Below are 139,944 nucleotides of genomic sequence, written 5' to 3'. Positions count from 1 at the left end.
TCCGCACGGCGTGTCGAGCGGCTGCACCAGCGGCTGCAGGCAGATGTGGCACACCAGGTCGTCGTCCACCTCCAAACGGTAGTTGTACAGGTGGTTCTCCCAGCTGCGGTGGATCTGGCCACATTCAGGACACAGAGCCTCCAGGGCTGGCTCCAGTGGCCCATTTAGACCCACCTCGCAGCCTGGGCTGCCCATCTCTGCTCCTTTGACACAACTCAGCTTTGGCACAAATGACTCCAGTGGGGCTGCAGTGTTGGGAAGGGGCACACACACTCCTATCCCATGTGATTCAGAGGATGAATAAGTTGCAGAGAGGACAGATGCCCCCCAGTGGCTGATGGCACATCACCCTGCAGGTCAGAGGGCAAAGCAGGGGGGTTAAACAGCTGTTTGAGAGAAACAACAAGTGTCTGATTATGTGCATTTATTCATGTGGCAAAAGCTTTGTGCATGTGGACCCACGTGTCTCCATGAGATCGAGAGTGGCTGTGTGTGTGTGTGTGTGTGTCTGTGCGTGTGTGTGTGTCAGCGAGTGTGCTGAGATTATGTATTGCTGCTCCTGTCCACTAATCTGACAGTATAATCTCTCTTTTGCTCTCGCCTGCTGCAATCTTCCAATTCCACATAGAGGGAATTATCTGGGATTGAGGCAGAGCGAGGACATAGATCAGAGGAGGTGGGATTGGGAAAGCAACAGAGAGGGAGAATAGTGCCAGCGGGTGGCAGAAAGGAGAAGGGAGAGAGAGGGAGGAGGAAGGAAAAGAGATAAAATGAGGAGGCGAAAAGAGATTAATGGGATGTAAAAAAAAAAAAGAAGCAAAAAAGAGGCAGTAAAAAGAGTGACAGGAGAGAGTATGGGTTAGCTTCTGAAAGGCAGCACATCTACAAAAGAGGTGGAAACAAAAGAGACAAGAAAATAGTAGGAATTCTTTAAACATTCCCCACAACGAACTTGATATTTCTGGTTCAGGCCATGTACAGTGGAGGCACTCAGTCTCCTCTGCAACAGAAAGAGAGAACATGCCTAAAGCAAAGTCTTGAAATATAGCACTCCACCAAGGAGAGTGCGTCCCCAGAGCTAATGCAGTGTGTGTGCGTGCTGATCATTTCCACCGCGCTTCACATCCAAAGCCATTCAGACCTTCAGTCGCTCTATTAGCTGAAGCCCCCCTGTGGGCCCGGTGCTGTCGGCGGACGGCAGAGGGCGTGCCTCGGCGCACGGCAGGCCAGCCAAGCCACAGTGACTACCTGCCTCTGTTCCAGCGGGGGTCTGCTCCTGTCTCCATGACGACCTGGAGCCTGTTCTGTTCAGTGGGGCTTGACATTCAGAGTGTAGCCGGAGAAGGATGCAGAGGAGCCACACAACAGATGCACTCCTCTCAGCAGGATGCTCTGCTCCTCCCTGGTACAGCCTGAAAGCTTGTCAGACGCCGCAGACGATGATGAGAGCCCCCTTGGTTGGTTTTTTGCTGCTTTTTCCTTCTCGTCTCCATGGCTACCCATTTCTGTGACAACCTGTCTCTCCTGTCTCCTTGGCTACCGGACCGGTAGTTACTTATTTCAGCCTCCTTTAAGTACGTGCTCCTGTCTGTGTGTGACTGGCTGCTTCTGTCTCTATCCCGCAGCTGGACATGAATTAATCATGAGGACACAAGGCTTCTCTGTTCCTATAACAAAGCTGTGACATCACCACATCACACACACTCACACACACACTCACACAGACTTGTAGACAGCCTATGCAAGTGTAAGTCTACACACACACACACATCATGCACAAGAGCTTTTTAGGTACCAGATCTGCAAATAGTCTTTATCAATAAGTAAAGTCTTGAGATTTTCACTGTGGCTGCAGTTTCGAGCCCTGGCCATGATAAGCACTTAAATCTATTTTAAACATAGCTGGACTCTGTAGCAACAGATTCCTCTACACAAGTCAAACGAAGGCTGGCAAGTGCTTGTGAAATATCTATTTTTTAATCCCACTATGTGTGTGTGTGTTTGTGTGTGTGTGTGTGAGAGAGAGAGAGAGAGTCCAAGGCCATGCTGATATTGTCATTGCACTGCTTTCTGCTGTATATTAATGTAATATATAACAGTCTTGGCCCTGCTCCTGCCTCTGCTCATTTATCATTTTTCACAGATGACAATCTACTCTGACAACACAGGACAAGCTCTGAACAACCTCGTCTGCACGAATGACATTTTCAAATAAGATGAGATGATGTTTTAGGCCACAGATTTAAAATCTCAGGTCCTGTCCGGCTTAGCCTACATTTTCATAAACCCCATCTCGTCGTCTCTTATCTTTAAAAAAAAAAAAAAAGCCATAGAGGCTGACAGCCACTTGCAAGAACAGGCCTGCTGCTGCTCTGCTAGGTCTGTTGCAATAGGCTGCTTTTTCCACAACAGTCAGACATGCAATGATAACAACCACAACTGTCAGTGATTTACCTGAAAAATCATATCCTTTTTTCCACTGTCATGGTCTTAATTTGCCTTGGCAACGCACCAAGTGAAGTGTCATCATCTGCAAGCGACCCACATGCGTTTGATTAGACAAGAGCATTTTTTTAATCATTGCCCCCATCTGTCTGACTCCATCCCACCCTCCACAAGCGAACAGCTAGGACAGATGAAGCGACAATGGCAGTATCAATGCACAGCCAGCCACACACTGACACCGCTCATGCAAGCACTGGATATATGCAGATGTGATGTTACCTCCTCCGGCTGCTCCTCCGCGCCGTGCACTCCGGCCCCAAAAAGGGGGACGATTAGCTGCGGGACCTCGATCACGCATTCACCGCAACGGCCCGTTCCGCAAACCCGCACGAAAACGCCCCCGTGCCTTTGGCGGCGCTGGCCCCGCCCACTGCTGTCCGTCAACGGAGCTGGGCGGGGCCTGCGGCTGTCAGTCAGGAGAAGCACCAGGGGTGGCTTCCGAACAGCCTGATCAAAAATAAAATAAAAGCCAAAATTGAATTTTTGGACCCTCAGTCAGCTGTTTTTCTTTCAGACAAGTCTTTCTATGTTGCATTTGCGGATGGATTTAATGTTACAGATTAGGTTATGCTACTTCAAGATGAATGGCTATATAAAAATGGGTTTAGTTTTGTTTTAAGATATGATCATGCCAGAAAAACACTTATGAAGAGGTTTTAAGATGCTCTTTATAATGTTTTGTAAAAAATAAGGAGTTTTTGAGTACCAGTTTCTGGAAAATCTGTCTCACATTTGAGTCATTAATAAAATAAATAATCAATAAAGGGAAATAAACTATCAATCTTTCATCTCTGATTGTGGCAATCAATTTATTAAACTAACATTAAACTTACACTAACATGAACCTCCCCAAATGGTACTGGATAAAAGATACTCATAATGGCGACTTTTTTTTCCTTTTTTAAATAGAGGTGTGTTAATGATGTTCTTACTTAAGTAAATGATCTGAATATAGAGCTGTCATTTGTTTAAAGGTCCCATATTATGCTCTTTCTCAAGTTCATACTTGCATTTGAAGATCCTATTAGAACAGGTTTACATGGTTTAATCTAAAAAAACAAACATGGCTGCTGCAGCTTTTTTCAGCCTCTTTCTGCATGTACCGTTTTACTGCATTGCCAGGAGTTAGTTAAGCAAAACAAAGCGGGGCAGCATGGTGGACTACGGGGGTTTTCAGTGGGTAGGGACAGTCTGCCTGCTGAATAGCAAACAGATGTCACATGTTCGACAGATCCCCTTATGACATCATAAGGGGAGCAAAATCTAAACAGTGTATATTTACACCCATTTACTGAAAAATGGAGCTGGATAGAAATAGAGAAGATGGTCCTCTCTCATAGTTTGGCTATCTGTCATAGTCATTAGGCACACTAGTTATATTGAAAAGACATTAAAGAGTGCATTAGACATAATATGGGACCTTTAATTAACAGTGTAAAAAAACGAGCAAAAAAACAAAGCTTGAATTCAAATTTCAAGTTATTTTCTGGTATAGTTATTTTTGCAAGGTTTTGTGTTACAGAAAGACTTTGGGTCGACTGCTGGAAATGATCAGGCATCGCTAAGGACAGCAAAAAACACAGGGTCCTCGGCTGAAGGACCTCACGGAGGAGTAAACAAAAAAGATGCTGCGCTAATTAACATACAACCATCGATTTTAGTCGAATTAATTTTCTTTCAGCGTGGTATTGATTGCGACGCGATGGCAGAGGATAATGAACTTGAAAAGTATGTATTTATTCAGCTCTTTATTATCCTCGGTTAGCGTTTACAGCTGCTGTTAGCACGCGTCTTTAGCTAGCTTTACTCCAGAAACCGCATCCATCAGTGAGGAGGGGTATTTTTGGCGGTCAGCTGTTGTATTTAATGTGCAACCATATCCGCTAACATTAGCTGTCCGTGTGGTCAAAGGTCGGCTAAATGAGGTTTCTCTGCTGATTCAGCTGCTCGGGTCAAACGAGGACGCTGTCGCTCTTCCTCATTCACTAACTCGTGATTCACTTTCTCCTTTACACTTTGTTTTCTCTCACTTCATTTAGTTACCCTCCACTTGGCTCCCCCTTGAGCTTTGTGTCATCTCCGTCCTCCGTGTCTCCCCCATGTCCTCCCCTCCACATGACTCATGTTTTGCTGTGTTTGCCTCTGCAGACGTGCAGTGGAGGAGCTCCTCAAGGAGACTGACAGGGCCCGGCTGAGGGCAGAGACCATGGGCCCGGCAGGATGGTGAGCGCTGTGTTTGACAAGCCATCTGTATCAGTCTGCACACATCTGTCACTTATCCGCTTAGCTGTCCCTGCACTGGGGCAGATTTTGTTCTCTTGTGTTCACATTTAGCCTGTGTGCAGTTTGTCTTGTTTCTGTGTTATATTCTCTGCCATCCTATTTGTTGTATTTGTCGTGCCCAGCACGAAGGATAGCTCCACAGACATGATGCCTTTCAGGTGCATGCTTTGCAGCTCCATTTCTTTAAATCAACAATCTTACTGTTTGCAGTTGAATAAGCATATGAATCCCACGCCATCAATACTCGATCATTTACTCTTCTCTGAATTGAGATCATGTGTCATCGGTGTAGGCCTGTCCAGTTATGGGTTTGTTATACTAATTTACTATACTGTCCTAGGTGAGTGAAGTGAACATGACTGTAGCTGGCAAAATTGTTTTGTTAGTAATTATTGGTCATTCCCAGATTGTCTTCATAATGACACTGATAAATGTTGAAACATTTAATTATAGTATAACCAGCTAAATACATTGTTTATTTACATATTTGTTGCTCATTGCCGCTTTGTGAATGTGTAATTTTAAATAGCCAAACTAACTCAGCAGTCAGTGAAGCTGGATTTATTTGGAACGTCTCATTCAGATCTAGATATCATCTACAAGAAAACCCTGAGAACAAATGATTTATGTATGTACAGCTTTAATAAAAGTAGATAATGCAGTAACACCAAGTGGTCATCATCACACACACACTTCTTAACGCAATGACACGTTATCACAGATATCAGCAGGCAGAGCTTTATACGCCTTAAAAGGAATGAGTCTCTAACTTCAGTTTGGCCATCCATCCATCCGTCCATTGTCTATACCGTTTATACTTAAGGGTCGCGAGGGAGCTTGAGCCAGTTCCAGCTGACATTTGGCGAGAGGCGTGATAAACCCTGGACTGGTTGCCAGGCAATCACAGGGCCAACACACTCACACCTACGGGCAATTTAGAGTCACCAGTTAACCTAACCTGCATGTCTTTGGACTGTGGAAGGAAGCCGGAGCACCCGGAGAAAACCCACGCAAGCACAGAGAGAACATGCAAACTCCACACAGAAAGACCGCAGGTTCAAATCAGCCGCCCAGCAGATTAGAAACTGGAATGCTCTTGCTTTGAGGCAACAGTGTTAACCAGTGCACCAGTTTGTGGTGCAGCTAATTCCAATGATAGTGTGGACAGTGTACAGAGTGTACTGGATACCAGCCCTCTCCTGTTCAGAGTTAGTATGAGAGGTCATAGTCAGGATTTTAGAAACACTGAGATCATGAATCAAATTTACCCCATTTATTGATTGATTCATTGTAATTTATATGCTTTTTATCTTATTTCTCGACATGAGATAACACAAAGACATGTCTTACATTGACATGCTATTTCAAAGCCTTCAATGAAATACATAATGATTCTGGTGGGCATATACTGTATCGTTATGTATTTGCTGGCCTAAAAATTGTAATAAGATACTTAATACTGGAATAAGCCTATAAAATACCCACAATGTGTTCGTTTTTTAACTCCCAAGGTTGCTAATCCCTCTGAAATAAATCCTGAGTGTAATAAACCGGTGTATCTGTTCGCTCCTCTGTCAGGTTGAAGTGTCCTCTGCGCAGCACCAACAAGCGCTTCCTCCTCAACACCCTGCGCTCCACCGGCCTGCAGCGGCGCAGCGGTGCGCCCGGAGCCGGCCTCTCCGCCACAAGAGGGCGCCTGAGGAGCGACTCCCCGCGAGGAAGCCGTGACCGCAGCAGAACACCTCCCAGAGATCACAGGAGCAGTGGAGGAGGAGGAGGAGGAGGAGGCCACAGAGACCATAAACACCATCACAGGGACAGCTGCAATAACAAAGATAAAAAGCAGGATAGAGACAAAGAGAGGAGGCACAGAGACAACAGAGAGCGGAGATGTGGGAGGGACAGTCAGAGCGGAGACAAAGACAGACACAGACTGCACCAGTAAAGACTCCTGTCCAGAGCAGAGACTTTGATTTTAGGGACGTTGATTTTATAAAAGCCACTCCTCCTGCAGGGAGCACAGAGGAGGACACTCCTGAAGCTGCTCTCTGACCTTCTAACACACCTCACAGAGCTGCTGTGGGGCTCAGGGGCCTGTCCTGGGCCCCAGAAGACATGTTTTTATTCCTCCTTGTGGAAAAAGGTGCACAAATGTCTTAATGTGGTTGTTTACTGACCTTTTCACTTTTGAAATTATAACCATTTTGTAGTTGTTGAGGTTATCTGACACCCTTAATCTCCTCTTAAAGCCACACTCTTTTGATATTTTCCACTGAAATTGGAGTGAATAAACTCCCAAGTGGCCTTTATAGCTCAGGAAACCACTTTTGACTTTTTGGGGGTTTTTTTGTTTTGTTTGGTGTGATTCTGTTTCACCTACAGTATAGAAGAGATTTGAGATCCCAATTATAATGTCATTACCATTCTGGTGTCATTATTCACTGGTCACAGTGTTTACATAAGCTGTCGCCACTGGGTAAGCACATTTTATCGCGTGTCCAACTTTTTGACATGTGTATACCGCCTATCAGAAACGGTTTTGTTTGTCAAAGGAGAAAAAAATGTTGCTTTCCTGACACTCCTACATGTGCTGGAGTCCTCGTGAACAAGAGGTCTGTAGCGATGGATTAATAGTGTTTTAATAAGGCTTTAATAACAATACTACTACTACTATTACAGTATTTCCACCTGTTTCTGTGGTCATTGGGGTTTCAGGACAACAGATGGACATGTGTTCAAGCGTTCACAGTGCTGTCCATCCATGTGTTTAAGCCTGCACTATTTTATTGTTCCGCATCCAGAGCGTTTTATAAACGTGACAACTGTCCGCCTCTTCGATCGTGGCATCTATTAGCAGACTACAACCTGCTCCACTCCTCGCTTGAGCCATTACGCAAAATCCAGCCTCTGGAAAGTCAGCTGAAATGCGTTTGACGGCCCTCATGCTTCATAAATCTCGTTGTCCCTGTCCACCGTGGCGGGAATAGCTTCGGTTAACTGTTTCCTTCCTTTCTGAAACAGTGATCAAATATAAACACCATTAGGCCGTGGTGCAGCGGCTGATTTGTACAGAATTGGTTTGCCTGAACTTTATTGCATCACTGAGTGCCCCATTAAGATACGTGGAAAGTGCCATAATTGCTTTTGAAGAACTCCGTGCAAATAGTCTATTGATACACGCTATCGAGGTAAAAGCCCCGTCGTCCTGTCCAGTTTACGTGAAAAGTAGGTAAATCACTCTGATCATGTGACTCTGATCAACACGTTGTATAAACGCGCAGGAGAGCTCGAGAGACACGCTCCACGCGCACGCTGGTTAATTGAGTTCTGTGACTCACTCCAGACTAATTGGTTTACCACGAGAGCTGCTGCTTAATGGGGGAGACACACACCCGCCGGGGGCTAATGGCCAGCAAACATGGCGAGAGTGCAACGGCTCCGTGTTTGTCATCCCCCGGCCCTTCGTGCGGGGACCGCGCGCCCGGGCGCTCTAAATGGTGTTAAATGATGCATTTACAGAAGTGTAATGGGTCCGTTATAAAAGTCAGAAAGGTGCAGACAAGTGAGGAAAAGTTGTTGTGACGATAGACTCTGGTGTTTGGGCTTTTCACCTGAGTTTCCAAGACAACTGTCTCTCCATCCAGGTCTCTTATCTGGCAGGTCAACCAATGTTTGCGCCATACATATCGATTTACCAGCCGCAGAGCGCACACGGGAGATATATCCATATAAAGTGTCGATGCTTCAGTGTTTGAGGACAATCCTGCATGAAACGTGTTAGGTTCGCGCGCTCTAGACTAAGAAGGACCTCTGTAACCAGTTTCTGTGCGTGCAGGGGCTCAGGTGCCTGTTGCTCCAGTGGGGGGGCAAACACAGGTGGATGCCAGGTAAACGCTGCGGTATTTGCAGAGTGGCATTGATTTACGCGCGGCTCAATTTGCTGAAGAAAAAAATCCCACAAGCTGCAGAATATCCTGGAAGCTGGGAGGCTATAGGTCTGTCGTTTTGAGCAAACAGTGAAACCAATGGCTTCGGCGCTGCGGAGTCACATGGTGACAGAGTGACACACCTGTGTGGAGCTGCGAGGCCCTCGCAGTTGCGCCACAGGGCAGGTAGCGCAGAGGGTGCACGCCGAAGCAGTGCGCAGATACGGTACATGTGGAAGCCATGAATCAGGAAGATCATTATTATCCTTCTCAGGTTTTTAAAGACGCCTGTGCCTACCAGAGACCACAGGGGGAGGACTACAGCCACAGCCCTCCGGCCTGCCTCTACATGGGCAGGCAGGTCCACTCTGTCTACACGCCGCCGGCCATGGGAGCCTTGGAGCAGGCCAGCCTTCCTGACATCGCCCCCTCTTACAGTCTACCCATGCGGGAGGATCCAGGTGTGCCACAGCTCCACCATCCTCAGGGCCTCCAGCAGCAGCAGCAGCATTCTCTCCCACCCGCTGCAGGCTATGGAGACACGGGGGATCAGAGCAGATACCACCTCCCTTTCCCCTGGATGAAAACCACAAAATCTCATTCACACACCTGGAAGGGACAGTGGGCAGGTAACTCCTCCAAACACGTCTACAATTTTCTTACAAAGACAATCACTCCCCGATATACGCAGATTTCTAAATACATGAACAGATTTGTTTACAGCATTTCTCTGTAGTCATAGCGCTCAGTGTGTGTGAGGCCTGGTCGTGACATCATGCTCCCAACAATATGATCCTGGGTGTTTCAGTTTACCTTGTCAGTCAATCTGTAAAAGGCCCGGAAGGTCAGCACTCGCTTTTATCAGGTCTTATCGTCACAAAAATGTAGGTTTTGTCTTTACAAAACATTTGTATAAATCGCCATATCTTAAACCACCAACAGGCTGAATCCTAGAGAGGACAATAGGCCGCTAAAACGACCAAATCTACCACAGGCGTCTTTTACTGAAGTAGACAACATGAAATAGATCTTTTATATCAACAGTGAATTATTTGACTTTGGTTCCACAAAATCTTATAATTTGAATTAAATTACTGAATCATTTTTTCTCTTTTTGATTAGACAAGACTGCTGGGTTTACTTAGAACTAAACTCTGGTTAGTTTTCTGAGAGGCGGGTTGAAATATGAACAAACTAGAGCACAAAGTGTCTTCAGCTAAAACAGACCTACTTATCACCTTCTCAGAAAAGTTTCAGACCTTCCAACACATTTTTATTCAGCGCCTCTGATTTGTTGTAAGACGTTTTTTAATCATAGATTCACTGTCCGAGTCCTGTCCTCTGGCACTGTGGCCCACTTCTGGGATTAATCTATGACTTTAATGGGCATTGGCTAACAATTCCAGTAAATTTGGCAATAAACTGCGAAAAGTTTTGAATCAGACAAGATGACGCCAAGAGGCTGATAGAGGGTTTTTTTTTTTAATCAATTCATATTTTTTAGGCTGACTGAGTGGCCCAAGCAGTCATTTGTGTCTCGGTAAACACACATTTATACTGCCAATGGCTACACACCATTTTTCCATTACCAAAATGGTTACAATTAAATTGTTGTCTATAATTATATATATATCAATTTAACTTTCATTTCGAATCAACCAAAAAACAAATTTCTAGGGGGAGAAAAGTTTATTTTAATAACGCATCGTCAGTCCCGCTCTGGTCAAATTAACTTGTTTGTTGATGTGAAGTTTACGCAGGACAAAACTTTTAAAAGGCACAATCTTAAAGCAACAGATGACTAATAAGGCAAACTGTAGGTCAGGTTTACTTTTCCATAAAATGTTTTTTTTTCCGTTTTGATATATGAGGTGAAGCTCTGAGTCCCCTGGACCCTGGTCCTGCTCGGGCAGAGGACTGAGGAGGTCCCGGCTTTATATCCTGTGAAAAGTGACTGATTTCTCTCTCACCATCAGTGTCCCCTAAAAACAGGCTGCAACAAAACAAACCCCCTCCGTGTGCAAGTGAATGAACCGGATTAAAATGTCCTGATATCACAAAAGTAGATAGATGCAAACTCTGCGTTTTATTTCCAAAGCCTGGTCACTGGTATGGATTTTAGATCCAAATTGCCACATGTGCTCAAATTGGTTCATGTATTTATTTACAGAGGAAACAACAAACATAACCGAAATCTTAATCTCCAAAATTGTTAACACTTTGAATCTTTAGTATCTGCACTAAAACTGAATTTTCATGTCTTGAAAGCAGCACGATGTGTCAACATTGGGTACAGTTCAAGTAACTGCAAATTTCCTTGTAACATTACAAGTGAATAAATGTTTATTTTACTGGCTATCATAAGACAAACACACACCGTGCAGCGGCCTTCTGCGGGTACCTGGGTACCAAAATATAACAAATCCACCTCCAATAAAGCATAAAAGTATTTAGAAAATCTAATCCTCGCTTTATGATAAATACAATCCACTAAAATACACAAAGAGTGACTTTGCTAAGTCCAAACAAACTGATAATAAACCCGTAAATTCTCATTTGTGAGCACACTGACTCTGATTGTCTCCAGGATCGTACGTGATGGCGGAGACTGAGGAAAACAAACGCACGAGGACCGCCTACACGCGCGCCCAGCTGCTGGAGCTCGAGAAGGAGTTCCTGTTCAACCGCTACATCTCCAGGCCGCGCCGCGTGGAGCTGGCGCTGACCCTGAGCCTCACCGAGCGCCACATCAAGATCTGGTTCCAGAACCGGCGCATGAAGTGGAAGAAGGAGGAGGACCGGAGGAGGGCGAGGGGGACCGACCCGGACCAGGACTCCGCCATCACCTCCGCGGACCAGGGGGGGGCCGCGAGAGGGGTCACCTCTTCCTCCCCCCCTGTCTCCCCGCTGCACGCTCTCCCCCTCTCCGCTGCTGGGTCCCGAGAGGCCGCGTAGACCAACAGGAGGGTCGCAGGACTGGGACTTAATGAACTCACTTTGCAGGGATCTTTTTTTATTTTATTTTTTACAAATCCTGATGTTAGCGCAGCCCCATGTGAGGGGATTTAGGATAATTAGCGATAATGGAGAGATTGAAACACATGACTCCCTTTTTAGAGTTCAGCTGTGAGGAGGTGTTTACATCTGGTTCCCGTTTTCCAGTGATCCTCCTTATCGGACGCCACTGTCTGACATTTACTGGACTGAGGGGCTCGTTTCTTCATCCCTCTTCACCCTGCGTGCTTTGGGGTGTTTTGGGCACCAGATGGCATCCCGAGACAACCAGATCATTTCAGGACAACATACTTTCCCCCCATTTTTAGAGGCAGCGACGTGGATTCAGCTGCACAAATTCATATTGAGTTTTACACATTTCGTTGTTCTTCATGTCAGACATGTGAATAGTACGGAATGCACATAGGCTATGCGTAAAATGGCTGTATTTGTTATTTTATCATCGTCCACTTGTATATAAGGTCATATAATGGAAAGTGTTGAATGAGAATCAATGGCACACATTTTATTGTTTGAAGAATTCATTGTACAGAATGATGGATGAATAGCACACTTAATAAATTTGGATTAAAGCAAATATCGCAGCCTATTAAAGGCCCGAGAGCTGTCTTTGCGTCCCCACATAAACTGCAGAGACTGAGGGTCATAACTTGTTGGGAGCGTCACTGAGCACGAGCCCCTGGAGACGCAGGCAGCAGATCTTCTTCACCTCCTCGATGCCGCGCGCCCTCTCCACCACGCGCCCGTTGCGGCACCGTTCGGACAGCTGCCGTAATATGTTGGCCTTGTCGTGCATCCGGGCGCAGACGACAAACGGGAACTCGAAGCGCTCCTTGTACTCCTCGTTGAGCCGGGCCATGCGCGAGGACTCCGCGGGGTTCAGCGCGTCCATCCCGGCTCCTGCCTGCTCCTCGTGCGACTCCCGGGTCAAGGTGCCGCTCTGGAGGTCCCTGCCCGCGAGGTCCGGGTGACACCTGAGGATCCCCTCCTTACCTGGAACCAAACATCGACAGGCGATTGCGCTCAGTTTTCTTGATATACTGTTTTATCCGCATCGTTGCGCGCAGCGAATCAGGTTTTAAGTCTCACCTGACTCTGGGAGAGCATCGATGAAGTCACTGATCGAGGCCTCCAGAGCTGTCAAGCTCGCAAAGGGACGCCTCGACCACACAGCAGCTGTTATGATGGGACACTTCTCCACCACGTTGCCGAAAATATTCACAAAATCCTCGTACGAGAGAGCGTTTACTGCGGCGATGTCCATTCTCATAGTGGGGCGCAGGGTAGATGTTGCACACTCGATGCTTATTGACCTTCGGACAAGAGTTTGCAACAAGGGTTAATGCACTGGTGGACACAGAACAACCACCCCTACCCCAACACACACACACACACACACCCTACGCCTGTCTGTGGTTAATATTTTCTTTGCCATCATCTGACGCTGAAAAGAGGAGTCTGCTGTGGAGTTTAAAGACAAGTGCAAATTTTAGATGCAAACTGGCTTCTCCAACATGCTGACTCTGATCTCTGGCGTCTCCTAGTGCACCAAGACAGCAACAGGTAGCTTATGTTTCAAGTGCGATGGGGGTCACAGATAATTGGCTGGACATTTCTGTAGAATTTCCTCTTTTCTTGTCAAATGCTGAATAGTTATTCCTCTTCAGGCTTCCGGAAATCACTCAAATAAAACAATGTGAGGAGTGACAATAATATTTTGGATGAACCTTTTTCATTCAATCATAAAGTACATTTTATTGCAGGTATAACGTTTAAACATGTAGCTACAAAATATGAAAAAAATCCATTCAGATGTTTCAAAAAATAGGAACGCTACGGTTTAGAAAATATATGAATGTGTACAGAAATTGGGTTTAATAGCTGCTGACATAATAGAACGGACCACAAAATGATTACTGACATTTTAAGGCAAAATGTTGTTTCCATATGCATAACAATAATAGAATCTAAAACCAAACTTTGATCTGTTATCGTAGTATAACCTCCCTGTCTATGTACATATGTCACATATGTAGTTCTGAGGGTATCCAGGATCCTTTTATGAAACCTTGATTTTTAGCTGCACAATTGAAACTCATAGAAAACAAAAATTTGGTACTCATAGTCAGACCACATTTTCATGGTGAGAATATCATTCTTTTTTGTTCTTTCTGCAGATTATGAAATTTTCTGTTCAGTGTGTCTTATTCAATCCCACCTGAGTCTAAAAATGAGTGTAAAGCAAGTACATCCCTCTGTATTACTATGATTATAACTGTTTTATAATATAGATTCAATATTTGATCGACAATCGATCACTCTGTATCAGATGGCTTCAGGAGCTTCTCCTCAGCATCCACGGTGTCCGAGTCGGACGTTTCCCCTTTGTTTTCTTCAGTGGCGTGGGTTCGACAGTAGTCATTGGCCGACTGCATCTTGCTCTCACTCTGTTTTGTCAAGGCAGAAATGTCCAGAATGGCTGGTGCATTCTGGTAGTCGCTGGATGTCTGGTCGAGCATGTTGTGGTAGAGCTGAAAGATGAAGGCGGAAAAGGAATACGTTTAGATTGTAATGCTGATTATAGGTCAGATAGAATATTTACTGGAGTTAAAGCTCTGCTTCAGATAGGGTGTTTCTGCCCACAGTGTGTTGCGGCTGCTCTACAGGACTACCTTCTCCTCTCTGTCTGTCAGCTGATCGCACACAAAGGACACCAGTTTGGAGAAAGATGGCCGGCTGCAGGGATCCAGGGCCCAACACTTACACATCATCTCATACCTGGAGAAGAAGAAAGTCATGGAGAAAAGAGATTAAATATTCACAGATTTCGCAACAGCTCCTCTACCTCTATCTATCAGGACAGAGGTGGAAGAACTACTAAGATCTACTTAAGATTTACTTAGGCTAAAGTGACATTACAACAATTAAAATACTCCATTACAGGTAAAAATCCTACTTAAGTAAAAGTACTGAAGTATTATCAGCAAAATCTCCTCAAAGCATCATAAGTATAAGTATTGTTAATTGTAAAGAAACTGACAAAATTATTGTACAATTATGTGTAATCAAAATTAACTGTACTTGAAAATAGGCTGAAATACTCTTACTGCACTGGGGTATTAATGTACCTAGTTACTAAACTTAGTAGAAATGTAAGGTAGTAGAAAATAGTCAAGTAAAGTACAAGTACCTCAGAACTGTATTTTACAAATTGATTCTTTCCACCACTGTCTCCAGATGTTGCCACTCATTCACAAAACTATTTACACTGTCTCAAATAGCTTTTTTATCGCTAGTCCTCATTGTAATTATTGCTCAGATGATAAAAATATAAGCTTTATCATGACAGTGTGCAGAGATCATATTGAATCTCCATTTACTGGGGAGACTTAAGGCCAGCAAACACGTGGAGGACACCTACACAGACTTGTTGGCGTAGTACGGACACTCCATCTTAAATCCACTCTCAATCATGGAATAGAACTTGTGATCCACCTTCATGCCCGGGTACGGAGTAACACCTGAGACCAGCAGTTAGACAAACAGCTGGTGTTAATCACTATGCAGGAGCTCACTGTGTGCTTATTTTTCTAAAATGCACGGCTGATACCGAGTGAGAAGATCTCCCAGAGCAGAATGCCATAAGCCCAGACGTCACTCTTCATGGTGTATATCCCCTGGAAGGTACTCTCTGGAGCCATCCACTTCACTGGCAAACGCACCTGACAGACAGCACAGCCACGTCAGACACGTAGTGTGTGATGAACATATGCAAAAGCTTAGCAGCCAGTGAGTGATGTAAAATAACAGCTGACGTACATTTCCTCTCACAACATAGTTGGAGTCATTTTCGATGTCCCGGGCCAGTCCAAAGTCACCAATTTTCACCAGTCTGTCTTTTGTCACCAACACGTTTCGAGCCGCCAGGTCTCGATGGATACACTGCAGACAGACAAGGCCAGTCGTCAGGATTAGTACTAATATTACATGTATTCATAATTATGGATAATCAACAAAGACCAACCACCATAACAGCAGCTTGATACTCAAATGTTAACATTTTGGTTGTTTGTTGATGCGTCACTTCACTGAATCAACATGAAACGTGAGTTTTGGAGGCTGACAGTGTGTGACAACAGATTTACAATTATGTTTTATATATGATCAATTGACTGATTGTTTTGTCAAAAATGCCCATAACAATTTTCCACAACCAAAATTAATAGCTTTTTTTATCCGATTGACAGCCCAAATCCTCAAAATGATAGATTTACTATCACATAATAAAAAGAAGCCTCACACCTGAGAAGCTAGAGATGCTGATTGTTTGGTACTTGTTCGGTAACAAGTTTTAGTGATGCTCATCAATTTGAAGCATCAAAATATGGAAAGTGAAAAGCATCAGCTGTGTTTCTGTGTGTGCTTGGCGGATGTAAACGTAGAGTGTGGCCCCCCTAGTGTGGCCCCTCGTCCCTCACGTTCTTGGAGGACAGGAACTCCATGCCTTTGGCCACTTGGAAGGCAAAGCTGAGCAGGTCATCGAAGGTCAGGGCTTGCAGGTCGTCTGCCTCATCATCTGGGTTTTCATAGATCTCTGGGTCTGCAGATATCCACACAATGAGCTATAGGTGTTCATATGTTAGTTGATATATTAGATTTCAGATGGTACATTTTTCACCTTCAAAGCCGTCCACGCCATCATAGTTGAGGGTGAGGAGGACGATGTCCTCCTGCCCTCTGGTGGCCGCGCGATACATGGGCACGTAATTGTCTGCTGCTGTGTCTACCTCACTGAGAAAACACAAACGTGACCCAGCTATCATTGTAAAAACCGCACTGTTGGCCTTATTAGCAAATTATTCCCAGCATTGTTCTGTTGTTCCTCTAGTACCCACCTAGAGCTTCTCCTGGGCTGCTGGTTTTGGTAGAGGCTGCTGAAACGGTCCTTGTTGAAAGCATCAGTCACAGACTTGTGGTAGCGTTCTCTGTTTTTCTTTAGGTAGTTCAGTAGATCTCCAAAACAGCAGTACTGGAAAATCAGGAATGTAGGCCCTGTATAAGGAAAATAAAAAATAATGATCCATAGCAAGCAGATATAAGGGCATTCTGAAGTGTTTATTAATGTACTGTGTGTGTCAAAATGTATAACTTCTCCTATGAAGACAAACTTTACTAAGTTTTACTATATTGTCATTCAACATCTATTTGTATAGCAGTCTCCTCTTGTGGGTACATACATAAATAAACATTTATATCTGCTTACCACTCCATTATATAGTGCTATAGCCTATTTATGAAATGTTTATTTAATGTATATACTATATTTGTAGTGAGTGTGTGTAATTGTAATGTAAATGTACCTGAATCTGTGCATGCCCCGAGCAGGTTAACAATGTTGGCATGGTGACCGATGTGTGTCAGCATCTTGAGCTCTGACATCAGCGCCTCCTTCTCCATTCGCTGGTGCTTCTCTGCAGGGTCAAAGACCACATCAGCTGCTGGAATGACCTCCATAACATTTCGCCTTTCACTCGCACATGAAATGTATGGACCACTGACCTTTCAGCATCTTGACAGCCACCTGCTGTGAGACTCCAGGCTTGTTGATGCCGTAAGCTGTAGCCTGCACCACCATGCCAAAAGCCCCAGAGCCCAGTTCTTTACCTGGGTAGGACGCAGAAACACTCAAAGTCACACTGACGCAACTTCACTACATTTTTTTATCAACTGTGGTCAGTAGTTACTTTTCAGATTGACATTTTCCATAAAAAACATCGGATATGCTCACTAAAAACAATGCACTGTTGAAGATTAAACCAGCATTACCCAACTCTTGGCTTCTTATCAAAAAGCAGTATCAGTTAGGACCTATGTCCCTCTGCAAATGTCTATTCATTTTTTAGAGTAATTACTAAATTTCTCACGTTTCATTTAAAAAACTGTTTGAGGCCCAAGCAAAGATTAGGAAAAAGTACACTCAAAAATGTATCCAAATGTAGCAGAACTTTGTTTTTTCTCCTTTCCTCTCCCATCAATCATCTCACAACCACTCAGATGTATTTTGTGACCATTTGAAGGGGGCTAGCTATAACAGCCTGCCTACTCATTGATGTATCAGTATTAATAATTTAATAGAGGCTGGTTTGCTGTAAAACAGGTACTTTTACTTTTAAATCAATTTTGCTGATGATAATTTGTACTTTTACTCCATATTTTAAATGCAGATCTTCTACATGTAATGGAGTATTTTTGCACTGTTGTATTGACACTTTTTCTTTTAGAAATTCACCACTTAAGTCCGGTATCATCTTTATTGCCTGGTGTAATTCATACCCAGTTCCAGGTTCTCCCTGGGAAACTCCCATTTCAGGTCGTACTCAAAGTCCTTGAAGTTTATGTAGATGTAATCATTGTCATTGGGTCCAACCATCTGGATCATCTGAAGCTGGGGCTGATACTGGGCTTTCTATTGGAAAAACAAAGGGGTCGGCATCATGTCCTCATCTCTGTTTGTGTTGGTATATGTGTGTATATATGTGTTGATGTGTGATATATACCTTCTTTTTGACAAAGTATATGAGCACCACGCTCACAACTGCCAAAGCCAGCAGCAGAAGCAAACTGCCTACTTTAAGCACCATCGTGCCATCGTTATCATTATTTGGATCACCTAAAAATAGCATTGAAGGACAGTTTCTAATGACAGTAATCGAAAAACACAAGGCAATTACATTTCATGATTTTGTAAAGTGACATTGAACTTGCTACCTCTGGAGGCCTGGGGCGAAGGTGGGTAGTATCTTGAGTTTTTGCACCAGGTGCCGACTGAGTTTGTCAGACAAAAACGTAATGGTTTTCCCTCCATTAGATCGCTGCTCAGAGAGCTCTGGATTTTCTTGTTACAGAAGATATTGGAATCTGTTTGAGATGCGCCTGGGATCTCTTTCCAGGAGGAGTCTTCTTCACCACAACTGCTATGAAACGAAGAGGAAATCTGAATCTGAGTATGTACGCGTGTGAGTGTGTACATCAGGGCTCTAACAACGGTACCTGTACCTGTCATTGGACGAAGAACATGACATCCAGGTATAATTTGCTGGCACAAGACTCGCGGTCTCACAGGTGATGGTATTATCAACCTTGCTGAATTTGAACTTTGGTGGGTCTGAAATGACGTCAGCAGACAATGAGTTTTACCCCTTTTCAAATATAATTGTAGTTTAAAGTTTAAAGCACAGAAATGTATTCACTAAAAAATACCACACAAACACAATAAATCTCTATCTTACCTACAACACACACTGATATAGTCTGTGTTTCTTTTTGTCCTCCAGCCTCCAGATGTAACTTATAATCTCCTGATTTGAGTGGATCACATAGTTTCACAGTCCTGAGGAGATAGCCAGCATTCAAATGAAACCATCCAAAAGTCATAACTCTTTTATCTTAACTCATATCATGTGATTATATGTCCCAATAGTAGTTGTCTGTTGAATGTCCCATATTCTGCCCATTTTCAAGTTCATACTTGTATTTGAAAGTCCTATTAGATCAGGTTTACACGGTTTAATTTTCATAAACCACATTATTTTTCTCATAGGAGACATGGCAGCTGTTTTCAGAACAGAACAATCTATGTGCTTTGCTCTTCCCTTTGACATTCTCATATTATTGGGACGAAGTCACATGTTAAATAGATCCCCATATGATGTCATAAAGGAAGCCAAATCCAAACAGCGTTTCACCCACATTCACTGAAAGGTGGAGCAGAAGTAACAGAGGGAGAATTGTCTTTTAACCCTAACCCACACTAGGGACACACATTTACGTTGAAAAGGCCATTAATAGAGTTCAGCTCCAGGGACACTGCTTCATTCAACTACCTGTGTTTTGTCACCCAATCGTCCCTGATGCATTTAGTCACAGTTTTATCAGGAGCTTCCCAGGAGCAGCGCTGGAGCACAGGGTGGTAGGAAACACTGGCTTGCAAGCAGGATTTGGATGCATTCTGAAGTGGTATGATCTTGCTCTTATCCAGCTGGACAGAGAGGAAACCCTCAGCTGAGACAACACAAGATTGAATGTTAGAAATTACCAGAAAGATTCAATGGTAACAGGGCACAGAGAAAGAGAATAAAGTGAAGTCAGTTCTACTCACCCTGGACATGAATGTAAACTGATTTGATTTTGTTTTTGTCCTCTGGATGCCTGCAGGTATATGTGCCACTGTGGTCCACACTGACTGATTCGATGAACAGATAGGCCATCCGACTTGCAAAATGTGTGTCATTTTTAATGCAGATCTGGGACAAAGACATAGAGTTTTCATGATTTTAATGGGAAAAATCATGAGGTAGTTTGTGCTTTGTGCTTTAGACTCTATTAAAAAGGCGACTTAGTTTTAAGGCAAACATAGACAAAGATGAAGAATTCAAACATGGAAATCTAAAGAAGCTCTCAGTGTGAATTGCTGTACCTCCATCTTGACTTTAGAAGAACACGCTAATGTGCTGGCATCCATTACTCTGCTGCCTCTCTCCCACACAGAAAACGGCGGCCAATCCTGCCGTATTCTGCAGCGAAGCAGTAAAGGCTGACCGGGGCTCACGGTCACATTAGAAACCTCGTTATTTTTCATGAAGTCTGTGTCTAGGTCTGAAAGACACAGTGGGGCCTTCAGTCACTCATTTATTTGAATTAATTGTTTGCTATGGCAGGATTAACTAGAGATAGTCCCTGGGCTGTAAACTGGTGGGTGAAGATCAAAACTGGAGCAAATTATGGATGAATCTTTTGTAGGATATATTCAATGGGTTTGTTGAAATATTTAATTACCGTAGTCATACAGTTGGGAGCATTCTTGTCCTTCAACGTTAGTAGTGCAGCACATCACTCCTGCAGCAGAATATTCACTACTAGATATTGTGCCCGCTACCCTCCCACTCTCGGCCGGAACATCTTTACCGTTATTGTTCCTGTTCAAAAGGAGGAAAAACATCATCACTCAGAAACTCACACTGTAATAGGATGCTTTTCAGTAAAGTTAGTGTCATCCTCTGAATTGAGCATATAAAATCTTACCCAGACCATTTCAGTGTGGGCTTTGGGCAGCCTTCAGAGATACACATGAAATGAGGGGAACTTCCCCGGACATCCACTTTGTCCAAAGTGAACTTTGGTTTTGTGGGACGTGCTGTAAAGAATAAATGAAAACTGTTTGTATTTTATTTTTTTACCGCATCAGTCTAGTGTTTGTTTGCTGTGTTGAGTGCTGACGGATCATTGTGAGAGGTGTTACTCACTCATTACGACATGAAGAGACACGGCCACAGAGGACACGGTCCCGTTGCTAGTTTCACAACTCAGCGTGTGCTCCCCTGAATCTGTCTCAGAAAGCGGTGGTAGGACCATTGACTGACTCCCACTTCTGGTGAGGTTTAAGGAAAAGCCTCAGTTTAATCATATACATAAAGAAAAACACACAGGTAAATATACACACAGACCACCATCCACTTACACTACGAGAAGTGGCTCTGCTCCTCTGCTCCAGTTGCAAACAGGGTATTCAGAGAACTGCTCCAAGGAGATGATAAGTTTCTTCCCAAAACACACCTCTACGGTGACAGGACTGGATTCGTTCAGATAGTCAGCTGGCACAAAACATGCCACCTAAAAGGCAAGACTCACTATTTTATCATCCTGCAGTAAGGAGCATGGTCCCATTAACACACACACGCAAAAGGCTGCAGTTTAAGGCATAACAAACATTAAATAGCATTGTAATGTGTAAAACCTTCAGTCTAAATTCACTTTAAGTCAAATCCTGTCTCTTCTAGACTGTAGCTGTGCTAGTGTTTAAAGTATGTCAGTTCATGCATGTTTTTATTCCAATTCCCTGTGCATTAATTGAAGCTTATCAAAGAGTTATAATGTCTCTGAAATACATGGTGACTGTGAAAGACTAGTTCATACATGTGCAATTAATTTGAAGTGCTCTATTAAAGCATAGCAAAGATCCTGGCAGGTTTCACCTTATCATTGGGTTCGCAGACATCACTGTGCGCTGCCACACCATCAGAGCAGTGCAGACCAACGGCATACAGCAGGACAACAGCTTGAAAGACAGAAAAGCTTTAATTCAAATGTTTATTCACAGTATGATTTCTGAATTGCATGGGTCAGGTAGAAAAAGGGAGATTTTAAAGAAATGTGCAATTATAAAAACAAGTGCAGTCGAAATGACAACATATAAAGATAAGTTATAACTTTATAACTTATAATTTAGAATTTAAAACCCTTGTCTAATCTTCACTCATCTGGTTATTACTGGGACACATACATACTGTGGATTAGATTTTGATATTTCCTCACTCTAGCAGGGCTTCATGTTTCACTTCATATGATAAACAATAAAGTGTCTCTACAAGTTAGCCACTTTTGATCCACTGTATAAGGTTCCTCATTCAGCACCACAACTGATTGTCCATATGCCAACACTGGATGCTTTAACATCAAACATTTGGTTCTGAAGTAAAACAATCAGTCATTTAATCTCCAAAAATGCAAAATAATATTTTTTTGTAAATATTAGGATTAAAAAAATCATATATATCTTTAAACACCCTTAAATCCAGGCCTTAAATATCACAAATTTTTCAAATTGACTTATTCTGCGGGGCCAATTAGCCAGCCCACAGAACAGAGGCTTGAAATGGTCTGACTCACCCGCAATCATATTTCTGTGCCTCCGCATCGATGCTTTCTGTCTGTCAGTGCCACATGCTCATAACAGGGTCACACAGCGAAACTTTGATGTAAAAGATGCGAGCGAGAACCTTTTAAACGGGGGGAAGTTATACTGGTAATGATGACGCTTGTCAGCCACGCCTGGCTGCAGCGTTTAGACACCACAAACATCTACATAAAGACCGAAAAATGGTAAGAAATATGCTAGAAACTGTTTAAGAGGGCAACATTATAGCATCATGTGAAATAAAATGCCTCAAAATGGGTATAAAGTCACGTTTAAAGTTTGGAGATTTTAAAAGAAATTATAGAAATTGTTATATTTCTACTTTTGAGTAAAACATGCTTTAAAATGTTTGTGATGTGGGAGCAGACAAAAGATGATGACATTAAAATATAATAATTTTACATGCCTTTCCCTATATGAATATTATAATAGATGTTTTATCCATTCTTTGGTTTTTATCCTGATGCTGTATTGTCATGCATCCGTTTTTGTGCAGCCTGTACTGTAAGTCATTAACTGTAGCAATAAAATGTTTGGGATGATACAGTTCAGCACAGGTTTATTTAGCGATCAAATTACTTATAATTTTATGCAGCTGACGGATGATAGCAAATACTTAGAGAGCACTGATCCTGCAAACTTGGCTCCAGATACCTCGACCCCTCCGACTACATTATTCATTTGCACTCTCAGTATCACAGTGGTGCAAGTTCAATTTGCAGCAGGTAAACTCTGCCAAACGCTGTACCCACAATGCAAAGCTATGCTAGCTGGTCCCTAGCAGAGCAGCCCGACTGCGAGCAAAAAACAACAACAGGCTACTGTGGGAAGACGGCAGCTGCATGGAGAGCGACAACAACGACGACCAGGATTCAACGCATGCAATCATATTTTCTTAAACCAAAATGCATCTTAGCCTTATAATGTGAGTACTGTAGCGTCTCAAGTGTTCCTCACCAGCTGAAGTTATATTAATCCGTTCCTTTAAGGGGAAACTGTTTGCAGGCTAGCTGGCTAGCTCGCTAGCTATCTGCGTCTCTCTATGTTTGAGTGTCTTCCGGCAGCAGCGGCGGCGGCAGCAGCGGTGCCATGAACAGTGGACTCCCAGCTTCAGCTGCTCCGCTCGGGGGTGCCGGGATACCCAATGTCAAGGTGAAGTTTTGCCGATATTACGCGAAAGACAAAACCTGCTTTTATGGAGACGAGTGTCAGTTCCTGCATGATGATCCGTCCATGGCAAATATCCCGCTGCACGGTGGCGGCGGCAGCCCCGTCCCGTTGTCCATGGCCGGGGGTGGCGGGACGCCAACGGGGTATTCCCTCGGTGGCCCCGCGGCGGCCTGCCCGAGCGGCGGGGGGACCGGTGTGTCCAAGAAGACCGAAACATTGGGGCCTGGAGGCACGTCTCTGGAGGGGCAGCTGTTAAGCAGTGAGTAACAATTACAGCAAGACAAGGCCTCACACGGGGTGCTTGTCTGTGACTTTACTTTTGGGCCTTGTGGGGCTTTGTTAAACTTTAGCCCGAGGATTCACCGAGGCCTCTGTACCCCAAAACAACGTGGGTTACATTTACCTGCCAAACAAGACCCAAAACCCTCTGTGCGCAGCTAGCACAGACGGTTGCCTTTAGCTGTCTTGTGAATAGCCTTTTCTTTTTGTGGTGTTGGCTGTGCTTTATAACAACATATACAACAATAGTATCCACGCTGTTGCTGCTCACACGGAGGAGGCCTGCTGTTTTGTGTGACAGCTGTGAGTGGGCAGAAATCCTCGACCCACTAAAGTGAGCTACTTTAGCTATTAGCCAGCTAGCGTTAGCTTAAGCTAGCGTTAAATGTACCGCTTTGACTAACTTCAGTGCATTTGGTTTCGTCTTCAGAGAGGCGTCATCAATTTGTGTACTGATGCTGTTCGTTTGTCTCCAGTTAAATGTTTATTGGAAGAGTAATGATGCTTTTGAGATGTGAGTTGAATGTTTGCTAACATTAGCATAGCTACGCTAGCTGTGCACGGGACATTGTGTTGTGTTGTTGTTTTCCCAAAGTAAACAAACGAAAGTCATCAACAATAACATGCAACTCAGAAGCTGACGACGTCCTCTTTAACTCGGAACCCACAAAACCAGAAATCGTAACTAGAAATGTTGTTATTAAATAAAATTCATGGGGGATATCTCCCCAGTACATGTAGTAGCTCTCTCTGCAGTTGTGGAAATGTTTGAATGTGTCCTAAAAGAGCTCCCTGATTGGTTCAGCAAACACTCAGTAGTGCTGACATTAACATGCAAACTTGATCTCATTGTCTTTGTTAAAGCAGTGAATTATATCTGCACTTGGTATATGCTGATATTTTGTTTCTGTCATCTCCAGTCCCAGGGATGGAGGGTGCGACCCTGAGCGATGCCAATCTCACCAACTCTTACTTCAGCAGCAGCTTTATTGGGGTCAATGGGTTTGGAAGCCCAGCAGAGTCTAAATACTCAATGATGCAGGTATGAAAGTGAAGCTGTAGATATAGACACAGAGTTAGTGTAAACATAAAGTGCAGCAACAACTGCTTTTAAAGCTGATGTTTGTGTGGTCACATGGAGGCACTACATTCATTATTGAAATGTTTTGCATGTGGTTGTTTGTAGTTATGTAGTTATTGAAAAATGTTTTCAGCCACACACTTTATCAGAACACAATAATAGTTAAATTAATAATTTATTGTCATAGATTAGAGTAACACATCTGTTCTTTGTACCCTCCATATAGCGAATGACTACCAGCAGCAGCTCCCCCAGTCTCCTCAACGATGGTGCCAAGAACTTCAGCCACAGCACTCATGGTAAAGCCTCCTTCAGTGCTCTGTGTGGCATTATGCAGCTCTCATCCCTGAATGTTGAAAGCTCCACTGCTCAACTTCTCGCACTCTTTGGTCTTCCACAGATCCAGTGAACTCCCCGACATCCTCATTGTTCAGTGATTTTGGTGCTCTTAATATTTCCCAAAGGAGAAAGGTGAGCACACCAGCATCCCATCTAAGTGACAGCTACATTATTTTTTGAAGTGCTTTTAAAGTTAAGTGCTGTACTTTTGTATGTGCAGGTAATTGGGATGACTGTAATTTCCATCTTCATCTTTATTCCCTTTAACAGGAGCGGTAAATTTCACGTAACTCTTGCATGTTTTTCCTTGTGCCACCAGGCTCCTAACCCGGCAGCAAGTGAGTTCATCCCTAAGGGAGCTCCACGTATGGCCACCATGGCTCAGTCCACTGTCCAGGCCTTCCCTTCGCCTCTCTTCCCACATCCTGGCCTCAGCAGCTCCACAGCTGCTGCGCTGGCTCCAGGTGAGGGTTTTTGGACCGTCACCAACTGAGAAACCACCCTCTTATCTCTGCTGTGCTCTACTTTCTAGATGGCTCAGTTTTGTTTTCCATCTTTAGTCCTAAAATTGTATTGTTCAGCAAGTTTGGGAATTCCCTCTTGTGTAAAGTACCACATGTACTACTGTCGAAACAAAGACAGACCTCTTTGAGTGCTGCGTTTCTTTCAAACATTTTATATGACTGCAGTCAGTGAGTAATGGCCAATGTTTCCTTTTGTCTCCAATTTTAGGCATGTCTCTGTCTGCTGGATCCTCCCCCCTCCACTCCCCAAAAATTACACCGCACACCTCACCTGCTCCTCGTCGGCGCAGTCACACCCCAAACCCTGCCAACTACATGGTGCCCACCACCGCAACTGACCAGGGCGCACACATAATCCAGAAAGAGACTGTAGGCGGGACCACCTACTTCTACACAGACAACACCCCAGCACCAATGGCTGGGATGGTATGTGCTGCACATAGCATCCTGCTCTGTATTTTAGTGAGGAGGGAATTGCAGACCAAAGCTGGGAGTACACTAGATGCCTCTTTAAGTCATAACTAAACACCAAACTGCTTTTAAGTCTGTCTGCATTTAAAGCTTGATCTGATCTGAGGTTCTGTTGGGATGCACATAACACTACACTTGAGTCTTTGAGCTGTCCTTTTGAGCAGACACTTCATAATTTTAAAGAACACAACTATTCTGGCTAACTAGAGGTTATAATTTGGCCTGATGTGGCATTTAGTAACTTTCTTAACACTTGCTTCAAATCCTGATCAGAGTTTAATTCACAATAATCACAATAATTTGCACAGCTGTGAGCTTATAGTTGCGGGGGAAGAAAATACAAGTATGATCAACCTGGTTTTCATTTCTTAATAAATAGGAAGCTGTGTTTTCTGGTTTCATCACAGGTGTTTCCTACCTACCATATCTATCCCCCCACTGCGCCCCATGTGGCTTACATGCAGCCGAAAGCCAATGCCCCGTCCTTCTTCATGGCTGATGAACTCCGACAGGTATTTCCAACTCGCCCTCCTCTATTTTCACTAAATGTCTCCCATGCCTTCTTATCTGGAGCTGATATCTGATGTGATGCCCTCTTATTTCTCTAGGAGTTGATAAACAGACATCTGATAACCATGGCCCAGATTGACCACTCAGAGAATCCAGGTAAAGGATCTACTCTGTTGTCCCAGCAAAGGGTTGTTGTTAACCAACAATTTCCCCAGTGTGTGCCGACAGGCTTGCAATAAAAACATCCAACAATTCATGACAGGTGTGCTCTGTATTGTTGTGCAAGTGAAAAAAAAAACAACCTACGTTGCGTGTATAAACAAATGAGCATGTCTGTTGTGGAGAGATATAAAATTGAAATAATTGAAATATGTTTGTGGGCTTCTAGTTACCCATATGTTTTTTTTTTTTTATGCTATCGTCACGCGCACAATAAGGGGCAACAATTGTGATCTGTCAAATGACATGAATGAAAACAAGTCAAATGGGGAAGTCATAATCTAGTGCTGATTTAGTGTTGATCAAAACAAGTCAACAAGCTCACATTGGCCATGGCTCATAGCCTACTTAAAGTTGTTGGATCTGTTTTTGGCTACATATGTCATTTTTTTTTCTCTTGAAACTGCCTCTGTCTTTGGCAGATGTACCGTCTGAGGTGGACAGCTATCACAGCCTGTTTCCCCTCGAGCCCCTCCCCCCACCAAACCGCATGCAGAAGACCAGCAACTTCAGCTACATCACTTCCTGCTACAAGGCAGTCAACAGCAAGGATGATCTGCCTTACTGCCTGAGGAGGATACATGGTAAGAAATGTAGTGACAAGAAATAGTCTTTCACAGAAGTGTAAAGCATACTCTATGTGGCACAACCAAAGTTACCACTGTGACAAATGATGGCACCATATATTGACTGATGAGCAGCCCACTGGCTGGGATAATTACTTGCTTCCAAAGCACAGTGAAACGTGTCAATAATGTTATTTTTTTAAAAGGTAGTTTTAGTAATTCTATTGGACTAATCAGTCTTGCATTACCCGTTCCAACTAAAATTAGGCATATTTTCACAAAATATAGCTGGGGCAACTAAAGCTGCAGAATTGGAATAATTGTTTGTTTTCACAAAAACTATAGATATGCCCATACCTTTGAAGCAAGAAAGCAGCACGAAATGCAAGTGTTATATTCCATTAACTTCTATTTGTATCTGTCTGTTGTGTATCTTTTTAAAATGTGTTCAGGTTTCCGCCTTGTTAACACCAAGTGCATGATGCTGGTGGACATGTGGAAGAAGATTCAGCACTCCAACGCTGTAACGCTGAGGGAGGTCTTCACCACAAAGGCCTTTGGAGACCACTGTGAGTATATATAAGCAGTTTTTATATACAGGAGTTGTGTGCTTAATGCTTAATTTATCTTTTTGTATTTTTTACATGGCCCGGACATAAAGTTGGCCTGCTCTATAATTTTATTCATTGTTTCATTGATTGTATTCAGACAGAAACGCTAAAATATTAAAGGGAGTGTTTTACTTGATGCTGCAGTTTTGCATTCAAGCTCTATTTAAGGTGAATTTTTGTCACCAATGATTTGCCTTCTTAGCTCACAAAAGTTAGTAGGAGAAATGAAGTTTCCTGATAGAAACGAGGGCTTTGTACTCAATTCTCCCACTTTATAGTCTCATGATGGTGAAAACAGTTTAGGAGTGGCAATAATTGGATGAATAAAAGTATATACAGCTGTTACACTGTTGCTGATCAAGTTTTCTGAGCTGTAACAATTTCCATATCCATCTTTTGCCCTAGCGTTGGTGTTCTCATATGACTTCCATGCGGGTGCAGAAACCATGTTCAGTAGACACTTCAATGACCCAGCAGCAGACTCGTACTTTACCAAGAGGAAGTGGGGTGAGTTGGTCCTCCCTCCCTCCTTCACCCTGAAATAGACCCAGTATCACCTCTGCTCCCCTCAGCTTCACACTTTTTGACTGCGCTCATTTGTTCGCTAATGAGGTCATTGGCAAAAGTATATTTGGGTGTGTATTATTTACTGGCATTGTATGGGGCTGTGCACGAGCTGACATTTGACAGCTTGGGTTGTGTGCTTGCAGTATATTACCCACTTACAAGAAAGACACATTTCAGTATAAAGGTCTAAAACTACTTTCATGGATGTCTTTAGGCTTGAAAAATGATTCAAGTGTATGGAGTCTGCAAACTGTCCCAGTTTGACAGTTAGCATGCGTGTGTCTATATGAGAGAAACATGGTGACTTGGAGGAAACTGTGGCTGAAACTGATCCTATGGCAGGTGCTGTATGGCCTACCTACAGGAATACAGACAGAGGAAGCAAAACCACTCAGGCCCTAGGCTTTGTTTTGTCTGTAGCAACTGATAACAAATATAAAGTATAAATTGTTTAAAATTGCACAGCAAAGTACTAAAAATACATCAAAAGCAGTGTATCACATAGCAGAAATGTATTTCTTTTTTTGAATCGCCTTAGGGAACCAAACGTTGGCACTCTGTGTGTAAGTGGCTTTAGTTTTGCAGTACAGTGCATGATGTAACCTCCTGTTCATGGTTAGAGAATATTACAAGTAAGACAATGTTATGAAGTGATGGTAAACATGTTTAGTGGGAACAGTGAGCTAAATTTCGTCCTTCATGTATTTTGTTCATACTAGAGCTGAAACAATTAGTCAGTCAACAAAAAGTAATCAGTGATTATTTGAATAATCATTTAACTGTCATTTTTTACGTGATAATGTATGATGATGTATGATAATGAGCTCCAGACTCTCTACTTGAAGGATTTCAGTTTTATATAATAGTAAACCAAATATCATTGGAGTTTTTGACTGTTGATCAGACGAAATATGCATAAAATAAAGTATTTTTCACCATCCTTTTATGTTAAAGATTAGGGAGGGGATGATGTGTTTTACTGATCACAACGTCACTACTATCACAACTGTGTGAGACAATTTCCACTGAAGATAAGATTACCAAGAATAATGGAGACATTTTGAGGTTTAGTTCATTAGTAATCATTAACCCTTCAGGCATTGTTTTTGTGCTGAAGCATGTTTTTGTGCACAGGACAACATGAACCTCCCCCGCCACGGCAGCACGCAGGTCTGCTCCCTGAGTCTCTGATCTGGGCCTACATTGTCCAACTCAGCTCAGCCCTGCGCACCATCCACACTGCTGGCCTGGCCTGCCGTGTCATGGACCCCAGCAAGATTCTTATAACTGGCAAGACCAGGTACACACACAAATATACCCCCAGTAGATATTTGACAACTGAGCATGGGCTGATGGATGTTATTGATTAGAACCTGTCATGCGTAACCATAAATGGTGGTGTACCGAAGAGCATGAATGTCAAGTTCCAGCGCCGAAAGTGTAGATAACATTTTACACTAAATGCAGAAGAGTATTTGGAGTCAAGGCTTCCTTTTTTCCCCGCAACCACGTGGTTTTGCGCGCTTAAAACAGACACGCACACAAACTAATGATGATAACAGTGTCTTCTCTCTGCAGGTTACGGGTGAACTGTGTTGGGGTGTTTGATGTCTTAACTTTTGACAACAGTCAGACTAATCATCTTGCCCTAATGCCACAGTACCAGGTACTTTCTTTTACGTAGTTTAATACATGAATATACATTACAAAAAAATTATCTCATCTACTTAACAACTTCATCAGGGGACTTTATATCATGTCTTTCTGTGATGTGTGTTTTGTTGTGTAGCAAGCAGATCTAGTGTCACTGGGCAAGGTGGTCCTGGCGTTGGCTTGTAACTCCCTGGCTGGCATTCAAAGGGAGAACCTGCAGAAGGCCATGGAGCTGGTGTCCATCAACTACTCTTCAGACCTCAAGAACCTCATTCTGTAAGGAGGGGGGGGGGAGTTGTTAACGACAGACCTCTAATCATAAATTACTGTTTAATCTTTTAAGTCGTAGCAGTGTTTACATTATTGCCTCCTGAACATAAAGTGATTATCAGAAATTGATTATCTATTAAATAGGTGCTTTGAAACTTCAGTGTTGGCATCAAAATAATTGTGGTCACTGACATTGCATGGCCGTGTCCAGCATTTCCAGCTCACCTGAAGGCAAACTCTGATGTTCCTGTGCATGTGCAGGTATCTGCTGACTGATCAGTCTCGCCTGCGCAGCGTCAATGACATTATGCCGATGATTGGAGCTCGGTTCTACACGCAACTGGATGCATCGCAGATGAGGAATGATGTCATTGAGGAGGACCTGGCCAAGGTATGTGAAGGGCACTACATCTTGATGAGGAGCAACACTAACAGCGTGTTTGTAACTCACAACGCACCAAAGGGAGAACATGCATGCGTATACATGATTCAGTCATGTTCTTTTCAGGCTGATATTTGAGGGTGTGGACGGAAAAGGGGTGTTGATTCGGTGAGCTATGGGGGAAGTTGTCTTGCCACAGGATGTTGTACGGCGTATTGTAGGCTTGTCAGAGTGTGAATGTGTGAAACAACTCACTACCTCACTTTTCTTCTTGCTCATGCCCTAACTTCCCCTCTACTCCCAGACTCTGTACACATCCACCAAACAAAGTAGTTTATGTTGATGTTTTTACCTGTAGATGCTTTATTAGATGTCCATAAGGGCTCACAAGATGTCAACAACAAAAGTTCAGAAAACATCTGATGATTAGAGCAAATACCCCCCCCCCCCAAAAAAAATGGGGAAGCTTTTCTGGCCAAACCTGTCTGTGATCTGCAGATATCTGTGCTGATGGGGAGAGTGTAAGCATCTCCTTATCAGGCCATCTCTGAATGTCAGCTGAATGTGTGTCTAAACACAGCAGAGCTCTTGTTTATTTTGCCTGCTGTGCCATTACTGTTGACCAAAACCAAAACTCCCTTTTTTTTTTACAAACACAAAAATGTACATGAAGACAAAGAAGAGTGTTATTTTAAATCATTCTTCATCTGTCCTGAGTTTACCTGGGCTGTGTCTTGGGGTAGGATTTCATGTGAAACTTTGTCAGGCTGGTATGGTGGCTGCATCATTGCAACATCACTGTTGTGGCATGCTGCTGACTGCGGTTGTCATTGTTTCAATTCATTAAGTAGATTCAGATGGTGAGGCAGAAGATTTGCTGTCCTCTAAATTCGGAAAATATTCACCTGTTTTGCCATCCAACAAACTCCAAGTGTCTCATGTGGAAGTAAGTTAAGATGCAGTTGTAACAGCCTCTAAATGCTGCCACAAAAAGACAAAATCTGTATTGAAAAATAAGATTATCATAAACTGTCCATAGAAATCAAATGTCTGCAATTTTTTTTTCTTTTTGGCACAGAAAGTTAGTGGAGGCTGGTTTTCAAAACTTTTCACTTTGTCCAACAGTGCAGAAAACGTTTGACAGGGTGAGACAGACAGGCAGGGAGGAGGAAGAGAAAGAGAAAGGAGAGGCAGGAGTAAATTATATCTGCAGAAGTGAAAGGTGAGCCAAACTTGTTGACAGTAATCTGATTGGAGTCAAAAACATCAAGTTATCATCGTATCTGTGCTCCTATTTAACAATATTGCTGCAGCCTGCCTTCTAAACTAGTCTTCAAATAGTTTAGCTGGCATATTTCTCCAGATTATTTTAGTTGGTTTAATTTTCAGGAGCTTTTTTAATTTATCTGAGATGTTGCAGCTGCCCACCGTTGTCTTCGATTTCTATTCATTCACAATCAGATGAGACTGCATACAAAAATTAATGTATTTAGAAGAAAATGCTGCTACTTCTGGTTGACTTTCAGTAAGGAGGAAGTGTCCTCTGTAACCTGTGAGAGAACCGGGTCCAGGACCATGTAAGGACAGAAAGTGACGGGTGTTTCAGTTTCTGACTGTGTTCCCAGCAGGGAAGAACAGTTTTGTTATTATGAAGAGGTTGATTGCTCTTAAGGAGGAATTGTTACATATGTGCCTGTCTTTAATAGTAGAAATCTTCATTCATTCCTATATCTTTTCATTGATTCATTTGTTTGTTTGTGCATTTACACGCAGTGTGAATTGGTTGGTGTAAATGGGTGTGTATTTTAGTTTCTAAACTAAGATAAACTTTGGCTTAGTAGTATTTTCCTCAGCTTGCCCCAAAGTCAAGTTTGTTATTGCTTATTTGTGCTATCTTTTATAATTCTATTCCTTTTAACTGTAGTTGGGTTCTTTCACTGATTGGGTTGTTTTTGCACAACTAAAAAAACAAAGGCCCCTCTTTTCTTAAGAATGCCAAATCAGAATAATATTTTTCTGTCACCCCAAACAATCTGAATGACCCAAGGAGATTTTGGAAAGCTATGAAATTCCTTTCTGTGAGTAATTACTGTCGAGCTGTACCTGCCTTTTGTTATGAACGATACTGTTGCTGTTCATGACAAGATTGAGCTACTGAATTGTTTTAACGATCATTTTGGCTGCCTGTTTGACTCTGCTTGCTCTGCATCTGTGAAACCCAGTACTGATGTTCTAGTGTGTACTGGTCAGTCTTTGAGTTAATAGATACAATAGATCAATAGGTCAATAGATACTAAAAATCCCTCAGAAACCTAATTTGATTGATCCTTACTTTTTGAAAGTGGCAGCTGAATTTGTTGCAGAGCCTGTTGCCTATCTTTTCAACCCTACAATTGAAAACTTGGATGTCTGACTTGTGTTATCCACAGATGTGCTTAAAACTGGTGCTAACTGACAGACTTTCTTATAATGATTACAAATACTATCTTGAAAAGGTTGAGACAGTTTTAGCACTGCACACGAGGCTCCGCTCTGAGAATGTAACATTAACTTTAGGTGCAGCAGCCGCTTTCATGATGGGGTTTCATGATGGTGGTTCCCCCTTTACACTCAACTAGCTTTTTACATAGGTTACATGTTGCTGCATTTTCAATACATTTAGCAAAGTGAGCGCACACTTTCAGGTGTTTTGCCCTGTCAGCCATGATGACTGAAGAGCAGTAACTCCATCATCATTATGAGATGTTTAAGAATCTGAAAATGCCAGCTATGTCAGAGTGAATTTACTTAACATAAACACTGTTAGCAGCACCGTTTGTCCAGGAGCTTATCAGGATCTCAGTACTGCCAATCAGGAACTTCAATCAATTTAGTACTGGTGCTGTATATCCATCTCTAATGAAGGCACTGTTATATAGTGCAGGATGTCTTGTGCTGGTCACAGAATACGTAGCATAATGCTTTTATTTTCCAGAATACTCTGTTTCAGCTGAAACCTGTTCTAAATGCAGACAAGACCAAGCTTATGTTGTTTACCAGCTCGAGGAATTGGCCACAAAATGTCCCTTTGGAGGTCACTCTTGAGGGAAGTGAGATGGAGGTTGTTAATTCATATAAATACCCGTATGTTTTAATTGATGCTGTAAGTGATGAAAAAGCTGAGTCTAAAAGGGATATTTTGCTTTCAAAATAAATTGTTTTTCTTTTAATGTACAGACAGCCACAACTTTTATAACCCTCTGCTCAGTGTCCCAGATGCTTGATGCAGCGTATCGCTCTCTTTTGGTCACTGTCGACTCCTACATTGCTACGCATTTCTGTACACTATCAATATCAGAGAAGTGCCAGACAGTATTTTTAGTGTTCTCAGGACTTCTTTATGCTCTCAGACCGTAATTTGAAAAAGGGCCTTAGTATATTCAGCACCCTCGCCATGGCATGCTTTGCAGAATGACTTGAAACTTAAAGACTTAATCTCAATAAACGCTTTTAAAAAAAAAAAAAAAAAAAAAGGAAAGAATTAATGGCAAATTTCTTAGAATGTCAATGTTTTTAATTTATTTGGTTATGCAGCTGACTCCTAAAAAATTCTCTTTTAGAAATGGGAGTTCTCATGCATGCTTATTGTATTTTGTCTCCTTTTGTGTTCTCTGTCTGTAACTGTGTGTTTTTATTAACTCTGCTGATTGACTTTGTCAGGGCACCCTTCTTAATCTGAATAGGATTAAACAAACAATTACAAAATAAAATTACAAATAAATTAAATGGAAAAAGAGCTGTTTAAGTTTGTGATTCAAGTGTGGTGACTTCCACCAATAACCCATCTGTGCAGCTGCTCAATAAAATGTTTGGAACTGCTACATCAATTGGTTACAGCACATGCAACATACCCACAATGAAATGATATTAAGAATATATATGTATATTTAGGACACGCAAATATAAATTATTTATTTGCAGGAGGTGCAAAACGGCCGTCTTTTCCGCCTGTTGGCCAAACTGGGCACCATCAACGAGCGGCCAGAGTAAGTAGCACTTGTATGATGATCCAACGTTTGTAAGAGATGTGATTTTGTCACCACTTGTGTGACCTTGAGCTGTTTGAATCAGGTTTCAGAAGGACCCGACGTGGTCGGAGACGGGCGACCGCTACCTGTTGAAGCTTTTCCGGGATCACCTGTTTCACCAGGTGACAGAAGCTGGGACGCCCTGGATCGACCTCAGCCACATTGTCTCCTGCCTCAACAAAGTCAGTGAGCTTTCTGCTGTTCTTCTATCTTTTAAAAAAAAAAAAAATCATAGTAGTGATATTTGAAATGGCAGAAATATGAGAAGTTGTCAAAAATGGCCTATTTTCAGAACATCTGTTCATGCTTCATTTGCACCGGCTGGAAAAAACATACATTCTCACAACCTGTGAGAATTGATCTCCCAGCACTTTTTAACTAGTTTGTTTGGTCATTTTCTACTTTTATTATATATAAAGCTATGTGTTAAACTGCAGCATTTCCCAAGTCCACAAAAATAAGCATATTACCACTAACTGAATTTGGAGGTTTATCACGTCGTTTTTTTCTTTTCTCACATTTCTTGTTCCTCTTCATTATGCAAGTTCCAAACTGTTCAAAGCTGGGACTTTTTTGTACTTCACAAGCCTTTGACTGATTTGTTTTATTGATGTCTGCATAACTATACACTGACCAATGTACGTATGTCTGTCTCAGGTTTAGCTAATCTGTAGTTCACTATGAAATTTTACACCTGCTTATTAGAATTAGGGCTTAAACTAAAATTAACAACGTTTTCCCCATTAACTAAATTGCTTATTGTTTTCGTTTGGTCTGAAAATGTCAGAAAATTGCCCAACATGATGATGTCCAACACCCAAAGAAAAATGTAATTATTTAAATTGATCATCAGAATTAGGGTTGCAAATTCGATGCATTTTCCTTAACCAGTACTTTAACATTTTAATCAATAACTGATTCATTTTTAATAATCCCTAAGATACAAAATGCATGTTTTCTCAGTTTAAGTCTAATGTAAACAAGTCACATACATCTACAGTACTTGGAAAAAACATGAATATTGCGGTTGTTTGATATCCACCGTGGTTGGTTTATCAATTGCGCAATATTGCAATATGGGCAACAGCCCTAGGCCGAACCAAACTAACAAATTTATTTAAATTTAACAAAGTGCATAAAAAGGTGTACAAAAGGAAAATACTCTGAACCTCTCCACAATAAACATAAATCCTGCTGGTTTGTATTTAAGAAAATGAGCATATTTATGTGGGTCAGGGCCGAGTCGTGTGTGCAGTCTGTTCACTGTAAGTCCAGCTGCAGAAAACACCCCCTGGAGTTGGGTTGTTGCCAAAGACCTTTGTTTTTTTTTTTACCTCTGTGTCAACACTGGTGGATACATTTGAAAAGTACTGGTCCCCAAGGAGTAGCACTTTGGATTCTTCCTCCTGGCTGCTGTCATTAGGTGGGAAGTGATTGGACTGAAAGTAATTGACAAATAAAGAGGTCTCAATCTCCAAGTGCACAAACATAATGGAAGCGACACACTCGCTGCCAGTACTCATCTTTCAGTTGTGAAACTATGGCATGTTGGAGTTTGGTGACTGTGTGATCAAACAGCACAGTGGAAACTGTCCAGTGCTGCTCCAACTGTCTTTCAAACATCTCATAAAGCAAAGCCTCTGAGTTGCTACAGACTTATTAGCCTAACGCCAACGTAATAGTTTATGTGGACGGGGTTAAATCTGTTAAATTCTTAACAACAAATAATTCTTTACTGTATCTTCCTGTGTTCTCACAGCTGGACGCGGGTGTTCCTGAGAAGATCAGCCTGGTTTCTCGGGATGAGAAAAGCGTCCTGGTTGTGACTTACTCTGACCTGAAGCGCTGCTTCGACAGTACCTTCCAGGAGCTGCAGGCCGCAGCCTCCGGCTCTCTGTAGCGCCCTCTCTGGGCCCGGGGTGAGGCTGCCCGGACCTGGAGCACACTATTGCACTACAGGGGAGGACCAGGCTCATGATGATGACATCAGCATAGTGAAGGCAGCGGGGCAGGGCTTCGTGAACCTCAGTCACATACACTGACCCTGACCACCAGGAAGGCTTTTTCTAAAGTGTATTTTTTTTAGTTTTCCTAAACCCCGCAGCTGAAAATCGTAAAACAAAAGGAAAAAAAAAAAAGAAGAAAAAGGACAAAAATGGAAGCTGTGACAAACGAGTATGATGACATTTTTTTAGATTTGGGGAACAAAACGAGAAACAAACCATGAGGTTTTGAACATTTTTCCTGCTTTTATTGTTTATTTCTACAGTTGGGGTTTATTTTTCAGAGGAGGATGCACTAAGATTTTAATTTTTTTGTTAATTTTTGTTATTTTTATGAATATGTGTGAGTGGCCTACAGGGTGTACAGAGAGAGCTGAAGTCTCACACACACGGACAAAAATAACAGAGCAGACTAAGAATGAAAACAAACAAAAAAAAACAAAAAACAAGAAATGACATCTTTCTATTGACTGCGTCTCTTCCGGCTGGAGACCACACCCCTTCATTGTGACGCACTAGGAGACGGGACACACCACTCGAGGCGTTCTTTGGGGCGGGATGGCACCTGTTTCATGAAATGGGCCAGCCCACCTTTGCCTTGGTTGTTGGTTCCCCCTCAGAAAGGACAAACCACTTGGGTGGGTGGGACGGGTTCTTAAAACTGGAAAAGTTGGTGGATTTCTGAGATTTTGGTTAAGGAGATTGTGGAACATTAGGCTCATATGTGCGTGGGGGGGCGGGTAGGCATGGACTGGGACTTGAGGGTCAAATCGTGGTTTTTGTTGGCACCGAGGAAGGGGTGTCTTCTCCTGTTGCCGTCTACCAAGTGTTTGTTACATATGCAGCAACCACCTTTGGTTAATGGATGCTGTCGTGACATGAACTGCTCAAGGATGGGTCACTTTGATTCGGCTGTCCAGCACTTGGGTGGAGCCCGTGGTTGGGGCTTCTGTTGAGTTGGAGCCACAGCTGCCTCTTTGTGGAATGTCCTTATTTTGTCCCCTGCCCGTCCTCCCGCCCTCTCCCTCCCGAATGTCCTCTTTCTCTGTCTCTCTTTCACTCTCCCCCCTTCTTCCCGCTTTTATCCCCAAACTTCACTTCCAAGAGGGGTCCTGGCCCCTCCACATTTGAGAAAAAGTGATGCTTTTTGTGATTTTTATAGCTGGTTTTTCTCTTTGCTCAGATATTGTGCAGAAATGCATGATGGGAAATGGGAGGGCAATTGATTTTTGCCTCAATTCAACTCTTTATTATTCTGTGGACCAATTCCAGCAGGGGTTTAGGGAATGGGTAAGGGATGGAGGGTGAAGGAGAGAATAGGATCAGGGCACCAACAGTTTTGTTTGTTTTATTTGACTTTTTAAAAAAAAATCATGATTTACCAACGTGCTGGAGACAAAGCACAGTGACGCTGGCACTCACTCGGATGGCTTGGATTTCTCTCAGGATGACAAACAGCTGGAGGGGCCCAATGATTGAATGTGTTTGACTGTCGTTGGCCGCCCCCTGTCCAGTCAGATAGGTGAGCTACAGTGGAGTGGGTGGGACGTCTTCAGATTGAGGTTTTAAGGAAGTTGATGGCATTGTGGAGATCATGCTGTGAGGGGATTTCATGTTGCCCTTAAGCACAGTTCATATTCCTTTGATAATTTGAATCTCTTGTCAAAGTCGTTGCTCAAATTGACTAAATGAAAATCTGCTTCACCCAGTTTAAGGTCAGTGTCGAACCACTGTTGTTTCCTCTGCCTTCGTCTTGTTCTCAGTAGCTTTTGGTGAATGCGTACAAACATCAGACTGAACATAATCAGTCACATGTATGAACCACACCGTCAGATAAGAGACAAGTCGAGGTGAAAGGAATCTACAAACACATTGTCTTCTTGGGGATTTACTTTTTAAAGTTGTCACTGAAGTCGATGGGCTGTTCTTCAGGGCAAAACAAACACCTGCAGGGAGCTGGCTGTGTTAGATCATGTACTACTTCCTCTGTTTTAGTGAAATGAACAGACAAACATATTTGGTGAATGTGGTGCTTTAGAAAACCCTCAACACACACACCCCCCACCCCTCCCAACTCGACTACACAATGTCAGTGCTCATATCACTATCTTCCACATAACACACACTCCAGTTAATATTAGTGATCTTCTTCTCCCCCACATCAACACACAACACCATCTTAGTATGTTTTATGCCCCTCTTGTGTTCATTGTCTCAAATTTTGCAATATTTGTGTGTACAGCAGTATTTTAATAAAGAATACCAAAACATACGTGCAGGATTTTGACTTTTTCCACAACTGGGACCAATTACAGCTTTTAATCAGTAAATGAAACATTTTATAACATGTTTATACAAATAAAAAGAAACACATGGATTGGATTTTACTAAATTAATTGTAATTGCATTCTTCAATGATTAATCATCTTGACCAAGCTAGAAATGTACACCCTCGAGTCTCTTTCTTGTTGGTACTGGACATAGCTGCTGGTTTTATGTTTTGTAGCGCTGTAACTACTCGTTTAGTTTTACCTGATGCGATTACTTGGCTGGTTTATATTTCGTCACAAGAAACTTGCAAAAACTACATTTCACAAAAGTCCAATTAATTTCCTGTCAATAAATCATTTCAGCTTTAATGGATCTAGAGGGGAAAAAAGAATAGATGACAGATACACTATACAAAACTGAGTTGATATTTATGCAGTAAGTATTTTTTGTAACTAAAAAAAATTCCATGAAGAAACGTATAACGTTTTTGTCAATTCTGATGGCTTCATTCTATATCAATGGATACTCAATGCAGAATTAAATATACACTCAGGTGCCAGTGTACTGGGTATTAGCTTTAACAAAGACAATACAGCAGGCCTGTAATTAATTCTATGTTCACAAAGGTTAAAATGTTTGAATTTGTTGAAACTGTTTACGAGAAATTATTCTGTATGGTGATTTTTAGGCTGTAGACTGTATTGCATAATACAGAGAGGTGTTTCTAACATTTTTTCTACCCTCACTGATACTGTTGCAGTGCTGTTGCTTTGGACTGCGTTAGTTTTAGCCAGCTGTACCTACTATACTGTCAACAGAGTGTACATTTACATACACGCATCAAATTTAAGCCCCAGAAATTAACAAGTGACTCATCCATGAGATGAGTACAGCATTAAAATAAATACAGATAAGACACATCCATCCCTTTACTATAATTCATTGTATAATAACTTTTTTTCCAGCATATTAGTAGCTGTGCAGGAGAAACAATTTCATACAGCAGTGTTCCTCTTCACAAAGCTCAGCACATGAGGTACCAATACAATAAGCTCCAATAGTTGTAGGTCAGTAAATACATTCAGTGTAGTTGCATGTGATAAGTACTATCAGGTATTACTTAGCTGCTCTTAGACGGGGTTATGTGTGGTCATGCCAGATAATACTTGGTAATGCTGAAGAGGTTTTGGAAACTGAAGAAAAGCAAAGAGGTGTTTGGTTGGAGGAGGTAAAAGGAAAATGTCTCAGTGAAGAGGACAGACGAATAATGAGGTAGAGATGCAAACAGCAAAAGCAGAGACGGTTCTGATTGACTAAAAAAAAAAAAGACGAGCGGTGAAATATACAGTATATATACCCTGTGTAAAGTGGCGATATGAACAGATGCTAGAGGGACGGGTAGAGAAAAGCAGAGTTGTAGTCCGGAGGAGGGGAGCCGCCCTCGTCAGAATCCCAATCACACGGCAAGCTGGACGGCTCGTCGTCATGGAGACCTGTGACGTCATCGCAGAGGAAAGGCACCTGGTTGTCCCGACACTTGGTGAAGGCAAAGAACCTAAACATTAAAAAAGACAAAGTAAGAGTCACTGTCTTGTTTATTATCTTGTTTATTTAGCAAACACACTGCATTAATGATCTTTAAATGGTTTATATTATGTCCGTCATGCACTTAAAGATCTTTTTACAAAGTATTTTGCCTCAGAATCAACATGTCTGTGCTGTTTTCTTCTTCAGAGACGAATCACAAGCAGGCAGTGATTTTGATCTTTGTATTCAGCTGAAAATGTGTCATGTGTGCATCATCACGGCATGTTCTGCTGTGCGCAGCAATGATTTACAGATGATGAGATGTTTGGGCTGGTAGGAGGCACGTCATGGGTTTTAACTGCAGAGATTAGGAGTCACCACCTGCGGAGTTTCCTGTTGTTGGTGCCATTATTCCACCTCACATGCTTCAGCTCCTCAGATGGTAGGACCATGCCGCTGTCACTCTGCTCGTCCTAAAACAGAGAGGATGCAGCTCAAAAAAAAAAATGTGTCAACGTGAGGACACCTCATCCTCTGTGTGTGGGTGTACATGCAGAAGTGAAGGTGTTGTCTTACGTCAGGACCGTCTGGCTCCTCGCAGGGCAGTTCCTCAAAAATCTGAAGTGTGGCCACGCCCCTCATGTAACTGGATAGATTGGATTCAAAACACAAGTGGGAAATTTCTCTACTTTCTCAACCTGTTTCCTGTTGTTTCCTAATGTAGTTTCAGTTACCTCGCACGGCTCTCCCCCATCACTTTCACATCTGCACCTGTCACGTTCATTTTTTTTTGCCTATTTAACACAATATTGGAGCATTTCTCTACCATACGTGATCACTCATACACACAACCAGGACATCTCACGTGAAGGTGCACTGGCTCAGACCTACGCGCTGTATGATACATCGTATAATGTTTAATTTTCTCTCTCTTGCTTCCTTACCTGAGGTTCGTGACTGCAAGTGGGTTTTCTTTGAAGCCCTCACTCTGATCAGTGTCTCTGCTCATGTATGATCCCAGAGGAATATAATCCTTCCCATCCTGTGACAGAAGGAGCAAATAGGACTGTTTGTAACAAATTATCTGCCGCTTATCTTTGTGTTGAGAAACATTTTGTTGGACAAGAAGTGTCATTAGCCTGAATTAGTAGGATCTATCCATAAAAATAAAAAAAAAAGCCTCACCTGTTGAACCCTCGCTTGCAGCAGGTCTCCCAGGGTCTCCACCAGGTTAGTGAAGGTGGGTCGGTCTGAGGGATTGGCCTCCCAGCATGCCAGCATCGTGCTGTACCTGCGCACACAAACATACAGGTAAAGTGTTAAGAGTATCGCTGCCTGGGCCACATCAGGAGACATGACATAAAAGGTTTGAACCACGGCCTTTCCCCCGACCTATATGTTAAATGTCTGGCAGCAAAGCAGGACTTTGTTTTGTTTCTAAATAAAACTGAAGGAGTTGAAAGGTTTGCTCCTACGTCCGTGCCTCCACTGCTGATTTCAGTAAGTAACAGTGTTGAAAACACATCCACCCACATCTCAGGTGTGCTGTATTCAGGTGCTCGCATCCTTGTTCCCGCCTTCAGCCTGTGGCAGAACTCTTCGTCTATGTGAAGACCAGGGTACGGGGAAGCTCCTGCGGGACAAACGCACATCAGTACATCAATATGTTGGACGCAACCTAAAAATGACCAAAGGATTAAAGCAACATCTTCCAGACGTGGTCTTAATAATGTAATCATGAGGTGTCAGATCATAGCATTTGTTGCAAGGCTGTAGGATTGAACTGTGTTTCTGTCATTTTGTCCACTCCCTGTGTATGTTTGGGACCGAAGCCCTTACCCAGAGAGAAGATCTCCCACAGCAGAATGCCGTAGGACCACACGTCACTCTGGGTGGTGAACACCTTGTCAAAGATGGACTCTGGAGACATCCACTTCAGAGGAAGACGGGCCTGTCAGCCAATCAGATCACAGGAGCAGGGTTACAAAAGACCGCTTGTGAGGAAATGTTTAAAGTTTAGCTGGCTGAAAAGTCAGTGGGCCGCAGATCCTTTGGAGGAAAAACGTTACGTGATGTTCATCGCAAAATATTTCCAAAACATGAGCAACAAGTTAATGTTGGGAGCAGCAACGGCAGGATGTGTAATTCCTCCTAATTTGAATCAGACTTTCATTGTATTGAATATGAAATTTTAATACTTATTTGATAGATTGTTGTGTTTCAACCACATGAGTAACTACACATTTTTATACTTACAGGGGGATTTATCATAAAATGTAATGAATAGTATTGTTCCTATAGGGAGTATATTTCAAGAAAGTGTCTGAAAAAGTTGCTTATTTTGTAAATGCACTCAGTGTAGCAGGTAGAAAAATGTCTGTATTTGTAGTCATTTTTAATGACTAATCTAAATTATTCATGAAAACACTGAGCTTATGAATGTTAAAAAAGTCATATTTTAGCATATAAATTAAATTCTAAAATGTTTCAAATTTGACATTTCGAGCCAATAAAGCCATTTTCCCCTGTTGCTTTGATTACAGTGTTACCATCAGGGCTACTGATTGAATTGTGTTATCAGTGGTGAGCTCATTTTGTAAATAATTATGTAATATAATACTTTTCAGACAGTGGATTTTGGAAGCAGGTGGCTTGCATGCACTCACATCTCCCTTGCGGACGTAGTCGGGGTCTTTGTAGATGTCTCTGGCCAAGCCGAAATCACAGATCTTGACCACCTTATTGTCAGAAAGCAAAATGTTCCTGGCTGCCAGGTCCCGGTGAATGCACTGATGTCGAAAGACAGATTAACACACATAACATCATATGTCATACGTGAAAGATGTGTGCCTAAATCCACACACACACACACACACACACCCTGTATCAGACCTTGCGAGAGGCCAGAAACTCCATTCCTCGCGCCACCTGGAAGCTGAAGGAGATGAGATCCTCCAGGAATAAAGGAGAGTTGGAAGAAGATTCAGGATCTAGAGGTAGAACGACAAAGGGCAAGGGGATGTCATTGAGCAGTTTGATTACGCACAAACAGAATTATGTCCACTATGCTCCTGTCTTACCTAGCTGACTCCCTTTGTCGTCTCTCTCAAAAAACTCTGTTCTAAAGTTGCTCTGGCTGTCAGACTTGCTGCTGACACAACCTGGCCCTCCATCCTTCCCTCCGGCCAGCTGAGATGGGAGAAATCAATTAATTGTTATCAAATATTGTATGAGTGAGAAAAGTAGGATAATTAAAGGTTAGGATGGACTCAAACTATTGAGAAAAGGTTAATGTGTCTTTTGAGATTTGTTGAGAAATTCATAAACTTGTTTTGCTCTGTGAAAACAACCTTTGCGACCACATTTTTTTTTTTTTTAAGTTATGTCTAAACTTGTGAAGAAATTAAGGAAGGAAATGTCCTGCTCGAGAACAGATATCATCTACAAACCTCAAACAGATTGCAGAAGTGAGTTTTGAGTGTATGATTTTGTAATTGCGTGCAACACAAAGGTGAATTTTTTTTTTCTCTCAACTGTGAACTATGTTAGGAAGCCATGGCGGTCCTGTTTGGTGTTAAATACGGCTATCACAACAACATCTTTGACTACATTTGTACACTCACCGTGTTGTGCACAAACACCTCTCTCTTGCTCTTCAGGAAGCTAGAGAGATTCCCATAACAACAGTACTCAACAATTACCATCAGTGGTCCTGCACACACAGAAAACACACACAAATTGTGACAAATGTGTGGGCAAACACACAAATCATATGACAAGCTCATAGAACACTCAAATATGCATGAAAATAAAAGCATGCATATATTAACTGGCAGATTTTGAGCACACATGCATGGAAAACACGCACCTCCCTTGGTGCACGCTCCCAGTAGGTTGACCACATTCAGATGATGTCCGATGTGGTTGAGGATCTTCAGTTCAGTCATGAGGGCTTTGTGTTCGCTGGCTGTAGCTCCCTCTAGTGGAAAGAAGGCAGAATAGCAAAAAAAGTGGCACAAACGTTTTCCCACAGAATTGTAATCTTAATTTCTCAGAATACCAGGGACCCGATCTTCTACCTTTGAGCATCTTAACAGCCACTGTCCTGCAGCTTGAGGTGTTGTCTATACCAAACGCAGATGCCTGCATCACTTTACCGAAGGCCCCACGGCCCAGAGGTTTCCCTGAGAGAGAGAGAGAGAGAGAGAGAGAGAGAGAGAGAGAAAGAGAGCGAGAATGTGGGTGAGACAGGGAGGTGTGTGTTTGTGTCTAATTGAGCAACTTTATTCATTACTATTATCATCCATCCCAGACGTGAAATGCTGATAAGAGAAGACTTCGGGCCCCATCAGCAGTCCATCTAAGTGAATCCCACCCTGATGATAGTGAGAGCTCATTAGTCTCAATCAACACAGTTTACAGTTTACCCGCCTCCGCCCCCCTGCTGGAGTTGATTAGCTCACATCAGACAACACAGACACAAAGTCTGATTAATGGAATTAGAGTCACTCCCAATAATAATCAGATAAGACCTATGAGAAAGTCCTTGTATCTGACGTGATCTTAAATACCCTCCGTCTCTCCCATCATGAGCAGTACATTCACAAATTCCTACACAGTTGAAGACAATCATGCTGAAAATGTCAGTTTCTGCAGTTTTTTTTAATTCTCAGAAAATAAAAGCATGTACCTAATTTGAGGCGCTCTCGCGGGAACTCCCATTGGCTGGGGTCGTATTGAAGTCTCTCACACTGCTCCTCTATTGGACCCTCTCCTGTGTCCAGAATGATTGACAGGTACTCGGGTTTGGTGGTTGAGCTGTTGGGCTTTATTTAGTGAAATAAACAAAATAAGTTCACATTAAAACACTTTCTGTACTCCAGAAAAGAAGTAGACGAGCACATTGTATGCAAGCGAAACCAATATACAATAATACGGACGTCATTTCATAAGAAAACAAATGTATTGGCCCATACCACTACTACACTTCTAGACAAGCTTCCATTCATAGTTCCTGGTATTTTGTAGAAAGTTGTGAGCAGGGATTGTTTTGAAAATGCATTCAGGTGCTTTTGGAAAAAATTTGCATCTGAGATCTGAAATCATGGTGCCAAAGTCCGTTGTGTTGTGCTCATTTAAGAATTCAAATCTGGAGGGAATCAGTACACAAAGACTGAACTTAAATGTACGCCACTTATATCTGTAATTGATTCTCAATTATTAATATGTGTTCCAGGTTATATCAAATACATGTGACAATAATGTCGAACCTAATCTAATCGGTTCAGCATCCAAACAAATTAAAAGATGAGTGTACTGATGTATGTGTAACATGGAGGTGACAAAGAAGAACTGGATGATGGCAAATAAATCTAAAAATTTGTGATATAGTTTAAGAGTTGTCTCTACTAATATAAACTATATCTAAACTCACAGCTCAGTTAAAAGAAAGGTAAGAATACTTGCAAACCCCTGAATATGTAAGGTGTACTTGCTTCATAAAATCAGAAAAACAAAGCATCACATTTTTTCCTCGTTTCCTCTCACCTGTCTCAGCTTGCGTATGAAGAGTGTGAGCAAAAGCCAGAAGAGAGTGGCGACCACACAGGTACAGGTGAGCGTGGGAATTTCCAGAAATGATGCCTCTGAGGCACCTGCACAGACACACAAATAGCAAACACACATTCATGCTTAATCAGCTTTAACCATTACAGTAGATTACATTAGATTACATTTCATTTATTACACACAAGCAGGCCTGGCGTGAGCCGCACAGGACTTTGCATACTGTTATGTTTATGAAGGTGAAATCAGAGATACCAATTTTTACATTTTTCTCCACCATCCAAATGAGGGCGCTGTGTTTTCACCGTCACACCATAATCCTTAAACTCTTCCATCGATCCTCCTCATTAAATCCAAGGTTTAGCTATTTTATTGTTTTTGTTTTTGATGTGAAGAACTACAAATGGCCTGCTCACTGAGATGCGGAGCCGCTCGGAGATGCAGGCCGAGCCCTTCCAGAGGAAATAAAAACGGGAGACGGCTTCCTTCCTGACTGATCAGAACACAACAACACACTCACACCCAGCCACTCCTCTCTCCAGACGCTTCTGCCAGGGAAAGGCGCTCGACCTGGGAGGGGGGCGTAGCAAAACCACACGGGGCCTGCCTCCCTCTGCTGCCACCAGCGGACTGAGTGACTGTGTGTGTGAATGAGGAAAACTAAACAAAAGGCTGAGTGTGTCCCACATAGGGATCATGTTAAGGCATTCTTTGATCAGTGTTTACTCAGAATTTGACAAACAGAAGTATCATTCTCCATTAATAGAATTGACAACCGCACCTCCGTGTCATATACTGTACTATATGTCTGTACATCCAGACAATACATCTATTTACAGAACTGGGAACAATAGACATTCACACATACCCATATATGGGAAGGTCTCATCTTTGAGAAGAAGAAAACACAGCCAATCAAAGGCAGAGATGCTTAAAAACTGCAACCGGCTGACAGATATTTACCGTTGACCCATATATAGGCAGAACTCTCAGCCGACCCCCTCTCATTGGTGGCCTGGCACGTATACAGGCCCTGATCCTCCACCGTGATTCGATCAATATGGAGCGTCCCGTCTTCTGGTGATATCACAATGCCTAAAAATGGTGGCACAAACTCTTAGACACCAGAATACAGCTACAGTTTGCATGTTTTTATCATCAATCAATGTTTTGTCATCTATCTTACCTGATCCCTGAGACAGAGCATGCTCGTCCTTGTACCATGTGATGGTTGGGGGCGGGACGCCTTCAGAGGGGCAGCTAAGACTCACCGAGCTGCTAACGTTGACGGTACAATCTGTCAAATTACTAAGAAGCACCGGACGCTCCAAAACTGAAAGGAGAAACACACATATACAGTGAATATTATAAGCATGAGTGTGTTTGTGCAATTCTTGGCAAATTACCAGCAGTTTAATGCCACTTTCTATTTTGAATCCACTACATTTCAGATGGAAATAATGTCATTTTTACTCCACTACATTTATCTGACAACTATAGTTACTTTGTAGATTTAATTAAATAAAAATATTAAATCAGCTTAAAAAGGAAAAAACGTTTTATCTATTTGCACAGCAGCAGATAAAGTAGTTCTTTCTACTAAATGCAGTTTACACATAAACATATTTATATTAGGGGCAGAACAATGAGTACTTAACTTTTGATGCCTTGAACTTGCAATAACTTTTGGCCACGTAAAGCCAGTGGAAACAAGCTACAAAGGCCTGTTCACATGCAACATTGGCATTTACTGCTCTCAGTCGTATTTCTGACCACCTGGCAAATGTAGGTCAGACATTGACTTTCCTGTTAGCTCTGGTTTTGGTCTCTACCAAAACCTTATTAGTTTTCAGCTGCTAAATGCTTCGTCGTGTCTGTCTGCAGTTTGGTGCTGAGCAGGTGGTGAGCGGTGGGTTTTTAAGAGATTTTGCTGAGAGAAACTGATTGCTGTGGCCGAAAATAAGAGTGAGGTGAGCAGTGAGGGTCAGAGAGAGGGGATAACTATCCGTGGGTTTCTCACTAAGACAGAGTCCTTTTATACTCTGTAGCCACTTTAAATTACATTTTTCTGTCAATACTTTTGGAGAATTTTTACTTAAAACAGTATATTTTATATTGTTGATTGTTGTAATTTACTTTTACTTAGATAAAGGATTTGAATATTTCTTCCACCTCTTGAAATCACATTAAAAAGAATCAGTGTTCACAACTGTCTCAGTACACTTGCACTTATTCATAGACTAAAATAGATTTGCGATAAAGTGAAACAAGGGCTATTTTTTCCCACAGTTTTCTGGACCACTGCCACTTTGGGACAATAATTGTGCAATGCTAGTGACACATTTCTCCACCAAGTCAACCTGTGAGTCAGCTGACATTTATGATCTCTCTTACTCACCCTGAAATACCCGACAAAAAAAACACAATTCAGTGTTTCATTATGTTGCCTAAGAGTGCATGCCAAAACACTTTCATTGTATGTGTCCACGCTTCCTGAATCTCTCTAACCCTACTTTTTTAATTTTTTCCCCCTCCATTCTCCATCTCCTTGTGGCTCCCCCACTTCTCTCTCTCTGGTCACCCCGTCTCTCTAGTAATTCCCTTGTGAGGGTCCCGAGGGAGGAAGTTGACGTGTTGAGCTCTGATTGTATAGAGAACAGCAGTAAAAGACATGAAGAAAAGTCACTTAACCAAGGCGACTGATTGTTGTTTCCCCTATCTTCCTCCTGGACAACAATTGATGATTGTCCACGGGGGCTGGGGCCTGACAGTGTCTGATTGGCTGATTGTTCCTCCGGCCCTGTGTGGGGGCCTGTAAATGTGGCATTGTGGGAAGTGCCATTGTGTGCTCTTCCTCCAGACAAGAGCTCATTCCCACGTGAAAGAGGTGCTGAGCTGGAGCGCAAGAGCAAAGGCAGGGTGGGGCCCCAGGAAGTCGAGGGGACCCAATTCCCAAGCATCAAAAACTCTGTGAGAGAGTGTGGGTGTTTGTTTGTATGCATGTATGTATGTGCAACATATGTGCACAGAAAACATGGGGAGGCTGTGAGTTGTAAGTACAGAGAGCTGTAAATTTGGATTTGAAATGTATTTATTTATTAGTAATTATTCAAATTCTTGCAAATTCAAGGCCCTGACGACATCCTGCCTGAGACACTACATATCTTTAATCTCTGGTATGTTTGAGTGTCCTTGGTCAGCCTGGGAGCCCTGGATGAGGACGGTTTTAATTCTTGTTCACCATGAATGTATGGATGCAAAGAAAATCTAAAATTATTTGAAATTACTTAAATAAGAGGATTGTTTATCCTTATTGAAGTATTTAAATATCAACAGTAAGTATTCAGTAGTGGTTCGGTGTTAGACATTCACTAGTTTATAAAATTCAAATGGTAATGGTCCTTCTTTGCTTTCATAGTTTGTTGCTTTTTATATATTGTGCTTATTGTTTAGAAAAATGTGCTGTATAAATAAATCTTTTAATGCTTATCAATTTATATATTTCATATATATTTTATAGCATCATTTTTAAAAAATGAACACAAAAAGCAAACACTGTGTGAAGGAAACAAGCATGTTTGATAAACTTGATATAAATTAGATGCTATCTTGATATATTACTGTAAATAAATAAATACATGGGACAAAGTTACATTTTCTTTTCAATAACTGTATTCTCTTGTTGCTACTACTCACTTGTGACCACCACCTGTGTGTCCAGGTGTGTCTCCTGTCCGGTGATCAGGTGGTGGGCGGAGCATCTGTAGGCTCCAGAGTCTCTGGCTGTCAGGTTGCTTAGCAACAGGACCAGAGAGTTGGAGAACTCCGATGATGTGAGCCGCTGACCACTCGGGGCAGGGCTGCGGGACGGGACGCCCCCTGTGTTGTTCACTCGTTGCCACGACAACGCCATGTACAGGTATTTATTGGCTGTGCAGGTGAGATGGAGGTCTCCGCCCTCTCTGGGTTCCTCCCTCTGGCTCACGCCGAAGCCTCCTGGGACATCTGAGGGAAACAGAGGAGATGGAAAGACGGATTGATGGGGAGGAAGAGGTGTGGGAGAGGGAACATGAACAAAATATAAACCCCCACTGATGTCCTGTTTGATGAATAAGTCCTCTCAGTTTCTCAACATTTGAATGTGGATCCTGTGCCTGAAACCAGGAGAGCTGATTCAACCAATCCGATCCATTTTTGTAACCTTTGACGACAATGCTGAATGGCTATTGTGGGTAAAAGCAGCAAGTGGAATACAGTGAAAAGGCTTTTTATTTACTTTAGCCATTTGAAACTTCCCGTGGAAACGGCTTGAGAGTTTCCTGATGGCAGATAGTGTTTATCTTTCCCGAACACCCCAAGGCCTCCCGAAATAAAGCGGACCTGCCAGTCCAAGGAAGTGCGCTGCATGGGGAAGTGGAACGATAAGAGCCTCAGGTTCCTGTTTCGCTCTTGCTCACACACTAACAGCTTAGCAGAGCTTTACGCACAGACACATACACACTCATGCACACACTCAAAAACAAATGGATACAAAAAAAACTTAACCTGTATGCCTAGTTACAAATCTAACCTCACATCACACACAAAACTACAGCAGCCTATGTATCCAATGCACGTACGCCGCTTATGCAACCAAGGTTTTCACCTACATTAATGGGTGCGTTACTTCTTCAGTGACACCTAATCCTTTTTTTGTCATAGAAATGTCCAGAAATGCGTACAATACGTGAAATACCTATTTGACTTCTTGAATCTGGTACTCTGCACAATGTTTCCATTTTGCAATGAATGCTCAAATTTGTAACCAGACTCAACTAAAGAAGTTAATATTGTCCAAATAGCCTTTAAAAAATGTCAGATGTTCAGATGTGAAAAGTTACATTTCCCTTATGTGAAACTAATTGAACAGCTGTGAATTTATTGGTGGAATCTATTGTCCTGTCACTCCAGATCCTGGTCCTTTCTAGGCCCCAGTTAGAGCTCTGAGACCTGTTGCTCTGGAGAATCACAGTAGTGCAATTACCTTGTTGTCTCACTCATGGTGAAATGACCTAAGGACAGATATAACAACTCCCTGTACTGCATTCCTCTGAAACCTCTTCTCTCTCTCTCTTTTTTTAAGAAGTATTTTTGGCTGCACAATGTTTTGTTTCTGCTGCACTGTCAATGAAATATTCAAGAATGCAGTGTGTTAAATCTAATAAATGCTGCCAACATCTAATTGACCAAAAAGCAACAAATATACAGCTTGAAATCACAGCAAAAGCTTGATTTGGTCAAGTCAAATGACTGAAAGGATTATTCTGTATTTTTCGGTAGTTTCATGCTTTTAGGCAGTAGAGAGTAGATATAAATATATATTATTTTATATGAAGAGTTTGCAAAAAATAATGTTTAGAATGTGGAGAACAAAATGCTGTTCGACCAGACAACTGAAAGGCCAACAAGACATAAAGATGCCTCTAGTCAAATAAAAATATAAGAGGCCATCAATCATTGGTAAAACAAACTGGAAGCATAGCATCAAAATGTCTGTTGATTTTAATAGGAACAGGTTCCTGTTTCAGCGTCAAGTACACAATGATGATTATGATAAGTTGACATGTTGCTCTGGCAAAGCTATTCTTACATTTAAAAATAGAAATAGAAGGTTAGTTGAGGTGTTTTGGAGAAAATATCAGGACAAAAAATAACTGCCATGCCAATAATGGCAAAGCATCAAGTGGATCAGCTGATTTTGGCCTGGTTTCGTGTTCATGAGGAGGAGTAAAGGCAGAATGACAAGCAGATGACGGAAAGAAAACAGGAATAAGTTATTCAAAGTAAGACAGAAACTGGTTATTTAAAGTAAGATGATTCTGGGTGTCAAAGGGAGGAGAAGGATTGAGAGGGAACTTAAAAAAAAGAGTTTTAGCCCAGAACTGAAGAAGCCTCTTGGATGGGAGGCGAAACATCTTCAAATACCTTTAACAAGTCCAGTTGATTTTTGCTCAACTCCTAAGGAATAACTATGACCTGGATGACTGAGAGTCTTCACAGACAGTTTTAGCTCTCATTTTTTGTTTAAGTTTTGAGTTAAAAAAAAAACATATGCACATGAGTGGACATTGTATATCGGAAGTGATGATTAATTTTTTGGCATCACCTGTGACGTAGAAGTGGACGTCTAGCTGGTCTGTGCCTGCAGAGTTGGAGGCAACGCAGCGATACAGTCCAGACACAAAGGCCTCTGCCACAGTCAGGACACCCACCGTCTATGGAGAGCACAAACATCCGCATGAACAAACCGGCACTTAGCACACCATGAAAAACACACACGCACACACACACACACACATTCATGCACACACGTAACACTCGGGCTCGTTACCTCTGCCACTGATGGCAGGAACCATATTTTCCATGAGCCCACTGAGCAGACAATAGGGGTCTCTGAGCCAGACCTCGTGTACACTTCCAACTCAGTGGGCAGCTCAACATGCAGGCTGTCGATAAGTATTAATTATAGTGTGTCTGTGCTTGTGTGTGGCAGAAGTGATCAAAGAAAGGAAGTATAAGTGAACCTGCAATGTTATTCTTAGCATTTCTATTGAGCAAACGACACTGTGCAGTGAAGTTTCCCTGATACCTTTTATTATAGGAGTTGTAACATGTAATCAGACTTCTATTCAGATTGCTCAGTTTTTCAAAGAATCTGCAAATAGAGTCTTTAACAGCAGCATCACTGGCTGATGTTAACACACCGAGAAACAGTCCATAGTAACTACATGGTAGCTGATTGACACTGTTTTTTTCACTCATCATTTCATATACCTCTCCATACTGTACATTTATCTTCATAGTGTAAATATTTATTTATTCTCATTACAATATATTTTCATTTACTATTGCTTATTTTTCTATACTGTTGCTTATTTTATTTCTTTTTTTTTTAATTTCTTTTCTCTCTAATACTGCTTATCTTGCCCTGCCTCTGTTGGTGCTGTAATACGTAAATTTCCCCCTATGGGGGATCAATAAAGTCTATGTAATCTAATCTAATTGCAATTTAAGTCCCTTTTCAGGCCAAACTGTAGGCACTTTTGAGCGTATCCATATCTGGATGCCGTCTGTGTTAGTAACATCATTTTCTACAGTATAGGTTGAAAATTCTGATACTAATGCAACATGGCTCCTCTGTCAGTCACACTGTGTACTTCAGTGCTTCACCAACCTTTTTCTTCCCCTGAAGTACTTCCTGTCTGTGTGTAACACTCAGGATGTGGTTGCTTGTGGACGTGGCGGGGACTCTCTCTGTCACCGGACTCCATAGTGAGGAGGACGTTGGACACGCACACCTTGAATGAGGAGGAGGAGGAAGAAGAGAGGGACAGGGATTCAGCTGTGTTGACACAAGTCATTTTCTGCTGCCTCCAGGTGTGTGTGTGTTTTTCTCAGCTGTGCTCGGCAGGAGGAAGACCAGAACATCAGGAACAATGTTTGATCATCGCTGCTTGATGTTATCTTCACCGTCATTCACATAATCATCATCGTCACCAAACCATTTTTATCAATAGCATCACATCCTCACTCTGTCCTACAGACTGACAATAGCGGATCTTTGGAATGCTATGTAATGCTGGTTTGTTCATCTATGGAGGATGCAGAGGTGGTATTGTCATCCTGTGAATCAACTTCCTTCCATTCTTAACAAATCATCCCACATATCCAGAACAAGGGTAAATCCATAGATTACACACTAGTGGAGCTGTGGGAGCAGCAGCTTGTGCAAGATGGTTGTGCAATTATCAAATGATGATATATGAAAAGCAATGAAAAGTTAGCAAGCAGGCGTGTTTGTAACTACTTTAATTTTATGAGCACAGCATGTGGTAAATGTTTTGACTGCAAGGATTGCAAAATGTATTTTAGTTGTGACATATAGTATAAAATAAAAAAATCAGTTACTGAAGACTTGATTCATTCTTATCAACAATATTTCAGTTTCAATAGATTTTAATGTTCAGTATGCACATCTAGTGCCCTGAAACAATTAATCATTTAAAATATTCATTCATTCATATCATTTCTTTTGATTTTTTAAGTGCTATTTTCAAAGCTTTTCTTTTGTTCAAAACAATTACAATGAAACCCGGGTTCAGCTTGACAACCGACCTGATTAATTGTTTATTGTAAGCGATTAATTTTCTGTTGATGGACTAATTTAACTGATTAACCTCCCAAACGATTAACGTTAATCGAGCTAACTAGCTAGCTTAATGTTTGAGCTAACTAGCGTTTGTTGAAATGTTACTTTGCCACTGCCGACTTATTTTAGAAAGTAGTACTCACCCTTTGGGAGAGAGCACTACGAATAGTTGGACATGTTGGGAAATACACTTGGTTTCTTGTGGCTAGATGAGAGGATTTGACAGCATGTTTGTACTAATTGGGAAAGTATGTGCCGTTAGCCGGTTAGCTAGCGTAGCCTGACATCTCGTAGCCAGGCAACAAGCACGATGTGTCAAACATCCACGGTCTGAACAAGAAACAGTCCCGAGAAGTAACATGTTAGTGAGTTTTAATGGTGCAGGTGGGGGAGATTTTGATGCCTGTGGACAGAGCTGGTGATGATGGGAAATCAGTTTTTGGTAAATCATTTGGCCCTGATCGGCATTATAAGCCTGCTCTTTCACCTCTTACACGGCTCCTCGGTTAACTTATATTAGTACCACTTCCGGCTCTTATAATTCAGTCAAATGTATCAACATTTTGATCTCTGATTGGCATGTTGTGCTCCACTGTATCAATCAATCAATCATACCTCACCCTCTAGCAGGGGACGGTTCAAACACTGTGCACCCAGATATCGCGAGAGTGTGTTGCTGAGACAGGCAGGTCTTGAACAAAGTTGTTTTTTCCCCTGATCTGTCCTTCTCAAAATGCCATTTTAGAGTCAGAATAATCAAAAGATATGATTCTTGTGAAAACGGGGTCCAATATTTACTTTGGTGATCATGGGGCAAAAGACGCGATCATAGTCTGTGATTACGTTCACCTGTTACAATGACTCCACAGATTCAGGACCTGGTCTCCTAAAGGGCGTGTTTTTTTGAGTTTATCAGTTTATCTTATTTAAGGTGAAAACAGGTGGACATGTTATTGACATTAATACACCAGCCTGAAACCAGCTGGAAAATGAACTAAGAGTGGATCAAATTAATCTTTTCCGTGTATCTTGCGTTTTCTAAATCAAGCAGGGTCGATGTATATTTGCTTGACATGGTGTCTTCAAGTAATTTATAAACTAATTTCATTCAGGTGGCTTTCTACTGGCGTTGTTTTTTTTGTTTTTTTTATACCAATATTGAACATTAGAGTCGTTTGTTTTCCATCAGAAAGGGGCGGGGACGTGACGCAAGCTGGAGTTCCCGGATGTACCGATCTGATCGATATCATCAATGAAAATAATTTAAAGTCTATATAGTCTGTGGTGTGCTCATATAACTACTATCACTTCAACTACACAGAGTAATTATGCTATACCTTATAATTTCCAGATTACCCCAATTTTATATTGTGCTTGGTATGCAAACATGTAAAAACATTTAAGACTATTACATAATGTATATTGACTGTTTTATTTGCATTGAACTATGTCTCATAATGTTTGTGTCTGTGACATGAATTAGCCATTTAAGAAATACGTTAAAGGTTCATCCTATTATTCTCTTTTGTATTAATTTATTTAAAAGAAAAAAGAAATGGCTCTCAGACAGGATCCAGCTCCCATTGTTCAGTTAAAGGAGTCAGCTTACACAGCTGATTCGTTCACAAATAAAACATCACTTGACAGAGCCAGGCTGACTGTTTTCCCATGATTCCAGTCTTGATGGTAACTTAACAGTCTTCAAATAGTAGCTTGGCATTTGATGGATAATTATAACAGTAGTATCAATATTTCTTCTTCTGTAACTCTTGATAAGAGCGCAAACAAGTATAATAGCAAAAATGAAACTATTGTTTCATGAATAACTGAGTTAGACTTGTTTTGGCTGAAGTAAAAAAAATGTGATGTAGCCTACTGAACTTAATGCATTGTCATCAAGAAAAAGAGAAATGAAGATACGTGAGCAGCTTGGTTTGGTGATGATTATGTCAATGAATGAATGATTAGTGTTTCATTTGTACTTTCTACAGGCTACTTTTTATTATTTATCATTGTGGTCTTTTACGTGTTCATGTCTGAATGTGTTCTGATCTATCTATCTATCTATCTATCTATGGGGCAGTATAATGTAAACAGATCTCCTTATCAAAAGAATGCAGCCTTATTATTTAGACATTAGTCATCATTTGCGTTGTAAACTGTAATTTCCACTCTGTTCATTGATCCTCTGCCTGTTTATGGATGTGTCACAGCTCCTCTCTGCTCCCCGTCTCTGTCTGTATCCTTGTCCTCATCCTTCTCTATCTGTCCTGAGCTCCTCCCTGAGGTTGGTTCCTCTCTGCTGCCTGATTGCTCTTCCTCTTGGCATCTAGTGTGTGACTGCACAAATGACCCACCCTGTGCATGACACTACGGGCCTTACACACACACACACACACACACACACACACACACACACACACACACACATACAGGCAAACAGACACCCACCCATCGCACAGGCACAGATTACACCAGCCAACACTCCCACGCTTCCCAGGAAACTCACTCAAACTCACACACACACACATATGATTAGTTAGATGGATATGTGGACATAAACGTGGTTAGAAACAGAAACATGAGCATGCACACATACACAGTCACACCGCAGCCACTTTCACGCAGTGTGTGCCTGCTGACAGGGTGAGCAGCAGCCGCCTGGAAATATGAGTGAACTGTTCAGCTGTGTATCAGTGGGGGTCATCTCCTGCCTTTTCTCCCTGTCCCGTTTCAATGCCTAAAATACACTTGCACCGCTGTCCCTGTCCGTTCCTGTCTCAACCCCAAAATAACCACTGAGCCGTATAAACCAATACACAAATATAAGCAAAGTTTAATGCAAAAACACAAACAACTGATATAACAGATTCATACAAAGTTGGCAAATATTGTCATTCGTCATATGTAAGTTAGTTGTATAAAATTATTAAATATTAGATTCATATATTACTCATAGATCATCTGTATACAAGGAATGAATCACATTGGGAGACACCCGTAGACTGGGACACACACATACACACACACACACACACACTCACACTGACGTTCATCCTTACATCCTTACTCCTACACAAACACACACACACAGACATGAACTTTACTAAAACACTTATGGCACTCACTCTCCTAAAATGGCTTGTAGTATCACACATACATTTAGATTTTAATTAACTTTCAATACAAAGACAACAGGGCTGTTATACTGACATAATTTCACGAACAGAAGACATTTTGACGTGGGATGACACTGGACGACATAGGGTGACATAATATGACAGCAGGCAGTCATAGTCTCTGGTCTGTGGAGACTTCCTACATGGTAGGCGTCTGCTGACCATCAGTCTTATAATAGAGAACTGTAGGCATCCCATAGTGAACAACACAAAGCTTGTCCTCTCTCCTGTTTCGCCCGTCCAGGGTGAGCACATTGACCTTCTACCGGTGGCTAAAAATCGGAACAGAAACTCACAGCTTTTGTGGATGTCAGAATCAGATTAGGGCTTGGGACAGGCACGGTTCATGCACCCATTATAGTACCACTCTAGGACACAAAAAACAAGCAAAGCAGCTCCAGAAATGTGGCTGGTGGATGGATGGAATTGCACTTCTTCTGGCTCAAAATGTCTGTGAAATGTAAAAAGCATTAAACTACAGGATGACTGGGTGCGAGGGGAGGATTTAAATTTGTAAGATGAAGGAAATAAATAAATAATCAGTAAAGCAGGTGCCCTTATATCCTTGGTGATGTGGTTTATTTTCCTCCGTGTTTCCTCTGTCTCCTGGTCTTCACTGCTCAGCAGTGTTCCAAGTCTCTTTACTCACTTTCCACATCAGTTTAGCAAGCACAGGATGATCACATTGGATCATAGCTAATGTCACTGAGGGTTCTGGCTGCTTTGGAGAAGCACTGAGGAGTGTGCGGAGGTGGTGCTGGAGGGGAAGGGCTCCCGGGCGGGAGGCGATGGGGAGTTGTTCTTCAGTAGAGGTGGAGGATGCTGGGTTGGGGTGGAGGGCAGAGCTGGTGAGGGAAGGGGTTGGAGAGGTATGTGTGGGGGGCAGCAAAGTTGGGGGAAGGGGTGTGTGTGTGTGTGTTGGAGGAGGAGGAGGGGGGGGGGGGGGGGTCTCAAGAATAGATCAAGCTCTTGAGGAAGCGGACTGTGCCACGTTTGAAGACGAAGGGACAATCACGCTGCTGGGAAGCGTCTCGCGTCGGAGAGGAAGCCAAACAACGAGAGGAAAAGCGCTCTGATTTTCGCACAGGAAGCCCAGTGCGCCTCCTGCCCGGGCCAGATAAGAGCGCTGCGGTTCCCAGGGCCAGACCCAGGAGTGGGCCCAGGATCCAGGCGCGAGGCCCCCATCAGCCTGGCCCAGCCTGGTCCACTGTCCCTGGGCCTCCTCCTGCGCGCCGTCAGGCTCGTGGTGCAGCAGGGCTGCAAAGAACAAGGGCCTAGTGAGGATCCAGCCAAAATCTGATCTAAAGAAACACTCAATACAGACACTGAAGCAGAACCAGAACAGAGCTTTACATGGACGATAAGTCAGCAAGCAAAGAAGCCAAATGTAATCTGCTGAAACATTATTATATAATTATATATATTTTAAGGTAATAAGCTGCAGCTTCAGTGTACATCTTTTCAGTCTGCAGAAATCTTTATGCTATGATGAATTATTTTGTACTGTAGAACTGCCTTTTTTAGTTTTATATTTTTCTTCTTCTATGTCAAATTGTTTATGTAATTACTTATAGACTGACACACAATTGACCGAATTGATCATAAAATTATTGGCTTTTGCAAATGTTCTTCCATGTGCAGATTGCATTTGACTCTTCTCATGATAAAACAAAACAAACTCTGCTCTCATACACACTGTACGCCAATACTACAATACACTGATGAGGTACAACAGGAGCAAATATTCCAAAATCAAAATATATTGTCTGAATTTGCAACAGACTTTCTAGATAAAGGCTGACATTTCTGCAGGATAAACACTTTACAACACTCTGCCTAGATTTAGTCTAATGAATATCAGATACTTTAGCATCACCCGCTGGTCTAAAACCCGCTCCTGTACATTATTTAGATTCCATTTGGCAGAGACGGATGGATGAAATCACACTGGAGGCACCTCGGCATGGCGCCATGTGAGAGTGCCGGGGTTAAGGGTCAAGTACACCAATGATGTCAGTGTGTCTCGTGGGGGGGATAGAGTATGGGCGGCTGCTGTGGTGCTCTCAGGTAATACTTAACCTTTCTGACTTGGTCATAAGCAACACAATAAGTGTCTGACCTCCAAGAACAACTCAATCAATGTTTCTGCCAAGTGCCTGCTTGAGTACACGTGTGTGTGTGTTCGTATGTGTGCAAGTCGACCAAATGACCGTCTCTCTGCATCGCTGGGTTGGGCCATTTCTCATGAGAACTTTATATATAGTGTGTGTGTCAGATATAAGAAAAAGCATCACAGGATGCGGTGTGCAATCACAATAATAAACAGGCCGCTCACCCTGCGTCCTGGACAGGAAATTCATTAAATCATAGCGTTTGATTTGGAAACCAACAAACTGTGACTGAGAGCACGGAACTGGCTTCTATTGAAGTGTGTTTTTTTTCTCTGTCCTTTCAAGTCTGAGATACACTGTGTACTGTGTCTGTGAATGTAACACACGCACAAGCACACACAGACACACACACACAAACACACAGAGGCTATGCATTTGTATGCATTTAAACAAACATGTGGGAAAGGACACATGGACAGTAAGAGAACAAACATATGGGGGAAGAGTCGCACACAAGCAAGCAAACATATAAACACAGACATGATGAGACACACGCACACACACACACACACACATTTGTGGGCGCATGCACACACACACACACATACACAAACAAACACACACACACACATTTTCACACATTCCCGCACATGAAAGGCCCCCAAAGGCATCTGTTCTGGTTACAAGAAGGAAACACTGTCTGAACACATGCTGAAATAGACAAAACATGTCTCGTTTTGCAAAATCACACACACACACACACACACACACACACACCACCAAATAACATAAAACAAACATCATTTTTTGTACTGTAAGTGTTTGTAACATTATAGCATTCATGTTTTTAGCCTTTGCATACAAAATAAGTTCAAAATATACAAAATTTAAATCAATATCAACTAATGACCTCAAAAAATAACTTAAGACTTTAACAATAGCGATGGCAATAACAATAGCAACAATGTGTCAATCGATGGATTTGACTTTTTATATAAAGCATATATTAATTTTGTTGTTTTTTTACTTTTGTTTATTTTATAAAAACAGAAATGACACCAGCCATTCAAAAGTGCTACGGTTTGTATACTTTTCAACAGTCAAACTTACTTACTTATTCTGACTGGTACTTTCAAAGATGAGAGGCACTTTTAAATGGCTAACTGTTCTGTTTGATGTGCAGACTGCACTGGATCTTGCCTTCTGGGCTACTTACAGGCCTTTGGACGGGCAGGGATGCCAAAGCCACTGGATGTGTGGAGGAGGGACCCCGTGGGATGTGCAGTGAAGGGCTTGTCTGCTCCCTCGTGGAACTGAGCTGGGATCCTCCAACGACACGGCTTTCTCACCTATCTGAGGACTCACTGTCAGACAAGACGCCCACGCAAACACACACAGATGCAAGAGCAAAGTTTAATCATTGAAAGGAGTCCAAGACAGAGAGCTGAAGGTGGTAGGTGGGTGAAGAATTAAACCACAATTACTCACCATTGACCACAAGCGTGAGTGTGAGATTCTGGTAGAGTCCGTGTTCCTGGATTCGTACCAGGACAGTGTATTTCCCAGCGTCCTGCTCAGCCACATCCCGGATCACCAGGGAATTCCCATCCATGTGGTATCTGGAGCATTGCTCTGCTGCCACCATGCCATCCTTCAACCTGCCGGAAAAAAACAGACCTCTGAGCAAAGATTTGGAAGGAAGAATAAATAATTTCCAAAGTTCAATGGGCGAAAATTATAGTTAGTTATAGTTGTAGATAGTTTTGACAATTTTGATGAGTGCTTTGTTGCTAAAACAAATATCATTCAAAGGCCTTTCCAAGGAAAGGGTGTTGAGAAAGTTTGCCAGCAGTTAGAATGAATTTTGGTTTTATCTAGATATCAAGACAGAGAGGCAAAAAAGAGGAGTGAACTAATTCTTAGTCCAACAATTCCAACAATGCTGTTAGGTGGAATTTTATAGGATCTCTTACCAGATGACTTCAGGGGCAGGGAACGCTCGTAGTTTGGGAGAGATTCGATAAGATTTCTGCCCTGCCTGTACCTCCAACACGGATCCATGTCTGGGCTTCATGCGAATAAATGGTCGGTCTGCAATAGAGGAAACCCACCCACATATTTATGCAAGATTAACAAAGTGAATGATGATTGTTGTGACATTTATCCACCACTCTCAATGGTGATTCAGTCTGTGAAACAGTTGATGAAACACAAAGAAAACATCAGAAATGATGAAAATATAAATGCATAATCTGTCCGTATGTCAGCTGTTGATCTATTTAGATGTCAGGGAGTTTCAGTGGAAGAGGCTCACCGTAGATGGTAACAGTGACTTTCTGTTGTTTAGTGTTTTCACCGCTGGTGACGCGGCATGTGTAGAGGCCTCGGTCTGAACGCTGCAGCTTCGGGATGGTCAGAATACTGTAGAACAACATGTGTGTTCGGTGTCTCAGGAGCCTCTTGGATGTGGAGCCCGTGTTGTTATTCTGAGGGTGAAGAGGGAGGAAGAATTAACACCGGAGGTTCACCTGTGTGTCCTCAACATTTATTTTGAAAACCTGTGACCCCAAGAGCTCTCATGAAACCACAGAGCACAACGGATCATTTTCAGACATTTAAGTTAAAATAACTGGAGTAATCATGTCTTATACAACTGGTCTGTTTCTATAATGTATCTGGAGGATTATAACTTATTACATCTGTACAATTACATAACTTGTATCTTTTATTTTTTACCTATTACGGTTGAAATTAAAATAAAGGCCTGCAGAACACAAGACTGGAAATCCTTTTATTAAGAACTCCAGTGAGGAATCCACAGATCTTTATTAATCATTTACTTGATGGTCTGTTAGAGGCTATAAAGGGTTCTTTGATAGTATTGATTTATGACTATCAATTATGATTAATAACAAGATGTTCTTTAGTATTCAGACAAAATGTCTTTTTTGAGGAGTAATTGTGATGAATAATCCAGCACAGCAAGTTCATGCTGCAAAGATTTTTCTCAACAAATCGGGTCACATAACATTATTTATTAAGTTACAGTCAAGTCATCAGTCACAAATAATAAACCCTTGATGATGTAGGCTTTATTGGTAGTACAGAAGTGGTACTTCACTGCAATTGAGATCACATCCATTGCAACGTAAAAATGTTACTGGCTTTCCACAAGCATTAGCAAACATCCAACAACGTGCGACAGTAATTTTGACTATGAGAACATTCCAATGGAGCAATCTTTTTTTGGGCTCAAATCATCTTAGTACTCAGTACTGGAGCTACTTTATATCTACTTTTAACATGTCTACTTGAGTAGGAGCTGCAGGTTAACCAACTCACACACTCCTGCTCAGTCTCTGTCAAAGGCCATTTGTCATCTAAACCTGTGCCTCTGTGGTTCATACAAAGTATCCACAGACTTTAATGTAGGTCTGACCTTTCCAGGGTAGTCCCAGGTGATGTTGACTCTGGTGTTCAACTCCCCGGTGGCAGTGCAGTTCAAGACCAGTCTCTCTCCCTTCAGGGCCTGAACAGGTCCACTGCTGTTCAGATACACCTCCGTGATATTACTCACTACGACAACAAAGAAAATAACAAAAGGTAATTACATTTATACATACAAATATGGAAGTTTCACTGTGAGTTTGCATAGAAACCACTGATATACATTGATAAGTTTACAGGTTATTTCCTTTGTATCTAAAAAGGACTTTATGTACTGCTGACCTGGTCTGTGTACAAAGAATATGCGTGACTTGTGTGTGACGCCATCAGTGACTGCCTGGCAGTAGAAGAGGCCAATGTAATAGAAAGTGGGCGTTCGGATGGTGAAGCCTTGCTTGCTGTTCCAGATGATGTTCCTTTGGTCTGGACTCAGGCTGCGGTTGGGGAACTGTGGGAGGAGAAGACAACACCCATTAAATGGGAGTCACACTTACAGGAAATGATCGCAGTGATTAATTTTTATATTTAAACCATAAGAAATAGCAAATAAGGAAGGAACATGGTCATGACAAAAACTGTAATAATACACCTGGAGCAGTGGTCTTTTTTTGGTTTTCTGTCCACAGTCAAGCCTTTAGGGAGCCAAGTCTCCAAACCCCATTGTTGGGACTTTTATAAGTCTAACTCAAAACGTATGTCTCAAATTTATAGCCTTGATATTAGGACCTTGAAAGATGCAGCAAAATGGAATTCAGTCATGATCCATTTTATAATTTACATCTTTTTTTTACAATTTGGTTTTTTTGGACATGAACAAAATTGTGTTAACTTAACCTACATTTTTTTAAAATTGGGCTCCATTTTGTGCAGGTTGAAACTCAAATTCACTTCGTCTTGGCTCCATCAACCTCTAGGAGATCCCACTTATGAAGTAAAATTTGTCAAAAGAAGCTCCAGAATATGCTGCCTGTGTTGTCACAGTGCTGGATTCCTGATTCTTGGCTACCTCGACGTGGACACTTGTGTAACTGTGCAACCGTGTTGTTTTCTTGGAGGCAGCCTCGAGGAAATGTTTACTAAAGTTTCTGTGACACAGTGGAAGCCTCCCACCCACTCTCAAGGGAACAGGTGGACCCCCCCACCACCACCATCACACACACACAAACATACACACACACATTTCCCCCTGCACCCCCTGTGTGAACAAGCTGATATCACCCCTCCCAGAGTGAGGTGACCCTCTGAGGCGCCACTGAGCTCCTCCTCCTCTCTCAGTCCTGTAAAGTAGATGCTTCCCACTCTTCCCCCCTCCCAGACTCACTGAAGTCCGAGCACCCTTGATGCCCTCGCTGCCCCTTTTACCATTCTCCAAACCTACATAGAGAGTATGCGAAGGTGGAGGTGGAGAAACAAGAGGAGGAGCGAAGGAGCCACAGGAGTCAGGATATGAGAAACGTGACTCCGGTCCATCACCTCGCATCCTGTTACTACAGGATATAGACATTTTGACTGGAACCACAGCTCGACCCCGTCATCCCGGACCTCCGGGACGTCCTGGTCACTTTCACGACTAGAGCGAGAGAGCAGAGCCTCCTGAGTATTGTTCCCGCTGACAAGGGTCATATTAGAGATCCAGGCAAAGTGCAGAATCCTTCCAGGAAAAAAACACTCCAGAGGCTGTGACAGTTAGTGGATTCCTGGTCCAGGCCAGCCAGCGCAGGGTTACAGGAGGGAGTGGAAGATGAAGGAAGAGGAGGAGAGCTATTTTTAGAACAATTACCTTGGTGGTTCCAGGCTTTTGTGAGGAGGTGGAAGCAGGACAAAAACACGTGTGTGTTGATGTGCAGCCTTGTCTGTTTTAGGATCAGTTCATAGTTTGGAGAACTAGTAGGATATGTCATGCTGGGTGTGATTTGTCCAGATGTTTTTGAGCTTTAAGTTTAAGCCATGCTAGCAGTGTGGCTCTATGAATGGCAATGTCCAGACTGAAATAACAACTGTTGGATGGCTTGGATGGCCATGAGATTCTGATCAGACATTCACGCAAATTGTAATCACTTTGGTGACCCTCAGACTTCTCATTTAACACCATCACCAGGTCAAAATTCAACTTGCACTGGGGTTTATCATGAAATACCTGCAAAATGTCATTCCTATCAGCCCCAGCTACTTTGGGTAAAGTGCTAAGTAGCACTAAGTGTTTGCATGCTAGCTCACTAAACTAAAATGGTGAATGTGGCAAACATTGTATCTGCTAAACATCATGTTATTTCAGCATTTCAGTCAACACTTTGCTGTGCCGAAGTATAGCCTCACAGAGCTGCTAGTGTGGCTGCAGACTATAGTTAAGTATTATATATATATAAATATATATACATACACATATATATATGTATTTTTGAACTTTGAGCCACACTTTAGGCTAAAAGTCAGGAAATCACTGTTGCTGCTGAGCCAGTTTTGACTAATCTATTTTAATCAGTTTCTTGCAAGTGCCCTAACTTTACATAAATACAACTAAAATGTTAGAGTGTCCCTTTAAAACACGTTTCTTCTTCTTTATGTTTTGTGCATCTGATATTCATAACACAATAAGTTTCCTACCGTGACGCAAAAGCCATCATATTAATGATCAGTGTTCGTGATTAAAGAGAATGGACTGTACTTTGATCTGTCGGGCCAACAGTAGCTATCTCTGCTTCCTCCACCAGGCAAACCAGCTGCTTAAGGCATCAGTTAGGGGAAGTTGGCAGCCAGGATTCCTACTACAAGAGGTGGAGGGTGAGATATGGGAAGTGGTGCTGGCCAGGGGCCAAAGGGGCACTCCAGAGTCCATGTCCTGTCTCCAGAGGCATAAACTGTGCCAACAGGAGAAGGGGCATCTTTGACTGGGAGGTTTTCTTAAAGACAGATGTGGTTTTGTTTCACTCACAGGCAAATAACATTTACACAGCAACAAGCACTCATACAGAAGGAGACATACATGCAGACATCAAGCACTCTAAATGCTCCTCTTTGCACTTAGTAACATTGCCCACTTGCCCCCTCACTCAGCACTCAAGCACCAACACTCACAAACATATCCGCACACACTTTCACACATATCCGCAGACGGACACAAACAAATGGACACACACGCCACAGCGTAATGGCTGCCAAGATAAGAACAATGTGGCGAATGATCTGGAGAGGGTGAAACAACCGGACGGTGCATTGTGTGCATGTGTGAGCCCTGATTGAAAAAACTGGGACAAGTGATGATGTGCAGCGAATGCGAGTGGTGTGATTGGACGGAGAAGGACAAAGTATGACCTGAGAGTGTAGATACACTTGCTGCATGTAGAGATCATGATGCAAAGCACATCGCTGCCCCCAAGGACGAATTAAAACACAGCCAAATTTACCACAGTTCATTCATATTCCCTGCACTGACCTTGATCAGCGTGGTGGTGACATTAGGGTGGGTGACCCGGCAGGGGATGACCAGCGGCTGCTTCTCCTTCATGTACAGCACATCTGGGCTCAAACCCGGATGTTCCACAAATGGCTGCTGGCTGTCTGAAACCCAAACACTGCGGTCAGGGACACACACGGTACAGATAATAAGCATGTAAAATAAATGCATAAGCAAAGACCCTTTCTTTCTTACACAGAAATAACATATAGATAAGAGTAAACAACCATGTGCATAGTTTAAAGGGGCAGTTCACTGAAATCACAGAAAAACATGTTTTCTCACTTACCAGTGGTGGGACTTTGCCATGCACAAGTTGTGATTTTACTTGACTGGATTTTGAAATATTTGCAGAATATTATGTTTAAGGTGAATGAAATTACGTTTGTGCTCTTCATAGCATTGAAAAAAAACAATTCAACAAGAACATTTCGTACTCTAGATACTTCACAGACATTAATGCCAACAGTTTAAATAGGGAATATTTCTTTGATAGAGAGATGCTGAAACATTTTTCGAGGACAGTTTTTCTGGAAAGAGATGCGACTGTTGTATTTTCTTTATGCTGTGAGGAACAAAGCTCCATATAACTCCATTACATTGGGGTGAAGGCAGTAACCTTAGACAAATACTTCAAAACATGAACTATTAAGGTCAATACTTTAATTATTTGTGTCTTTACTGCAAAGAGGATTGTGCTTTACTATCATATATTCAACAGATTTTTTTCTTCAGATCTTTTCTTTTTTCTTTTTAATCATTGTTTTCTTTTTTTAGCCCTGAGTATTCTCTGCAAGTATTCAATCTAGGCTACATACAGACCCAATAATCCTCACCACATATGAGTGTATCAAAATTTTTATGAACTCTGATCTTCTTTCATCTGCACCATAGTGGCAAACAGTTCGAGGACGATGTTCTTTCTTACTAATAGGGATTTTAGAAAGAAAATGTCCTCACCAATAAAAGTAAGGGGGACAAAAAGATTCTAAAAAGTGTGTGTGTTTGTGTGTGTGGGGACTATGTCCTCAAATCCCAGATGGAAATGATCTCCTTCACTGAGTGAGAAAATATTGTGTGAGAAAATAATTTTCTGTGAACTGACCCTTTAATTTCATGCACACACAGAAAGGAGAGAAAACAATCACCTGCCTCTATGCGCAAACACACAAACAAACACAGATTTCCAAGTATCAGGCTCAACAGCAAACAAAAACAAACAGACACACACTCCTAAACATACACCGTCCTCCACACCCATTCACTGAATACCCATTCAGCAAATGAGTGCCTGTAGTCAACAATAAACACACAGATTGTTTAGAAGCAATCAAACGGCCTCTCTGTGCGTTCTCCTCCCAGCTCAACTACTGTAATAGTTCTGTGCCATTGAAAAGTGTGGGTGTTGCTCACTGTATTGTTTGTTACCGTAGGGTGTTATTCAAGGAAAGCAAATCTCTGAACATTCGAACAAAAGTACCCCAAGGACTAGCGGACTGAGGGCTTCCTTCTCTTGCTTTGATTCCTAATAGAGGACTCGGGGAGGGAGGCAACGTCTGAGCAGAGCCGCAGGCCAAGTCTGATGCTTAATGGACATGGTGACCTGAGCGATTGATGGCCCCCGAGGGTCCTGTTGGCCAAACAGTAGCATGCCCTGTGACCCTGGCCTCCAGCCCAGCTCCGTGCCAGGTACAGTCCCGCCCGGACAGCGTCACCCTCCAGGACAGGGTGGAGCCGGCGGGGCAGACATCGTGCCTCCTCTGTGCCTGGATACCACTGAGCCACTGGCCTTCATCTTATCCTTCTCAGCTCTTCACACACACACACACACACACACACACACACACATACACACACCTCCCGGTCGCCACCTTGTAGAGACACAGCGACATCCCCTCTCAGCACACCCCCTTCAAGCCCTTCCCCTCCTCCCCCAAGCACAGGATGCTTCAAGCAAGGCTGAAGAGAGCAGATAAGGCTGATGCCCTGGGAAACTCTGCCCAGGCCTGAGCCTTTCAGCAGCTGGGCTATTCCTGGCCTCAAGGTAGCACGTAAACGAAAGTAAAAAAGAGAAAAAAGATTTATATATAGAACAACTGGGAGGTAGTCCGGGCTGAGAAAAGAGAGCCAGGAGAGGAGGGGAGTGAAACTGTGCCAGAGTCATCTAGAAGGATGTGCTGTTGGGACAAACAGTGTTTAGATATAATTGGCTCTCTGGCATTGGTCTGTATTTAGCACCCACCACATCCTGTTTAACCTGGGGACATAAACACTAAGCACGAGGGGGTGAGGGGCTTCTCAGTGAGAGAGAGCACATCCAGAAAGGAAGGAGACAGATGAAAAGAAGTGGGAGTTGTAGTCCTGGACCTCGGGCAGCAGTGTCTTACCTGTGACATACACGTAGATGGAGGTCTGTTTTCGGGTTCTGTGCCGGTATCTGCAGCGGAACAGGCCCGTGTGCTGAGCCTGGCTGCGTCTGACCGTCACATGGCTGCAGTACTGCTGGCTCGTCCTCCCACAGCGAGACTCCTCCACTTGCACTTGATCTCTGTCCAAACCTGATGGGAGCGCCCATGTCAGCTCCCAGCGACCCCTGGTCAACCGGCACAAGGGGTTGAAGGTTTGCTTAGAAAACACGCGACAATTTCTTTGTATGTGTGTTCACAGTCAGCTATCGGAACTGCATCTCTGTTGAGTTGGGGGGTGTGTGTGTGTGTGTGTGACAGAATCGAGTCTTTTAAATCTTGGAGATTAATATTTCACCGATGAAGATGGAAAATTTTTAAACTCATGTTTTGGCTTCTTCTTATGTTGACTGTTAAAAATGAGAATGATAAGAGAGCAAAACACAAGCACAATCTACTTAGAGCACATGTGTGGTTTGTTGAAACTTGGATTGCCCTGATGAAACTGTTCTGAGGAAAGTTGAATAGGAAGCAACATATTTTTAGTTCAAATACTATTAATAGCAACTAAAAAAGCTATTACGAGGAACTGGGGACAAATTACTCCCCTGACACATGACCAGTGGCCTGTAACTGTTACAGAAAACTTTTTATAGGGAAAACTGAAACACAGCTGGAGGAAAATGAGGATAATGTACACTGTGTGAATGGTTGAAAGCATGTGTGTATATTTTTGCAGCCTTTTGTTACAGTTGTATTTAATGTTTTCAAATCTCTTGCTAATAAAGTTTGAAGTTCAGATTGGTGACTGATGCGAGAGTGAGGGATGAGGTCTTTTCAGTGACTACTAAGAAAACTCCAGCGCTGTGGAATCTAATTGGAAAACAACCAAACTCTCTCTGCAACAATTAGGTGCCTCAATAAATCACTTTTTCATTCATCATTTTTCTGTTAATATGAGGATAAAACATAATTCTGGGTAAGTTTGTGGGTGTATTTGTTTTGATTTGATTGCCAATACCCTGTCTATCTCCAATCCCACTGCTCCGATTGGCCTAAATCCATCTACCTGAAACTCACCTGCAGCTGAGCAGTAGTGTCTGGTTGGTGTCCAGGACCAGCTGCCGGGTTTTCACATCCAGAATCGGGACGCTGTACTTCCCCTTTTGGTCTTTATCTGCAGAGGTAAGAGAGAGGATGAGGATGCAGAAGATGTGTAGTGACACCATCACTGATTACTGATCACTGATCTAATAGTAATTATAAAGTGATATGACTTTATTTATCCACATGTGGAGGCCAGCCTCAGTATACATTCTTTAGGGACATCTGGGCAGGATGTTTACTCTCTGAAATGGGGACTTGAGTCCTGGAACTTTACTGAACTGTTTATTAATAAACTAATATGGACGCATCTTTGAAATCACATTCAGTTATGACGGGGAGTCATGACTTGGATGGTCCAGATCACTCTGTGTGGACCTAAACCTACATGAGATCACTTTTAGAGGAAATCCTGGTAAAGAAAACACTTTTCAACAAATAAATGTTTTGGACAGTTCCTGTTAGCTCCTTCTATTACAGACCAGATTCAACTGGACTCTTGACTCTGACTGCAGAACTGGTCTTGGTGTCCCAGCTCCTCAGCACATTCTCCATCCAGGCCACAGTATCTGTGACCCTCCGTGCATCTCCTCACTCAGGCCCCTTGACAACTTCTGTGGAAATGCGTAAGCAGTGTCCCTCTTATTTATCAAATAAAGACATTTCTCCACTCCATCGCCGAGGTTTATTAATGAGAAATAAAGACGACTGTCTGTCCGCCCTTCCTTCCTCCCAACAACAGCGGAAACATCATTCAGGGAAGTCCGTCCTTCACTCTGACTGCTCCTTACAGAGTGTATAACACACAGCTCAAAACACTCTCAGAGCACAGCTGTCTTACTGCCCTGCGAGTAGTTAAATCTCCTGTACGGCAGCGAGTGAGTTTATCACTTAAGTGTATTATTACCATTCATTGTCAGCATCATTGTTCCCAGTGGATGCCCCATTTAGCAGATCTAGCATTACTCACACTACTAGCACTTCCTATACGATTTCCTTGGGTTTCACACTGTGTGAGTAAGCAAGAAACACACACACACACACACACACACACACACACACCCACATGGCACGGTAAGGAAAGACGAAAGGGAAGTCAGGGATCTCCTCCAGTCCTTCTGGGGACTTTTCAACAAGCTGTGAAGTGTTATAAAGCACCATTTCCAAATAACTTCCTGCTACTTCACCTCACTAGAATAGAAAGTACATTTTTTTGGCTCTAAATATCACATTTCCGAACCACAGAAAAGTAAAATGCCCATCATGTGGAAAAATCTCGTCATCATCACTCATCATTTTCTAGGAAAATCCCCCTTACTGACTTATTAGGAACTTTGGAGGAAACATGTGACAATATAAAGAAATACTGCAGCTGTAAAACTCTTATAAAATAAAGATATCATTCAATAATTCACAAATCTTAAGAGTTTGGAGATGATGGAAATACCTCCTAAAGAGCCCATCTGCACTCCTTCAATTTTCTGCAGTTTGATGTGATCAGAAAACAAATTAACCAAAATGTCAGAATCACTAAATTGATTTACAATATTCATGTAATCTGACATATTAAAGAGTGGATTTTCAAGTAAATATGTTTTCTTGTCTTGTAATCGATGTTATTATCATCTTCATTAACCCTAATAAAGCAAATTATATTTCAACAATAGCAACAATGAAATTAGGATGTCTACAATGTGTATGAATGTATGATGATGGTGATAATTATGATAATATATCTATTGCAAGCATTTTGGAATGTGTTTGAAATGATTTGTTGATTAACGGATCATGAATCAACCTAAAACAATATACACACCTTTGTATCTAAATTTAAAAGTAACATTTAATAAAATCTGCATAATTACACAACTCGGCCTTGCAGTTAAGCCTTAATCTGGCCAGTCAGCAGGAGATAATCAGTGTAGTTTAGGCTTTTAAAAATAGACAACACAGAAAACATTTAAAACAAGTATTTAGAAAACAAATGCTAAGAAATTCATTCAGTGCAAAATATACACACAAAATGAGCGTCAGCAATAAGTATTCAAGAATTAGTTGATAGTTAATTAAGGAATAGACTGTTTTAACTGACAGATCATCTGTATTCAAAGAGGTTGGGTAAAATAATCAGGTTATGCATATGAAGTTCTTAACTTGATACTTATTGAGCATTATTTCATTTTGCAGGTGAAAAAAACAAAATCATCTTTTCCCCCCACAAATGACTTGTGAGAAGCCAATAACAGAGAGATCTGTGGAGCCATTAAAGCATCCTGCCGACTGTTTTAGCAATAAGCACAGATTAACCTCGGTTCCTGCTCACTGGATATTTTCCCTCAGTTGGTCATGACCCCTCGTCCAGTTATATCAGAACTCTCATTTGGCAAACTCATCAGTCTCAGGAAACAACGCCCTGCATGTGTCCATTCAGCCGGGGCCAAGCGCACAAGGAGCCGGGCCACAGAGGTCCGCATTATCCAAACAAACGTCCCGCAGGATAGCGCTTATCTGCCCCGCTGCACTCGGCGCTAATAGAGGTTTACAAGCTGAACAGCCTCACACACACGCGAGCACACCGACGGTTTAATTGGCCAGTAAATGAGCAGCAATGCCACAGTGTGCCACAATCTTTTGTTTTCCTCCAAAGAAAAGACTGAATGTTGCGCCTTGGTGGTGGAAACTGCTCTTTCTCTTTCTAGAGAGCGTCAACCCGCCCAGTGACCCTATAGGACCCTCTACTTTATGAGGAACAGTATCCATGATAGAAGTCGTGCGTAAAGCGATATTTCCTACAAGTTACACCTGCACAATAAGCTCCATAACAAGGTTGCCCTGCGCAGCAAATAACTAAAAAGGCAAGTAACTTTGAATAGTTAAACCAGTTATTAAACATGCCAACTCCAGCTGGTGACAGCAGGTGCTCTGTGCAACCTTCAGCGATATTACGTCAACGAAAGTAGCGTAAATGTTACTCACCTTTTCCAAGAACACCGTACAATCCACAAAGCACACAGATGAGGATAAAATTCATCATCTCCGTTGATCTCCGATGCAACAAGCGGGTCGCAAGTGTAAAATATGAAACAAGTTTTATTCCTGCTCTTGTCTTCTTCCCTTCAGGCTTAAGGCAGCGCAGCACACTTGGCTGTGGCGCTGATGGTCAGCCAACGGAGATGGTTGGTTTCCTGAGGATAGCTGCGGGAGACCACGCAACAGGACACCGCGCTTGAACTCCAGTGCAACTTTTTCCCATCGTTTTGGATACTGGCGCGGATTTATACAGTTCCCACAGTGCAGCCACCGGATAGCGGACTTCCGTGACGTACACTGACACACCCAAGGCGCGTAACAACACTCCCCATTTAGTCCTGACCACTGGCCGAGCAATCAGTGAGGTGTTAATAAGTATGATATATAATATAATAAGTATATTATGGCGGCCTTTCTTTTTGACACTCGTTTAAACAATCATTCATACATGAAATTGAACTTTCCTAACCAATCATCTGCATCTCATCTTATTTCCACGGTAGAATTACGCACCACTGAATATCGGAGAGGATGCGCAGAGGGCAGCTCAGTGCTCAAATATGTGTGTTCTCTGGGCTGGCACACGAGATGATCAGCACGTAGGCACCGCAGTACACGGGAGGTGTCTCAACCAACAACTTGACAGTTGCGTTTTACATTTCAAACTGGCAATCTTTCATCAAAACAAGTGTGCTCCGTGGAAGAGCATGCCACACATTTCACTGGGAACTGGAAAAACCTGAAAAAATGTCATTTTATAGGTGATTTCTTGATTTAAAAAAAATCTTATATAACATTATCAGATAATGTAACATATATAAAAGTATTGATATTCAGACTATTCTACAGGAGTCTCGCACATTGCACTTCCAGTCAAAAGTACCATTAACAACTGAAGTCTAAGCCCAAAGTTTAAGTTGATAAAAAGGTAAAAAGCCAAATGTCATTGTTGGACATAATAGTAAGAAGAGTAGTAAGAAAACTATATACAGATGCCATAATAAGAATAAGTGTAATAGTTTTGGTGAGAAACACATGCCTGGCCCGCTGCGTTGGAAATGGTGTCTTTAATATAAAGGCATATAATCTGATATCATTAAACAATGATGCAAACTGCGTGTTTTTTTAATCCTCTGGGTGATGAGTGCATTATTCCCTCTGGACATAAACAGGACCAAAGACTGGTGCAGACTGGCCACTGGGTGGTGATGTGAGCTGAATGACAAGAGAGAGCAGGAGAAACGGGGACATGCAGGAGGTCTGTCTGCATCAAAAGATTGGTAAGTCTGTCTCCTGATAATCTTCTTTGTTCCTTCCACCAGCATCAACTGCATCAGGAGGCACCATAAAGATAAATTAAATCATAGTAAAACTGGAAAATATATTATCACCTCCTACTGAGGGATTATTCGCTACAGTTACAGAATATACTGAACATAAGGCTATGTCTCAGATAAACTCATGATATACAAATGCACATACACACACGTACAGTACAATAACAACTCTTAAGCACATACAGTCATGAACACACATATACAGTACATGGACGAATGGAGATCAGGGCAAGAATACGCGGTTACATACTCGTGGGGGAGAGAACTCTTTTCCACATTCAGTAAAGGACTGATGTCATTTTTGTTGGTTACACCTGATGTGGTCACTATCTCTATAGTGAACAAGAGGGACGGTGGAAACGTCAGAGAAACAGTGATTGGCTACATTTACATGCACAGAATAACCTGGTTAGTGATCGCACTTTGGCCAACCTCAGATCTGTCCTGAAGCCTGACATCTACATGTTAGAACGCACACTGACCTGTCCATCAGCAGCAATACGTCACATTTTGGTCTCGCATTTGGTGGTTTCTCCCGATTTTCATTTGGATTTATGCTCATAAGCGACTAAAAAAGTGTGTAAAAGGACAGTTTGCCACCGTTTACACTAATCGAGGTTCTCTTGTGGCAAAGGGAGCTCGAAAAATGCTCAGAGAACAGAAAGTGAGGAGCAAAAACATGGCGAAAGTGAAAATAAACTGCTGACCATGCATATGAGTCATTCAAAGTAATAAAACAATCTGAAAAATCTAAAAATCAGCAGCAAGTGGTATTTGTCATAACCTGATTTTGATAAATGTTTTTCTGATGAGTAATGAGCTTGTTTCCTCCCTCATACAGAGGAGAAAAATCTGCATCCCAATATTTCTAAGTAGTATTTATCAGCGTATTTTTGCTGATACCAGTAAATATGAAACCACAGTTCATTCTAAATGTGTGCAGGGAGCGAATACTAAAAGCTAAAGGTATCCTTTGAAAATTTGGAGCATTTTGCATCATAATTGGGTATCTTGTAATCTGCATTTCAGGCAAATTCCAAAATCAAGTTAATTTAACAACCAGGTTAAGTGCTGAATTTTTGTGCATGTCAACATAGCCACTGTCCATGTTTGGAGGTTGTCTAGAAGCTGGTTGGTTTGGAGCAGGGACGATGCCCCCCACCCTGCTGGCCCGTTGCCATGGCCACGCTCCCAAAAACTGAACGATGGTTTTGTCATGCAGTCGTGACAGCAGTCTGAAGATGGACTCCAGGTCTGTAACCTTCGTCCCCTGTGTGGAGTCAGTCGTTTTGCTCGCGTCAGCCTGGTGTTATGTCACACCTGTCCTTTAGTCTGCTGGTGGATCCAGTCAGTGAACTTGACCACCTGTGTGTAAACACCGGGACGGTTCAGCCTCGCGCAGCCCTCGCCCCAGCTCACGATCCCCGCCAGGAACCAACGCTTGCCTCGCTCCAGACACACCAGCGGACCTCCTGAGTCACCCTGTGGGCCCACACATGTACAGCGAGACACATTCAGACAAAAAAAACCAAAAAACAAAAGACAATATTGATTCATTTTTTTACTGCTGTGGATTCCTGGTAAAATTTAGAGGATGTGTTAACATATCAAAACATTTCCAAAGCAAAAAAGAGGAATCCAATGACAGAGTTACTGTCACTATATCAACCAACGTTTACAACACATCTAACTTTTTGTGTATGGTGTCTGTTCTTCTGATCTGTAATTACTATTAATGAATTTGTTGTCCAATACTGTCTTCACAGTTTCACAACTGCTTCCTGTAAAACTTGAAAGGCTCCAACTCCAGTTTTCCAATTGTGTTGGAAGTGTGTTCAGAAGTGGTTTAGTGACAAATTCTGGGAAATGTACAAAATCTGTGCAAGGTGTGTATTCTGTGGTTATGACTACAATGTAAAACATAACCCGTCACTCAACAACTCACACACACAATGAGCATTTTTCCATAAAACACATCAGCAATGACGCACACACTCTGACCTGACAGGCGTCCGTCCCTCCCTGTAGGTTCCCAGCACACAGCATCCTGGGAGTGACGGCATCGTCATACAGCTTGTTACAAGTGTTCCTGTTGATGATCTTCACTGAGGCTTCTTGTAAGCGAGAGGCCAGTTCACCTATAATGAAAACAAGCTTGTATATATTACTCCTGACCTAAGTTAGTTTCAAGATATAGGCGAGATCTAAAAGCTCTTACCGTCCTCCATGAGGACCCCCCAGCCTGTTACGTAGCAGCTGGTGCCTGTTATGAAGGCGTGTGAGGGCGCGGGGACGCACACAGGCTGCACCAAGTCGTTGAAGAAGATAGGAGCACTGAGCTCGAGAAGGGCGATGTCGTAGTCAGAGGTGAACTGGTCGTACTGTGGGTGGAGGAGGATCCGGCGGATCGGCCTGGTGGCCACTCCGTTGTTCCCCGTAGTCATCATACGCATTCCCATGTAGGCCCGCCACGCACGAGCATCCGAGTATCTGCACACAGAACATGCATGAACACGGCACACACATGAAACGTGACTTATCGCGATGAGGCTTTCAGGCGTCTTTCTCACTTAATGGCATCCGAGTCCTGGAAGCAGTGAGCCGCAGAGATGAGCCAGCGGCTGGAGACCAGTGTGGCTCCACAAACGTGGCCGTAGCGATCCATCTGGAGGCTGACCTGCCATGGCCATGACCCCGCCCCAGCATCAGAGCCACCCACTATCTTGGTACGCTTCTTGGGCCTGGTGCCACAGCCTGGGACAGAGAGACACGGGGTGGCAGAGGAACAGACAAAAATAACGGTTACAGGAGTCAAAGGAGTCTAAGGTTGAGGTCTGAGAGTGAGAACTTACCACAGCGCAGTTCATCAGAGCCATCAAAGCAGTCTTTGACTCCGTCACACTCAGGGTTAACCTTACTTATACACTTTCCATTGGCACATTTGTATGAGGATGGGGAGCAGCCTTTAAGGTCTAAAGAGGATGAAAGAAATCATTAGGCAGAGTGGAACAGAGGGGACCTAAAATATAAGAGAAAAGTAATTAATAAATACAACATGATGTGATCAGTCAGTATAACCCTGGATGTCATAAACACTCACACGCTCTGCTACAGTTGAGTTCATCGCTGCGGTCTTTGCAGTCAATAATACCGTCACACACTGAAGACTTTGGCAAACAGACCTTGTTGGGACACACATGGTAACATTTGCCTCCTGAAAACAAACACATGAGCTTCAATTATCAAATTACACACAAGCACACGCATGCGTTACCATGGTGACAGTCTGCTCACCACAGGTGCCCTCTTCACTGCTGTCTGCACAGGTGCTCTGGCTCACACACTGGCTGCTTTGGGGCCGACACTGGCCGTTCCCACACAGCACTTCACCTGGCCTGCAGGATGCTACATGAACATAAAAACACACCGAGTGTAGCTTTGAAGTAAAAAGTAACTGATCGTTTTAGTTTCTGGAGATAAATATAATAAGCACGATATAGCAACATTTTCTCAGAATAATGAAAATACAGTCCCGAAATCAGATTAAATGTTAAGAATAAAAAGCGTGTGGGTGAAGCGTGCAGCCGCTACAGACTTACAGCATCTAGCCTCGTCCCGTCCATCTGAGCAGTCTTTCACTCCATCACAAACTTTCCTCAGAGGGATACAGCGTCCATCTCCACACCGAAACTGGCGGGGGCATGCTTAAGATAGAAAGGAAGGAGACTTGTGTGTATAAACTGGAATAAGAGTACTTTGTTTGGCGCAGATGTGGATATGTGACCTCATTTAGACCTCACAGAAAACAAAAACTCCTGTAGGCGTCACTGTCAGGGTGAATTACAGCGTGACAGGGCTGAGATATTTGTTCACAGCGGAGCTGGAGCACATTCTTACTCCGCACTTGAGTGAAAGCATCAGATTTTACTTACTGCCCTCTGGAGAGAAGGCTCGGTAGAGCAAGTAGAAGCCCTTGTGAGTGAGAGATTCATCCGAATGGAAGTGGAAGGTGAGAGGAGAGGAGTAGACGCGCCTTTTACTGCTGTCTGACACTGGATTACACAGTCTGGATACAGAGCAGCACACAGAGAAGAATTTTAATCCACACATAAAACATCTTAAACAATTTAAACTCTTTTTTCTTCAAATTTAACCGACATGGGTGAAATGCTCCCGCTAACGCTTGCTTATGGGCACTTTGGTTGCAACACAGTTCAGCTTCACAACTTACTTGACCCCTCCGATTTCCAGCCAGTCTTTCTCACAGCCGTCTGATGACGGGGAATCCTGAATGTCCATCGTCACGATCGTCATGGAGATCAGGTATCCTGGCAACGGCGCCTGATAAAGTAACCAAAGACGACTAAAGAAAGAGTTCACATGCTGGAATGTGGACGGGCTAAACAACAAAGAGATGATTCACTCTTTCATTCTCTTACTTTCCTTACTCCACTGTTTCTAACACCCACATGTGCTCTCATGCACAAGTCACACATGCACTCATGTGGCTCACCCGTAGGGTCCAGGTGCAGTCTATGTTAGGAGGATAATAAGAAGGGTAGTAGGGTGAGGAAATAGAGCCGTTCCAGGAAGAAATTGACCCTCCACAACCTGCAGGGGGAGACAGTGACACAGATAAGTGCACAGAATACCAAATTCCACTTAGGTCTGCATATGCTAATGAGTGGAAATGAATCATTCCAGCACAAAGGCAGTAACATGAACATACCGCACAAGATTTGTAGAACTTAGACAGAACTATGTATGTCTATTTGTCTGTTTGTGAGAGCACTCAAACCTGCTTTTGGGATGGCTTGGAAGTACGCTTTGAAGATAGCTCCGTCCCTCTGTCTGCTGAAGGAGAACGTGACCAGCATCACATTCCCAGAGGACATCAGCTTCATAACAGGGGACGAACCCGAAACAGGCAGCCCACACCACCTGAGGCCACGAGGCAAAGGCATCCAGGATATTAAGGCACATCCAATAAATGAGACATATATTACACAGATGAAACGCTCCTAAGAAAAAAAAATGTCTCTACCTGGCGATGATCTTGTTCTGTAATGGGAGTAAGAAGTCGTAGGCTGAGAGTTTGTGGGCGGTGCAGCTTCCTGGCGTGGCTCCGTGCAGGGTGAGGATGACCAGTCGAACCACATGACCCGAGGGCACGCGAAGACGCCACTGGTAGTACGGCTTCTTGGGACTCACAAGGCTCAGGGTGCGGTTGTTGCCATATTTGGCATAGAGGTCAAAGGACATCGCTACAGAGAGGAAGTGATGGAAACACTGATTTGTGTTATAACATTAATGTTGCATAATTGCACTGCAATCAAGTCACATAACTTAAGTAAATAAATAATAAAAGTTTCAGGTCAGACAGTGTGGCTCATTTCTAACACCATTAGAAACCAGGTGTTTAGGTTTTGTAATATAAAGTCATATAAAAGCTCTCCTCACCTTGGAAGCCAAGCTGCCACTTCCCACTCTGAATGCTGTTTGGATTCTTACTCTTGTCTGACTTATCGTCTGTTTCAAAGTCTTCAGGGTCCAACCCTGCACACATCCAGAACCAATAAAACATGGGTCAAATACCGATGAAGGATTTAGAAATCTGTTTCTCAGATCAGTTACATTTCTAAATCAAGTGCTTCTATTTGAGATGTAAAAGTGAGTTAAGCATTTGTAGAGTGTTTAATTTATGATAGTAAATGAAGTTGTAGACCTAAAGAACTACATGTGTGTGGTTAATGTGTTTGTACTGTATGAATGCAGTCTCTACCCAGCGAGTGGAGCATGTCGTCATCTTGCTCCATGTAATAGCGCTGCTCATTGCGGATGTCCCGCACCACCTTGTTGGTGCCGGGAAGCCTGCGCTGCAGCCGCTGTGGGCTCGACCTCCGGATCGCCGCTGCAACGTCGTGCGGGGCGAAGAATTTACTCCAGTAGAAGACGTTGAGCCCTTCTGCTCCTTCACTGTCACACAAAGGGTTTACAGTGTTGCTATGCTGCAGGGGACATACAGCTGAGTGTGCTGTTGTCATTTGTATTCTCTTCGTGTACAAACTGATGCACATTTCATTTCATCAGTGGGCTTTTTGTCAGTGCAGCATACCTGAAGGCAGTAATTCCTGAGTACAGGTAGTAAGAGCTCCACGGAGAGGACTCGTAGAGTTCTGAAAACTGTTTTTAAAACATGCAAAAGGACAAAAAAAAAGAAGCGTTGACCACATACAGTACAGTGCTGTAGGAGTGACATCACAGTGGTGCGAGTGAGGTCACATATCACATGAACACACCTGGTAGAACACGCAGCCCGAGTTCAACAAAAGCAATGTTCTTGTGTGTGTGTGTCTCAAACTCTGCTTGTGTGTATGTTGACTTTGAGCCGTACAGAGCTCCATTGTCTCTCTACCTGCCGGCCGTGTAGAGGTAGGACCCTGGGTGGTATGGGCTCCTACTTTTAAGTTCACCTGTTCTTTAATGAACAGATGGCCGCACAGATACTATGACCACTTAACAAGCCTGCTAACTCACCCTCACAGCTGATTAAAGGGGCATTACACTACGTCTCTGCAGATTTTGGGAGATTTGCACGTATCAACTCACCATTTCTGCGCTGCTCAACAAGAACATCCAGCCATGTGCCTGACCTTTCGCTCCAAAACCCAAATTGCCCCCTCACTTCTCTGTCCAGCCCCAGTCCTTCTGCCATCCCAGCCTGCCCTACTGCCCTGTCTGTCCCTCTCAACCCCAACGTCAAACAGAGATTCTCCTCCTCTCTGTAGTGCACAGAGTGGCTGATTGTGTGCAAGCTACACAGACAATGTTTTTATTGAAGGCCTGCTCTTCCTCTCACTCTTGCTGCCTGGGCCTAGCTGGGCGCACAAATGCCGGGCTTGTCCTCAGCCCTGAAAGGGCCCTGTCCCAGGGGGTCTGGAGAACTCGCGCACACACATTGTGCTCAGCTCCTGTTTCAGCTTTACATTTAACACCACCAGAGAGAGACAGAGAGAGGGACAGAAGAGAGAAAGTGGTGTACAGAAAGAAACAAAGAGAGAGCAAGAGAGAGAAAGAGGAGGACAAAGCTGATAAAGAAAAAAGAAAACGAATGAGAATGCAAAGACAGTCAACAAGAGAGGAGAATGGGAAGGAGAAAGAGGGCAGCAGTGTTTTGAAAGCGCAGCATAAAAGACAGTAGTAGACTGCTGCAGTGAACCATATCAAAGTTTGAGGAAGGCTTCGGCCCAGAGTGGGAAGGTCGAGCAGCAGTCTAAAAAGTGTCATTCAGAGGGGAAGCAGTGACAGACAAGTCCACCGTTCCACTTACATAATGGTTCAAAGCCTGAGCCTGCAGGCGGAACTGAGGGGAGGTGGAGTCAGTCAGCTCTGAGGAGAAGCTCAGGTTTGGGAACTCCACGCTGCCACCGAGGAAGAACACTGAGGAGGGTGGCGCTGGAGAGGAGGAGGAGGTTGAGATTTAGGACAGATGCACTTGTGTGACTCTGGGTGTAAGTCAAAACAAACACATTTTAAGGAGAGGAGAGGTCTGAGAAAAATCAAAAACACAGAAGCAGGTCTGTACTCACATGTTAAGAAGTGGAGAGTCAGTGCAATGGCGGCAGTGAAGGGAAAGAAAGGCAGGAGACCTAACATCCATCTCCTCCAGGAGCCACAGGCTGGAGCTCGCCCCCCCTCCACCTTCTCCTCTGCCTGGTCCTCAGGCTTCGTGGGGGGGCTCAGTGACTGGGTGGGCTCCTTCAACTCCCCCTCTCCCTTCCAGAGACAAGGACATGACTCAAATATCATACCGGCTTTTCTAGGTCTCTGCTTGAGTTGCCCCTAATTGTTTTGGATTCAATCTTCATGTGAACACAGCAGAGGGGCGAGAGAGAGAAAATGCAGGCAATCCCCCAAAATCAATGAGACATAGATTTTATGGCTGAGCACTGATTTACAGACTAACGGTGACCATCTTTGAGCTGAAAGGATCTCCTTAAACATTTAAGGGGCTGGCAGGATTCCCCGCAGGAGCAGACAAAGCGTGGCTGGAGGAGTCTGCTTTCCCACGGCCTGGCTCCGCGGTGTCAGCACTCAATCAAGTGGCTCACGCCGACATGGACATTCATGAGAAAGAGACCCGCACAGCCCTAGAGACGGATTTTACAATTAAGATGGCTGAGTCGGTTTGATGGGTTCTGATTAATATGCATCCTTTTGGTGGTGCAAGAAAGTCCCCAGAAGTTAGATGAATGCACTTATTTCGCAGTAAAGTTAGAATACAGTGGAGAAATAGTTCCCGTACGGCTCCGTCTTTTACGCGCAGAGAAAGGCGCACAGTGATGGCTTACCTGTGCAGCGGAGCAGCCTGAGTGTCCATGGCCGGAGACGCAGTACACTTCGCAAGTTTTGCTTTTGGGGAGAGTCCTCATAGCACTGTCCCGATCAGCTCCGGAGAGGCGATATGCAACAATACCTCAGGCATAGAAACGATGGAGAGAGAGGAAACCCCCGCTGTCGCTTGCTTTGAAAAAAGCGCAGAAATCCGACCTGAGCGGCTCGGATGCGGCGGGCATTCACCGCCTCCCGCTTACCTGAACTGGGCGGCAGGTGTCACACGGAGCCCCAGAATGCAGTGCGGGCACAATGAAACCTCTATGAAGGGCTACAATCCGCACAACCATGCGTGCGACAGATATTGTGGGCAAACTTCCTCGCTGTGTCTGCGGGAGCAAAGCTTGGAGGGACAAAAGGGTGCTTGAGGAAAACGTGTGCGAGGTATTACAAATGGAGCTCGGCTGCGGTGCCCTTGGATGCTCCACAGGGGCGCAAAGCAACACAGAGCCTGCAATTACCAAGCTGGCACCACACTGATCCATTGTGAGGCTGTAACAGGACAGAACATGGGCTTACAGAGAGGAATGCAGGAAAGATACCTGAGGAAAATTAAAATCTCCCGTTTGCTTAGTTAAAAGTGTCTGTTAGAGTCACATAGCACCTTGTAATATCACATAAAAAAGTACACATTAGACTGTATCAGATGATGCTTTTATTATAACATCTGCTGGCAGTGGATGAATAAGATATCATGTCAGCTGATATGGCTGTAGATCCAGGAGGTGAACTTGTTGACCCTGGTGTAGACCCCGGGCAGGTTTGGTCTGCCGCAGCCTGCCCCCCAGCTGACGATGCCAATCAGGAACCAGCGCCCCCCGCCTGGTTCCTGACAGGACAGAGGACCCCCTGAATCACCCTGAGACACAAAGAATGGAGCTGATTCAACATTTAATGCTTCGCACTCGCTAGAATGAATGAAAATGCAGGCGTAGATGGGTTTCTAAGACTCAGTCAGGTGTGAGCTCACCCTGCAGGCGTCCCTCTCGCCAGAGGCAACCCCAGCACACAGCATGCGTGGTGAGACAGGCCCGTAGCTCTTCTTACACTCAGTCTGGCTCAGTAGAGACACCTCTGCTTTCTGCAGTACTGAGGGCAGCACTTTGTCTGTACAGGGAAAGATGTGGACCCAGATCACGCAACTGACAGAGATTTTGAGGCCTTTAGGCTGACATAAGCAGTCTTAGCAAGTGCATTCATTGATTATATTGCTGCTAAGTTGTCATGTCCCTGTCTGAACACTGTATATAAAATTCAGTTCTTTTTTACTGATTATGTTATTACTGGGATGTTTTAGATCACTGCATGTAAACTAGGCCTGTCAGACAACACCTTTCAAGGATATCAGTTATATTCAAGTATAAAAGTCACTGAGCTCGATCCAAAGTATTGCTCACCATCCTCAGAGCGGTATCCCCAACCGGTGACCCAGCAGCGGTGGCTGTCGGTGACAGTGTGGGATGAGGATGGCAGACACACAGGCTGGACCAGCAGGCTGAGGGAGGGAGGCCAGGGCTTCTTCAGCTGCAGCAGGGCGATGTCATAGTCGAATGTGTACGCGTTGTAATACTCGTGCACTACGATCCGCTGGATCTCCGCCACGTGTTTGGCACTGCCCTGTGTCAGCATGCCGAGGTGGGCGCTCCAGTGACGTGGGTCAGACAGCCTGTGGGCGGGTTAGAGGTCAGGGGTCAAGGACACTTACGTTTGACATAAGACAGTTATTACTTAGCTGTTACATAGTGATTCCCAATGTAAGGGTTGGGACCCTGTAAGTGGTCCAAAGATAAATTTGAGGGGTCACATGATAAACTGAAACAAATTTCAGTCACAAAATTACCTTTTCTTCAAAAAGGCAAAAAAGATGAAAACTACTTCATTATCAGTTATTGTTAGCCTGCTACTCTGTATATTAAATCTGTGTTTTTCCCCCACAGCAGCCTTTACAGTGCTCGTATAACAATAACAGATGTTTATCGGCGGTGAGAGTGACTGACCTTTCCTTGCTGAAGCAGTGTGCTGCTGAGATGAGCCAATCAGAGGAGAGGACTGAAGCCCCACAGTACAGGTTACCAGAGAAGTGGAGGCTGACCTGCCACGGCCACTCCCCCTCTGCAGAGTTAACTCCACCCACAATGCGCTCAAGTCCTGTAAACGACCCCACCTTCTTCACCAAGGAGGGACGACCACAAGCTGAGGAGCACACAGGGATGGATTTTGTTGTTAAACTGGTTATATTTTACTGGACTTGCTTTTATTGTGAAGGACCACAGAGCTGGTGTGTGTGTGAGTGTGTTTGTACAAAAAGGCCCCTGCTGGCCTTAATGAGTGTGCAGTATATTGCACATCGTCATACTGTAGTTAAAGTTGTAGTTAATGACTGCCTCTAAAATAGAACGTTTATTGTTATTATCATTATATGCAATTCATGGATCTATTTGTGCACATAGCGCCTGTATCAGTGTGAGTATACAGTGAGTGTGCATTTGCACACCTACGGTAACCACTAACCAGCTGAGTCATCACATTGACAGACAGGTCTATCGCAATCTTATTAAAAAGTAGAGCTTTAATGAGTGCGCGTGCACACGCATGCATGCATGCACAGTATGTCCAGTATCAGTGAGTGATCAAAGACAAGCCTGTTCCCATCACCCTGAGACCCCATCATGATAAAATACCAGCAAATAGAGAAAGCCGTTACAGCTGGGTCACCTCGGTGCTGCAGGTCAGCAGGTTTGGAGCACACTGCCCAGTGGATTATAAAACAACAACAGTCTTCTCATGAAGCCACACAAAGGGTCTGGCAAAGAACTGGCAGTATAATCACCATGGACCAAATCCTTCATTAGCAGCAAACAATTGGAGTGTGGCATCCAGTTGATAAATCATTGAAGTGTTTTTTATTTTACTGAACAACTTGAAGACACGTTCACGACAGGCAGGGGTCCAACTGAATAAAAGTGATGAAACATCAACTTACTTCCGTAATTCAACATATATTTGGTTGAACCTGGATGTCAAATTTCAAATAATACTGGGCAGAATAGTTTTAGCATAATTCTGAGCTATTCAAAACGTTAAATTCTTGAAAACAGACAAATTCTGTCCATCACAGTGGACATGTAGTGTTATGCATCATTGCATCTTATCACATGTTGGCATGTTAAAAATGGCAAGTTGTGAGATTTATTACTAGAAGAATGGGTGGACAGGCGATTATGAAAAACCTGTGGTGATATAATTGAGAAATGTTTTTTTTCTTCTTTAGGCTGTGACCTCCAGATGTGCACACGTAACAGGTAATGCAGAGTGCTCACCACAGTCGGCCTCGTCGCTGTGGTCCTGACAGTCATGAACACCGTCGCACTTTGCGTTCTTCTTCAGGATGCAGGAGCCACTGTTGCATTGATACCTGATTGCAGAGCAAGTTGTTTCTAACAAAAGCAGAGAGCATATTGTAATTATTTGTGTTTACAGGGCACACACATTGCAGTTTGTAAAAATTCATACCCTGAGTGCAGTTGATCTCATCTATTCCATTGGTGCAGTCCGTTTCCCCATTGCATACAAACAAAGGATGCAGAGGACTGTTGCCACCACAGTTCTTAGTGGGCCTCGCTGGGAAGATATGCAACATTTTTGCAATGCATGACTGATTCCGCAGCCAAATATCAATGTAATATGTTGCCAGTACTTAACAGGGCATCAAAGTAATCAAAATGTCACATTCCTTAATCTTTCAAACAACAAGGATTATGTAACTTGTAAGACAACTTACAGCAGAAGACCTCATCACTCTCATCCTGGCAGTCGTCCAGGCCGTCACAGCGTCGACTCTTGTCCACACACAGGCCTGTGGAGCACAGGAAGTGGCTCTCTGGACAGGCTAGTGGGGAAACAGGAGTTATACAAGACATGATAGAGAGGAAGTTAGAGGAGAAATAGAACTAAATCCTTTAAATCAAAAAAGTGCATAAAAGTAAAGTTTTCTTTCCTGCTATATTTCTACTCTATTGACTGACAAACAGGTTCATGATCACTTTATTTTTCATATGAATTTGCAAAACATTCATAAAATGTTTGTGTCTGTTTTCTCTCTATAAAAGTACAGTGGGGCAAAAAAGTATTTAGTCAGCCACCAATTGTGCAAGTTCTCCCGCTTAAAAAGATGAGGCCTGTAATTTTCATCATAGGTATACCTCAACTATGAGAGACAAAATGAGAAGGAAAAAAATAAATAAATAAAAAATAAAAAAATCCAGAAAATCACATTGTCTGATTTTTAAAGAATTTATTTGCAAATTATGGTGGAAAATAAGTATTTGGTCAATAACAAAAGTTCTTCTCAATACTTTGTTATATACCCTTTGTTGGCAATGACAGAGCAAACGTTTTCTGTAAGTCTTCACAAGGTTTTCACACACTGTTGCTGGTATTTTGGCCCATTCCTCCATGCAGATCTCCTCTCGAGCAGTGATGTTTTGGGGCTGTCGCCGGGCAACACGGACTTTCAATTCCCTCCAAAGATTTTCTATGGGGTTGAGATCTGGAGACTGGCTAGGCCACTCCAGGACCTTGTTTGGGATCATTGCCATGCTGAAAGACCCAGCCACGTTTCATCTTCAATGCCCTTGCTGATGGAAGGAGGTTTTCACTCAAAATCTCATGATACATGGCCCCATTCATTCTTTCCTTTACACGGATCAGTCGTCCTGGTCCCTTTGCAGAAAAACAGCCCCAAAGCATGATGTTTCCACCCCCATGCTTCACAGTAGGTATGGTGTTCTTTGGATGCAACTCAGCATTCTTTCTCCTCCAAACACGACAAGTTGAGTTTTTACCAAAAAGTTCTATTTTGGTTTCATCTGACCATATGACATTCTCCCAATCCTCTTCTGGATCATCCAAATGCTCTCTAGCAAACTTCAGACGGGCCTGGACGTGTGCTGGCTTAAGCAGGGGGACACGTCTGGCACTGCAGGATTTGAGTCCCTGGCGGCATAGTGTGTTACTGATGGTAGCCTTTGTTACTTTGGTCCCAGCTCTCTGCAGGTCATTCACTAGGTCCCCCTGTGTGGTTCTGGGATTTTTGCTCACCGTTCTTGTGATCATTTTGACCCCATGGGGTGAGATCTTGCGTGGAGCCCAGATCGAGGGAGATTATCAGTGGTCTTCCATTTTCTAATAATTGCTCCCACAGTTGATTTCTTCACACCAAGGAGTGTGACTGTTTGAGGTTGTGGACAGGTGTCTTTTATACTGATAACGAGTTCAAACAGGTGCCATTAATACAGGTAACGAGTGGAGGACAGAGGAGCCTCTTAAAGAAGAAGTTACAGGTCTGTGAGAGCCAGAAATCTTGCTTGTTTGTAGGTGACCAAATACTTATTTTACAGAGGAATCTACCAATTAATTTGTTAAAAATCCTACAATGTGATTTCCTGGATTCTTTCCCCCCATTCTGTCTCTCATAGTTGAAGTGTACCTATGATGAAATTACAGGCCTCTCTCATCTTTTTAAGTGGGAGAACTTGCACAATTGGTGGCTGACTAAATACTTTTTTGCCCCACTGTATATAGTAACTTTTAGAATCCACTTAGAAACAAAGTGACTTACTTACATCCACACTGAAGTAATGAAACACCTGTTATCGGCCGTTTCCTACAGTGTATCCTGCCTGTTATAATGAGTCATGCTCTGGCCCCTGCAGTGCTTACGTTGGCTGATATTGTAGCTGCTGTAAAACGCCTGAAAAGGCTGAGCAGAGTTACGTGAGCTGCAGCGAAACTCCACCTCTGGGCTGTGGTCAGCGATCCGAAACACAGAGCGGTGTCCCACATAGCTGCCGCAGAAACTTTGGAAGGAGAGCAGCCATCAATGAACCATCACAGGATGTTGTCGCAGGATGGAAACGTATATGCATGTAAAAATAACAAAAATCCAGCATTTGATAAGAGGATTTCCTCTACGTTAGGGAGACATTTTCTATAGTGGTAGATATTTGTAAAATTTGACAAACTTATATGAAATAATACACATTTTATTTTGAATTTTTAAGTCTTTATCTGTGTAGCTTTACCCACATACATGATTTCATTGACTTTCCACCAGCCATGTTCACATGCCTTCATGTCCTTTGGTTTCAATACATAATTTTGAAACTGCAGAGCAACTCCTAACGCACTGTTAGGTGTCTAGAATAAAACATAAACAGACCACACAATCAGTGAAAGCCATTTTAAGTCACAATATTTATGTGTGTGAGTGTGTGTGCCTGTGTGTGTGTGCTCTACCTCAAACCTCCAGGTGCAAGCACACCGTGGGGGCAGCAGGCTGGGGTGGAAGGGGCTGTAGATCTGACCTGTGATGTCAGGCTCTAAGTGGGTCTCAATTTGAGACATACACACTGAGAGAGACAGAGACAGACTTGGGGGTTATACTTTCATCCTCTGAGAACAGTGGTTAGGAACAACTGGCATATATGATAACCAGGTAAATGTGTCATACTTTGCTCAGCAATGGCCTCAAAGTGTCCTCTGAAGCTCTTGTTGCCATTAGTCATTCTGAAGGAGAGCAACATGACATTGGAGGTAGACACCAGGGAGAAGGAGCTGGACACTGGCTCACACAGCCTGCGGCACAGAGACACACTTCAGCATATGCAACACAGTCTTTGTAGGCAACAGGCCTGTTTAATCACAAGAGGACAGACGTGCTGTCTAATGGAAGCTGCAGACTCGCCTGTGCAGAATGCGCCCTCTCATGGGCAGCAGGGCGTCGTACACAGTCAGAGCATCATTCACACAGTCGCTGGGCTCGACGAGGAAAGAGGTGATGGTCAAACGGATCAGGGAGCCGGGGACAGTGGTGAGTTTTACATGGCAGCTCACACCACCCCATGATGAGAAAATGTTTAAAGGAACACTCGCCCCAGGGAGGTTGGCATACAGTTTGTCTATACACTGTGAGCCTGGAGGGAGAGGAAAAAAAACACTCATTAGCTCCCAACATGACATACCGTGCAACTTTTACTACACCTAAGTTAAGTATTATCACCTACCTGCTCCATTTGATGAATAATCTGATCGCTGAACAGCTGCAGGGAGACACAATAATCAGTCTCTGCTTTGATAAACACACTTTGGATGCATATGTTAACACACTGATGTACCATTGATGAGGATGGAGTCTATATCCACTGGAAGACCCAGCAGGTAGCCCACAGAGGACCTGTTCTTCAAACTGGTGTGGACCGAGTCTCTGAAAATGGCTCCGACACACTCCTCACACACTGCCGGGCTCTTAAGTCGAGGGACCACAAACACCATCCAGAAATGAACCAGCACACCACCCTTGTTGTTGTTACTGGGTGAGGAAAACAGAGTTTACATTACAGCTTTAAGAACAGGGTGTGCTGCTCAGATGTAAATAAATGGTGCTGCTTGAAACTGGAATCAAAAGCACTGAAATCAGAAACTGAATCATAAATATCAGCTGGACCTCTTTTTGCTTCGCAGTGATGATGACTAACAGGACCACTGTACCTGAGGTCTGAAATGACAGCTTGCTTGTAGAGTCTGGCCACTGAGGACATCTTGTACACATTGCTCACCTACGAGACACCAGCAATTAACAGCAAGACTTTCTCAGATCAGTGTTCAGCAGTAACCATCATGTAAATAACAGGGTTACGTTGATACATACCACATGCTGTATTTTGTTTGCCATGGATACAAATTCAAGGGACTCTGCCTGACGATACTCAGGGATAAACTCAATGTTGGCAACACGAAACATCCCGGCAAAATATGCTCCACTGTTGCTTTCCCTGCGAACTAAAGAAATAAAGTCAAAACTTGCATTATATGGTGCAGTTTCAATGTAATGTAGTTATACACCAACCACCAACTAACCATTAGAAGGCAGATGTACAGTACTAACAAATCTGATGAACTTACTGTGAAAAAGGGTTGTAGAAGAATTGTAATTATGCACAAGTATAAGATTCCTTTCACTTACATATGAAGACCCACAGCAGCGACCACATGATCACCACCACCACAAACACCACTGTTGTGATGATCACAGCGATGTACGGGACGTTCAACAGACGGACCCACAGCTTGTGGAGCCCCTTGGGCTTCCGTCTCGTCTTCCTGTACTTCCTGCGGAGCTTTTGCAGAGTGTGGTCAACTGTGGCCACCTCCACAGAAACATCTGCAACCTACAGTTCACACACACACACACACACACATACACCTTGGCAGCAGTACATTTTACTCGGCCTTTGGAGTTGTCGCTCCAATCTGTGTGGACTCTAATAGGGATGTGGTTAATGATGCTGAAATGATATGAAAACACAAACTGTCTTTATACCGTAGCTCCGTCACTGTGTATTAGAGCCCTCAGGATTCAGTGTTGGGACAATAGGGCACAAGAAAGCAACGCTGGCTCTCTTTGAGACCATAAGTAGGTTAAATTACCATTATCAAACCTCAAGAGGGCAAAGCCCTGCCGCTGCTATTCTTCTCTTATCACTGCATCTTATCCAGGTCAGCTAGTTTACATTACAATAGGCTCAACAATATGCTAATCAATTCCAAATGCACAGGGACATGGGTGAGCAAGAGTTTAAATAGTGCAAGATCTTCATTATGTCACAGCAAGCGCTGAACGATAACAATGCTCATAAATTTAAATGAACCCGTCACATTTAACTTTTGATCTGCTACCAATTATGTAAGCTTGTGTGTGCTGGTAATCATGTGGCATTACTGGTCTCTTTAGCCTGTGGAGGGGAATGCCTGACAGAAAAAGTAACTCCATCAGATGCAGCGCTCAACACTCATTGAGTTACCCAAAGCACATATATTATTCATTCAGTGTCATCCCATACTGTGCTAGCGGCACCTAATCCATCACAGTTTAGCAGAATATAGATTCCCACAGGACAAAAACTGTAGTTTGGTCTATTTTACACATATTTAAATCAAGCAACATGATCAAAGATGTGACTTAAAGGTTTAGATGTGTGAACACTGAAATCTTAAGGGTATGATGTGGAGAGAGTTATATTCCTGACTAAAATGTGACAGGATTTAAAATACTGTGCAGTTTTAGTCACAGTGCTTCTACAAGAATAATAAAACTTTAAACATATATCTTACTTACACTGGCAGCGTCCTGTTGAGACGCATCATCGCCACTCGTCTGCTCGTTCTCCTCTCGCTCTGCGCCCATGACACAGGCATCCCTTCAAGCCTCTATCATCTAATTCCTGACCTCTGGTTTTTAAGATCCACTCTCTTTTCCTCAGGAACAAAAACTGATTTACATATAAATAAAAATAGCAGCAGACACACAAACTGTGTAGAGCCACACACTGTACTGTTTGGATGCTCAGTCGACAGGTGTGTGAAACCAGATCCTTCAGCACAGGCGAGCGGTGGAGAAACAGGGAGCTCGCTGATGGCAGCGTACCTCCTCCAGATCTATGACTAATGTTTCATTCATTAACTTCAATTGAACTCACATGAACTAATATTCAACAGCCACAAACACAGTCTACTGTATTTGCTCAGCAATTAAAAGAAAAACTGGTTAGCTGCATAAGCAAACACAATTATTTCAAAGTGACAAACATTCTTGTCAGGTATGTTTGTACAAGAGTTTTATTTACAATGTTAACAGGGAAGCTGAATGTGTATGTTAATTTGTCCTCTGGCTGTTCTGTGCTCAGAGATGACAGAACTGCAGCAAAAAAAGGGTCCAGCCTTTGTGAAATAAACTAAAACCAAGTATGTCAAAATAAAAGCGGAATATACATCGTTGTCATGATCAATATTAAAACATCTTTCAGCTGGAACTAATAAGAAAAAAGGGCAGGAGTCTCTTGAGTGAGCAGCATCTTTAACACACCAACAAAAAGGGTAGAGTCAGTATTTTAACACTTTAGTCATGCCCCCTTTTCAAGGCACTGAACTTCAACATGCAACAAGAACAGACAATTAGAGACACAAGAGGCACAAAAACACAACTTGACAGTACATTCACAGGCAGAAAAATGCAGGAAAAAAAAAAGTAGTCTTTGAGTCTTCAGGACGGTTTGGGTGTGCTCTCAACATGCACAGAGAGAAAAATGGATGAGGGAGCAAAGTGTCATTTCCTGAAAAAGGCATTGCGGGTGATGCTGTACAACAGGTGATAAGGCTTTCGTTTTGGGGGCTCGGCCAGTGAAAAGACCTGCTGCTGAGGCACGCTGGTTGGAATAGTGATGTGACGCTGGTGAAGTGGGTGAAGGTTTTGGTGGTGTGGTGGGACAGAGCCAGAGTAACCAATGGCTAAAAGGTGAACAGGCAAAACAAAAAAAATTATCAAAATCACAATTGAAAATCAAAGTTATGAGGAGTGGCTCAATGGCATGAAGAAAGAACATTTCTTACTTTTGCTCTTCCCCTGTTTGGCTCTTCTCGCATTAACAATGGCCTGTTTTCTTTGCTCTTCACTGATCTCCATCCCTGCCAAAAAACACACAAGCACACCTTCAGGTCAAAATATTTCCAACCATCCCCTTCTTCCAACAATCCTTTTACCCTTTTCACCTTTTATTTGACACCTACTCACAGTGGCTGTTTTGCATCATGAATGAAAGGAATTCAGCACGACTCACCCATCTCTTGGTCCTCTTTGACTCTGAATCTCTCCTTGGCAAACGCCTGTAACCACCTCTGCTTGTCCTGGGCCTTCCGGCAGCACAGCACACACACAAACTCCAGGGTGGAGGCGTTGCGCAGGCGCAGAGCATTCCTCAGGGTCAGGCCCAGGTCTAGGTCCCGCCCGTCGGGAACATCCACCACCTCGGTCTGGTCCATATCCAGCCGTCCACGGTAGTGGAGCAGGTCTCTGCGCAGGACGTCTTTTTTACAGAACACCAACTGGTGGTCAAACAGGAAGAAGCTGCGCTGTTGCATTTTGCCCTGTCGGACGATTCGAGTCAGCTCCCCAGAGTGGATCAGCTCTGAGCTGCGCTCCAACACATCAGCTCCCTGCAACATGTTAACATAGATGTGTAAAAAGATTTATAGTATATTTAATATCCTTAACATTTGGTCGGCTACTTTTAATTAATAACCAGAGTAAAAATTGTAAGCATAGTCATCAATAGCCATAATCACCTCCCAGTGTAGAATGGCCACCTGCCAGTGAGCGATGGTGTCGACACTCTCCAGCCGTCTCTTCCTCTCATTTATTAGACTGGCAACATTCTTCATAGCCTCATACGCTTTGCTCACTCCGCTGTAGTCACTGCAATAAATCAGCAAAGGAACAATGAGCTTAGGATCCACCTTAGACATAAAATTGATAAATAGGACATTTTCAACTCTCATAGTAACACACTGCTTCTGTCTCAATCATAGAAAAGAAAGAAATCAAACACTGAGACGACCATCTTTCATTCTTTTAATCATTGAGACCAACAGTATCATCACTGAAGTGTGTGAGTGTGTTAGTGTGGGGTGTGTGGTGTGTTAGTGTGGTGGTGTGTGGTTGAATAATGGTGTAGGCTGGAATAAAGTAAAAGGTGCTGCATTTACATGGATACACCAGGGAATGTAAATAGCAATAAAAAAAAAATGCTCAAAGCGTACAACGAGCACAAGTAGTAAAAAAAAAAAAAAGAAAAAAAAGAGTATAAGTAGTGAAGTAATGAATTTCCCGAGAAGTACCTGTGGTCTTTGGGGGTGTACTTGAGAAGTTCTCCAAGCTGTAGGGGGTATTTACAGATCTTCTGGACTGGCGTAAGCAAGAAACCAGCAATGGAAATGTCGATCATCTGCTGAAGGAGCCGGCAGGCCTCAAAGAAATGCTTATATTTGCCCAACTTCATGAGGCGCTGCAGCTCAGCACAGGCTGCTGGATGAGTGTTACAGTAGTCTGAGTAGATGGAGAAGCCCTCTCCCTTAAAAACAAACATTCATAAAAGCTTATAGATACTGAATCGAGTAAATAAGTGAGCTACACAGTGTTTATGTGAGCTGGAGAAGGTTTTGTATGTGGCCATTACCTGCAAGAGGAAACAAGAGCCTATTTCACTGAGATGTGGTTGGTCTTTGTTGTAATTCTTCTCCAGGTCTCTGAGGAACTGCCTCTGAAACCTGTAGATGTCCTCTATGTTGCTGAAGATGGTCTTCAACTGCAGCTCAGTGAACATGTCTGGGTGTTTACGGCACTGACGGATGTAACCCTGAAAGGTGCACAAATATAGAACTGAGTGCACTGACAGGAGGTATGAAATCAGTTCAAACACTGGCCAACAGGAGATGCTAGATGGTTACGTCATTTCTGGAATAAAACTGTAGCTTATTCTAAATATCATACTGTGGAAGGATGTCTGGATGAAATAACAAATATGACAGCGGCAGCAGCCAGACGTAAATGTTGAGGCCCATACCTCACAGATGTCCTTTAAGTGCTTGATGTAGATGCGTTCAGTATTCATGATTTCCTGAACCACATTGGTTCTCATCTGCTGCTTGTGCTGAACGCTGTGTGTGTCCCTGGGAGTGTGATCCTCCTGGTCTGCCACACTCTCCACACTTTCTGCACTTGAGTCCTCCTGGTTCACTCGCACCTGGAAACACATCCAGCACACACAATGGGCCCTCCTGAGCAGCATTCAGATCATAGGGAAGCGTTCAAAGCTGACTTCAAGTCAGGATTTCCAAAACTAATACATTTCTTTTTCCAAGTCTCGGCACTATAAAACAAATAAGCTTCTTGACAAATTTTTGCTTTCTAAAGAAATTACACAAAATTTGCAACTCATAAGGAAAATAAATGATTAAAAAAGGGAAAACAATAACTCCTTAAACAACAAAAGAGTCTACATCACTATGGTAACAAGTTTAACCAGCTGCTGTTTAGCAACATTGATTCAGCCACAAGCAATTACACAGCAGATGCCCATCTGCCAATCAAATCGCTCACCATGGTTACCACAGTCTGCCTAATTAAGACTCAACTGTCAATCAGCTGCAGTCACCACAGAGACCAGTTGAACCTCTGAGGTTTGAACTCTTCCACACTCTGTTAAGAGGGCTGTGAGGTTTGTTTGGAGCTAAGCCAGTTTGCGAGTCTTTTCTGTGCCACTGGAGAGCAAACACGCATCAGACACATAGGTCAGGAAGCCCACTTACCCTCACAAAGCTGGAGGGGAACCAGGCCTCCTTGTCGGGCCCCCTGCCCCACCACCAGTCCTTGTGTGAGGCTTCCAGGACACGGATAACATCTCCAGCTTTGAAAGCCAGCTCCTGCTCCTCCATGGTCACATGGTCCCAGAGAGCCTCTGCATACACCGTGTGGCCAGAGCTTATCCACTGAGAAGCACACACACAGATAAGATAAAAATACAATTACATGCAGGCTAAGCTCATGTCTAACATGCAAGATTATATCTAGACTTGTGGACACTACAGTGGTTGTCTCTTCTGCTGAGCTGTGGCCAAACATCTTGAAAACACACAGCAAAAACATTTTCACATGGCTGTTCACGAGACGAGACGTGCTTGCAAACAAGATACATTTTGCATCATAAATTCAATATACATTCTTGGAGCAGATGTTTGAGTCTGTTGCAACGTGACAAGTTTTCCTCCGCTGCCTTACCTCGTTGAGCACAGAGAGCTCCACCCCTGGCTGGAGGTAGGGTGTGACATCGCTGAGCTCATCAAAACTGCCCTCTTCCTCCTCACTCACACTGTCATCAAGTGTCGCCGAGCACTCAGACACACCGTCTGTAACATATGTACAGAGGTGAAACAATGCAGAAAACAAGCCGCAGATGCAGGCACATCCACACCTGGCTCCACATCAGACTTTGTCCTCCATCACACTTATTGACATTCCCAGACTCCGCTTTCCCACAGACTAAAATATGAGATCAACAACAACAATCCCAGTTCTCACCACTGAGCACTCTGTGGAGCTTACGCCGTCCAACGCGGTCCAATCCAATGGGGGTGCTCTGGGAGAGGGTGGAGGGGCGAAACCTGGCCGACACTGCTCTGTAGGGGGGCACCTGGTGGGAGGGGATGGGCGGCCGTGACAGGGGCTGCAAGAGAACAACAGGAAACATCCTGGGATTTAGGACGAGCTGACCTTCTTTGGGTTTGACCTCTTTCCAGATTACGCAACATCACACTGAAATAAATGCTGAATTTCTTGACAGATAAGACTCGTAACAATAATCTTGATAAATTACTTTGGACTTCCTGTCTCTTCTTGTATTTTTTTTGTACTTTGAGCCCTTATGACAGACAGTAGAAAGAAAACTTGAAACGAGGTATAGATGGATGCAAAAACTATTTTTCAATCAATAACTTAGACATTTTCTTCAAAAACCGTCTACTGGGTTTAAACTGTAACTGTAGAGGCTTACAGAGGGAAGGCGGTCTTCCTTCTCCTCAGCATCAGGAGAGAACAGATCCACAACTCCTATCACAGAGATTGGCCGCTGCCTCATCGCCTTAACGTCTCCATTCATGCTGCAGCTCTCAGGGCTCTCTCCATTCCCACATGCGTCATTACCGCTGCAGTCTTTATGCAATGATGTATGTGCTGTCCTTTCCTCAGCCTGCAGTTCTGCCACCTCCTCGGGAATGGAGTGCTTCCTGGAAATGAGCTGCCCGTAATCAGAGATGGGCCGAGGTCTTGGGCGCCCGCTCTTTCGTCTGGGCTTGACGGAGGATATTTCTTTGGAAGCTGGGGCTGCATCTGTGGGTGAAGTGGGCGATGAGGGTGACTCTGAGAGGCATGTTGGAGAAATAAGAGGGGTGCTGCTGATTGTTGGAGAGACTTCCCCTGTTTGGAGAAATGCCTCTGGTCCCTGTTGGTCTGATGTCACCTAGAAGTGACAGAAGAGGAACAAGTTCAAAACTCAACAAGGACAATTACATTGATTTTCCTGTGTTCAATAACATGCAATGTTCAGAGATGTAGAACATAAAGTCTGCTGGAGAGAACATCTGTTAATCAGAAACAGAGCACAATGGTACTGCAAGTAACAAAAGCTCCAACTAGAAGCCACCATCTTGGTTGGATCTCAAGGCAGAACCACAAGAATCAGTGTGAAACTATTTCAGTGAACTTTATCAGGATTCTCATGAGAAACTTGATAATCATGTGAAAGTATTCAAGTTCACACAGTGATTGGCTCCACATATTGAACACAATAAACCCTTATGCTTATCAAGTTCAAACAAGACCTTCAACAGAAATTGCACAAATATTACACTATTAAATGTTATCACTCTGTACATGTGTCAGCAGATATTGTATATTCAGCAGTCAAATATTGGCCAACGGTTACTCATTTGGAAATTGTTGTTCTAAGTCTGCAAGTCAGCCAGCTATATCAAACCTCACCTCCTGGTTCTCTCGATCTGAGTCTGGTCCACGGCATATACACTGGAAAGGCACACAGTGGACTAGCACCATTATGAAACGCACACACAGACTGGCATGTGTCTCCAAGGCCAAGTCCCAACTTTTTTTGAGGCCAGTAAAAGCCACTTGATTTCTAAAGTAAACAAATCTGATTTTTCCCGGTCATCTTCAAAGGCAAAATCCTACTGCTTGACAAAACTACTTTTCACTAGAACGTTGTGTTTATGGTCCCGTCTGCCTGTTGGCGCTGCTAGCTGTCCCAGGCCCTGCGTCCATGGTACTGGACTTTGATCCACTGGGCTTTGGCTGGACGGAAGGGGGAGACGTGAGGCGGGGGCTGTACTCACTCTTGGCTGTCTGCCCTTTCCACAGCAACAGGACTATGGAGCCGTTTTGCGCAAGGGCCACTAATCATAAACAAAGCCTAATCATTAACTTTGTCTGCTCCTTCACTGTGCCTAGTAGCATAGAGCACTGGCTTCAGCATGTGACCTTGCTAGAGCAGAAGTCAGTATATCAAACACAACTGTCAGGAAGAGGACAGTGGGGAACAGTTGTGCCCATGGCATTATTTATTTGACACTGAAGAGGACTTTGGACACACACACAGATTTTTTTTTTAGCATACGAGCTCCATACTGACAAGTATCACTGAGCTTATCTCAGTCAGCTAGAATTGTGCCAGATTCAAAGATCACTTCATAAAATCACTTCTTGGAAGACAAGGGTCGAAGCCATTCAACTGGAAGACTGGCATTCAATAATAATCTTGCTGCTGCTAGATTTGAAGGAAGACAATTAATCTTTCCCCTGTGTTTCAGTGTTTCTTTCCTCTTTACAGGAAGCCTGCAATCTAGTGATTTCTAAATCAATGATAAAAGGTGCTACTGTGTGATAGTGTAACTTTGTTGTCTTTCAGCTGCAGTACATTTTATCCATCTGTTAGCAGTCATCAAACACCTTAGCTTGATGTCATCATTATTGTTTTACACACGTCCTGCATTGTATCAGAATATCTGCATCTCCTGTGCCAATAAAAACAGGAGAAGCAGGTGAAAATGACACTGACTGCTAACAGAAACCGTACCATATACAGTATTTATCAAGATAGTTGAATGAGTTCCCATCTGAACCTCATCATCTGTATGAACATGTATTTCCAAGTTACTCCCTTACCTCGTTTGGCAGGATGTTGACCTCAGTCTGTTGTTGTTGTTGTTGTTGTTGTTGTGAAGGCTCTTTTTGGTCGAGTAGAGATGAGTCACATTGTGCAGCTCTTGTTGTGGCTCCAGTCAGTGACTCATAAGAGATAGCAGGTGAAGTCTGCTCTGTCTGCTCTGGCGGCTCCACACAAACCGGGCTGATGAGGACCTGATGCTGCTGCGATCTGACATCGTGCTCAGGCTGTGGATGGACCAGAGGGTTGTGTCCGACAGACATGACCTGTGCTCTGATGGGCGAGGGCCGGCGCTGTCGCTCACTGGCTGTCAGGCAAGGCACACGGCGGGAGTAGTCATCGTGGAGGCGGCTCAGGGGTGACATGAGAGATGGAGATGTGGGGCTGGGGGAGGGACTCTGTCTGCGTCGGACAGTTAGGTCAGTCATGCTGCCGACTAGCTTTAGCATCGGCCCCTTGGTCTTCACTGGGCTCTTCCTGTGACCCCGGAGGTCCACTGAGGAGGCGCTGGCTGTCCTCTGGATGTTCGGTGTCCCGTTTGACGTGCTAGTCCTCTGGGGGTCTTCCTGAGCCGAAGGAGGTCCAGGAGATGCTGCTTTGCGTCTGAAAGGTGTCTTAAATATATGAAGATTTTCTGCGCTTTTGCTCAGTTTGCTCAGTACCCTCACATTTGTGTTCTCATTCACATTCTCTGTTTTGGCATTCGCCTCGGATGTCTGATCTGGGGTCTGACTGTCCTTAGCTTCATTTGTGCTTCTTCCTGCTCCTCTACCGTTTCCCATATCAAGTAAAGAGATGCGCCCTGCTCCGTACGCTCTCCTCATACTCCTCGAGAATCGTGAGTTGCGCGTGAGACCATCTCCTTCATCATTTTCCTCATCTTCATAGTCCTCAATATCTGATCCACACTGGCTCATCACAGCCAACTTTTGGCTAGTAAAATTTCCATTAGACACTCTGTATCCTTGTGAAAACTCTAAATGATTTGTTGCATAATCTAGACTGGGGTCACTGTTGGCCACAACTGTGCCATTGGCCATTTCCTGATTTGATGAAGGGACATGCACTCCATCGTGGGTAATTACCCCTCTACTCTGTATACCCTGGAGCACAGAGGAGCGGAGCTTTTTGAAGGAGTCCACAACCCCCAGTCCTGACAGTCCTGGCCAAGACTGGGGGCCACTGTTGCTGTCACTGTTAGTTGAGGTGGGACTGTCAGTAGTTGGACTGTGGGAAGGGACAGGGCCCTTCCTCGAGTTGGAAAAAAGCCTCATAATTCTTGAGGAGTGAGGCTTTCCCTCTGGTTGACCTATAACAGGGTTGGACCAGGCGGAGGAGTTGATGCCATTCAATCTGTTTTCATCAGGACCTGCAGTCATCGGCTGTACTTGGCCGCCACACCCAGACAGCAGATATGGGACTGCGCTTCTGTCAGCATGACTGTTGAATGGGTATATATCACTGATGGGTCGGCTTCGGATCAGCGGGTCAGCTTTAGAGTTGTGGAGGCATGGGAGAGAGTCTTCACTTGTGGACAAGACCCTGTCCTTTTGTTCTACCTGAAAAACCAAACAGAGAGACCATTTAAAGTTTGCTATGTAAGAATTAAATTTGCTGATCAGATAAAAACAGATCAGGCAACTTCAGACTACAAGAGAGACATAAATATTTGGAAGGTTTATATAGTAATATTATTTCAGGGAAATAATAATAATGATGTGACAATTCTATGTTTAGAATAGCATTAGCATGAAAAGGACACAGTATGTTTAAGGAGATGGAAGCATATTTATAGTTGAGTGTCCACTGTGTTTGTATGCAAGAATATAAAATAGAGAATAAAGAAGAGACACAGCTAAACTGAAAGATGAATATCCCTCAGTGTACATGGGGTCCAGAGTGGTAAGACATTTTTCACTGAAAACACTACATGCATTTGTCCTTGGTGCTGTATTTCAATGTCCAAGGAGAGCTGAGGCCCAGGTGGGGGGTGGTGTTGTGCTAAGTTCAGCTGTGTGTGAGTGTGTGTGTGTGTGTGTGTGTGTGTGTGTGTGATTCAGGGCAGTGGCTAATGCAGCTGAGCCTTTGAAGTGGGGCTTTACGAGCGTGACTAAGCAATGAAACTTGCTAATCCACTGTGATTAATGTAATAAATTGCCCCGTTTTCTCCAGATTACGTAGACGATGAGGTGATGGTGAGGAGGAGGGTTGTGTGGTCTTCATCAGTGACATAGTTCAACCCTTCATCCGAAAAACACATAGAGTCCCCATTGTTTGTCTATACAGACTTACCACCAAGAGACCTTTCTCCCATTTTGATTTGTCATAGTAGGAAAAGCACAGGTGTTATTTGGAACATTAACTACAGCTCTGTTGTGTTCAAGTGTCGCGGTAAGTCATGACACTGTGCCAGTGAGATGGCACACACAACACAACATTGAACAAGCTACATAATGATTTCTAAATTTTGCTAAATAATTAGATAACAAAAATCCAGCTATAACATGACAGCTATAGAGACTGCAGTATATTGATAAGGACTATATAATCACTATAAAATCATACTATATACTCACACCTTATACTCAAAACATACTGAGAAAAAAACCTTTTGTGTACATACACGCATTAATATCATGGTGCAAGACCAGACATAATCTCAGAGAGTGATTATTAGGATAATATAATATAGCAAAAATGCTTACTTTTCATATTGTCGAGGGTTTATTGGAACAATTTTATAGATTATCATTAAATTCATTGTAACAATTTAACCTCCACCCATTTATCTTATTAACATAAAGTATCACACTATAATGTAGGTGTGAGGAAATATAGGAATGTGTTTGCATTAAGTGCATTAAATTAATGTACAGTATTTTCAACAATTATAATTTCCCCTATTAAGATACATTTTATGCAAGTATATATATATATATATATACTATCTTTGTATACATTCTCTGTTTATATACCAGCCTTCAGTTATGGATGCTTCAAATGAAGGTTAAAGTTACTGACAACTACATCATCAGTAAACACTTAAAAGGACATTACACTGGTAAATAATTGTTTATCTAGCCTTCCACCTTTCAATGCTGAATGGGAAGTTACCATGGTTTGTTTGTCAGTATTACTCCTTACACAAACTGAAGGCATTTTATAAGGTTTTTTTAAGGCAGCGTTGCTTCCTCTGATACAAATATGTACATATGGGCGGAGTTGCAGGGATCCTGGAACGTTCCCATACCTCCCGTCCCCATGCGTGTTCAGCAGCAGATGGGCTTTCTCAGTCAAACTCTCTGTGGAATCTGCTGTCACTTCAACCAGCCTGCTCCATCACACTGAACACTTATGTAAACACAGAGCCACCGCTGCCAAGCACCGCTGCTGACAGACAGTAAACACCCCTCGTGAACAATGCGCTGCTTTCAAAGCTATGCTGAATTGTCTTCTTGTACTTTCTCCCCCTCAGCCAAGGAAGAATCACGCTGAGTAGCAACTGGAAAAATACTCAGGATCAATTATCCATCTATTTTCCAAGCAGAAAGATAGGAGATAAGAAAGGAATTCCTACAGCATGAGTAGCTTGTTTGTAGCTTGTTGTTTTGAATACTCGCATCATGCAATCAGCCGTTCCACCGACTGTGCTATCCTTCAACACCTTTCTGCCTTCTCCCTACACTTGGCGCCAACTGTCACAGGCCAGTTGGTGTCTAATACTTGGCAAAGCTGTTAGGCAGAACCAAGCTGACACAGGTGGTGACTATTGTATTTAACAAAAAGACAACACAGAACAACTTATAGGCATTATGATTTATACAACAATAACTCTATAGTGTGATAGTTTCTGTGACTTAATTATGCCCTTTAAAACTAGCACACTTACTGTATTTTAATCTAGACTGAATGCATCAATCTCAATGACAGCATTGGCTTTAACACGCACAGCAGACAGTTATTTCACTAAGGAAGAGGCCAGTCTTAGCAATCCATGATTACCAATTTTATAAAGCAAATTCACCACTGACAACTGCACTTTCCTTTACTATGAAAAGCTAAGTGCAGATAAAATACAAAGAGATATACTGCACTGCTTTTAACTTAAGGCACTGTATGTTTATACTGTCTACAACACAACCACTATATTGAAATGTGTTGTATGGAAAGGCATGATGATGCACTTTTGAAAACATTTTCATTTCATTCCACTTTGCTTATTATCTCAAAAGTCAAGATCAAAAGTTTAAATTTCTTTTCCTCTATATTTTCAGAAATAACAGAAAAATAAACTCTGTGAATAAAATGCATAAATGTAAAATAGCATCTACTACCTCCATGTCTACTGCTAAGCACACTGCAACATCCAGACAAATATTACTTACGTATATGTTAATATGACGCCCTAGACCACTTTTACTGTGCTGAACTTTCCTATATCATCTTTGCTCTGTGTGCCAAGATCACTGCTGCTCTCCGACTTCGTCCTGCTAAACTGTGGATGGGAGCGGCGCTCTGAGGCCATGGCCCAGAGTTAATTAAGAGCTCAGGGAGGAGTCCCCCCCCCACACATGGCAACCAGCTGGAGCCAGCTTCAGATTAGACTCCCACAGATGAGGATGAGCGTGCACCCAGATACAGATACATAAACATGTACACAAGGGCTAAAAGAATGTGCTCCAAAAACACAAGCACAATTAGCCGAACCATCCTTTCTCATCGTGCACAGCTCATGTCCACAACATGTGCATGTCTGCGCATGTGCACTCACACGCATGTATGCACAGACCTGAGCAAGGAGGAAGACATTTCAATCACTGACTCCCTTCCTGTTTGGCTAGAAAACCCAGGTGGTTATGTAAGAAGTCATAAATGCATAGTGATAAGTGACCCCCTACCCTTCTGCAGAGGTATGTCCTGCCTGAGGCTGGGATAAAACTCATTAGGCCAAAATGAACTGAGCATTAAATAAAAAGACCACCAGACAGAGAGTATCAAGGGAAATAAGCTTTTCTGTCATGTTCCATTTTCCGGCTTAAGTCTGAGACAGACACAACCACCCTGGAGCAACACCACCATTCCTTTGTAAGCTGTCACTGTTCTGGTCGTCTGCTTGTCTCGACGAATTAAAGCAGCGAGGAAGACGCACTTCTAGGATGTCTTAAAGCAACACTGCATAGTGTGTTAAAGAACAGATTGACTGATTAACTAAGTCAGTGTACGTAACCCGGGTTCTGTGAAACGTAAGCAGAACATATGTTCAGTAATAGAGAAAAAGTTTACTGCATTTTGCCTTTCAAGTTGAAGTGCGTGAGTGGGAGTGTGTATGTTTGTGTGTGTATAGCCTACTCCTCTGTCATACCAGTAATAATCTGATTAGTGGAGCTTTACCAGTCTGTGTTCAGGACTAGTTTCATCTACACATGATAGCCTAATCAGGGAGACAACTAGGCTATTCAGCACTGACGAGTACTGAGAATGACACCTAAAGCTTGTAAACAGCCCACCAGGACTGAAATGCAGGGGGCAACTTGGCCAGTGTGCACTACATATTTTGAGGGTGAATTTTGAGAGATAATGGCTAAACTTCCACCAACAGTGTCCATAAGAAATGTGGCAGCTCTTTTGTGGTCACATGATTTCGAAATATAGACATGTCCCAGCCGGATCTGGTGAGAAGGAATGTTAGCAGATCATTTTCCTGGTGAAAGTCTCATGTGGCCGTGACCCAGATCCTCATTTTTTGATCCCGCAAACACAAGGAGATTGGGAAACGCCACACCCCCTTTCTATAGAGCGTGGGAAGTACAGGTACACACCAAACCAGGGAGTGTCACCACTCTCACACAGGCAGCCACTTACTCACCTGATCTACTATGGACTGTCATAGAGAGAGACAGACAGACAGACAGAAATCTAACACCACACAGTGCACAAGGCTTAGAGAGGACAGAACACCACTGATACTTGCTGTCAACAGTCAACAGTGTACCCTGACAGCAGGGCAACAATGACCAAAAGGCTGCTCCGTCAACATTCAAAATCCATGAAAACAAAGCTAGAATCCACTAATATCACACAGAGATCTGAGACCATCTTAAACATTGGCTCCCATCAGTTTGTGACCTTGGAAATAGTTAACGTTCCACATCTACAAGCATTTTTGATGAATGTAGTATTTCCCTGGTGCAAATGCCCATTTTGACTCAGTCACAGCACTGCAAATTGATGATTAAAATGGCTTCTTTGCTCTATGCAATGAAGTGCAAAAGGAAACTAAAGACACACAGCTCTTGTGAGACAGAATTACAACTGTGTATGGAGTAGAAAGTAGCCTATTGTAAAACTACATTGCACCTTTTTAGGACTGTTGTAAAATTGATCTTAATGATTTTATATATCCTGTAATAAAGACTACTGGGACACCACGATTTTAAATTTAGAATAAAAGTCCATCTGGGGAGGTGTGAAAACAACTTTTCAAATAACTAAGTAGTGATGCCTGCAGACTCCTACAAGAGGTGTAGCTAAGTTAGTGTATGCTAAGAAGAATCTGAAAACAAGGGGGCATGAAAGGGGATTATACTGAGGACTTTTCTAAGCTCATAAAGAACTCAGGGCCAAACTGCTTATTTATTTCTGCATTAATTAACTTTCTTTGACCATAAAGCTCTTTGTAGTTGGTGGCCCCCAAACCCCTCCTTCACCAACTCCCTGCACAGCCTGGCATCTCCCACATCACTATAACAACCACGGCTGTAATGCACCACAATTACCCCCTCTGGACCCAACACGAGAGGGACAAAAAAACCAAAAGAAATCACTGCAACTGTAATTCGACCCACGAATAATATGAATTATTTAAAGGAATTATTACTCCTGGCCTTAACCTGTCAATTAAACTAGCAGCGGCACTGCGCAGATTAATAGAAACCTTTTGCTCACCCAGCTCATAGTCGCTGATGTTGTCCTCCTGACTTTTTTCTGTCTCACATCAACACAGCAGCTGTTTTTGTTGTTTGGCCATGGTGAAGCAGCCTCGGTTCCTCTGAGGTCCAGCGGCTCATTGCCTCGCGCTCCCCGTCCTCTCGCACAAACATGTCGGGCACGAACAACCACGACAAGTGCGCTGACTAGTTACCCCGCAACATATTGAGACAAATGGCTGGCTGACTTCTTAGACACACTGAGCTAGCAACTTGAGCTAGCTCACGGATAAACTTCTTCAAAATTTCGCAGGCTCTGCTGTTTCTAATTTCGCTTTCGCCGACTGGCAAAACCCGACGGTGGTTAAGTAAGTACATAAATAAGTAAATAAATACTAAATAATGCGTTTCATCCCGAAGAAAAGCTCATAATTTCGCAGGTGATTCCAGTTAAAAAAGTCTTTCTTGAAGGCTTGAGCTGCCGAGCATCATTAATGCACTTGTTGCAGTGTTTGCAGGGGGCGGGGCTTAGGGAGGTTACGCTGGAGGTGACTGGTTGACCGCAACGTGACCATCCCGCTGGCAGCCAATCATAAGCCAGAGAATGAGTCCCAGACCGCGAAGCCACGCCCACGTTTGAACGCTCCTCATTGAAGAAGAAAAAAAAAGAGAAAAGAAAAGACAACGCACTTCCTGCGGATCTTTGAAGACAAAAAAAGACTGGACCTTCCAGTTGGAGTTGCAATGTCTTCCTCGTGTCATGTCACTCTATCATGCCAAGACAATTAACGTGCCGGGTATTTCTGTTGTGCGTGCCCATCCCCAAATACCAGAAGAAGAAGCTGGATGACTGAGTGAAGGCTGTTCTTTATTGTAACACAACAAACAGGGTTGAAGAGGAGCACAGAGCTGAGGCAACTTCTGCTGGTAATAAACATGACACAGCACCTCCATTTAATCAGTTTAATGTCGTTCAAAAACAAAATTACACTCTGATTTCAATAGGATGCACATGTTTAAGCTCCTAAACAGAATGTATTTAAAGTTCCAAAAAGAAAAGCACTTATAATGCAAAAGAAACGTCCCAGTGAGTGTTACATTATCACTAATGCACAAGTGTGTAAGAGGTTAGGGTTACAGAAAAGGTGACAGAAAAGTCACCATGCAGTAGAGTAAAGAATATATAGTGGAGTAGAAGTATTAAATAGCATAAAATTGAAATAATATAATAGTTTAGTAAATGTACCACTGCACAATACATTATACATTTAATTAACGTTTAGATTTCTGTACTTTACAAACACTCCTTATACACTTAAAAAAAAAACAGTTTAAGCCTCAAAGATTAAGAACCCCGAGAAGGTTGTGTCATCATCTTCATCAGCAAAGAGCCCATTGAACAGCTCTCCTCCAGCCACCTGCAGCCACACCTTGTCCCCCACAGCCAGGTGCAGCACAGCGCCCCCTGCTGCCTGGTCCTCGCTGCTCTGGTAGTTATCTGTGGTGTGGATGATTTTTGCACCGTTCTTTATGAGAGCCACCTTCACGTTTCTAGAGTAGACTGTGATGTGGTAGGTGAAGAAATAGGCTCCTGCTACGGAGCACGTGAATCTCCCCGTTTGTACGTCATAGTGATTCTGCTGATTGTAAATAATCTTGTCAAACCGGATTGGTGCATTAACAGCTGGGAGTTTAGATTGTGCTGTGAGTCCCACAGAGAAGGCGCTTTTAGAGATAACAACTTCATCTCCCTTCTCACCCTTGTCACCTCTCTCTCCTCGAGCCCCTCTATCCCCACGATAACCAATATTGCCTTTGTGACCTGGAACACCAAGTTCCCCCTTAGGTCCTGGCCTTCCAGGGGGGCCCAGTGGTCCCTGAATGCCTCTGTCACCTCGAAGGCCAGTTTCTCCCTTGGGACCCTCTGGTCCAAAAGGCCCAGGATCGCCTTTAGGTCCTTGGGGTCCAGGCAGCCCGAGCTCTCCCTTGTTTCCTTTCAGGCCAATCGGTCCTTGGACTCCTTGGGGCCCCATTTTCCCAGGAGGCCCCCGTTCTCCATTATCTCCCCTCTTTCCTTTTAGCCCCAGTTGGCCAACAGCACCTGTGAATGACAAGCACACAATAACCCTGCTTGCTATAAAGTACCTATGTATTCCAGAAAGCCAGATAAAGTACAACAAATACATGAATAAACTGTGTTTAAGTACAAATAAAGTTTATGCAGCTGGTAAAAGTAGATCGTTACAGGTTATTTTACAGATCTATTTATTTTTCAGTGGTGCAGTTTATTCTGAAGATACACACCAGGCTCCCCTTTGTGTCCCATGGGGCCATCTTTGCCCGCTGTACCGATAGGGCCAACTTCACCTTTTAATGGACAATTCATAAATTATTGTTATCATAAAATTGCAAAGTTGCAGCTTAAGACGTAAAATGTGCAAAAAGTTTTTAAAGGAGAAGTTTTCTCTTCTAAACTTACCTTGATCACCTTTGTCCCCTCTGATTCCATCCCGGCCGTCCCTACCAGGTGTACCATTGTGTCCAGGGTCCCCTGGTATCCCAGGGTATCCACAAACACAGCCTTTATTTTGGGCTTCTTCCTGTGCAACACACCTGACCATCGATAGAAAAAGCAAGAGAGTAACTCTAAACCTCGTCTGCAACATCGCGCCTGATGCACCTGCCCAAGAACTGATATTCCTCAATGCAAAAACCTTTAGACTACAAAAAGTTAAAGCCAAAGCGCAGAACGCCTCATAACCATGTGCTCTACTCAAACATGCAGCAAAGAATCTTCACATTGTCTTCAAACAGACATATTCAAGAGAAGCACAGTGGAACAGGAGACAACCAAGACACCAACCAAAGAAAACATAAACTAGACAAGGACTTTGGACAGGAGTGATCTCAGTCCTCTCATTGGTCAGACTGGTTTTGGCTTACTTATTGAGTCTGTCGGTTACACATCACCTGTGCCCCTTCAGATGCTTCTCCAGTCTAGTTGGGTCTAATAATAAGCACAGAGTGTATGTTAGGGCCAGACATGCGAGAGGCCACATAGTTTCCTATGTGCTGCTTTTCTGTTCTGTGAAGCAAACAGGATATTAAACTTAGCAAATGATTACACGCTGCCACTACACATCTGCACGACGGAATCTTATTTTTAATTGAGTAATAAAAAGATGGCATTAGGAATGAAAGCCTTAGAATAATAATAGCTGTTGTCTATGTATGAGATATAATGGCAGCATTGTAATGGGTTCTGTTTAGTCACTGGACGCAAATATCAAGCTAAAATGTTAATTCATGCATGCTTTTCTCATATGTGCTCTTTAAAATGCCAACAGTCAAGAACAATTGACCCCATAAACTGGATCATTGACATAAAATGTGACCTTTTGTGGACCAAAGCCCAACCCAGCCTCACTAGAATGCCTCAGACAAAGTATATATAATAAAAGAAAAGAAGAAAAAGACCAGTACAATATATTGTTTTAGAAACATTTTACAACAGTAACTGTATTACTGGACCAGCAAGGGGTTTACTATCTTGCTCAAGGTAACTCAACAAGGCAAAGGTTCTCTGGCACACAGGCCTGTATTAGGAGTATCTAGTAGAGGAACCATCATCCCAATCATTATGCCGTGCTGCTGCCGCTTTATTAGATTGTGTGCAGTGAGGAGAGACAGGAGGGGTGGGTGCAAGGGAGGAGCTGGAACATAAAACCAAGATAAGAAAAAAAAACAAACACCGAGCACATAGCATACACCCATGACTCCTCAGCTATCAATATACCCAGCTTGTGTGTTACACAGACTGACACAAATATATGTTCACATACTTTATTTTTTCAATAATTCTTCTCACAAGCCTCCAGATATAAATATATTTAAAAAATATAAACATGACAATACACAAAAGTGCACATTCAAGCAATGTCTTAACCTGGCACCAGAAATGGATACTTCACTTCATACATGTTGGCTACGGCACATTTACTTGCTTGGGCATAAAATGGACACAATATGGACAAAGATGTAATCTAACAAACAAATGACAAGGGCATGGCTCAGAATAAATGAAACTCATTTAAAATTTGAGGCCAATATATCAGGACCCAGTCTCTGTAGTCCCATAACCAGGCACAACGTGAGGTTGATTTGGTTACAGAGGATACTGCAACAAGTCTTCGGACAAGATAGCAGAGACATCGTCAGTCATTGAGTTCCATTAGGTTTAAGGCAAAACAATCACACAGTAACAGACCAGCCAAAAACAACAACCAATAATAAATGTCAGTAAATGTATACATAGATACAAATAAATAGGATACAGCATGCTGCAACAGTGACTTACAGTAATTCAGATTTGACACGTGTGTAACACTGATGGTTTGTTTTATATAGAGATTTTAATCTTCTATAAATTCTTGATAAGACTATATTGGTGTTGAATGACTTTGAGCTTCACATAATGTAATCATTTGGACATGAAAAGTATGGAAACAAAGCTAGAGAAGGAACAGAGCAAGGCAAAAGGGAAGAGCGGATCAGGTGGAGAGCCTGAAGAAGGAGACCTACAGCATTTGACATCATTTCTTAAGACAGAACACTCTGTTTGGGAAGGCAGCAGTTCCAGGGAAGTTGAGGTTAACATGGCAGGTGCTACAAAGATTATCAAGGTTACAACTTACTGTGGTATTAGTAGAAAATAAGGTCTGGAAGCAGGGGGGCAGGTTAGCTAGTAAGTGGTCTACATGATCTGACGGTGCATACCGTAGCCCGTCATACCAGACTGGGAAGCTCCACGGTTGCTGCCCATCTGCAGGCCGATCAAATTCTGGCCTTGGCGGAGCTGCTCTTCGCTGAACTCTCGCCGGTGCGCCTGGGCTTTTCTGTACATGCACAACAGTTACAAGGTGAGGCAGAGGAACATGAAGCATCATGGGCGTGCAGCGGAGATAATGTGAAGTCTCTCTTTACCTGTGAAACCAGTCTCGATCACCTCTGTAATGCCCATCGTCCTTGGTGAGAGCCTCACTCCCCAGAGCCATAAGAGTTCTTTGCACTGCTGCCATGTCCTTTCCTATACAGCAAAAAGACAATGTTGTCATGACATGTAGTGAAAACTGCTTACCTATGAAAAAAAAGCTAACATGGCTGAATATATATACAGCTGTAGATGGAGTGTAAGTACTGAGCGGTGGAATCACCTTCCCAGAGATCCACAGTTTGAAATATGTCAGTGGTTGTGACTCCATAAGCCTCAGCTGCTTGCAGGAACTGAGAGATCTTCTCCATTTGCTTGAAAGCCATTTGCGTCTCTGGAATCTTCTTGATAGGTTCCTTCCCCCTCGGATAAAGGCTGTTGATAAGCCTGCAGAGGATCTGGGACAAAGGAGGTCAGAAGTCTGGCTTGGTCATATTAAACTGACACTGATCACAACAAAATGACTGTCAGTTCCCCCTAAGACACCCTTAGTTGTCATGCTTAAATGCCATGGTTAATATTTTCAGTGTAGGTGTGTGTATAAATGTGAAAATGCTACATTTTGAGGCTGCATTGCAGTATTTCCAGTTGATTTACTTGGTGGTGCACAAATTGATGTCTCTGCCCAGTCTATGATGGAGTTCTCTGAATGATTTTTTTTAACAATAGAGTCAGCAGGAGTGTCAAGTGAGACGTTACCGCAGCACCATGCAGGGTGCATTTTATAACTGGTGGTTAATTAGGTCTTACAGTGCCAAGCATTTTCAGTCTGGACACGTCTAAGAATGACTCAGTACAGAATTCTGCATTTGCAATTTAAAATTATTATTTCAGTAATTTTTCCACTTCACTGTCGGCTAAAAGTGACGATAATTACCAAATATAATGTCTCATTACTGTAAATTCAGATCAATGTTATTTACTGAAGCTTTGAAAAGTAACGGCATAAATCGAGTTGCTTATTTTAGCTTTTAGTTGCTTGCATGGGCTCTTTAATTCTAACAGATCTAGTATATCTAGCTTAAATAATTAAATGGTAACTTCTATTTTAAGTGCAGGTGCTGCAGCCACTCACTGTCCCATCCATCAGCCATTTCTGGAAGTTCTGTCTCCCCAGTTGTGGCCTCTCCAGGTTTGCTCCACACTGTGCGACTATCCAGTCCACCAGCCGCTGCTCCAAGTCTGGGTCGTACTTCTGCTCGATCTTCTCCTGCACCTCTCGGCTCAGTCCATAGCTGGGCCCTCTGTTCGCCATGGCAGCTCTCACAACACCGGTAGATGAAGTGTATAGTAGCCCTGAAGAGGGTAAATTGTACATGTGAGGCTGAAATAGCTGAAATGTAACATACAGCAAAAATATTCTGACAAACAAAATCATCATATTGTCCCCTTAATTTACCTGATGTAGTATATTAGTGACTATTCTGTATCCTGATTAAATGGCTGCAGAGTTACCTCAATTGTTTTCAGAGTTGAGTTCTCTTTAATATTCTGTAGCTCAGAAACTGTCAATGTTAGAAGAGAAGCCAAAAAGCCAGGTTTTAGTCTCTTCACAGCTCAACACTCCACCCAGGCGCATCTCTGGGTGCTGTAGCAGGGAAGGGTGTGGTCGATGGCTGCTGTCCCGAGCAGGGACAAGCCCTCTTATTGCTATGGTAACAATCACGCCTGTTTCCGGCACGCTGTGTGCAGTGATGCGCTCTGAGATAATGGTTCAAGTATGACCTCTAGCAGGCGCGAACTAAATAATTAAATGTATTTTCAGAAAGTTACTAAACGTGCATCCATCCAGAGTAGAACAGCTCCACATTTAGTTTAATTAAATGATGTCAGTTCCCTGTGCTGCATGTAAATGGTTTGTGTTAATTCTTCATTTGGTTGTCTTCACTGCATCCCTTGTCATCCAGTTTATTTCAGTGAATTCAAATAAAGTCCCGCCATCTAAAGCTACGACACCACATCGCTGTGCAATGTGCAGCTTATTAAAACATCGACATTTTGCAGATCCAAAAGGCAACTGCGCACAAGCTGCGACACTGCATCGGTTGCATAAACAGCAGTTACAATGTCTCATGTACTCCAAGCAGTTTCATCCAAGAAGGAATACGTGCACTTACCAAAGTGGAGAGAGAGCGGTCAGATTTGTCCGTGTCACAGTGTTTCAGTAGCGCTGAGCTGGGCAGGGCTGAGGATGCTGAGCTGCTGAAGCATCCATGAAGCGCAGCACAGGCGCGTCGGGCCAGGCTGGGTCTAGTTTGGCCGGGAGGGGCCAGTCACTCGTTTTATAAGCCAGCTCCTCCAGGAGGGGTCCCTAGAGACTCTCAGCGCAGAGTGCGACGTGACTCCGCTTCCGGACAGTGGTCACTGTACTGCACGTTCAGCTTTAGGTCAGCATGAAGAGACCCTCAGCAAACCAAGCCACATGATGGTGCCAAATGTAATTCATTTCTCCTCCCCTCTTCCTGACCTGTTATCATCTACTTGGCTCCTACACATGACAGACACTATGGTTTACTGTCTATTACAGCTTCAGTCTCTTAGTTTCAGTAATGAGAGCCATTTCTCTTACTTACTGAATTAAGAGTTTTATTTAGGTGGATTGATATTTTCAAGGGAAGTACAGAGTGCTGTGGCTTAATATGGAATGTACGCTGCCTCACTTCACATAACTAGACAAAAAAAAACAACTAAAATGTTGGATTATTTACAAAACATTTCCTGGTAAACACTGGCAAAGATCTGTGGTGCAAAAATATGCTTCAAGTAAGAGAGATAGCAAAGGAACCCCATTGTAAAACATACCTTATCTTATTTGCTTGTAAAACAACTGTCAAACTTAACGCTCCCATAAATCATTGTTTAATTTTAGTTTTGACACAGAAAATGACTGACTACATAGCTCAACCATGAGTTAAAGGTCAGCGCTGCAGTGAAGTGGACCTGAGAGAGTTAAGTGGTTGGTTTTGCCCCATTGAGCACAGAGCAGCATGTGGCCAATTACATGTTAATAATCAACAGTCCAGTGGCTCCATTCAGCAGGCCTCTCTGTGGCTAAAGGCCAACAGGTATGAGGAGTCATGTAACAGAATGTTCTGCTGACAAAAATAAACTTCACAGGCTGCAGTCTGTAACCCTCTGATTTTGACTCACTGTATGAAACTGTGATTCAATGTGTTCACATAGCAGTTTATCTGGTAAATTCAGTCTCTGTTCCATGTTTTACTGTTAACTCCATCTAGATTTGCTTAAAAGAAATGCCCTAATTTTGAAATCCTCTTTTTTATCCGTTTCACAGTCATTGTGATTTGAGTTGTGGTCTGATTTGGACATTTACAGCTTTCATAAGAAACACCAGGGTTTACTTAACTTGAAACTTAATATGGGTTTCTGCTCTCCAGCTCTCAATTTCCTACAATTGTAAATACTTTAGGAACTTTACTATGTATACAATTTAATATCATGGCACTTTATCTTAACTCATAAAGACAGTTGTTGTTGTTGGTCAGCTATTAATGTTGTGTTAGTTGTGGTAACACAGTGAGACCTGCACTCTAGTGTGCAGAGGTTTTATTGACCAAAAAGGGTGAAAAGTGATTAAAAAAGGCACAGGAAAACTATGCGTCTACGTAGAGCATGAGGGGGAAACAGTCAAACAATGAGAACGGCGGCAGAGACAGCAGCAACAGACCTAAAAAGGCCAACATAACACTCCATATAATAACCTGGGATACATTAAAATGCAACCTGAAGATATAAGGGATCAGCTAGCAGGAGAGCTCCCTTTCAATAAACTGTAACAAATAACAGATGAAGTACAGAGAGAATGACAGAGAGGGATAAAAGGTCATATTTGGCAGAGAAGCATGCCATTGTTTGGTAAAATTCTTGAGGGTTGCCTCCTTAGTAAACGCAGTCCCTCTCTCCTTATCTCAGCAACGTCAAGCACACTCCCGTCCCTCACTCAGACCATAGTGGTCAGCTTGTCTATGAGATCGTCAATAGTGTAGACCATGAGCTTGATGTCGTCCTTCTCACACATACGGTGCTGGCCGTGTCGCCGCAGGATGACATCCACATCGGGGCTGAGGATGCGTTCTGCAACCTGCATGGAGATGTGCCAGGGGACATCTTCATCTTTGAGCCCATGAATGAGACGTACAGGGCAGGTGATGGGGATGGGACTGTGGAGCACACAGTGATTTTCTGCCTCACGCAGAAAGTCCATGCTAAACTTGTAAAAACCCTCCTCTGAGTGTTTGGTAGGAACGGTCCACTCCCCCTTTTCCTCGTACTCCTTGCGGGTCTGCACATTCAAACATGGACAAATCCAACTCAGAAAAACACTTGAATGAAAATGCCTGAAAAGTTTCAAATGGAATGACAAGCAAAAGTGATATATGTGGTAATATTAAACATTTGTACCTCCAGTGGAAGAGAATTGAACAATGTGACAACGTGATCAGCGGCAGTGGAGATGCCCACAAGTGCTGCGGTTTTCTCCGGTCTTGCAATGGCTGCCAACAACATGAGCCACCCGCCTATACTGGAACCCACCAGTATCTACGCAAACAAGCAAAAACACCATATAGACTGAAAATCAACTGGTTAACAGAAAAACAACACCAGACTCATGCTGTACAATCATGGCAGTGAAAGACGAATGGTGCTACAAATGCGGTAACACAGTGCCATCTTCTGGAGACACAGTCAAACATACAATGAATGCTGGAGAACTAAATTGAAAGGATTTTATTCATTCCAATTCTATTATGTTTTATGGTGTTCATTTAATTACTGAATATATGAAAATATGTAATCTTGCTAAACTTTACAGCACCAGTCAAATGTTTGGACACACCTTCTCATTTAATGATTTTCTCTATATTATTTTCTACATTGTAGATTAATATTGAGAACTTCCAAACTATAAAGGAACATATATGGAATTATGTAGTAAACAAAAAGAATATGAACATGTTTTATATTTTAGATTCTTCAACGTAGCCACCTTTCAGCTTTACACACTCTGCATTCTCTCAGTCAGCTTCCTGAGGTCGTCACCTGGGATGGTTTTCAAACAGTCTTGAAGGAGTTCCCAGAGGTGCTGAGCACTTGTTGGCTGCTTTTCCTTCACTCTGCGGTCTAATTAATCCCAAACCATCTCAGTCGGGTTTAGATGGGGTGATTGTGGAGGTCATGTCATGTGATCAGGCCTCCTTCTTAATCAAACAGCCTTTACACAGCCTGGAGGGGTGTTTGGGCTCACTGTCATTGTGAAAAGTTTCTTGGCCCAAGAAATTCTCTTCCTCTTGTTGTTCTTCCTCAGTTGTGGCTTCTTTGCAGCAATTTATCCATGAAAGCCTGATTCACACTGTCTCCTCTGAACAGTTGATGTTGAGATGTGTCTGCTACTTAAACTCTGAAGTATTTCTGTGGGCTCTAATCTGAGATGCTATTAATTAGCAGTTTCTGAGGCTGGTAACTCTGATGAACTTATCCACTCTTGCAGCAGAAGTAACTCTCGGTCTTCCTTATGATCACTGTTTGGTTTTCTCGACTGAGCTTGAGGACACATTCAAAGTTTCTGAAGTTTTACGGACTGACCTTAAAGTAGTGACGGACTGACGTTTCTCTTTACTTAGTTGAGTGTTTCTTGCCATAATATGGATTAGAACAGTAGTCTAATAGGCTGCTCACTGTATAGAACTGGGTACCAACCCTACCTCTGCACAACACAACTGATGGTCTCAAACACATTAAGAAGGCAAGAAATTTCACAAATTAACTCCTAACAAGGCAAATGTGTTAAATAAAAACCATCCAGGTGACGACTTTGCAAAGATGATTGAGAGAATGTATTGTGTTTATAAACTAAATTTCAAGTTTGGAGGTAGCACAGATATACTTGTATCACTGTGGAAGGATTTACCATTAGCTTGAAGGTTCTTAGAAGCTGCATGCATTTTGTTTTACGAGTCTTCCATTTTGTCCTTCTCGTCAAGCACGTTAAAATACATCCACACATTTCAAGATGTTTTCCTTTCATGACACAAGTCTCACATGAAAAACTAGGATAGTGTTCAACCCTGAGAGGATGAATTCTGAAATGATGTCTTTATTTGAAATGTACATGAATAATTAACTAAAAGTATCAGAGTGGAATGGCTCTCTGATCATTTGAAACCTGTCCTACATGTGAACATACTCTCAATACCCATCATTTTAAGCAACTTAATTTATTACTATCCACCACTAACTTGGTTAGGAGCGTGACCCTAAGAAATAGTTACCTGTGGCCCCTCTACTAACTCATCCAACACGTAAAGGACGTCTTTTTTCCAGGTGCCAATCGTTCCTTCTGCTAGCACCCCTTCTGAGGCCCCATGTCCTGTGTAGTCAAACCTGGGAAAACATAAATAGATCAGCCCATGGCCAGACGAGTATCAGAGGCTAAAACAAAGCCAAGCCAAGAGAGGCCAGGAACATGGTTAATTTTGGATTTTTTTGTCGACACTATGAATAGAGTAAATCGGTTACTGAACATGGGATTAGACCTCTGAATACTCAGTGTGATGAGTGGAGCCTTGTCTCTTATATCCAGCCACCTCAGGCATGGAGGCTTGGCAGAACAGTGAGAGCTTTGGAATGGTTGGATCTATTTTTTTATATCATTACTCAATTACATTCAAAATGAATATGGCACAAGACATTCTTCATAAATGTATCCACTAAAATATATTTTGCATGTACTCTTATCTAGGAGCATAATGCTTGCTGGAAACAAGGTCAGACAACATTATTTAAAACAAACATAAATTAATCTATTATTGACATTTTCTGCTGATTATGTATTTCATGGTGTCACTGAATGTATTGTAACCCAACTGATATGATGACCAGGTCTTCAGAGGCCCCACAGAAAAAGAACTCAGTCCCCTTATCAATTATCATGAATGAATGAATGTCTCCTTGTGCTTGTCCTCTTGTTTATTGACAAAGCCGTAGGAGTGTTACCTGTGATTGTGTGCATGCATCTTTTCCCAGTTCATTTCCAAACCTTGTAATGCACTCTGGATCATTTGTGTTTAATTGGACTTAATGCTGGGTGCAAAGATTATATTGTTTTGTATTCGTTACAGGTATTTCTCAGATGTAAAAGAGGAAAACAAAGATTGTGGCCATCCAGGATCAATGCTGTATGCATGAGGTGTGTCTCTTTGATCTGATCTGTATTTAGTATCAGTTTATGACCATGGCCTGGTTTTAGCTAGCGCCCCTCTTTACTGTGGTGTGTTTGGATGACTTACCTAAGGTATGAGTGCCCTAGTGACTTACAGAACTCCTCCAGTGATTCAGCTTTCTGCCCATTCATGCTGGAGCTATATCCTGGGAGGAAGACCACTCCTGGACTCTTCCCCTTCACTCTTCTGTAGGCCAGTTTAGGGAGGTCTGGCCGTGAAGCATACTGGACTGTGGACTTGTGTCTCCTGTCTCCTGATAGACACAGTGCAAAGTATTATCGCCACGGCAAAACAGGTTATGTAAAGGATTGAATATACGGCATTTTCACTGAATTGAATGAACACCTTTGCTGAAGACAATGTGCACACCCTTTTATAGGTTAAGGCTTGTTTTGACGCAAATTATCAAACCACATGAGTACTGGGTAAGCAGCGTGGGCACATATCGAGAATTTAGACACATTTACACGTACAAATGAGGCTAATCCGTGCCAAAGCTTTTAAAAATACTACAAAAGTCAACACAAGCGGCGCAAAAAACAGACACAGGCGCAAACGCAGCACCGTTCACATGCCCTAAATTTTAAAGACGACGCAGTCTGTGAGAGCCACACCTCCTCGTCTGCGTTTAAATACCCCTGTATGAAACTCAAACGCTGTGAAATTGAGTGTGTCGAAAGCGGAGACATGAACAAACCTTCCAGACGCTGTGGAGATAGAGCTGCGAGTCCCCCATTGCTCAATATCTGTGAAAGTCCTCTGCGACAGGACCTCAGCGCGACGGCTGCCATACTGCTCCGCGTCCCACTGTGAAATATCGCGAGAGTAGCGGAGGTGACTCTCGTTTTCTCACGGAGCACACCAGTTGTAGTCCATTACTTTAAAACAGTACTGTGGAGGAAGAGGTGATTGGATTTTTCAGTAGACATACCAGCACAGCAATGTAAAAATACTCCATTACAAGTAAATCTCCTGCACTCAAGTTTTTGCTAAAGTAAAGGTACAGAAGTATCATCAAAATACTTAAAACAACAGTCACTCTACTACTGCAATGATGTACAAGTATAAAATATAAAGTAGTAGATAATGGAAAAATAAAGTAAAAATACTTCAAAACTGTACTTAAGTGGAGTACTTGATTAAATGCAGAAGTTAGATTCCACCATTGCTTGCTCTTTGCAATAATATGATAATATTATTGTGACTTTTTGTGTGATATTTTGCTCTGGATTGTTCTTACTCGTGCTCAGATCCAAATGCAATAACTTGTACTAAATTTCTGCACTTCAGTAGCATGTGTCAGTTTTCACCTGTAATGGCAGCCAAAAGCCTGTTGGTGATGAGTGTTATTATAAATAAGCGGGCTATTAGTGTTTGTCACTGTGAACTCTTTGTTGAGTGTTTTGTACTAAATTTTGACACTTTATAGATATGGATGGAATAAGCACTCACTCTCTCCACTTAAGTAACAGTAGCACAACCACACTGTAAAAAAACTCTGATACAAGTGAGATTCCTGCATTCAAAATGGCTCCTATGAGTAGGACTGAGGACATGAGTGGGATGTGTAGGACTATGTGATATAAATACATTTTTGTTGTAATGATGGATTATCTTGTTGATGTTGAAGTAGGTTGAGTTGGGGTTTATTTTGTGTTCGCACTATTGAGTATTTTGATCTATAATGATGCATCATCATTATTGGTTCATCATATGTTTTGATTTATTAGAAATGTGTGTAGTACAATATTTGCCCCTGAAATGTATTGGACTATAGGTGGACAGAAAGAAAATTGATCAGTACCTCAAAAATGTACTTAAGCACAGTACTTGAGTAAATGTGTGTATACTTGACTCTACTTAAGTTAAAGTAACAATACTACCATGAAAATATACGCAAAACGGCTCATATGATATGTGTGTTAGTATGTGTTTTATTCTAGGACTATATAATATTTTTACATTTTTAATAATGAGACACTTATGTGTATGTATCATTTTAACGTTGATGTTAGTTGAAGTGGGACTAATTTAACAAACTTATTATTGGGTATTTTGTTCTATTACAATGCAGCATCTTTCATGGGATCATCATATGTTTTGTTGAACAAAATATCAATATCAAGTCAATGGTGCAACATTTGCCAACATGTGAAATGCAGTGGAATATATGAGAAAAGTAGCAGAAAATGAAAAATAATACCTCAAATTTACCTCACTTAAATACAGTAGCTGAGTAAACGAACGTAGCTGCTTTCCACCATGCATTTTGTATTATTTTTATTTTATTCACATGAAAATCCAGGCATCCATCCATTACACTGGCTCCCCTGTGCAGAGGAGGCTGTTATGCAGATACCAGATAATAGCAGGTCAGTAATGAGACCGGAGAATATAACGAGAGTAGCAGGGGACAGTCATGTGAAGTGTCAGCCTGTAACATGACTCAGAGCGTCACAGGCGGAAGGTCACGGAGCAGCAGCACGGAACGGAAGCGGGAGTAAAGAGCCTGTCCGCCATTGTGGAATATGGTAAGAGATACTCAGTGAGACACCAGCCACTTTAAGATCCGCCGTTCAAACGCCGTCCGTGGCAGGATCGGACACACACACTGACGCCCTCCCCGCAGACGTAAAGTCGCCGTTTGTCGGAGCCAAAAGAAGCAGATCGTCGTCAGGTCTGAACACGGGAGGGGAAAAAAAACGCCGCCTTGTAGCCGTTACGGAGTGATTGGACAGCCCGAGAGACGAGCCAGGAAAGCGCCGAAGTGCTCACACACACATACACACACACACACACACACACACATAGAGAGAGAGAGAAAGAGAGAGAGAGCGAGGCAGGGGGAAGCCGTGGACAGTCTCACAAACAGCGATCAGTTTCGGTTCCTGGAGGATGTCTGCGACCACAGTCGATCAGGTTCGTGTATGTGACAGCCGAGAGCGGCTACAGGGACATTAGCCGTGCGGCGAGATGAAACTTTGCCGACAACAGTTTGATGTGGTTGGGCTCGCCAGATCAAACAGGCTAAAAAGTCTTTGATATGTGATAGCTATTAGCCGTAATGTAGGCCGACTGTACTGCCAACCAACTCTAGCTGTAGCCGGTATGCGGCACCGTTTACTGGATGTCACAGCGTTTGACATCCGGTCAATAACACGAAGCAACCTGTAAATGTGAACATCCGGGCTGATGGCTTTAGCTTGAGGTTACTGCCATCGACTGGTATATTTATCCGTGTGGGATACAGCCTGCTCTCTCCCAGTGCATACATTTATATATATATTTATATATTTTTTTATGCGTGTGTTTGTTTCCTGTCGTGATCAGACATGTCTCACCTCTCTTTCCTGTGCTGTCTTTATTTCAGAGACCCAAAGGACAAGGGAATAAAGGTAAGGCTGGTGAAATGGTGCGCAAGCCCTTGTTGAGCTCAGATGTGTTTCAGCGGGGCAGTGCAGGCTGCTTTCATTTGAATTAGCTAACATGCTAACAGGGTAGCTGAAACTGCAGCTTGTTTGTGTCCTCATCGTCCTCAAGTCTGCATTTGTTTTGATAAAGTTGCATCACGCTGAGATCTTGTCATGTTTTAGACTTGAACACTACTCACCTATGAGTAAATTATAATCAGTTGACGGTTTCAGTCGGGAATTTCTGGGAATTACACCTCAAATATGATTATTTAACGTCCTCTCTTTTCCATCCTTAGTGCAAAACGGATCAATGCATCAAAAGGATGGTGTGAACGATGATGATTTTGAGCCTTACCTAAGCGGCCAGACAAATCAGGTAACTTTAACATGACTTACCTGGACTGCCGATGTGTCAGCTAGGACTTGTGGACAGTATTTAGTTCATAGATGCAGCTTAGAGACAAATTAATTGCATATTTTAGGTGTTAGCCACAAAAATTCATGAATACATTCACCCCAATTTGTGATTTTCTTGACAAATGTTCCCACTGTATAATCATTCTTTACTGTTCTTAATATAATGTCATCATATGAAATGTTTTCTGATTTTTTTTTAAAAATTGTACCACCTGTCATTGTGTACAGTACATTAACTGACTGTCTCCCTGTGCCTCGCAGAGTAACAGCTATCCACCAATGTCTGACCCCTACATGCCCAGCTACTATGCTCCATCCATTGGTTTCCCCTACTCCCTGGGAGAGGCTGCCTGGTCCACAGCAGGAGACCCTCCAATGCCCTACCTAACTACCTATGGACAGATGAGCAATGGCGAGCCACACTTCATCCCTGATGGTGTGTTCAGCCAGCCAGGTGCCCTGGGGAACACCCCTCCATTCCTGGGCCAGCATGGCTTCAACTTCTTCCCTGGCAATGCAGACTTTTCCACCTGGGGTACCAGTGTCTCTCAGGGTCAGTCCACACAGAGCTCAGTCTACAGTAACAGCTATGGGTACGCCCCCAGCTCGCTGGGTCGGGCCATCACGGACGGACAGGCGGGATTTGGAAGTGACACCCAGCTTAGTAAAGTCCCAGTGCTGAACAGCATTGAGCAGGGTATGACGGGGTTAAAACTGGGTACGGACATGGTGGCAGCTGTCACCAAAACCGTGGGCTCCCCTCTAGGAGGCACAGTAGGTATGAGCAGTATGGCAGCTAATAGCCTCCCACCGTCTGTCAGCTCATCCGCACCTAAACCTGCCTCCTGGGCAGCCATTGCCAAGAAGCCAGCCAAGCCACAGCCCAAGGTCAAACCCAAAGCCAACATGGGGATGGGGGGAGGTGCCACCATTCCCCCACCCCCCATAAAGCACAATATGAACATTGGTACTTGGGATGACAAGGGCTCTCTGAACAAGCCCCCATTAGCTCAGACTATGATGCCCCCGCAGCCTCTGGTACAGCAGCCCCTGATGGCTCAGCACCAGCCCTTACTGCAGAACCCATTGCCCCCTCAGCCTCAACACCAGCCCCAACATCAACATCAACACCAACATCAACACCAACATCAACATCAACATCAACACCAACACCAACATCAACACCAACACCAACACCAGCCCTTCCAGCTCCAGTCTCTCCAGTCCCCCCAGCACCCCCATTCTTTGCCCCCTGGCCCTCCGCACCTGCACCTCTCCTCTCAACCTGGCCCCCCACAGCCCCTTCATCAGCAACAACCGCAACAGCCTGGTCCACCCCCCAACCGTTGGGTGGCTCCCAGGAACCGGGGTGAGGGCTTCGGTCTGTGTGGGGGAGTCCCACTGAGTGCCTCCCCTTGCTCTGGAGAAGTGCACCCCGTGCTGGAGAAACTCCGCGCCCTCAACAACTACAACCCCAAAGACTTTGACTGGAACTTGAAAAACGGACGTGTTTTCATTATCAAGAGCTACTCAGAAGATGATATCCACCGCTCAATCAAGTACTCTATCTGGTGCAGTACAGAACATGGCAACAAGCGTCTGGATGGTGCCTACCGCTCACTGGGTAACAAGGGGCCCCTGTACCTGTTGTTCAGTGTCAACGGCAGTGGGCACTTCTGCGGCGTGGCTGAGATGCGCTCACCGGTGGACTACAATGCCTACGCAGGCGTCTGGTCTCAGGACAAGTGGAAGGGCAAGTTTGAGGTGAAGTGGGTTTTCATCAAAGACGTGCCCAACAACCAGCTGCGACACATCCGGCTGGAGAACAATGACAACAAGCCAGTGACCAACTCCAGGGACACTCAGGAAGTGCCTCTGGAGAAGGCCAAACAAGTGCTTAAAATTATCGCCACTTACAAGCATACCACCTCAATCTTTGATGACTTTGCACATTATGAGAAACGTCAGGAAGAGGAGGAGGCTCTGAGGAAGGTGAGATAAGCACACATATACAGAGCCCTGTCCCTGTAAATAGCTTGTTTGTATGCATGAGACAGTTCAGTTTAGTTACCCTGTAATTCAAAGGGAGGCTAACTTTCACTGAGTCACTGCTACAGGCTGTAGCCAGACTGTAATCAGCTGATCTTGTTCCACCTGCTCTTAGACAGAGGCTGTAACATCCTGTGGCTGAATGAACACTCTGGCGTAAATGGAAGTTCCCAGAGGCCTGTCAGCAGACTGACATGCCACCATTACTCATAAGCAGGTTCAGGAAACCCTGACTCCTCATCAGCCATCTTGTGCTGTCGAGATTGCGATCATTTGCCCAAGTGCAGTTAGATGCACAGAGGTTTCCTGAAATAGCCCACATTCCTGGCATTCCTTCTTTCAGACAAAGGCAGATGTAGGCTCTGATCTCCCTTTGAACGTCAAGCCTCTCTGCTCTCCACAGGCTCCTCATGCTTTATTAGTCTTTAACAACATAAGCCCTGGGCCTGCAAACTGGCTGCAACGTGCCTCAGAGTTGGTACAGTTTGCCTCAGATGTTCTAAAGAGATGATTTGGGCAGGGAAAAATATTTCCCAGCCAAATGCATGATAAAAATGCATGATTACATTCATTTGTGTACAGTTCGGGAAGAGGGAAAACTAAAATATGTTGCAGTGGTAATAACAGTGGTGTACCACAAATGTTAGGCTAAGTAGTAAAAACTCTGTGGGATGCCACTGTTGTGGAAAAACACCAGTGAGTGAATAACATGTTATCATTGATTTCATTCTGCTGCATCCATACTTAGATTCACCAGTATGTTAATCTAATTGCATTCAGAAAACCCCCATGACCGGCTTCCTCCTTTTCTCCCACTCCCCCACTGCTGTTGCTCCATTGATGCTGTATTGACTCCTCTCTGCTGACCTTGTTAATATGCGCTGGGTTACTTTCTCATAAATATTTCAAGTCAATGTTTTCAGGCTTCTGAAAACAACCTGTCAGTAGAAAGCCTGTTTCACCCTGCGTTGTGCAGGTGTTGCGCTGTGCTGCTTTTGTAGCCCTGACCTCCTACATGACAGGATCGGTCCAGCTGAGGCCTCACCCTCCTTCGCCTGACAAGGTTAATTGTTCTCTATTGTTTGGCCTGTCCTTCCCGAACTTTGAGAGGTGTCAAACCAGCTCAGCTACCTGCACTAAACGCCTTCTCAGAGCGTCTTTAAAGATAACTTTCGATCTAAATGTTGTCGCAGGATTTTATTAGCATAACTAATTTAGCAATTAATACTTAGAGATTAGCTCCTTCCTTCCTCTGGATATGCTGTAATAAGGAAGCTCATGGTGTGCTAGGGTGAATACCAATTTGTTGTACTGGGTACAGTTGTGTCACACCAGTAAATATTTAGCCAGGAGGAGTTTTATTACCTGAAAATCTGAACTAATATACCTAAGATGGTAATCTTATTGGAAAATAGGTCATTCTAAACACTTTAGCTAACTTTTTTTCAATTATTTTAAATCAAATAATTGGTAATGATATGGCCACCAGACATTCTGAGGTGTAAGGTCTTGTATAGAGTCAATTTTGTGAAAGTTTCTGTCCCTAAAAACCACAGCCCAGTCTGAGCAGTCCATCTGGGGATAGAGTTACACCGGGGACCTGGGTCTCACTGGGTTTTTCCCAGACCAATGACATTGACACCCACCCCTCAAAGAGGACACTGTTCCATCTAAAAAAAAATAGCACAAAGAGTCTGACTCCTTGGGTTATTTTGCCCTGCATATTTCCTTTCTAGGATTTTACCTGCACTATCGCATCTTTAATAAGAAACTGACTCCACTGACAGCACTCCTCTGTTGCTGCAATCCATGACACACCCTTGAATATTTGATACTTGAGGTCTGTTGTGATTGCTCATGTTTTGTTGAGTATGCGTTGTGCCGCTCTTCTGTTTATCCGGAAGACCGACATTACTACAAGCGGAGTGGAGTGGCTGCACTCTCATGCCTCAAGTGTAAGCACAGGCAAACAGTTTGGTTAGTACATACCTGAGGCCTAGTAAACTAATCTTACTGAGAATACTCTCTTTCTCTGTGCATCACTCATTTTAACACTGAACAGAGAGAGCTCTGTGTGCCTGTATATTAATGATGATTAGTTGTGACTACAGACTCACCTAAAAATAAGATATGTGGTACTGATCTTGGGCGTTGTTTTAATCTGAGGAGCCCTTTTTATCCTTGCATTATTTCTTTTGTGATGTCTTCAGTTAGGTTGAGTTATACTGTAATTGTATTTGAATATAACGTTTAAGATAATATACAAAAACATGTTGTTGGTTTTCTGTGATTTTAGCTTCAAATGTTTGTCACTGGAACCAGTTTTGGAAACCACGCGTTCCATGGAGAATAGGAAGTCGAACTGTACATTATCATTATTAGTATCATTATTACAAAATGGAGCAGCACATGACATGAAAAACACAAATAGTCAGAATTGATAGAAAAACTCACTAACTTACTTTCAGTTTACTTTCAGCAGCACTTTTTATTCTCTTTGGTCCCCTGTGAGACAGCCACTTCTTTCACAGATTAATAAAAATGTTAAAACTGAAAGACTGAATCTCTAAATCAAGCAGTGTTATAGAAACTACTTGTAACAGGCTGCAACATCAAACCCCAAATGACAGATGCAGCCAAATCAATAATAGTCTTTTAATTTGTAATTGATTTAAAATAGTTCCTACACAGAAAATTCTCCATTTATAATTCAAAGAAGAGATATGAACATACTCAAAATAGAAACATTCAATAAATGCAAGTATTGAACGAGATGTACTGAGTGGTATGAATGCAGATTAACACAATAAGGGCATTAATTCGATACTCTGACACAGCAGTTAACTTGAATTTTCCTTCCACATTTGACATTTATCCCATGAATGAAGGCCGGGGGAGCAACTCTGCCGTTGCACTTTTTCTGTTTGTATGTGTCCCTTGTTGTTCTTGTTCTCATGCCGTCCACTGATTGTCTCTTTCTGTTTTCTTCTCTTGCCAGGAGCGCAATAGAAATAAACAGTAACCTTCAAGCAAGCTCTCTGCTAGAACTGCAACACTAATGACGTAGGACCTTAAATAAAATTTGCCTAACCACAAGGAGGAAAGGCTCTCGCAATCTTTCCGCTGAAGATGACAATGTATCTGAACACTTGAACATGACAATAGATGGACTCATCTGTATCCGTTGACTGGTGCATCAAACCCCGTGTTCCTGTCTCACGAGAAAAAGAACGTAACCCACTTTGAAAACTGTCGTTAAAGCACTTTCAGCCCTTCTAAACAGCCTCTACCAATACCCTTAACTCTCTAACTCTGTGTTCTTCTTTGATTTTGTTTGTGAGCAACTAACTGACTAACCAAAGTAGTCAGAAGATTTCACCAGGCTTATTTGTAATTTGTTTTTGTTTTTTTTTAATGCCTCAAATGTTTGGGATGTTTGTGAGCTTCATCAGCTCTGGAGAGAATTAAAGATGATATGTATGAATTAATCTTTTACTTGAATCTGTATTCAGCCGTCTGATCCTCCGTCGGCAGAAGTTTGGATGATTGACAGGTGGGATGAAATAATTGGGAAACAGCCACAATCATGCCAATCATAGGATGTATCCTCCCTCTACCTGTTCCCTTCTTTCTGCATCTGTTTCTGTGTACCAAAAGATTACAATTATGCAGCAGGCTGGCAATCACCAGCCAGTGCACATCTTTGGTTTTTTCTCTCTTGTGATTCTGTCATTCTGAAGTGCATTTGTCTGAGGAGAAAGCTGCTGCTGTGGTAGAACTAGCGGTGGCCTCCTTGGGCCCTGTGGGTGATTGTCTTTGCTCTGATGTTGATGTACTCTACTGTACCTCAGGCTCAATCAGACTGTCTGTCCTCAACAACTCTTAGCTGTTTTGGGAGAACCCCCCCCCCCCCCCCCCCCCCCCCCCCCCCATTATCGGCCCTCCTGCTCGGCTTGACCGGGGTTCCCCCAAAACGAAAAGACATCAACTGCAAGGATGTGACAGTTTTCTCCTCTAGGTAACTCACTAGCAAAATAAAAATTTCTCATGTTTAGCGCAAACTTCGCTTTTGTGTTTTTACTTATCTTCAAAGCACAGTGTCCCCCACACACTCCCTCAATATAAACTGCAGCACAAGCAGATCCTCCCTTTTCTATTTGTATATGCACCTCCAAATAAACGAGAGTATATCCTGTAGCAGCAGCTCCCATTTCCTCATCTGCTTCGCCTTTCAGTGTATTACTGACAAAGGTTGAAAAGTGCGGTGGTGCCAGAGGGTGGGTTTGACCATACACTTAAAATATCAAAGGTGTACAATAAATAGACTTGAAGTTGACACCGCATCAACATGTTTGCTATGTGGGAGGCAGCCATGCCAGACTGAAGTGGGTTAGTTAATACCACAGTACAATTGCAGGGTTTAACAACCAATTTACATGGAGTATGACAAGGACATGGCCATGTAGGCAGTGGTGGAAAGTAACTAAATAAGGAAACTGAGTATATTTACTCAAGTACTGCACTAAAGCACAATTCTGAGGTACTTCTATTTTACCTCTACTCCACTACTTTTTAAACTCAATATTTATTTGATAGACACAGTTACTTTCCAGGTTAGACTTTCATATGAAAATATAGATAGATAGATAGATAATCTTCTAAAACAAACACACTGTTATAGACTAAACCAGTTGTTTCCAGCCTTTTTGTTCAAAGTATCCAGTATCTAACAAAAAAAAAACCAAGATTAGACACAAGTAAAAAAAGAACAAATATGGAAACAAACTCTCAGGACACCTCAGACTGATCTTATTACCCTCTGGAGGGGCCTCACCTACACAAGCTACAACAGCAAAATGCTGCTCACACATTAATGCATTAACAATCCAATAATTTCATATATGATAAGTCACAGGGGCCATTCTGAATAATGAGGACTTATTTACTGATTATACTCTACATACATTTAGCTGATTATATTTCACACTTTACTTGTAATGTTCCGTTGCACACTTTTCCTGTCCATGGTAAACATTTGAAGGGAGTTAAGAGGTGCGAGCACCAGCCAGTCGATGATGGAATGAGCTCCTCTGTCTCTGATGAATCCCACAAACACGAGGGTGCAAGGATTGTTTGGACAAAGTTTGAGAAAAATTCAAACTGAAGTGTCATTAATTACCCGACCGTTACAAACCTGATTTCAATTCCATGTTACGTCTCTGGGATGAGCTCAGATGCAGCATCTCAATCTCATCAACCGTGGCCATGGTAGCCACTCCCATTAAATTTTACCTGCCATTACATTCACATTGATTGACATGCCTTTTAATTGACAGTAATGCAACAGAACCACTAACATGCAGACTATGTCTGCAAATACTCTTTGAGCTTTTTTAACACGATTCTGCAGCTGTTATCAGGGACAAAGTTGGTCCAACATGCTACTTAACAAAGATTTATACCTTTTTGAGGATTCGACTACCTATAAGGAAAGATTTTGATTTTATGGGATGTGAAAATGCTCCAAAACATACAGTGCAGTTTTTTTTTTTACACACAGAAATCAGTGTCTCATCATCTTGACATATAATGTGATGACAGAAAAGTTGGAATTTCCTGTCTGGTGCTGCGAGGGAGAGCAAATAGGAAGAAGATGACCCATTACTGATAAAAGAAACAGGTGTTCAGCATTTTTTTCAGAATTAAGGACAAGGTGGAAAGACCACTGAAACTTAGATTAGGTGATACTAAAACCCCAGACACATGAGACTCTTACAGTATGACATAAGATGTCCAAACAAAATGTGCTACAATGTTTGTTTTTCGTTTGGTCAGATAAGGAAGTCTTCAGTTTTCGATGATTTCCTGATTATGTACATGTACACAAGTGAGGATGTATTGTGCATTTTCTTCATTCAAGAAAATAAATAAAGTGACAGTATTAAGTTTAGCCATTCAATGACATTTTTGCTTAAGTTTCCCCTTTTGTCTCTACACATTAATTTCCCCTTGAAATAAATAACTTTTCTTTCACTGACTGTCCACCAGAGCGCGCCATCACAGCGTGTTCTTTCAAGCATCCTTCGCTCTCAAGCGGCACCACAAAGCCCTCCCTGTAAGCAGCAAAGCCCTCTTTCCTCTCAAGCCCTCCAACTCCTGCAGACACAATTATTCTGGGATGAGAAGCACTTGTTGTGCTTCCACAGCTTTCTGGAGTAATTAATGCCAGCTCACCAAGCGGTGCAGTGAGAGGTGGAGGAGAGAAGGAGAAAGAGGATGTGAGCAGGGAGTGAGATAAAATCCCCCTTTATGTTTGTCAAGAAGGAAGAAAGAGCTGTAATTATAACAACGGAGCCTTTGGATTGCAACTTCTCTCCTCTGTGTGTTAATTTGTGCATCCATCAGGTTTTTGCAGGCGGCCTTTGAAAAGACCACACTCTTCCTGCCTCCATTTGTCTGCGAACACAACAGACAAACTAAGCAGGGAACTCGCTATTTATTCACCTCACAATGGCCATACAATTACTAGTTGTGTGTGATGGTGCTGAGATGTACAAATTCTCAAATATGCAAAACACTGATTCAATTAGAGACCTCTGATGTGATGTTGATTTTAACTTGTTCACTGAAATGATGAAAAGGGCAGTATGATAACTGCTGTAGCTTTTAAATAATTAGAATTAAACAGGAAAAATAAATGCAGTGCAAGCCTACTCCGTTCTGCTATTTCATTTCAATGGCTTGTCGTGTTGTTTCTAGCATTTAGGGATCAAACTAACTGGCTAATGACTTTAATGTTACCAACATTTAATTTGCCCCTATCCATAGTGGTCAAAGCTGTTCCAAGAAAGTGTCAGGCAAACTTTTCTTTTTTTCTCTCCTTTTTTTTCCCGTAAACCATCAAAATGTCCTTCTGGAGACGGATTCAGCTGAGTGAAGATGAGAGAGAAGGAGCATCCTCTTCTTAGTGAGCTGAAATGCCTTTGAAGTTTCAGTCACACTGAAGACTCATCAACACATGGCTCAAGGCAAGGTTAGGGCAAGTCTCAGGGTTGGCACTTCCTCAATGTTTTGAAGGATTTCACACTCTGGGCCATGGCACGTCACTCAATAAGTCCTCACACAACATTAGGCCCATTGATGACTATGTTAACTGACATGCATGGACATGACATGGTTGATCAGAGGAACCTTAAATTATTCAGAATATATCTGTCTGCTTTCCTGATTATTATTGTTTGTATGCTTTAGAGAAAGCCTCTACACATCTACCTCAAGGTAGAGTAGGTAAAAAGCAGCAGGAAGTAATAAGCAGAGTTTTATTTTTCATTTGAAAAAAAAAAAAGTGTTGACTGACAATAATGTCTAAGTTTTTTTTCCTGTCCTTTTCCATGGTGTCTCTGTTGCCATGGTTATATCATTATCTGTGAACTGAAAGAGGGGGCTGACTATTTTGCCAAACACAACGATATGATGTATCTCTAAGCTGGAAAGACTCGATTGTTCTGTATACAGTGAAAGTCAATATTTTTGTAATCCTGTCAAAGCCAGGACAGGCCAAAGTAAAGTTGAACAGGAAACATAATTATCAGATAAATTACAGATCAGTGTCGTTTTATTTAATGTCACTTTTCATATATTCATTTGATAGTTGTGTTTATATAGTATCAGCAAAGAACAAAGGTTCAAAGAACACTTCTGCAGCACATTTTGATGCTGGAGTTGATGTCCACAGTGAGGCGCCGTTCATAAAAAACCTAAATAGACTTGAACATACTTAAAAGCCATTAAAGTCCAAATGTTAACATTTTTATGTTGTTACTATGTTTGTGTATCGCTTCACATTTTGATATTGTCAAATATATTTACTGCTTATTCTCTAAAAACTTTAAGAGAACCTGGACTTTGTAGCACCATTTGGTCACTGGCGTTCAACTACAAGGGTCATGAGTAATAAGGAACCTGAAACCTGAAAGGTACATAAAACAAAGAATGATCAAAACTCTTACCCTTACTCTTGAGTGACTACTATTTGAATTAGTCAATAGCAAGCTGGGATAACACTGTTTGACATAGCTTATGAATGTGGTTAAGAACAACAATTATTATAATTTTAACTGATACTGTAAATACTGTAAACACACTTACAAATGTCTTCATATTTTGTTGATTTATTTATTTTTTATGAAGCTTTTCTGATCCAACAGGAGGAATAACTAATGCCATGTGCTAGTCAACAGTCTGTGTTTGTTGGCCTAACTAAATATTTAAGTAATGCATATAGGCAGTGTTCAAAGCAACAGGAAATAAGTCAAGGTCCAGGGTTATTAATCTGTTTAAATTTCTCCTGGCAACAAGAAGCACCTATCAAATAAATGCCACAATGTTGATGCAATTCCTTGAGTAAGAAAAATATGTTTCCTGTGTGTCACTAATATAAGTAGGGTTGTGAATAGGTGTCAGCATACAGAGGAGTGTTTGTGTACCAGACTGCTGCTCTTTAGAGCTATAAATTGTAAACATAAGAAACAACAGTCTATGGATACTTCATGGTGTCCTATAATTTAGTGGGGAGTGAAGTATGGAGGAAAAAAGTGCAGAAAGAAAGAGTGAGTAAAAGAAAGAACACTAGAGTGAAGTGCAGGGCGATTGAGAGGACTCAATCTCCCTGCTGCTGGGGTTTTTATTCACTAATTTCTATCTGTATGTTTATTATAGTGCCTTGCCCTTATAAGACACTTGGCTATAGCTAGCACAGGGCCTCATAAATATGAATCTTTAATCTATGGAGCAGATGAGTGAAATAGAAGAACTGAAGGAATAACAGAAACCACTGCAACCAGAGCTTTTGTATCACATTTTCAGTTCATAACTGGGCTGCAACCTCTCTTGTGCTGCGGAGATGATGAGCGGAGACACACTAGCTGTGGCCGGGCAGTTTATTGAATTCAAAGGTTGGAATATGTCCTGTGCTGGGGCGGTGTTTTCAAACCAAGGTTTTGCATGGCAGGGGGTAGAGCAGAATGGAAAGGTCTGAAATGTAATGCATTTGAAATGAAACGAAAAGGTGCAGAGGAATGAAATATGACATGCTGGCTGCTGAGGCCTGGAGTCCTGGGAGTCACCGGTTGGGACTCTATGCTCAGCTGTATGCATGCGTATGTGTGTGTGTGTGTGTGTGTGTCTGGCATTGTGTGAGTACAGGTTGAGTGTGTAATATGATGCAAGCTGCCTTTGCTCCTGTGACTTCCTCCTCCACCCTCCTGTTCAGGCCTGATGGAGATTAAGGGCCATTAAAGGCTCTCTGCTGCATGTGCAGTTTCTATTGATCACATCGACTCAACACACTGTAGCCAATGATCCGATTACAAGTGTTGTACCCCCATCCTTATCCCCTCCCCCTCCATCTTCCTTCCTCCTTGCCCCTCCCTTCTCTTCTTCCTCTCGCCCACCCTTCGTGGTTTACAGTGCTCTGTGGGGGTTGCTCTGCCTCTGCTGATGTCAGCACTGGGGCATGCCCAAAAGGCCCTGAGCCCCCCTAGGCAAGCCTCTGAATATCTGCTTGCGTGTCTGTCTGTATTTTTGTCTTTTGGCCTCGCTGTCCGCTCACGCATCTTACCCATTCTTCGCTTCTGTGCTCTCACCATCTCCAGTCATCTCCGAGCACAGCAGGGTTGTGATGAACCTTGTTTCTACACGAGAGAGATGGATCGACTGTGCCCCGAAGAGCTAAATGAGTTGAGACAGTCTTAGAGGCATCAACTCAAACCCACCCGACCCCCGCCTTCCCGAATATCAAGCCTCCCATTGCCTGCATGGTCAAACAGCCCTGGGGGAGCTCTCTGCGAGTCCACTGTGGTTATTAGCATTGACAGAGGCTCATGGAAATCTCCTTAGTTCCTACTGTACAGGAAGTGTCTCATCATGCTGCTAATTCAGGGGGATTCCCACATAACTGGCAACTCATTCAATCTGCAGAACTCATCTTAAAGTCTGGCACCCCAAGAGTGCATGTTCAGGTAGTTTTATTATGCACACTAGCAATGTGGCTCTATGGATGCCAAAGTCCAGAAAATATCTCAACAACTATTTGGTGGATTGCCATGAGATTCTAAATGGACATTCATGGTTCCCTGAGGATGAATCCTAAATATTTTGTTGATCCTCTGACTTTGTAGTGTCACCAGCAGGTTGACATTTTTGGTGCAATGCAAAAATGTAATTTAAAAAACAAACAAACCCTTGAATGGATTGCTCTGAAATCTGGTCCAGTCAGTCACATTGCCCACAAGATGACTTAACTTTTCATCTAGTGCCATTATCAGGCCAAAATGTGCTCAATACTTCAGTTTGTGACTAAACTTTAATTGCGGCTAAACAAATGGCATCCCCATTAGGCTGAGCTGTGCTGGGCCTTTGCTGCTAATTAGCCAATGTTAGCATGCTAAAATAAAATACTGAATCTGGCAAACTTTACATGCTGAACATCAGCATGCAAACGTTATCACTGTGAGCATGTTAGCATGTATTGTAGACTCTTAAGTCCTGTTACTACACACTTGTTATATGCCAGGAGATGCTGTAAAAAGTTTACACTAAACATACTTTGAGTCCAGAGCTGCAGTAGTTTGAGTGTCATGAATTGTTTCACATGTTGGTCATCAAGTTAAAACTTGGCCTGTTGAGGATTATTTGACTGACTGACATTTCAATGTCATGTTTGACTAAGACTGACTGAAAACTCTCTGAATACCGCGAGGACAGGTTTGATTTAATGTTAAATACTGTAATACATATAGTTATTTTTTAAAGTAAAGTCATATGTGGTGACAGAACTGGGTCTGATATCAGTCGTATGTGTGATGTTCTCTGTCCTGGTTCTATCAATCAACTGCATCAGTGAGGGATTCACAGGACCCAAAACAACCAGGAAACAATACAGAGAATAACTGAAAGTACATCAAGTAAACACAAGATGATTCACTCACTACAAAGCCAGACATGCTGGATTTTGCTATGGCCTATTATATATTTCATAATGTAGCAAGGAATCTATATTCAAGTAACAGATTTTCATTAAATATTTGGATGCATTGCTTTGATATACAGTAGAATCCTTGGGGCCAGATCAGGGCCAGAGCTGGAACATGAATAAAAAGGAAGTCCATTATATTCAGAACCAGCAGAGCCTTGAGAATAGGACCACATGGGTGGGAGGCTTGTAAACAGCTTTACTCCCTGGATGAAAGGCTCACTGTGATGTGTGTCCAAGGAAAGGACATGAGAGCGCAACATTATAATGTGAGAGTCAGACCCCCGAGAGCATAAAAAGTTGGGCGATAACACAATTAAAAGCAGATTTTCATCTATTTACACACCGCTATCAGCAGAGTCATCCTCCATCTTTAAAACGCATGGAGATTACCATAAAGAAACCTAAGTGGTGTGTGTATATCTGGGCTTTGATATCGTGCACAGACTGGGCAAAGGCACTGACCTTCGCCGCTACCGCAATTACATCATAGGGCAGCTCCTGCTCTCATGCATATTAATGCAGGTTCTGGAGGCATCACCCACACCTTTGATTCCCTGGGATCTGAGCGTGCCATTGCATGACAAGTGTATCTGGACACAAAGTGTATGTAATGGTTTTCTGCTTCAGGAGAGATACAGACCACGAGCAAGACCAGATCAAAGGTGCTCACACTTTCCTCTGCAGGGGGATGAGAGGGATACTGTGTGTTTGCGAAGGAGAAAGAGAGAACGTGTGTGAAAATGCGTTAGTGTGTGCCGACAGTCAGTCCCAAATGGATCAGACTACGATATAGAACCATGTAACTAATAGCTGGTGGTTAACACGCAAAGTTGGAGGCAAAGGTTAATCAGAATCCTCTTTTGTCTCATTTTGTACTGCTAATATTGTCCTAATGAGGTCACTGTAATTTTAACACAATAGGACATTGTATTTTGGAGCAGATATATTTAAAGTGAAAGACACATGATGTTGCTAATTGCAGGAGGGCCCTGGGTGTATCCCAGTGTTTCCTTTGCATTCATTCAGCAGTGGTGGGCCGACAGTCACAGTCTGAATGCCTCCAAAATGTAAAATTAAAACAGCAGTGTTTTCCTCAACCTACCGTCAGCACTGTTACCATGTTGGAGACTAAAAACAGGGATAAATACAGAACCCTAAGTAAAATAAATCCCTCAGGACCAGCACTGAAAAGAATTAAAGAGGAGACCCTGGTTGTGTTTTCCATCATGTCACATTGTAACATGGTGCTGGTGCAGGGACTACAGTTTCCAGTAGAGGGCCTCGTTGTTATTACAGAAAGCTCAGCAATGGTCGGGTTCCATTTTCTAGCAGCCACACACTGATTTAATTCCTGAGCAGAGACAATGCTGATTCAATGCCTCTGAATTTGTTTAAATTAAAGTGATACAGAATAGTCACGTTGTGCAGATTTATCTAATAAGTCTGTTTGACTGTCAAAATCATATATAACAGCATATTACATGATAATTCCTGCAATACAAACAAATCGTTGTAAGAACTCGTTTTATTCTGGTGATATTAGTCAGATTTGCACAATTTCTAATTCCTCTTTTGCCAAGTCTTATTTTGAAATATAATTTGATTTAACATGGTGGAATAGCTTACGACTTAAGGCTAGCTGAATTAATAAATGACTCTGTACATGTATGAAGTCAAGCTGCTCTATTTGCCATCATACCATAAAAGGCCTGAAGCAGCGTTAACTTCTCAGAGCTGTGAAAGAGCTTTGCTCACCAGGGAGCCAATGGGAGACTAACCATCATGTGTATTGACTCCATTTGCCGCTGCTGCTGCACTGATTGTGTCATGTCTGTACATAAAAAAATCCCAATCGGTGCAAATAAAAAAAACATTCAATTTTTTTTGCATCTAGGAGTAGATAAAATAAGTGAAATGTAGCGGAGAGCGGATGGATCTGAATATGAATCAAGCTCAAATTGAATGGCACACTGAAATACACTGAATGACGATAGTGTGTATTAGTTACATCCGATCTGTAGCAGCATTCTCTCATATTAAATCTCCATAATGAGTAAATTAGTGGGTCTCCATCTGTGGCATTGCTAACTTACAGTCACACATGCTGACTACATTCACAGACTCCTGCTGGGCGTGTTGGTGGAGAATAAACATACACAGATTATTTCACACGCGCTACTGCAGCTACAGTACAATGCACAAAAGGGTGCATTATATCTTGCATATACACTATAATTCACACACTCGCTGCTGAGAAAATGTTGGCAAAGAGAAGGCTTAATTTACAGCACGAAGTCAAAAACAGACAGGTCTTTCTAACAGTACTATTGATCGGACTGCTAACCCCCACCACCCCCACCCTCCTGCCCTCCCTCTGTGGTTGCATTTCTTCCTGTGTCATGGAGTGCACTGTAACATATATCTCTGATTCACTGCACATTCATCATTGATTTACCATGCCTCTAGCTTCATGCTAAGAAACAGAACACATCAGCTTATGTTTGGTGTCAAGTGTGCTTGCTTCTCAAAAAAGCATAAAAAAAACCTCTTTAGACTGCGAAAATGCTCTTGAGAACCAGTCAAACAAAGCAGACTAAAAAAAACAAATGTCTCAATTGACTTAGTATGGCCTAGATTCAACTTGATGCTCTGCAGCCTCAGAGCGAAAGAATTAGTGGAATGAATATTGAAAAAAAAAAAAGGAAGAAATACATCATGTGGATCATCTTTTATCCATTATGTGTAAAATAACAAGTGTACAAAATATAGACCTAAAATAATTAAAAGCAAATGTACATCTGTATTTTTAATAAAGAAACAGATTGTTAAACATACATTTGAATGAATATGCAGGCAGCCTAAAGGAGGCTGCGAGTAATTGCAGAAAAATTGCAAGCCATAATTATGGTCTCAGTCATTAACACTTTATCTGGGTGGAATAAAACAATGCATATCACAATATAAATTGCAATCCCCTTTGGAGAAATAAAACCATCGTCATACCTCCCTGTCTGTGTGTGTGGAAATAGAATAGACATAGAAAAGATAGAGGGATATTGTAAATATGCAAACACACATTTAGCCATATTCACAATCACATAAACACACATATACAGGCAACACACACAGATACACACACACACACACACACACACACACACACACACACCCATTTACATATCATCTGTAGCCATCTGCTCTAAATGATAGGTAATTAACTCAGGCCTGCCTTTGTCTCTTTGGCTGGTCGGCTGACATATAGGAGCTCTTCAGGAGAATATATGTGAAGCAAGGACTGGAGAGGACAGGAGAGTGAGTGAGGGGAAGGACAAGACCCGAGTGATGTTTGTGAATGATGCTGCCGAAACCCAGAGAGGAAGCACAGAGAACCATCACTGTGACAGGAGGGAAAAACTGGAGATGATGGAGAGAGGACATGCTGGGTCAGAGAGGATGTGCACACGCGCACACACAGTGTTGAACCTGCCATGCAGCTCACCTACAGTTTACCGATCAAGGTCAAGCGGCATTTCACAGAGAAGCTTTGCACTGTGTAGGTTGGAATAGAAAAATTCTAAAGCTAATATTGGCACCACCTCTTCTAGCCAAAAAAATAACGAGTTCTGGGTGTTATTTTAGACATTTTACTTCACACATGTCTCTCGCATAGTGTTATGACAATTCAGGGACTGAGCATATTTTTATATTAATTAGAAATAAACTTTAAAATATTTTAAAAAATGAAATATTCAAGTGAAAAATGCTGCATACAAAATTTCAAGAATTGATAAAACATACACTAAAAATGAGATGTGTATACATTACAAAAGATAATAAAAAGAACATTTTCTTCACCAGATTGTATTCTGGAGTATATTTGATGTCTTCCACAGTCTGATAAGCAGTCGGATGCCTTTGTTAATCCTCTTTCTTCCATATCCATCTTTTCCAGCAATGTCTGCTCCTCCCAGTCACCCTGGTATCCAGGTCTGTCTCTATTATAGCAGCAAGGGGCTATAATTAGCCAGGTATCTCCTGCAGT

General features: G+C 42.8%; 14 protein-coding genes across 18 annotated transcripts in view; 4 read left to right on the top strand and 10 right to left on the bottom strand.

Moving 5' to 3' along the window:
- Positions 1–2,811, bottom strand: part of lnx2a (ligand of numb-protein X 2a) — an 11,108-nt gene extending 8,297 nt beyond the window's left edge. The window contains exons 1-3 of one of the 2 annotated variants that reach the window (XM_070852787.1): positions 2,725–2,811; positions 2,455–2,530; positions 1–350 (exon numbers count right to left, since the gene is read on the bottom strand). The exon at positions 1–350 is cut by the window's left edge and continues 209 nt beyond it. In XM_070852787.1, the coding sequence (XP_070708888.1) occupies positions 1–195 (195 nt within the window). In that variant the 5' untranslated portion in view covers positions 196–350; positions 2,455–2,530; positions 2,725–2,811. The remainder of the gene's footprint in view (positions 351–2,454; positions 2,531–2,724) is intronic. The other variant, XM_070852788.1, reaches the window with a different exon arrangement.
- Positions 2,812–4,113: 1,302 nt separating this feature from the next.
- LOC139221242 (protein POLR1D) lies at positions 4,114–7,469 on the top strand. Its single transcript, XM_070853160.1, is given in 4 exon segments — positions 4,114–4,233; positions 4,654–4,728; positions 6,367–6,694; positions 6,696–7,469. Coding segments are annotated over 4 exon segments (495 nt in total). The 5' UTR covers positions 4,114–4,207; the 3' UTR covers positions 6,762–7,469.
- A 1,059-nt stretch (positions 7,470–8,528) lies between these two features.
- pdx1 (pancreatic and duodenal homeobox 1) lies at positions 8,529–12,022 on the top strand. The gene is made up of 2 exons (XM_070853208.1): positions 8,529–9,343; positions 11,302–12,022. The coding sequence occupies exons 1-2, from the start codon at positions 8,956–8,958 to the stop codon at positions 11,667–11,669; spliced, it is 756 nt and encodes a 251-aa protein (XP_070709309.1). The 5' UTR covers positions 8,529–8,955; the 3' UTR covers positions 11,670–12,022.
- A 1-nt stretch (position 12,023) lies between these two features.
- On the bottom strand, positions 12,024–13,341 carry urad (ureidoimidazoline (2-oxo-4-hydroxy-4-carboxy-5-) decarboxylase). The gene is made up of 2 exons (XM_070853209.1): positions 12,819–13,341; positions 12,024–12,722 (listed from the first exon to the last, which is right to left on the bottom strand). The coding sequence occupies exons 1-2, from the start codon at positions 12,997–12,999 to the stop codon at positions 12,373–12,375; spliced, it is 531 nt and encodes a 176-aa protein (XP_070709310.1). The 5' UTR covers positions 13,000–13,341; the 3' UTR covers positions 12,024–12,372.
- Positions 13,342–22,529, bottom strand: flt3 (fms related receptor tyrosine kinase 3). The gene is made up of 24 exons (XM_070853206.1): positions 22,455–22,529; positions 21,761–21,843; positions 21,247–21,398; positions 21,032–21,156; positions 20,811–20,922; positions 20,565–20,704; positions 20,206–20,384; positions 19,888–20,032; positions 19,613–19,790; positions 19,019–19,119; positions 18,786–18,894; positions 18,498–18,703; positions 18,287–18,399; positions 18,063–18,195; positions 17,289–17,393; positions 17,090–17,200; positions 16,625–16,781; positions 16,408–16,520; positions 16,208–16,329; positions 15,549–15,671; positions 15,340–15,451; positions 15,151–15,250; positions 14,402–14,507; positions 13,342–14,260 (listed from the first exon to the last, which is right to left on the bottom strand). The coding sequence occupies exons 1-24, from the start codon at positions 22,480–22,482 to the stop codon at positions 14,045–14,047; spliced, it is 3,069 nt and encodes a 1,022-aa protein (XP_070709307.1). The 5' UTR covers positions 22,483–22,529; the 3' UTR covers positions 13,342–14,044.
- Positions 22,530–23,286: 757 nt separating this feature from the next.
- Positions 23,287–39,466, top strand: pan3 (poly(A) specific ribonuclease subunit PAN3). The gene is made up of 19 exons (XM_070853207.1): positions 23,287–23,407; positions 23,550–23,911; positions 24,852–24,973; positions 25,239–25,311; positions 25,413–25,483; positions 25,671–25,815; positions 26,084–26,301; positions 26,754–26,858; positions 26,955–27,012; positions 27,498–27,659; positions 28,094–28,210; positions 28,658–28,759; positions 29,954–30,119; positions 30,398–30,485; positions 30,609–30,748; positions 31,004–31,133; positions 35,085–35,149; positions 35,235–35,373; positions 36,951–39,466. The coding sequence occupies exons 1-19, from the start codon at positions 23,388–23,390 to the stop codon at positions 37,089–37,091; spliced, it is 2,424 nt and encodes an 807-aa protein (XP_070709308.1). The 5' UTR covers positions 23,287–23,387; the 3' UTR covers positions 37,092–39,466.
- Positions 39,467–40,787: 1,321 nt separating this feature from the next.
- Positions 40,788–73,682, bottom strand: flt1 (fms related receptor tyrosine kinase 1). The gene is made up of 30 exons (XM_070852958.1): positions 73,422–73,682; positions 70,422–70,518; positions 69,324–69,529; positions 66,916–67,040; positions 63,765–63,930; positions 63,475–63,611; positions 62,350–62,521; positions 62,009–62,126; positions 61,524–61,693; positions 61,252–61,399; positions 53,771–53,894; positions 52,703–52,811; positions 50,254–50,562; positions 47,744–47,890; positions 47,521–47,652; positions 46,540–46,646; positions 45,683–45,818; positions 45,072–45,176; positions 44,861–44,971; positions 44,616–44,704; positions 44,073–44,181; positions 43,885–43,982; positions 43,659–43,781; positions 42,832–42,943; positions 42,526–42,625; positions 42,178–42,283; positions 41,937–42,034; positions 41,569–41,638; positions 41,374–41,465; positions 40,788–41,020 (listed from the first exon to the last, which is right to left on the bottom strand). Exons 1-30 carry the CDS (start codon positions 73,477–73,479, stop codon positions 40,852–40,854), a joined length of 3,843 nt encoding a protein of 1,280 aa, XP_070709059.1. The 5' UTR covers positions 73,480–73,682; the 3' UTR covers positions 40,788–40,851.
- A 2,444-nt stretch (positions 73,683–76,126) lies between these two features.
- LOC139220852 (suppressor of tumorigenicity 14 protein homolog) lies at positions 76,127–83,244 on the bottom strand. The gene is made up of 19 exons (XM_070852705.1): positions 83,164–83,244; positions 82,402–82,588; positions 82,143–82,267; positions 80,928–80,995; positions 80,595–80,788; positions 80,273–80,368; positions 79,857–80,076; positions 79,611–79,753; positions 79,326–79,423; positions 79,044–79,153; positions 78,745–78,878; positions 78,412–78,516; positions 78,107–78,217; positions 77,913–78,026; positions 77,665–77,784; positions 77,383–77,566; positions 77,031–77,302; positions 76,814–76,950; positions 76,127–76,294 (listed from the first exon to the last, which is right to left on the bottom strand). The coding sequence occupies exons 1-19, from the start codon at positions 83,242–83,244 to the stop codon at positions 76,127–76,129; spliced, it is 2,667 nt and encodes an 888-aa protein (XP_070708806.1).
- Positions 83,245–83,886: 642 nt separating this feature from the next.
- tmprss7 (transmembrane serine protease 7) lies at positions 83,887–92,450 on the bottom strand. Its single transcript, XM_070852704.1, has 18 exons — positions 92,382–92,450; positions 91,230–91,434; positions 90,915–91,045; positions 90,755–90,822; positions 90,382–90,575; positions 90,271–90,306; positions 89,952–90,180; positions 89,718–89,842; positions 89,504–89,616; positions 89,298–89,404; positions 88,928–89,064; positions 86,988–87,095; positions 86,720–86,827; positions 86,527–86,643; positions 85,204–85,399; positions 84,604–84,872; positions 84,177–84,313; positions 83,887–84,065 (listed from the first exon to the last, which is right to left on the bottom strand). Exons 1-18 carry the CDS (start codon positions 92,448–92,450, stop codon positions 83,904–83,906), a joined length of 2,511 nt encoding a protein of 836 aa, XP_070708805.1. The 3' UTR covers positions 83,887–83,903.
- Positions 92,451–92,864: 414 nt separating this feature from the next.
- On the bottom strand, positions 92,865–107,241 carry spata13 (spermatogenesis associated 13). 2 transcript variants are annotated; one of them, XM_070852772.1, is made up of 13 exons: positions 106,777–107,241; positions 99,831–101,390; positions 97,648–98,112; positions 97,176–97,320; positions 96,876–97,003; positions 96,407–96,586; positions 95,662–95,841; positions 95,275–95,454; positions 94,937–95,169; positions 94,385–94,514; positions 93,880–94,255; positions 93,653–93,727; positions 92,865–93,550 (listed from the first exon to the last, which is right to left on the bottom strand). In XM_070852772.1, exons 1-13 carry the CDS (start codon positions 106,783–106,785, stop codon positions 93,369–93,371), a joined length of 3,843 nt encoding a protein of 1,280 aa, XP_070708873.1. In that variant the 5' UTR covers positions 106,786–107,241; the 3' UTR covers positions 92,865–93,368. The 2 variants fall into 2 exon arrangements, with proteins under 2 accessions (XP_070708873.1, XP_070708874.1); XM_070852773.1 differs by lacking the exons at positions 99,831–101,390; positions 106,777–107,241 and adding an exon at positions 98,634–98,797.
- Positions 107,242–107,604: 363 nt separating this feature from the next.
- c1qtnf9 (C1q and TNF related 9) lies at positions 107,605–109,562 on the bottom strand. Its single transcript, XM_070853154.1, has 3 exons — positions 109,237–109,562; positions 109,062–109,124; positions 107,605–108,858 (listed from the first exon to the last, which is right to left on the bottom strand). The coding sequence occupies exons 1-3, from the start codon at positions 109,421–109,423 to the stop codon at positions 108,089–108,091; spliced, it is 1,020 nt and encodes a 339-aa protein (XP_070709255.1). The 5' UTR covers positions 109,424–109,562; the 3' UTR covers positions 107,605–108,088.
- Positions 109,563–110,611: 1,049 nt separating this feature from the next.
- tagln3b (transgelin 3b) lies at positions 110,612–113,236 on the bottom strand. The gene is made up of 5 exons (XM_070853155.1): positions 113,147–113,236; positions 112,823–113,043; positions 111,971–112,145; positions 111,741–111,843; positions 110,612–111,652 (listed from the first exon to the last, which is right to left on the bottom strand). Exons 2-5 carry the CDS (start codon positions 113,000–113,002, stop codon positions 111,511–111,513), a joined length of 600 nt encoding a protein of 199 aa, XP_070709256.1. The 5' UTR covers positions 113,003–113,043; positions 113,147–113,236; the 3' UTR covers positions 110,612–111,510.
- A 1,120-nt stretch (positions 113,237–114,356) lies between these two features.
- On the bottom strand, positions 114,357–119,782 carry abhd10b (abhydrolase domain containing 10, depalmitoylase b). Its single transcript, XM_070852855.1, has 5 exons — positions 119,686–119,782; positions 119,055–119,241; positions 118,038–118,149; positions 116,170–116,307; positions 114,357–116,050 (listed from the first exon to the last, which is right to left on the bottom strand). Exons 1-5 carry the CDS (start codon positions 119,777–119,779, stop codon positions 115,709–115,711), a joined length of 873 nt encoding a protein of 290 aa, XP_070708956.1. The 5' UTR covers positions 119,780–119,782; the 3' UTR covers positions 114,357–115,708.
- A 1,665-nt stretch (positions 119,783–121,447) lies between these two features.
- On the top strand, positions 121,448–128,928 carry ythdf3 (YTH N6-methyladenosine RNA binding protein F3). 3 transcript variants are annotated; one of them, XM_070852783.1, is made up of 5 exons: positions 121,448–121,519; positions 122,359–122,383; positions 122,698–122,777; positions 123,080–124,810; positions 127,866–128,928. In XM_070852783.1, the coding sequence occupies exons 1-5, from the start codon at positions 121,517–121,519 to the stop codon at positions 127,887–127,889; spliced, it is 1,863 nt and encodes a 620-aa protein (XP_070708884.1). In that variant the 5' UTR covers positions 121,448–121,516; the 3' UTR covers positions 127,890–128,928. The 3 variants fall into 3 exon arrangements, with proteins under 3 accessions (XP_070708884.1, XP_070708883.1, XP_070708885.1); XM_070852782.1 differs by having other exon boundaries at positions 121,493–121,907; XM_070852784.1 differs by having other exon boundaries at positions 121,494–121,755.
- The last annotated feature ends 11,016 nt before the right edge of the window (positions 128,929–139,944 follow it).

Source organism: Pempheris klunzingeri, chromosome 21 (assembly GCF_042242105.1).
Source record: "Pempheris klunzingeri isolate RE-2024b chromosome 21, fPemKlu1.hap1, whole genome shotgun sequence".
Classification (NCBI taxonomy): Eukaryota; Metazoa; Chordata; class Actinopteri; order Acropomatiformes; family Pempheridae; genus Pempheris; species Pempheris klunzingeri.
The sequence above is the reverse complement of the archived record's forward strand: the minus strand, read 5'-3'. Positions and strand labels throughout refer to the sequence as shown.

Bases quoted from the DNA above. Each gene is read 5' to 3' on its own strand.
- pdx1 (XM_070853208.1), top strand. From the start codon at position 8,956: ATGAATCAGGAAGATCATTATTATCCTTCTCAGGTTTTTAAAGACGCC. The intron at 9,344-11,301 runs GTAACTCCTCCA...GATTGTCTCCAG, and splicing joins CTGGAAGGGACAGTGGGCAG to GATCGTACGTGATGGCGGAG.
- LOC139220852 (XM_070852705.1), bottom strand. From the start codon at position 83,244: ATGAGGACTCTCCCCAAAAGCAAAACTTGCGAAGTGTACTGCGTCTCC. The intron at 79,754-79,856 runs GTAGAGACATTT...TCGTGGCCTCAG, and splicing joins CAGAACAAGATCATCGCCAG to GTGGTGTGGGCTGCCTGTTT. The intron at 77,567-77,664 runs GTAAGTTCTCAC...TCTCTGTCCCAG, and splicing joins CTCTGATGAACTGCGCTGTG to GCTGTGGCACCAGGCCCAAG.
- pan3 (XM_070853207.1), top strand. From the start codon at position 23,388: ATGCATCTTAGCCTTATAAT. The intron at 25,312-25,412 runs GTAAAGCCTCCT...GGTCTTCCACAG, and splicing joins CTTCAGCCACAGCACTCATG to ATCCAGTGAACTCCCCGACA. The intron at 28,760-29,953 runs GTGAGTTGGTCC...TTTTGTGCACAG, and splicing joins CTTTACCAAGAGGAAGTGGG to GACAACATGAACCTCCCCCG.
- abhd10b (XM_070852855.1), bottom strand. From the start codon at position 119,779: ATGGCAGCCGTCGCGCTGAGGTCCTGTCGCAGAGGACTTTCACAGATA. The intron at 119,242-119,685 runs GTTTGTTCATGT...TGTGTCTATCAG, and splicing joins ATCTCCACAGCGTCTGGAAG to GAGACAGGAGACACAAGTCC. The intron at 118,150-119,054 runs GTAAGTCATCCA...ATGTTTTCCCAG, and splicing joins CTAGGGCACTCATACCTTAG to GTTTGACTACACAGGACATG.
- flt1 (XM_070852958.1), bottom strand. From the start codon at position 73,479: ATGATGAATTTTATCCTCATCTGTGTGCTTTGTGGATTGTACGGTGTT. The intron at 62,522-63,474 runs GTCAGACCTACA...CTTCACCCTCAG, and splicing joins CCTGGGACTACCCTGGAAAG to AATAACAACACGGGCTCCAC. The intron at 44,705-44,860 runs GTGCGTGTTTTC...CTGTGTGTGCAG, and splicing joins GGGAGCGTGCACCAAGGGAG to GACCACTGATGGTAATTGTT.
- tagln3b (XM_070853155.1), bottom strand. From the start codon at position 113,002: ATGGCGAACAGAGGGCCCAGCTATGGACTGAGCCGAGAGGTGCAGGAG. The intron at 111,844-111,970 runs GTGATTCCACCG...TTTGCTGTATAG, and splicing joins AACTGTGGATCTCTGGGAAG to GAAAGGACATGGCAGCAGTG. The intron at 111,653-111,740 runs GTAAAGAGAGAC...GTGCATGTACAG, and splicing joins GATCGAGACTGGTTTCACAG to AAAAGCCCAGGCGCACCGGC.
- ythdf3 (XM_070852782.1), top strand. From the start codon at position 121,884: ATGTCTGCGACCACAGTCGATCAG. The intron at 121,908-122,358 runs GTTCGTGTATGT...TCTTTATTTCAG, and splicing joins CTGCGACCACAGTCGATCAG to AGACCCAAAGGACAAGGGAA. The intron at 124,811-127,865 runs GTGAGATAAGCA...TTCTCTTGCCAG, and splicing joins AGGAGGAGGCTCTGAGGAAG to GAGCGCAATAGAAATAAACA.
- flt3 (XM_070853206.1), bottom strand. From the start codon at position 22,482: ATGCGGAGGCACAGAAATATGATTGCGG. The intron at 21,844-22,454 runs GTGAGTCAGACC...CTGTCTTTCAAG, and splicing joins GCACAGAAATATGATTGCGG to CTGTTGTCCTGCTGTATGCC. The intron at 14,508-15,150 runs GTAGGTGTCCTC...CTTCTTCTCCAG, and splicing joins TACTACGCCAACAAGTCTGT to GTATGAGATGATGTGTAAGT.
- tmprss7 (XM_070852704.1), bottom strand. From the start codon at position 92,450: ATGGGCGCAGAGCGAGAGGAGAACGAGCAGACGAGTGGCGATGATGCG. The intron at 87,096-88,927 runs GTAAGCACTGCA...TTTCCCCACTAG, and splicing joins CAGCTACAATATCAGCCAAC to CCTGTCCAGAGAGCCACTTC. The intron at 86,828-86,987 runs GTAAGTTGTCTT...ATATCTTCCCAG, and splicing joins GAGTGATGAGGTCTTCTGCT to CGAGGCCCACTAAGAACTGT.
- spata13 (XM_070852772.1), bottom strand. The intron at 95,842-96,406 runs GTAAGTGGGCTT...ATGTGTTTCCAG, and splicing joins TCCCCTCCAGCTTTGTGAGG to GTGCGAGTGAACCAGGAGGA. The intron at 94,256-94,384 runs GTGATTATGGCT...AACATGTTGCAG, and splicing joins TGGCCATTCTACACTGGGAG to GGAGCTGATGTGTTGGAGCG.
- c1qtnf9 (XM_070853154.1), bottom strand. From the start codon at position 109,423: ATGTTGCAGACGAGGTTTAGAGTTACTCTCTTGCTTTTTCTATCGATG. The intron at 109,125-109,236 runs GTAAGTTTAGAA...GTCCATTAAAAG, and splicing joins AGGGGACAAAGGTGATCAAG to GTGAAGTTGGCCCTATCGGT. The intron at 108,859-109,061 runs GTGTGTATCTTC...TGTCATTCACAG, and splicing joins GGGACACAAAGGGGAGCCTG to GTGCTGTTGGCCAACTGGGG.
- urad (XM_070853209.1), bottom strand. From the start codon at position 12,999: ATGAGAATGGACATCGCCGCAGTAAACGCTCTCTCGTACGAGGATTTT. The intron at 12,723-12,818 runs GTGAGACTTAAA...GTTTGGTTCCAG, and splicing joins CGATGCTCTCCCAGAGTCAG to GTAAGGAGGGGATCCTCAGG.